Source organism: Phyllobates terribilis, unplaced genomic scaffold, assembly GCF_046119375.1.
Source record: "Phyllobates terribilis strain yellow unplaced genomic scaffold, ASM4611937v1 Scaffold_5__5_contigs__length_657084704, whole genome shotgun sequence".
Classification (NCBI taxonomy): domain Eukaryota; kingdom Metazoa; phylum Chordata; class Amphibia; order Anura; family Dendrobatidae; genus Phyllobates; species Phyllobates terribilis.
Window position 1 is genome coordinate 287,842,842 of NW_027362765.1, and position 144,179 is coordinate 287,987,020.

Consider the following 144,179-nt stretch of genomic DNA (forward strand, 5'->3'; position numbering starts at 1 on the left):
CAACGAGGACGGACAACCCATCTGCCGCCGCTGCAATCAACCCGGACATATGGCAAGGTACTGTCCTTTAAACTGGCACAACCTGGGGTAGAGGGCCAACCCCTAGGAATAAGATCACCAGGCCCATCGAACTGGCGTGACAAATATGTGGGAGGACGTCCAGTCTTGCCTGTGGTACTGGATGGCATTCCTATGAGTGCCCTACTGGACACCGGGTCACAGGTCACCACCATCCCGTACGTGCTCTTCAAGCAGTACTGGAATGACTCGGATATAACTCGCTACCCTGACGACGACTTGAGTATCATCGCCAGCAATGGTCAGCCCGTGCCACAGATCGGATTTAAAGAGGTGACCATTAAAATCGGTAAAGTCGAACTGGCAGCACAGGGACTGATCATTGTGGACATTGACAAGCGCGAGAGTCATCCAAAGATAACTCTAGGAACTAATGTGATTGAAAACCAGGGGAGGAGTCCTGAGGAGATAATTTGCATATTCCCACTGCATTTTGGGGTAAGTGAAGAGTCTTCGCGAGCTCAAAGAACACTGGATTTTGGCTGTTGGAGCTGAAAAGAGGACATCGGTAAACCAGGGGAGGAGTCCTGAGGAAATAATTTGCATATTCCCACTGCATTTTGGGGTAAGTGAAGAGTCTCCGCGAGCTCAAAGAACACTGGATTTTGGCTGTTGGAGCTGAAAAGAGGACATCGGTAAACCAGGGGAGGAGTCCTGAGGAGATAATTTGCATATTCCCACTGCATTTTGGGGTAAATGAAGAGTCTCCGCGAGCTCAAAGAACACTGGATTTTGGCTGTTGGAGCTGAAAAGAGGACATCGGTAAACCGGCGCGCGCATTTTGAAGCTTTTTTTTTAAGCTTTTTTCACTGTTTTCAGAACATTAACAATAAGAACATGGAAGAGTCCAGGAGCCATTTGGTGAGCTGCATATCCTGCTACATGTTCACAGACTTGCCAGTGGAAAAGCCAAACTTCACATGCCAGAAATGCAAGCTTGTGTCCATGTTGGAGGAAAAGTTGCGAAATCTAGAAGAGAGGTTAACTACCTTGAAAATCATTAAGGAAGGTGAAGAGTTCTTAGACAGAGCAGAATTATCTCTTCATGATTCAGAAAGAGAAGAAATTCGAACTGCACCTGACGAAACAGAGGAATGGAAGCATGTGACCCACAGAAGCAGGAGGATCGAGAGGCAGTCAGCACCCATACTGCTCAGGAACCAGTACCAGGCTCTCACGCAGGAGAACCATGAAGAAATACAGCAAAATAAGACTTTGCCAGCAATGAATAACCTTGTAAGCCCTCAGAATCCTCCTGGATGGAGAAAGAAGAATGTTGTGAAGAAAAAACGGAGAGTGGTGGTCATGGGGGATTCCCTGTTAAGAGGAACAGAGGCCGCTATCTGCAGACCAGACATAACCTCAAGAGAAATCTGCTGTCTTCCAGGAGCAAAAATTAAAGATGTGTCTGACAGGATATCAAGACTCTTCAGACCTACAGATCACTACCCATTCCTGCTAATACATGTGGGGACAAATGACACCGCAAGAAAGGACCTGGAAACCATCTGCAGTGACTTTGAAGACTTAGGCAAGAAAGTGAAAGAATTGGGAGCGCAGGTGGTCTTCTCATCCATCCTCCCAGTGGATGGCCATGGAACAATGAGGTGGAATAAGATTCTACAGGTGAACAACTGGCTATGTCGATGGTGCCGTCAACAAGGATTTGGATTTCTGGATCACGGAATGAATTACCTATACGATGGACTACTTGCTAGAGATGGGGTGCACCTTACGAAGACTGGAAAACATGTATTTGGAAGTGGCCTTGCTACACTCATCAGAAGAGCTTTAAACTAGAACAATGTGGGAAGGGAAGCAAAAGGCCAGAAAAAGCCATACAGCTGACAAATACTATTGAGATCTCTGCTACTGGAAGTGGAAAGGAAGAACAAAGACAAAACAATTTAAATAATAAAAATATGGGAGGAAGAGAAACCAATCACAAACTAAAATGTTTTTATACAAATGCACAAAGCATGGGCAACAAACAAGGAGAATTGGAACTACTAATGCAGGAAAAGGAATATGATGTCATTGGAATCGCTGAAACTTGGTGGGACGATACACATGATTGGAATAAAAGGCTAAAAGGATACAACTTATTTGCAAGAAACAGACTTGATAAACGAGGAGGAGGTGTTGCATTGTATGTTAGAAAAGCGTATATCTGCACAGAGATTGAAGCTTCAGAGACTGGGAGTTCTGTGGAAACTGTTTGGGTAAGAATACAAGGAGAGAACAACGGAAAGGACACCATTGTAGGCATTTACTACAGGCCACCTTGGCAAGCTGAAGATATGGATGAACTCTTTATGTATCAAATGACCAAGTTCTCCAAAAAATATGACGTAGTGGTCATGGGAGATTTCAACTATCCAGACATTTGTTGGGAATCTCTCTCAAGTAAAACTAACAGGTCAAGCAAATTCTTATCCTCTCTTGCTGACAACTTTATCTTCCAAAAGGTAGGGGAGAAAACAAGGGGATCTGCTACTTTGGATCTAATCCTTATAAACAGGGAGGAAATGGTTGAGGAGGTAAAGGTGGCTGGGACCCTAGGAGGCAGCGATCATGCTATTATAGAATTTTGGATAACTAGAGGAGGAAGACATGTGAAGACTCAGACTTCAAGGTTAGATTTTAGAAAGGCAGATTTTAAGAGACTCAGAAAGAGAATAGGAGGGATCCAATGGCTGGATGTCCTTAAGGACAAAAATGTCCAGGAAGGATGGGAAATTTTTAAAAATGAGATTCTCAAAGCACAATCGTTAACAATCCCGAAAAGTAGGAAGAATGGGAAGCATTTAAGGAAACCAGGATGGATGAACACAGAACTTAAACACATGCTAAAAAGAAAGAAAGAAATGTTTATTAAATGGAAAGAGGGAGGCATATCTAAAGAAGATTATAATGCAGTCTGCAGATCCTGCAGGGCACGTATCAGGTTAGCTAAAGCTGACAATGAATTAAGGCTTGCAAGAGATGTCAAAAGCAATAAAAAAGGATTTTGGGGGTATGTCAAAAGTAAAAGAAAAGTCAAAGATGCTATAGGATTTTTACAGGATGAAAATGGAGAAATGGTAAGAGAGGATGTTGAGAAGGCCGAACTTTTTAATTCCTATTTTGCATCTGTTTTCTCTCAGAAAGAAAATGTATCATCAACTGATCTTCACTGTCCTTTTAAAGGAATAGAGGAATCCAAGTTATCTGTAAACAGAAAGATTGTGAGGGAATATTTAGCTAACATAAATGAGTTCAAGTCTCCAGGTCCAGATGAATTACACCCCAGAGTACTGAAGGAGATCGTAGAAGAAATTTTAGAACCACTCTCCATAATCTTTGAAAATTCTTGGAGAACAGGAGAAGTCCCAGAAGACTGGAGAAGAGCAAATGTTGTTCCTATCTTCAAAAAGGGGAAGAAGGTGGACCCAGGGAACTATAGGCCGGTGAGTCTGACTTCTATACCAGGAAAGATCTTTGAACAAATTATTAAACAACATGTATGTAAGTACATGGATAAGAATGAAGTGATTAACCAGAGTCAGCATGGGTTTGTAACTAACAAGTCATGTCAGACTAACTTAATTTCCTTCTATGACAGAATCACTGACTGGGTGGATCAGGGAAATGCTGTAGATATAGTATATCTTGACTTCAGCAAAGCATTTGACAAAGTATCTCACACCATCCTTACTGAAAAAATGACCAAGTATGCAATGGACCAGGCAACTGTTAGGTGGATTCATAACTGGCTTAGTGATCGGACTCAAAGAGTGGTTGTAAATGGCTTCACATCCAGCTGGATGAATGTCTCAAGTGGGGTACCACAGGGCTCCGTCCTGGGACCTGTATTGTTCAACATCTTTATCAATGATTTAGATGAAGGAATTGAGGGTAAACTGATTAAATTTGCTGATGACACAAAGCTAGGAGGGATAGCTAATACTAGAGAAGAGAGAGAGAGGATTCAAAAAGACCTAAATAAACTGGAGCAGTGGGCAGCAACCAACAGAATGGTTTTTAACAGGGAAAAATGCAAAGTACTACATCTGGGCAATAAAAATGAAAAAAGCATATACAGAATGGGAGGAATAGAGCTAAGCAACAGTACATGTGAAAAAGACTTAGGTATACTAATAGATCATAGACTGAACATGAGTCAACAGTGTGATGCAGCAGCAAAAAAGGCAAATACAATTCTGGGATGTATTAACAGAAGCATACAGTCTAGATCACGTGAAGTCATTATCGGTCTTTACTCCTCTTTGGTCAGACCTCATCTGGAATACTGTGTACAGTTTTGGGCACCACATTTTAAAAAAGACATAGACAAACTGGAGCAAGTTCAGAGAAGAGCGACCAGAATGGTGACTGGTCTGCAAACCATGTCCTATGAGGAACGGTTGCAGGATTTGGGACTGTTTAGCTTGCAAAAAAGAAGACTGAGAGGAGACTTAATAGCTGTCTACAAATATGTCAAGGGCTGTCACATTGTAGAAGGATCATCTTTATTCTCATTTGCACAAGGAAAGACTAGAAGCAATGGGATGAAACTAAATGGGAGGAGACACAGATTAGATATTAGAAAAAACTTTTTGACAGTTAGGGTGATTAATGAGTGGAACAGGCTGCCACGAGAGGTGGTGAGTTCCCCTTCAATGGACGTCTTCAAACAGAGGCTGGACAGACATCTGTCTGAGATGATCTAGTGAATCCTGCTTTGAGCAGGGGGTTGGACCAGATGACCCAGGAGGTCCCTTCCAACTCTACCATTCTATGATTCTATGATTCTATGATTCTATGAAAATTGTCTTGCAGAGGTGATTCTCATTTTACAGCAGGTTGCCAAGAACGCCAGTTCTGGCCAGCAGCGAGTGCTCCAAAAAGAGATCCGGGCACTGATGCGACGGCAACAGGTGGAACTCTCCGGTGGTGAGATTGGTAGCGTGAGAATGTGTGACCCTTTCCCTATTGCCATGCCCCCGAAAAGTGAAATGATGATTTGGTGCCGGGCAGCTATTGGTCTGAGAGGTAGAGATTACCAGGCAATGGTAGAACCAGTCTACTCAGACAGTAGGCCCACCATTTTGACGGCACGGGAGGTGGTTGATGTACGCCATGGGAGGGTGCCCGTTCGCATAATAAATATCGGGAAGAGGGAAGTGTACCTGCCCCGGTATGCTACGCTAGCCAAATTGTATACCATCAACCAGAATTCTGTACAGGCCGTGGAACCCTTGCCTCCATCTCAACCAGAGGAAGGTAACGGCTCTAAGCAACAAATGGAGGACTGGTGTCAGCAACTACATTTGGGTACTGACTCCACTCCCTCACACCAGAAACAGGGAGTCTATCGGGTGGTTCAAGAGTACGAGAGAGTGTTTAGTAAACACCCGTTAGACTTCGGGCGAGTAAAGGGGGTAGAACACCACATCCCCACGGGAAACCATCCTCCCATAAAGGAGAGATACCGACCCGTACCCCCTGCACACTACCAACACGCCAAGGGAATGCTTAGAGACATGAAGGAGGCTGGGGTAATCAGGGATAGCTGTAGCCCCTGGGCAGCTCCACTAGTCTTGGTTAAAAAGAAAGACAACACCATGAGAATGTGTGTAGACTACCGGAAAATCAACCGTATCACACACAAAGATGCGTACCCCTTACCAAGGATAGAGGAGTCTTTGGCTGCTTTAAAATCTGCTAACTTCTTCTCCACTTTGGATCTCACTAGCGGGTACTGGCAGGTTCCTGTAGCAGAGGCGGACCAGGAGAAGACCGCATTTACCACCCCGATGGGACTTAGCGAGTTTACCTGCATGCCGTTCGGACTCTGCAACGCACCAGGAACCTTCCAACGATTGATGGAATGCTGTCTGGGACACCGGAACTTTGAGACGGTGCTGCTGTACCTGGACGATGTTATAGTTTATTCCAAAACCTACGAGGACCACCTGAAACACCTGGCGGAAGTGTTTGAAGCCCTGGCAAACTACGGTCTGAAGGTGAAACCGTCGAAGTGTCACCTGCTAAAACCAAAAGTGCAGTACCTGGGACACGTGGTGAGTGCTGACGGAGTGGCTCCCGACCCTGATAAGATCACCGCGATTAAGGAATGGCCAAGACCCTCCAGCGTAAGGGAAGTACGGCAGTTCCTCGGGTTGGTAGGCTACTACCGAAGATTCATTCCCGGTTTCACCAAAAAGGCAGCTCCTATGCAGGACCTCCTGATAGGCCAGTCCAGGAAGGCCAAGAACCAGAAGCCGCCCTTCAGATGGGAGAAGCTGGAAGAAGAGTCCTTCCGCCAGCTGAAGATGGCCCTCACGGGGGATGAAATCCTGGCATACCCTGATTACAGCCAGCCCTTTATCCTCTACACCGACGCAAGTAACATCGGGCTAGGAGCCGTACTGTCCCAGATCCAGCAGGGGAGAGAACGGGTAATTGCTTACGCCAGCCGAAAACTGCGACCCACCGAAAGAAACCCTGAGAATTACAGCTCATTCAAGCGAGTTCCTGGCAGTGGTGTGGGCAGTCACCGAACGCTTTAAGCACTACCTCGCCTCTTCCCGGTTCACCGTGTACACGGATAACAACCCGTTGACACATCTGGACACTGCAAGACTCGGTGCCCTGGAGCAGAGATGGATGGCCCGCCTGTCCAACTATGAGTTCACAATCAAATACCGGGCAGGACGCTCCAATACCAACGCGGATGCCTTGTCCAGAATGCCGAACCTACCGGACGTAGGGGAAGATCCAGAAGAACTGGAAGAAGTTGAACTCCCCGCGTTCCACTGTCATGGGACTATCCAGTATTCCCACCGTGTAAGGGGTAAGCAATCCGCTACGTTCAACCCCTTACCTCATTACAACTGGGCGGAAACGCAAGACAGTGACCCCGCCGTCCGACTGGTGAAGGAGATGCTGACTCAGTCAGATGCTCGCCTTGACCCAGACGCTCCGGAGGAAACCAAGCAACTGTGGGCTGAGAAAAGTCGACTGTTCCTTTACAAGGGGAAGTTGTGCCGAAGAATGGTTAACTCCCGGACGCATGAACTGATCTGGCAAGTAGTGGTGCCAAGAAGAGACGCGGCTGTGGTACTGGAGGCATACCACGACGGGGCTGGGCACTTCGGATGGAAGAAGCTGGAGTTCCTGCTGCGCGGGCGGTTCCACTGGGTAGGCATGAGAGGAACCATCGAGAGGTGGTGCAGAGACTGTGGCCCATGCAACCTAAGAAGGAAGGACCGTGCCAGTCAGAAGACTCCCCTGCAGTCCATCGTCACCAGGCAGCCGTTGGAACTGGTAGCCTTGGATCATGTAAAACTGACCCCCAGCAGAAGTGGCTACGTCTATGCGTTAACCATCGTGGATCACTACTCCCGGTTCCTGGTTGTAGTCCCCGTCAAGGACTTAACGGCTCAAACAGCAGCTAGAGCCTTCCAGCAGCACTTCTGCCGTCCACACGGATACCCAGAGCAGGTGCTGACGGACCAGGGACCTGCCTTTGAAGCGGAAGTCTTCCAGGAGTTCTGCACTCTGTATGGCTGCCGGAAGATAAGAACAACACCCTATCATCCGCAAACCAATGGACTCTGCGAGAAGATGAACCAGGTGGTGATAGACCTTCTGAAAACGTTGCCCCTGGAAGAACGCAGTCTGTGGCCTGAGAAACTGCCTGATCTGGTGGACCTATACAACCACATCCCTGTAGGTTCTACCAACTGTACCCCGGCTTACCTAATGAGAGCAAGACCTGGTAAGCTGCCTGTTGATCTGGATATGGGAGTCCTGACACCCGAGGACACTTCACCAGAAGCAGACTGGGACACAGAGAGGCAGCAGCAGTACCGGAAAGTACAGGAGAGCGTTGAGCGAAGTCTCTGTCAAGCAAGAGAAAGACAGGAGAAGACTTACAACCAGTATGCTCCCGCTGTTCCCCTGGTACCTGGAGAGCAGGTCTTGAAAAGGAAGAGACGGCTCCACAAGTTGGACGACCAGTGGGAGAAGGACCCGTACACCGTACTGCCATCAAGCCATGAAAACCCAAAAATCTGCACAATCAGTAAGGATGGAGGAGAAACCACAGCCATTGTCTCCCGAGATCACCTGAAGAAGTGTCCCGAGCAGCTACGAAACCCTAAAAAAGATCAAGAAAACCCTCGACCCGCAGAGGAAAGGGAAGAAATGGTCAGTACTGTACTCGGAGACTTCCCTCGGTCTTGGACACAAGTAAATGGCGCTGTTGTGGTACCCGTCCTCACCTTCCTCCAGCCAGCATCCCAAGTGCCTACGGAAAAACAGGTAGAGCTGGAAGAGCAGCCGGTCCAGGAGGCAGAAGACCCCACACAAGCAGACCAGGAGAATCGACCCTCTGCTTATAGTGAGCCTGCCGTGCCCCTAGTGAGCCAAAGAGCCCGTAGACAGCTGCCCAGCTTACCTTTGACAGCTCCTACACCCTGTAGCTTAGGACCGGTCAGTAAGCTCCGTAGGTCTACTAGGGCCACTAGAGGCCAGTTGCCAGTACGTTGGAGGATCTAAAGTGTTCAGACTGTTTTATTGGTATTTACCTGTTTACTGTTGCTTGTAAATAATTATGTTTTTCCAGTTATTTTATAGGTGTCTTTTGTGGATTAACCGGAATTCTTTGTATATATGTTTGGAGCGTAACCCAGGAATGGACTAAGACTGCTAAAGACTCGGGGTAGGACAGACCCCCACCTGGTTACGGCTCCCTGTTCTTTGGTGAAATGGACACCCTTATTGCTTCAAAAACTGCACCCGGTTGCGGACACGCCGTGACCACCCTAACGTGTTTTTCCTTATTGTATTGTTCCTGTTTATACCCTGTTATGTTTTCAAAAATATGTTTAGTCCCGGAGTACTAAATTTTACTAGGGGGGAATGTGGAACCCCAGGGGTCTGGTTACCACAGTAATAGCAATATTACGTCTGAGAGCAGGTGGGAGGTCTCCTGGTCAGGTGCCCTAAGCATGCCACACCTCCTGCCCAGTCCTGGGAGGGGAAGAACTTCCCCTATAAAAACTGGGGGCTGAGGCAGGGTTAGAAGGGGAAGAAGAGGAGTCCCAGACAGAGACACAGTCTGGTCTGGAGTGGAGCAGATACAGGGAGAGCAAGATCAGGAGCTCTGTGGGAGCAGTGATAAAAGGGGTCAGAGACTGGAAGCTGTAGAGCTCGTCCTGACTGAAGAGATCTCACCGGACACGGAGTCCGAGGCTGTGGGGACTGATCCATACCCAGCAGCAAAAACCGACCGGCAGGGGATTTCAGGTCCTCTGGCCAAGAAACCCGAAGGCACGGTCACACGCAAGGGGACCAGCACCGCCGGCGTGGAGCGGAGGCTACCAGAAGGCCCCGAGTCACCGGCCATACGGGTGAGCACCACACGGTACACTCAGGGACGTGGGCTACTTCTACCCGCTTCTAGCAAGGTAGCCAGGAAGAGTACAATAGTTGGGGAGGCCTACAACTCCGCCTGGCCAGGGGAGATCCTATCTGCTCACAGACTGACCAGGCCCCGATCGCTAGCCAGTACTCCCGGGAGGGTCTACCTTTGCCACCAGTAAAGACCCTGAACTACACCGCACCGTCTCTGAGTGGTTCCTGGTGCCCACGTGCAATTCTGCTATCCCCATCATCCACGTCCGCTGCCCTGAGGCCATACCCCTCCCGTTGGGGGTTATACTATCCACGCTGCACAACCGTACCACCGGCCTCAGCGGTCTGCCCTGCAGCGGCGGTTTCATAACCGCATTCAACGGGTGGCGTAGTCGAACTCTATAACATCTTATTCTAAGTTCTGCCACTTGGTTTGACACCCTGGGCACGGACCGGGTCACCGCCACGAGGACTACTACCCCTATCAGATCCGGCTCCGGGTATTCCCCGCATGCGCAACGCTGCCCAACATGGCCCAGGGGGCGCGTCAGGTACAGGTCATGCATTTTTTACTGTTACAAGGAAATATGTCCATCCCCAATGGTGCCGTCAGGACACTTTTGACGAGGAGAGTCCTTATGTTTTGTGGCTGTTTGTAGGAGCGAAGTGGTAGATCTAGAAACATTTCTTTGAGTCTGTGGTCCCTGTGGATCATGGGTTGGGACAGGGGCGGGCAGGGCCAGGTGGTAGAGGGGCAATTTCCCCCCAGGCCGGTCCTCCAGCAGCGGTTTTGGGCCGTCAGCCATCACCTTGGCCGGGCGGCCCAAACTGGCCACTCTCCCATCAGGGCCCTCCCAGAAGGAGAGTGGCTGCGGCGCTAGGGAAAGGGGGATGGCCCGTGGGCCCACAGGTAAGTAGGAATCAGCATTGGAATGGCAGAGGCGAGAATTTATTTATTTTTTTAATATGGGGCCATTATACTGTGAGGAGCACTATGCAGGGCCATATATACAGTACGGAGCACTATGCGGGGCCATATATACAGTACAGAGCACTATGCGGGGCCATATATACAGTACGGAGCACCATACGGGGCCATATATACAGTACTAAGTACCATGCAGGGCCATATATACAGTACGGAGCACCATGAGGTCTATGTGGGGGACTGTATGTATAGAGGACTATGTTGGGCCCTGTATATTGTATGGAGGGCTATGTGGGGCCCTGTATACTGTATGGAGGACTATGTGGGGTCATTATACTGTATGGAGGACTATATAGGGTCATTATTCTGCATGGAGGACCATGTGGGGCCATTATACTGTATGGAAGACTATGTGGGGCCCTGTATACTGTATGGAGGACTATGTGGGACTCTTTGTGGCCATTATACTGTATGGAGAACTATGTGGGGCCATTATTCTGTATGGACGACTTTTTGTAGCCAGTATACTGTATGGAGGACTGTGTGAGGATTACAATTGGAGAATCATACTGTGATAGGGTCACCATTCTTTGTTGGGGGATTGAGGGAGAGGGGTACAGTAGGGTCATCATACTGTGAGTGTGGAGGAATTTACTGTGGGGGTATTATACTGTGTTTAGGGGCACTTTTGTTTGCATCATACATTATTATCTGTTTAATTCAAGGATTTTTATTCTCTGTTAAATTACATATTTAAATTAGGCCATTGGGTCGTATATTTTTTACTGCTTTTACATAACACATTATAATATTCCAATATAATTTTTAAATTAATCGTTATATTTGATAAAGAAAAACTTCCTCAATTGTAGACACTTTTTTAATAAATATCAAGGTTGGTCCGCGACTTTGTCCAAGCTTTGAACTTTGGCCCTCTGTGTATTTGAATTTGACATACCTGGCTTTAACCCCTTAATAACATCTGACGTACTAATACGCGTCTGTGCCCTGGGACTTAAGAGCCAGACCCGTATTAGTACGTCATGGCGATCGCGCGCGCACACAGGCTGTGCGGGCGCGATCGCCGCCGGGTGTCAGCTGATTGTCACAGCTGACACCCGGTACTATGTGCAGGGAGCGGTCCTGCACCGCTCCCAGCACATTAACCCCCGCGATGCTGCGATCGAAGTCGATCGCGGCATTGCGGGGGCAAGGGGAGGTGATCGGCGATACTCACCTCCTCTTCCGGCTTCCAGCGCAGTCTGCAAAGGCTTCCCGGGTGTTGCCATGACGACCCGATGTCGTCATGACAACATCCGGGTCACCAGAGAGCAGGAAGATTGCTTGGGCATGCGCAGTGCATCTCCAAGCAATCTTCACACTGTGCACTTCTGACAGCCTTCATGGCATAGGGATGGTGCTTCATTCCTGTGCCATGCAGGCGATCAGAAAAAAAAAAGTGAAAGTCCCAGAGTGGGACAAAGTAATAAAGTGTATAAACTGTGTGAAAGTGGAAAAAAAAAAAAAGTGCAAAAATATTATAAAAAAATAAAAAAATAATACACCAAAAATAAAAATATAATGTACCCATCAATAAATATTATTATAAAAAAAAAAAACAATAAAAGTACACATATTTGGTATCGCCGCGTCCGGAACAACCTGACCTATAAAACTGTCCCACTAGTTAACCCCTTCAGTGAACACGGTAAAAAAAAAAAAAAAAAAACGAAGCAAAAAACAATGCTTTATCATCATACCGCCAAACAAAAGGTGGAATGACATGCGATCAAAAAGACGCATATAAATAAAAATGCTACCGCTGAAAACGTCATCTCGTCCCGCAAAAAACAAGCTGCCATATAGCTTCATCAGCCGAAAAATAAAAAAGTTATAGCTCTCAGAATAAAGCTATGCTAAAAAATATTTTTTTCTATAAAATAGCTTTTATTGTGTATAAGCGCCAAAACATAGAAAAATGATACAAATGTGGTACCGCTGTAAACGTACTGACCCGAAGAATAAAGCTACCTCATCAATTTTACCACACGCGGAACAGAATAAAAAAAAAAAAAAAAAACAATTCCTGAATTGTTGGTTTTTGTTTATTCTGCCTCCCAAAAATCGGAATAGAAAGCGATCAAAAAATGTCACGTGCCTGAAAATGGCACCAATAACAACGTCAAGTCATCCCGCAAAAAACGAGCCGTCACATGACTGTCTGCCAAAATCTGGAAAAATTATAGCTCTCAAAATATGGCGATGCAAAAACTAGATTTTACAAAAAATGCGTCTTTTAGTGTGTGACAGCTGTCAGTCATAAAAACCCACAGGGACTCTCCAAATGCAACATGATATCCACTAACAAATTGTCGGCTCAATTTGTTAGCGGATATCATGTTGCATTTGGAGAGTCCCTGTGTGCCCAAACATTGGAGCTCCCCCACAAGTGACCCCATTTTGGAAACTAGACCCCCCAAGGCACCTATCTAGATGCATAGTGAGCACTTGGAACCCCCAGGTGTTTCACAAATTGATTCATAAAAATGAAAAAGTGTTTTTTTTTTCACTTTTTCATTTTTACGAATCAATTTGTGAAGCACCTGGGGGTTCCAAGTGCTCACTATGCATCTAGAAAGGTGCCTTGGGGGGTCTAGTTTCCAAAATGGGGTCACTTGTGGGAGAGCTCCAAAGTTTGGGCACAGAGGGGCTCTCCAAACGCAATGTGGTGTCCGCTAACAATTTGAGCCGATTTTCCATTCAATTTGTTAGCGGATACCATGTTGTATTTAGAGAGTCCCTGTGTGTCCAAACATTGGAGCTCCCCCACAAGTGACCCCATTTTGGAAACTAGACCCCCCAAGGCACCTATCTAGATGCATAGTGAGCACTTGGAACCCCTAGGTGCTTCACAAATTGATTCGTAAAAATGAAAAAGTGTTTTTTTTTTCACTTTTTCATTTTTACGAATCAATTTGTGAAGCACCTGGGGGTTCCAAGTGCTCACTATGCATCTATAAAGGTGCCTTGGGGGGTCTAGTTTCCAAAATGGGGTCACTTGTGGGGGAGCTCCAAAGTTTGGGCACACAGGGGCTCTCCAAACACAACATGGCGTCCGCTAATTATTCAAGCAAATTTTACAATCAAAAAGTCAAATGGCGCTCCTTCCCTTCCGAGCCCTGCTGTGCGCCCAAACAGTGTTTTTTCCCCAAATATTGGGTATCTGCGTGCCCAGGGGAAATTGCATAACAAATTTTGGGGTCCATTTTTTCTTGTTACCCCTGTGAAAATAAAAAAAATTGGGTCTAAAGTAACATTTTTGTGAAAAAAGTTAAATGTTCATTTTTTTCTTCCACATTTAAAAAATTCCTGTGAAGCACCTGAAGGGTTAATAAAGTTCTTGAATGTGGTTTTGAGCACCTTGAGGGGTGCAGTTTTTAGAATGGTGTCACTTTTGGGTATTTTCTGTCAAAAAGACCTCTCCAAGTGACTTCAAATGTGATGTGGTCCCTAAAAAAATGGTTTTGTAAATTTTGTTGGAAAAATGAGAAATCGCTGGTCAACTTTTAACCCTTATAGCTCCCTAACAAAAAAAAATTTTGGTTCCAAAATTGTGCTGATGTAAAGTAGACATGTGGGAAATGTTATTTATTAACTCTTTTGTGAGACATATCGCTCTGATTTCAGGGCTTAAAAATTCAAATTTTGAAAATTGCTAAATTTTCAAAATTTTCGCCAAATTTCTGTTTTTTTCACAAATAAACGCAAGTGATATCGAAGAAATTTTTCCACAATCATGAAGTACAATATGTCACGAAAAAACAATCTCAGAATCAGGGGGATCCGTTGAAGCGTTCCAGAGTAATTACCTCATAAAGTGACAGTGGTCAGAATTGTAAAAATTGGCCCGGTCATTAACGTGCAAACCACCCGCGGGGCTTAAGGGGTTAAAGGGAACCTGTCAACCTCCTAGTTGCTATCTACACTGCACCCATTGCAATGTGCATCACTGACAAGCTTTTTTTCATTAAAATTGGTGGTAGTATAATGATGTTATAACATTATATATACCGTAATTTTCGGACTATAAGACGCACCGGACCATAAGACGCACCTAGGTTTTAGAGGAGGAAAATAAAAAAATAAAATTTAAGCAAAAATGTGGTTATGATGCACTTTTAAGGGGGAGGGGTCTTCTGCTGACACTGGTATAGGGGTAATGTCCCCCAATTCCGACAATATCCCCCATACTGGTATATATGCCGCCCCCCTTCCTTTTATATGTGGTCCCCATCCCCATCCTGGTATGCCTGGCATCCCTCCGTCCTGGTATGCATGGCACCCCTCATCCTTATCCTGGTATGTATGGCAATCCTCATACCTATCCTGATATGCATGGCACCCATCATCCCTGTCCTGGTATGCATGGCACCCCTCATCCCTGTCCTGGCATGCATGGCACCCCTCATCCCTGTCCTGGCATTCATGGCACCCCTAATCCCTGTCCTGGTATGCATGGCACCCCTCATCCCTGTCCTGGTATGCATGGCACCCCTCATCCCTGTCCTGGTGTGCAGACAACCCTAATCCCTATCCTGGTATGCATGGCACCCATCATCCCTATCCTGGTATGCATGGCACCCCTCATCCCTGTCCTGGTATGCATGGTACCCCTCATCCATATCCTGGTATGCATGGCACACCTCATCCCTGTCCTGGTATGCATGGCACCCCTCATCCCTGTCCTGGTATGCATGGTCCCCCTAATCCCCATCAGGCTGCACATTAAAAAAAAAATAAACACCCCTACTCACCTCTCTTCCCCATGGGCGTGGGGAGCAGTGAATATTAATTTTCTTTAGCAGCGGGGACGGTGTAGGCTGCAGCGGGCGGCTGCTGCCTCCTGTGCCCCGCTCCTCCACCGATACCGCCCCCCCACACACCACACATAAATATACACCCCCCCAACATTCAGACTATAAAACGCACCCCCCATTTTCCTCCAAAATTTTGGAGGAAAAAAGTGCGTCTTATGGTCTGAAAAATACGGTACTTTATCCTAACTGCTCGTTTTCAGTCATAGGGGTGTGATTCTCAGACTCACTCACTGTTGGCGCTGCCCACGTATTTGAATATTGCTCTCGGCAAGCGCTATTATTGTGGGGCGCATGCACATTTCTACATGTCCGGCGCTGGTCCCGAGCATGCTCAGTGAGGCTGTGCCGCTGCTCATGGGCCACTGCTGCATGCTTGCCCCCTAGGCCAAAATTTGCCAGCCAGCCCCTGGTTGAAGATGAGCACCAGTTTCCCATAGGATACTACAGTAGAGGTTGCATAAGACCACAAGAGGTGCCATGTTATCTTCCCTCTGTTTGTAATGCAGGAAGCGACTGCTCCTTGGGATCCTTTTGGCTCTGTGGATCGGTACCACAATATAATCTTTTATTTTAAGCATTTTTTGCAGATAGCAACAAAAGTTTGATAGGGAATCTAGATTGTGAGCCTCAATGGGGACAGTGATGATAATGTCTGTAAACCACTACATAATATGATGCTGCTATATAAGCCAAGCATAATAATAATTATATGAATCAATATCCAATTCTGCCAGGAGATCTGACTTCCTTTCTGGCCACCGAGCCTGTGAATTCTGTAGGTAATTTCAGCTGTGTAGGGTAGATTATCACAAATATATAGAGTAGCTTTCCAGAATAGGTTAGCAGATGATTTGTAACAACAGTGCGGTATGTAGGTGTCTGTTGGTGGGGGATGAATGCTGTCTTCACAAGTCTGAAAGCTCTGATCTTGTGTAAAAGAGCTCAAAGAGTTTACATCTAAATTGGGTGAATGGGTGCCCTTCTCATGGATGGGTTCTATAGTAGCTTGGAATTAAGCCAATCAGTAAAAGCCAAGAGAAAAAGACTCAAAACAGCAGAATTGCGTTTTTTGTTCACCTTCCTACCGCTAAAAAATGTAATAAGCAATTAAAGCATCTTATGTACCCAAAACTGGTATAAATAGAAACGTCAACTCGTCACGCAAAAAAAACAAGCCCTCACTCAGCCTCATCAGCAGAAAAATAAAAATATCTCAGAAAATGGCAAAGCCAAGTAAAGATTCTGAAGATATTCTTGTCATATTTTTGTAAGTTTGGTATCGCTGTAATCAGAATACCCTGGACACTTATGGTTCCAGGTTATTTTTAATCCCCACTTGGCTGTATCAAAGTTTTGTCAAATCCAAAAATAAAATAAAAAAACAAAAAAAAACAAAGCAGCCTTATTTAAAGCATGATACACCAAAAAGTCACAAAAAACGCAGTGTCGAAAACAAAATAAAAACATATGTAAAAAAAACCCCGCAAGTAGCCTAATTTACCTAATAGGTGCAGAAATGTTGCACAAAATCTGCATCAAAAACTCACCAAATAGTCATCGTGGGAACATAGCGGTCAAGTTGTGTCATATGATATCACACAACACTTGTTTGGCTGCGTAGTTCTGAGTAGTGATCTGAAAATACTCTTCATTTGCTGAAGAACATCCATTATTCTCTGTAAATCTTAAACTTGGTAACATTTTTTATTCATCTCATAAATGTAGATAAAAGAGAAGTGCATCATTTCAGAGAAATTTTACTTTTAAAAGCCAGCCATCTACCATGAAACTCGGATGGTCCTAGATCCAAGAGGCCTTCTCCCCACCCCCCGAGGTAAAACAAAAAATATAATCAAAAATATCAGAATTGCCATTTTCCCCTCACCCATGACAGCACACCTTGAGAGAGGGATCCGCCCCATCAAGGACAGGAAACCGTCTTAAATAAAAGGGCGATACCTCTCCCTCGCTTCAGTTCGTTTCCTGTCCTTGATGGGAACCTGTCTGGAAAAGAAGACTTACCTGGGTCTGTTCCGGTGTGGAAGAGCGGGCACTGGCCTGTGCACCGGGTTCCAGCCTCCAGAAGCGCCGTCCGCAGCTCCCTTGGATCCTGCGTCTGAGTGGGCGCACGCGGTGAGGCAGGCTCCGGCTTCCAGTAGACCGCTGCGCTGCCCTCTCACTGCCGCTTCTGTCGGCCGCGTTCCGGTGCGGCAACTTCCGGGTTTGACGCGCCTGACGTCACGGTGCGGGGCACGCTGGGAGAGGCGTGCCAGGTGACGTCAGGGGGCGGCGCCCTGTAAAGCGCTCCCGAGACGGTTTTTTTGTTTGGAGCCTCGGCCTGGGAAGGAGGGGGAGGGCCCTTTAACCGGAGGAGGTTCTGGATGGCCCTACATTATGGGGAGGGGGGAGTTATCCTGGAAGCGCGGCACGCTTCTGCAAGATGGCTGACCAGGATAGTCAAGAGCAGCAGCTAACCCCCCCCACCTCAGCAAAGGAAGAGGCAGACAGACGCCTCTCACATGGACAGCCGCTCTAGCAATTGCAGTGGCAGCCGCAGGAGCAAGGCATCAAACACCTCCAGAAAGGAATCATCATGTGTTCCGCTACAGCCTCCGAATCCGGTACCCGTTTGTGACTTCAGCGGTGAGTGATCTTCGTGAATGTCAGCTTTTAGTAATGGGAAGTCTCTTATGTGCTTCCTTCTGTAGGAGCCTAAGAAGAGTAGCGCCAAGCAAAAGCACAGGATTTGTGCCCTATGCCAAACTTCCCTTCCCATAGATTGGCAAAAGCCGCTTTGCCCGAACTGCATTAATAAAACTATAGCAGAAAATTCTCTGGCTTTCACATCCAATATGAAATCCATAGTCCACGCAGAGGTTCAGGGGTCCTTGAAGGGGTTGTTTAGAGGGAAGAAAAGATCCCATAGAGATGTCTCCTCCAACTCTGATTCCTCCCAGTCCAAGGATCTATGGCTGAGTGATTCATCATCCTCTTCATCATCGGATAACGGTAGACCCTGCTTCCCCATTGAGGGTAAGGACAAACTGGTCAGAGCAGTCAGATCAACCATGGGTCTGGGGGAGGAGAAAGCATCCAAATCCCGGGAAGACTTTATATTTGCGGGCCTTGGAGAAAAAAAGAGACGCTCCTTCCCAGTAAACACTAAAATTCAGGGCCTCATTGACCGAGAGTGGAAGAAACCAGAGAGATCAGGGGCCTTACCCTCCTTCTCTAAAAGAAGGTACCCCTTTGAGGAGGACTCTGAGCCTTGGGATAAAATCCCCAAAGTTGACGGGACTGTAGCCAGGTCATCCAAAAAATCTTCCCTACCCTTGGAGGATTCAGGCGTCCTAAAGGATGACCTTGATAAAAAGGCTGACTCCTTTCTACGTCACACTTGGGAAGCTGCAGCAGGAGGCCTGAAGCCGGCAGTAGCTGGCACCTGTGTGGCAAGGTCTCTCATAGTGTGGCTCCAACAATTGGAAGACCAACTTAGGGATAAAAAGATCCCTAGAGATAGAATCCTTTCAAATCTGCCCCTACTGCAGGCAGCGTCGGCCTTCCTGGCAGACTCTTCAGTGGACTCTGTTAGACTCATCGCCTAGATCAGCAAGTCTATCTAATGCTGCCAGACGGGCCTTGTGGCTCAAGGGTTGTCCAGGCGACCTACAATCCAAACATAAATTATGTTCCCTCCCGTGTGACGGCAGACTCCTGTTTGGCCAGAAGCTGGATGACCTCTTAGAGTAGGCTGGCGATAGGAACAAAGGGTTCCCAGGATTTTAAGGGAACTCAAAAAGGTTTAGTTTTCGGAGAAGAAAATTTAATTGGGGTCGCCCTCCGGGTGACAGGAGAAGATGGGAGTCCAAATCCAAGAAGGAGTCAGGTTATCTGTTTGGAGGACCGTCCTCCAATACAAAAAAGTCTTCCCAATGACGCCAGGCCGGAGGTAGGGGGGAGGCTTTCCCACTTTATTCCAGCTTGGGAAACCATTACATCAAACCCCTGGATTCTGAATATTGTGAGTGGTGGCCTGAAGATACGGTTCAGCCAGATTCCTCGCCGAACTTTTATGATTACACCCAAGAGGAAGGTCCAGGAAGAACAGATAGCCCTGGAGTCAGAAATATTAGGGCTAGTAGAGAAACGGGTCCTTCTCGAAGTTCTGATACCACAAAGGAGGAAGGGATTCTATTCCCCGCTGTTCATGATAAAAAACCCAATGGGTCCTTAAGGACCCTCATCAACCTCAGGAGTTTAAACCAGTTGACAGAGAACCAGACTTTCAAGATGGAGTCAGTGAGCTCGGCAGTGAAGCTCTTGCACCACAATTGCTTTATGGCAGTAGTAGACTTGAAGGACGCATATTATCACGTCCCAATTCATCCAGACTACCAGAAATATCTGCGAGTAGCCCTGTTCATTCAGAAAAAGCTGAGACATTTTCAGTTTACTGCCCTACCCTTCGGCCTCTCCATAGCCCCGAGAATATTCACGAAATTAATAGCGGAAGTAACAGCCTTTCTACGAATCAAAAACGTAGTGATCGTTCCCTATTTAGATGACTTTTTGGTAATCGGGAAATCAGAAGTCCACTGCTCCAGTCAACTTCTACAAGTCATGGCGGTGTTGCAACAGCTAGGGTGGTTGGTAAATACCCAAAAGTCAAAATTAACCCCCTCAAGGACTCTGGTCTTCCTAGGTCTAGTCCTGGATTCTCGTCTCCAAGCCTGCTTCCTCCCAGAAGACAAGGTCCGCAAAATAATCAATTTAGTCTTGAAAGCCATACAGTCTCCAGTGATGTCCCTAAGAGAAGTAATGTCCCTCCTGGGTTCTAAGACGGCCTGTCTCCCAGCAGTCAGATGGGCTCAAGGGCATATGAGACTTCTTCAGTGGGAGGTCCTGTCAGCGCAGAAGTCCTTCAACGGGCGTTTAGAAAGCAAGTTCTCTCTTTCCCTAGAAGCTGTAGATTCCCTTTCATGGCGGACAGACAGGAAAAATTTGACCTCAGGCGTGCAGTGGTCCAGACCAGTAGATCGGGTGTTACAACCGATGCGAGCGGCTCCGGATGGGGGGGTCATCTAGCATAGCTCTCAGTACAGGGTCACTGGGCATACCACGAGATGGGGGCATCCTCAAACTTAAAAGAACTTTGGGCAGTGGAGAAATCCCTGATAGGCTTCCTTCCTCACATTCAGGGTCATCACGTCCAGGTCAGGTCCGAGAACCGGGCAGCGGTAGCCAATGTAATACACTAGGGGGGAACAAGGTCACGCTCCCTGATGGCTGTGGAAGACAGAATCCTACATCTGGCAGAGCAACACCTCCCATCCCTCAGTGCTCTTCACATAAGGGGGGTGGAAAACGTAAGGGCAGATTTTCTCAGCCGCCACACTCTAAGACAGGGGGAGTGGAGCTTAAACCCGGGGGTCTTCCAACAGATTGTCCAGTTATGGGGACAGCCAGACATAGATCTGTTCGCCACAAGAGCAAACAGGAAGGTAGACATATTCTGTTCCTTAAACCCAGCAGAAATCCCCATGCTGTAGATGCCCTCCAGATTCTTTGGAAGTTCAGGAAAGCCTATGCCTTTCCCCCGTTAGTAATGGTTCCAGCAGTGGTGACGAAGATTCGGGAAGATGGTACAAGGATAATTCTTATAGCCCCTTTTTGGCCCAAGAGGCCTTGGTTCTCCCTGCTTCAACTAATGTCGGTTTCAGATCCCTGGGTTCTACCAGAGAGGCCGGACCTTCTCATTCAGGGACCAGTATTCTACGCCCAAGCCAGGGAATTTCATCTTTCGGTGTGGAATTTGAGAGGTCACTACTAAGTAACAAGGGGTTTTCACCAGGGTTAGTCTCGACCCTGCTGGGTAGTAGGAAACCAATAACAACTAAAATTTATAACCGAGTCTGGGGGAAATTCCTAGATTTTATAGATACCCCGTTATCAGACAAGCCTCCAATCAAGGGAATCCTGGAGTTTCTGCAAAAAGGGCATGACCTGGATCTAGCCACGGGGACTCTTAGGTTAAGTGCCCACGTAGCGTTTTTACAGCTTCGAAAACGCCGCGAAAACACTTGTAAAACAGTCTGCCATGCAAAGCAATGTGAATTCGGATGTGCTGTGCACATGATGCGCTAATTTGCGCGCCGAATTCGCATTGCGTTGCAAAATGCAGCATGACCATTTCTACTGCGATTACGCTGCAAATTCGCGGCCATTGAGGAACATTGAAACGCAGCAAACCCGCAGGTATATGTGGATTTGCTGCGTTTCAATTAAATTCAATGGCCGTGAATTTGCAGCATAATCGCGGCCTCTTCATCCCGGCTACCACACGGTGAAAAAAAGAAATAAAAAAGTTAAAAATAAACAAAACCTGTATATTCACCTCTCCGGCAGCCCCCGATCTGCTCCCGGCCACGTCCTCTCTGCTTGGCGTCCCGCGGTGTACTGTTAGGATCTGCGGTGACGTCATTTAGTCACCTGATGGGCACGCAACCGCTGACGTCGGAGGTCAGGTGATGGTCGTGTGACCATCAGCTGACTAAATGAAGTCACCGCAGGTCCTGACAGTACACTGCAGGACGACGAAGAGAGAGGATCGCCGCCGGGAGCAGACTGGAGGAGACCGGAGAGGTGAGTATACCGTTTTTTTTGTTTTTTTTAACGTTTTAATTCTTTTTTTTTACTATAGCTGCTGCATTTAAAGCATCAGTTGTTCACACATTATAAATCCATGCCGGTTGCATGGATTTATATTGTGTGACCAACTTGTCAAGCACTTTTCCAAGTGATGCTCAAAATCGCTTGGAAAACTGCTTGAAAAAACGCATGCGAAAACGCATGTAAAAACGCTGAAAAAACACTTCTCTCTGGCAGAAAAAATGCATGTAAATCTGCATGCGTTTTTTTCTGCCAGAGAGAGGCAAAAACGCTCTGCATCAAATCAGCTACATGGGCACATAGCCTTAAAGTTCAGGTGTCGGCCTTGGGGGCGCTCTAGAATTGTAACTTGGCTGGGAACAGGTGGGTCTCTAGATTTATCAAGTCCTGTGCCAGAGCCAGACCGGTTCGGTCCCTTAAGAGTTCCTTCCTGGGACCTGAATTTGGTCTTGAACGCACTTACCAGTGACCCGTTCGAGCCCCTACAGGACGTCTCTCCAAAGATCCTCAGCCTTAAGACCATCCTCTTAGTGGCCTTAACGTCAGCTCGTAGGGTGGGTGACCTGCAGGCCCTTTCGGTTGATCCTCCGTACACGCAAATTTATGATGATAGGGTCACCTTGCGACCAGATGCAGCATATCTTCCAAGGTCGTATCTAGATTCCACTGTAACCAGGAGATTGTACTACCCTCGTTTTGCAGCAATCCAAAAAACCCAGTGGAAGTTAGATTCCATAACCTAGATGTTAGAAGATCCCTACTACAGTACATTAACATGACTAGTGTATGGAGGAAGGACCATTCCTTGTTCCTGGCCTTTCAGGGGAGTAGGAAAGTTCACGAGGTGTCCAAGGGTACCATTTCTAGGTGGCTTAGGGAGGCCATTTGTTTAGCATATATGTCCACAGGAGTTCCGGCCCCGGACAATGTCAAGGCTCATTCCACCAGAGCCGTCGCAACCTCCTGGGCGGAGAGGGCAGACGTCTCAATCGATCAGATATGTAGAGCTGCTGCTTGGTCTACACCATCCACCTTCTATAAACACTATCGGTTGGATCTGTCCTCCTCTGACCTTACCTTTGGGAGAAGGGTACTTCAGGCGGTGGTCCCTCCCTAGGGTGCTCATAATTCTCCAAAATTCTCTCAAGGTGTGCTGTCATGGGTGAGGGGAAAACACCAAGGTTACTTACCTGTAGCCAGTTTTTCCTGAACTCATGACAGCACCTATAGTCCCACCCCCCTATTTTTCTGTTTCTCACACACTGGTGTGCACTGGTTGGGGTGTTATATATATTGTAGGTGTTGGTTATATGTCTAACCTTTTTGGCATGTCCTCTCAATGCTCTGTAAACAATTGAAGCGAGGGAGAGGTACCGCCCTTTTATTTCAGACGGTTTCCTGTCCTTGATGGGGCGGATCCCTCTCTCAAGGTGTGCTGTCATGGGTTCAGGAAAAAACGGCTACCGGTAAGTAACCTTGGTGTTTTTCAGTCCCTATTACCCTCAAAAATGCAGTAAAAAGAGATCAAAAAATCAAATTCTCCCCAAAATGGTATCAATGTCAGCATGCCACGCAAAAGACAAGCCCTTATACAGCTCCATGTATAAAATTCAAATGTTATTTTTTTTTCTTTAATTTGTTTTTTTTTTTAACCACTAAATTATAACAAAAACAAACTTTATAAGATTTGTATAGTCACTAATGTACTGACCTGAAGAGTCATGTTGCTAGGCAATTGTTTAACTGCACACTGAAAATTGTAAATAAAATCCAAAAAAGAAAGACAGAATTGTGTATTTTGAAGAATTTCACTGCACTTGGAAAGTTTTCCCATTAGTCAGCATACTATATGGTAAAATTACGCATTCTTTATGTTTTTCTTTTCTTCCTTCGGATATGTGAATGGACTGTGATAGAATGAGACAGAGCAGCACATCCCAGCATCTGCAAATACTCAGACTGATTTAATAAAGGAATGCGGAAACATTTTGACTTAATTTTCACCAAAAACTGTCTTACATATCTTGCACCAAATTTATTATGTGTTTTAGACTTGTTTTTCAAACACTTTTGACAAGGGGGCCTGGCCCATCTAAAAGGAGTGTGGCTTGACAGGAAAAGGAAACTTGACAGGAAAGCCAACTCATAGATTGTGGATTAAGACAGGTGAAAACAAAGCCACCTGCAATGGGTGCCAGAGTGTGCTTTATGCCCAAAGGATCAAACCATAAGTATATAAAACTTAATTGTTTATATGGATAAAACTGCAACGCGTTCCGGTTCCAAACATAGGAATGTCCTACTAATTCAGTACTACCTAGAGGGCTCCAGGACGGGTAATTGGTGGTCCTAACAAGACAATCATTTTTGAACCCTTGCCAGTGACTGAATTTGTTGTCTTATATGTTTCAATGTGTTTTTTAGATGTTTGATTGACGATTGAAAGATGGTTGAATGATAATTGAATGAAGTGTCGAGTAACCAACCTTGCCCAGCGTGTCGGGATTAGGCACCTCCGCAGTTCTTCTGTATATTTCAGGAGTCGGAGGATTGTTTTATGTTGTTTGTTTTGTCTACGTCATAAATGTCTGTGTTAGGACTGCGAATATTTTTAATTCCATTTTGGCCATTTTGCCCTCTTTCAAGATGGTGTCTTTTGTCTCATGTGCCCCATTGTCTTCCTGCTTTATAACTCCACCCCAGCCTCTAATCAGTGCTAGAGTATTCTGCCTGTGACCTGTTCCTGGTGGTTTCCTAGTTTCCTGCTCTGCCCTGCAGACTTGTGTGGATCTTCTGTTACCTGCTCTCAGAGATTCTGCTGCATTCAGTTGTTACCTGTATTCCTCCTTCTCCTGGCTGCTCCTGCTGCTACCTCTGAGCCTCAGTCTTCACCTGCATTCTTCTAACAAGTAAGCTGGTTTCTGCTCTGACTCACCTGCATTAGATAGCTGCAGAGCACGGGACTGTGCTGCACTATCAGGGACTTCCTACCCAGGCCTCCCTGGATTATCTAATATATATATTGTATGGACTTCCTTGCATGGACTTGATAAAGACTTCCTTGTTTTCTAGCATCCTCTAGTGTGAACTGTGCTTTACAGATTGCTTTGCTGATTGCATTTAGAGCACGGGACTGTGCTGCATTATCTGGGACTTCCTACCCAGGCCTCCCTGGATTATCTAATATATATTGTTTGGACTTCCTTGCATCTATATATATATTTGTGTATGGACTTGATAAAGACTTCCTTGTTTTCTAACATCCTCTAGTGTGAACTGCGCTTTACAGACTGCTCTGCTGATTGCATTTTCCCCTGAGTGTTTATGGACTTTGACTTTTCGTCTGCACTTGTTTGAAACACCGTGTGTTTATAATATACACTTTGACACCTATAAGCTGTGTTCTGTTGTATCTTTGTTCCACGCAAAAAGACTCCTGTGGTACCCATTATAATTATTACAGTCTGGTATGATCTTGTAAACTATGAGGATCCTTGAATATGGGACTGAATGATTTTTGATTGACCAATAAGGAACTACGGTCTCTGCTTGATAAGGGATCCCTTTAGGTGTGTTCCTTCACATGTGGTGGAGAGGAAAATCGGTCCGTAAGAGGATCAGTGAAGTGTGATTGCCTATAACAGAGGAATCCTTCACGGTAAGGTAGTACTCTGAGGGTATTGAATTCACCTGTAAATTGATAAGGGCACCCTCAAGAAAGGGGTAACTGAATGCAGTTTTTAGCCCGAATACAGCAGGGGGATTAATATCAGCGATTGTGCAGTGTGCATTGAATGATTGACGTATTGTTAAGTCGTTTTTGATGAATCAGAATCGTTGTCCTCAGTGTCTGTGTTCTGTTTTGTGTAAGCTCAAGAGAGGGAAAATCATAGTAGCTGAAGTTCTTGCTTAGCCTGTATACCCAGACTGGGAAACATATAGTATAAAAAGTAACACTTATTGCAGATATAGTTGTCACGTAGTGCCTTTACAAGGTGTAGAAGGAAAACCTCTGAACTGGGAAATGTTATATGATCATGCAGAAATAATTGGAATAGTAGTTGGAGCAGTAGGCTTGGTATTGTTATTTGTTTGGTTGTGTGTAAGAATCTCCCTAGCTCACAGGGCTGGAAAATCGGTGTTAGTACTTCCTTAAAGATCTGTCTTCCGAGGCTCAGGGGAGACTAGGACAGGATCAGATCCATCTTTCGAGGATCAGAGGAGACTGGGACGGGATCAAATTTAGAGTCTGAGAGGCTCTAGGTGTGCTGAAGAGAGTTCTGCGGTAATTCTGGCACAGTGGTTGCAGTCATGGGGACTGGCAGCAGTAAGGAATTGACTAACCTAAAGGGCGAGGCCCCAGTTCCAACATGTGAGATAGTGGAGAGACTGAAAGGGAAAGAAGCAGTAGAGGGATGTGAAATAATATTGAGGAAATTTGGTATGGGAAAGTGGGGAAATTTGGAGGAGAAGGAATGAGAGAAATATATCTGCAATTGGGAAGGATGGTTGAAAGATAAAAACAAACTAGAGCAGGCTAGGATGTGGTTAGAAGTAGCAAAACGTCTCTCAATGAGTGAACATAAATCAGAGGAAACCAGGCATGGAACTATGTAATCTATGATAGTTTGAAAAACTCTCAAACCCCTGTAGTCTCTTGTACCTGATGTAAATTCTGCACCCCCTTCAGCACCCCCGCCTTATGCTGGGTCAGTGGCATGGACTAGCAGACATTGTGGTCATCAGAATCCCCCTGGGGTTAATTGTTGCAGGTCCTGTGGGTCTTCACACCCAGGGTGCCTCTATTCCCTATGAGGACCACTAGTGATGTATAGTTTCAACCTCCTAGGATGGTTGATAATCTTCAGGTACACGATCCCCCCCAAGTATGGCCAATAGAAACATATCGGCCTTGGTCTCCCACTGAACTTATTGCCCTCGATACACAGCTCCCAGATCCCCGAAAAAAACCCTTAACATTTAGAATGCGCCTCCAGGGTGTTCAGGAGGCATATCGGGCCACATGGGATGATCTAGTTTCTGTCATTCTGCAGAAAGGCAGTGACCCCTTACTTATGGAAATTACTCAGATGCTGCCAGGCCAGGAACCAGCCATTAAAAATACATCAGTCGGGTCGGGTGTTTATACAAAGGATGCAAAACTGGGCACGGCCAGAGCAGGATAAAAAAAAAGACCTGCTACAAACTGTAGTACAGGATAAGGCTCAGTCAGTCTCAGAATATGCCTATGTATTAGAACAAACATGGTTGCATTTTGGATATGAGCAGAATGATGATAAGGATCGCAGATTATTGTTGCAGTGTTTTATGAATGGTCTTAAACCTACGGTTCAGACTGTAGTACGCACTAGTCACCGGAGTGGCGCAATATGCAATGGGTTGATTTAAAGGAAATGGCCCGAGGTGCTGAACTAGAAAGCATGTCAAAGAAAAGGGTTAACCTGGCTCCTGTACAGACCAGGAAGGGAAGATGGGGAGGGAGAGGAGGAAGTAACCACCAAGGAGGAAATAGAGATTACAGCAATGTAGAATGCTGGTCTTGCCGGCAAAAAGGACATCTATCCATCAAATGTCCCGCAAAATCAACAGCCACTGCCCAGCCCCCTCCATAGGAAATTGGCAATTCAGATGTCTCCCTCTGCCCCGTTGTCACCCCCCAGGGACCCACACTCATTGTCCCCGTGTCCCTGGGGGAGGGACAAACTATTTCATTCATGGTAGACACTGGAGCAGCCCATACAGTATTAATGCAAGAACATGTTCCAGAGGACATTTTGCCCCCCGACTATGTGGCTTGTGAAGGGGTAGAGGGACGACTTACTAAATTACAAATGACTCATCCTCTCCGGTTAAATTTGCATGACTCAATTTTAATTGTAACCCAGGTTTTAGTTTCCCCTGATGTGCCTTTTAATTTGTTGGGAACAGATTTGTTGCAGAAAATTGGGGCCTGCATAGAATTCACTCCAAATGGCCCAAGATGACCACCCCCCTGGATGATGACACATTGTGTAGTCTTCTATCCCTAACAATTCCCACAGTTCTAGACAATACAGACTCTAAAGGCCCCGTCACACTAAGCGAGATCGCTAGCGAGATCGCTGCGGAGTCACAAGTTTTGTGACGCAACAGCGACTTCAGTAGCGATCTCGCTACGTTTGACACTTAGCAGAGACCAGGCCCCTGCTGTGAGATCGCTGGTCATGTCGGAATGGTCTGGACCTTTTTTTGATCGTTGAGGTCCCGCTGGGTAGCATGCATCGGTGTGTTTGACACCTTACCAACGACCTTGTTGACGACTCAGACACAGAAACACATAGGCGTGCATCGTTATACAGATCGTTACGGGTCGCTGCATCGTTGGGAAGATCTGACTGTTTGACATCTCACCAGCGACCACACAGCGACACAGCAACGATCCCTGACAGGTCGTATCGTTGTCGGGATCGCTGTAGCATCGCTTAGTGTGACGAGGCCTTAAACCTCATTCCCATCCTGTTTGGCTTGAGGATATACCCAGTCAATTGTTGGCATGTAGCAAACTTGATGTGGGAAAACTACCTATCCCTCCGGCGACTGTAAAACTTAAACCAGATGCCCAACCCCCCTGTATAAAGCAGTATCCTTTAAGTGCTGCTCAGGATGCAGCAATACATGAGAATGTCTAGGAGCTTTTGTTAAGAGGTCTAGTTATAACCTCCCCATTTAACACTCCCCTGTACCCAGTCAAAAGGAAAACCCCACCTGGACAGCCAGTAGCCTATCGTATGGTACATGATCTTAGGGCAGTTAATGCAGTAACTATAGTGGATACTCCACTTGTACCCAACCCCCATACTCTCCTGAATCAGGTCCCCTCCACAGCCACCTGTTTCACAGTGATTGATCTGGCCAATGCTTTTTTCTCTGTCTTCTTGTCCACGGAGTGTACCTCTTATTTTGCCTTCACCCACAGCGGTGCCCAGTATGCATGGGCAGTCCTTCCTCAGGGAGCTGCTAACTCCCCTTCCTTATTTTCCACATCCCTAAAGACTGTACTCGATAACTGGTGCCCCTTTGATTCATCCACCATACTCTTACAATATGTGGATGACCTTCTCCTTTGCTGCACCACTGACCAGATATGCCACAATGAATCTCAATCTCTGCTGATATTCTTAGCAGAAAATGGGTGCAAAGCTTCAAAAGATAAACTCCAGTTGTGCAAGTCCACAGTCACTTTCCTTGGGCATTGCCTGTCTCCAGGCATTAAGCATCTCAGCCCAGGGAGGATTGAGGCTATACTAAAAATACCACTTCCAAGATCTACCAAGTCCCTTCGGGCATTCTTGGGCCTAGTCCAGTACTGCCGTCTCTGGATACGAAATGCCTCTTGTATTATGGCCCCATTGTTTCAATGCCTCAAAACTGAGCCTTTCACCATTAATTCTGAGGCTATTGATGCATTTCACACCCTCAAGCTCACTCTTTCTACCTCACCAGCTCTAGGTATACCGAATTATGACAAGTTTTTTACTTTGTACTGTCACGAACAGGCTGGACATGCGTCTGGTGTCCTTACCCAAGAACTTGGTGGTAGGCAGCGCCCTCTAGGGTATTACTCTGTAACCCTTGATCCAGTCATTATGGGTTCTCCTACTTGTGTTAGAGCTGTGGCAGCTGCTTTAGAACTTGTTAAAAAGACAGAGGGCATAGTGTTAGGAAGCCCCCTCACACTTCAAGTTCCTCATGCTGTATCTGAAATACTTCAACAGGCTCAGACCCGTCACCTCTCAGCATCAAGGTTGACAAAATATGAAGTCTCACTCCTTACACCTCCCCATATAACTATCAAGCGCAGTAATGTTCTAAATCCAGCTACACTACTACCAGTGGATTTAGAAAAGGGAGGAAAGTATAAGGATGGGGAAGAGGGAGAGACCATGAGGCAAGATTTGCCCCTGTTTTTCAAATTAGCAGATGAGGAAGCTCAGTTTGATATTGCACATGAACATGATTGTCAGGCATTGATGGAAGCTGAAATAAAGGGTTTGGCAAATATTACTGATGTGCCACTCACTAACCCCTCTGCTGAGTATTTTGTAGATGGTTCCAGAGCTTGGGACAGTGAACAAGGACGATTCATCACCGGGTATGCAGTAGTCCACAATGGTAAGGCAGTATTACAAGAACCACTCCCCTCCAGCTGCTCTGCGCAAGAGGCAGAGCTTAAAGCACTCGCTGCAGCATGTAATCTGGGAAAAGGTAAAGAAATTAATGTATTTTCTGACTAGCAATATGCTTATGGTGTTGCACATGACTTTGGCGCCATTTGGCGAAGCCGTAATTTCTTGACCTCTGCTGGCAAACCTATAAGGAATGCGCAAGCGGTAGAGCAGCTACTCACAGCACTCATCATTCCTCGTAGGGCAGCCATAGTCAAAGTGTCAGCACACACTCGGGAACAAACTCCCCTTGCAGTAGGGAATGCTTTGGCCGACCAGGTGGCTAAGGAAGCAGCACGATTACCTCTGACAGAGATACTGGTTATCGCAAGTGCGGGAACCCCAGGAGACTCAGAGTCAGGGAGTGCAGGAAGCCCCCTTTCAAATAAGGAGACATCCCCTGCACCGGTCCCAGTGGCCGTGGACCTCGAACTGTGGCAGGTCTTCCAGACCCAGGCTCCCCCCCCACGAGCAGAATGCATGGGTCAAAGCGGGCGCCGTACAGTCAGTGTCAGGGGTATGGCAGGTAAATAAACGTATTTGCCTTCCACGCCGCCTGTTCCCTATGATGGCTGCCCTTGCACATTCTCCAGTGCATAACTCAAAGGGTGTTATGTGTGCAGTGGTGCTACAAAACTGGTCTGCCTCAGGGTTCCCGAATACGGCTGCAAAGTATGTTCAAGAATGTCTAGTTTGTGCAAAACATAACACTGGTAGGCCTATTCGAGTCCCACGAAAATGCACACCAAAACCGGATAACCCATTTCAGAGACTGCAGGTGGACTACATACAGCTACCTAAGGTGGGTAATTATGAATACGCTCTGGTATGCATTGACCTTTTCTCTGGGTGGCCAGAAGCTTGGGCGGTGACTAACGCAAACACAAAAACTACTGCTAAAAAATTGATTAGTGAAGTGGTTTGTAGATATGGGATGCCCGAAACTATAGAAAGTGACAGAGGAACCCACTTTACTGGCGAACTAATGAAACAAATCATGGTCACTCTTGGGATAGAACAGGCTTTCCATGTTCCCTACAAAGTAGTGGGAAGGTGGAACGTCTCAATGGTACCTTGAAACTAAAAATTCAAAAGTGCATGGAAGAAACACACTTGTCCTGGGTAGATTGTTTGCCCATAGCATTGTATTCAGTGAGGACCGCCCCAAGGGGGAGGGAGAAGGTGTCGCCATATGAAATACTGTTTGGTAGTGTCCCTAAGACAGGGTTGTATTTCCCACAGCAGCTGCAGGCCTCCTATGGTTCTCTCATTGAATATGTTCTGGAGTTGCATAAACATTTGACTGTTACTCATAATCGTGTTCTTTCCTCTATCCCAGACCCCAATTGCCTCAGCGGCACTCACACTTTGGTACCAGGAGACTGGGTCATGGTAAAAAGACATATGAGGAGACCACTGGAGCCCAGATACAGTGAACCATTCCAAGTGCTGTTAACCACTGCCACTTTGGTCAAGCTTCAAGGCAAGGACACTTGGATCCACGCCAGCCATTGTAAAAAGGTTTTGAACCCCAGCAGCAACAAAGATGATGACCCTGTTTGTTTGGACTATGGTGATAGCAACCGTACCTTTTGCCCTAACTCTCCATGAAGTGCTTAAAGAGAACTGGGATAACAAACTGATAAAGCATCACCAAGTCTTACTCCAAGACATGAACTCTAATGACCGTCCTAAGAACTGTTGGATATGCACCCATAGTCCAATATCCTCCAATACTATGCCTTATTTAGCTATTCCAGTGACTTTGAATGAAATGTTTTACTTAACTAACTACACTTTTCCTATTAGATTAAGAAGAACAAAGAAAAAGAAGGCTGTAGGTCTAACTGTAGCTGCTTGGGTGACTGAGCCATGGTTGTTGTTTAACAGGAGTGGTCCACCTCTAAGTCAGACTGAAATGCCTTGGGCGACCAGTCGTGTCGACCTCTCCGGTTATCCGAACTTTACCTCTTGCAGCTGTATTCAGATAAAATCCAGAGGGTTTCCTTTCTCTATAGCTGACTATTCAGAGTGTAATGGATCTGCTACCACTACTACGCAGTGTATAGCGGTTGATGCCACTCTCAATCCTAAGCTTCATTGTGTAAAAGTCACCTTGCAAAATCTAAATATCAGGTTTTACCTCAAATGACACTCATTATCAGGGAAAAATTCTGGAAAAATTAAGCACCACCTTGTTATCTAAATGGATTGCTAGTCTGTTCAACAACACTGTTGTTGGAGCACCAGAGAGTTTATATATTGTATGTGGACATCAGGCTTACAAGTGATTACCCAACAATTTCACAGGAGTTTGCACATTGGCCTTTCTGACACCTTCTACTTTTATAGTACCACACACAAGAGTAGATATTAAAGCAATCCCTCTACACACACTGTACAGACGAGCTGCAGACAACAAGACCAGACCAAATGGTAAACCACATCTTGTAGAAATGGGGGTGCTAACAAATTTTTTAGTGTCTTATTCATTTACCCATTCATAATGTGCCCCTAGTAACCCGATGTTTATCATGGTTACCAGCCTGCTCCTGCTTCAGCAGGCTGGTAACCAGGAGCAGGACATCGTGGAAAGATTCTTTCCACGATGTCGCTGCTCCCCTGATCGTTGGTGAGCCTGCCTGCGTGACAGCTCACCAGCGACCACATAGCGACGCAGCAAAGATCCCTGACAGGTCGTATCATTGTCGGGATCGTTGCAGCGTCGCTAAGTGTGACAGGGCCTTAAGTTGGTAGAAGCGACTGATTATCTAGATGACCAGATCTTCCAGATTCTTGACATTCTCGATACATCTAATATTGTACAGAAACAACTAATTGCAGTTACTAACCAACACACCATAGTGCTAGATTACTTGACTGCTAGAGAGGGCGGGATGTGTCAGATAATAGGTCCTACCTGTTGCCACTACATAGACCCTGCCGGAAATTTCCAGGTAAAGACCAAGATAGAGATAGTTAGAGAAATGAGGGATGCGTGGCTCCAAGAACATCATGTTAACAAAGATTCCTGGTGGAGTGACACTTTCTCATTTCTTAATCCTGTCAATTGGTTCAAGGGTATAGGTGGATGGCTAATGGGTATCCTACAAGGTATTCTACAAATAGGAATTTTAATATTACTAGTGTATATAGTTGCCAGGATTAGTATATTTGCTATTAAGAGACTATGCAAGAAAACACACAAGATTAAGCATCACAGGCCTGCAAAATATAATGCCACTTCTCCTATAAACATATATGATGAGATTTACAAGCAAGATATTTGTCGGTGAATGGGATTCGTCCCCTCCAGGCTTTCATAGCATGGGGAAGTAGCTGATGAATAAATTGCTTTGTAAAATAATAAAAAGGGAGGAGTTATTATAGTTAATTTTTTAATATGTAGATATCATTATTAATTTAGAAAAAAAACTATTTATATTTTTGCTATGTCTGAAGTCTGCTTGAGTGTTTTCTGATTTTACATTGTGGAATGTCTGACTAAGATACTTGTTTCCTGTGAAGTCCTTGGCAAGAAGGTTTACGCTGGGCCAAGGGAAATGTGTTTGCTACTTATAAGTCTATTTCGGTTTTCTGTTCAGTTGTATGTAACAATGAAGTTCTGTTCTGTCTAGCTAATAAATATGGTGAGTCTTTGTTGCCACACTAGAAGACTCTACCTGCTGACAATGCATGTCACATGTATTCTGTCTCTCTTCCTTCATCGATGAAGTATCTTAATTTGAATCTCACTGGCAATGTGAAGACCCTTTGCTGTCTATTCCAAAATTATCCTTAAAACAAAGAGGGTCGCCATAACAGGAATCTTCCTCAGACATAAAAATACATATATACGAGTCCAAATATAAAACTATGTCAAGCGCAAACTAGTCAGAAACAAAGGCGAGCAGACACAATAGGCCTCACAGAGATGTATTCTAATGCCTGAGGAAGATTCTTGAATTTGGATAAAACTCCAACGCGTTTTGATTCCAAATGCAACATCAAGTCCTAAGGAAAATAAACGCAATATGGTCTTATCCAGATAAAATTAAAAGAATGTGGGCAATGGAGCTTAACTGGTCATGTTATGAGATGATAACCGCTAAAAAGGCTTAGGCTAAAATGGGTTATATTTGCGCTGCTGATGGAAGAGTGATGAGGAGTCAGAAATCCAGGACCACGCATTTCGAAGTGTCACACTTCTTCATCAGGACAAACCACTGCAGTCAGCTTTGGTAGGACCTGTGAATCAGTTTATCCCCAACTTCCCCTTGTGGAGACTGGGATTCTTTCCTTTAGCGTGACAAGTGGACGAGGAAATCAATCTTTGTGACATATCTACAATGGTGTCATAGTCATAGTGCAAGTCCACCATGTGTGAGGACATTGTCTGCATTTATTATCTACAATAATACACTGGGGAGCGCAGTCCACCCCACTCTCTCTATTCTTCCTAAAATTAAGACTAGACAGTCTAAAAATGCATCAAATTTATCAAACAGCAAGACTAGCTTTAAATATATTTTAAGATTGTCTAATCTGTTGTATATTTGTTACAATGTTTCACCTTGTTACCGTGTGAACTCTTTGATGATGTTTGACAAGACTTGATTTGTGTCCAAAAAATTTCCCACAGTCTAAACAAGAATATGGTTTCTCTCCCGTATGAGTTCTTCGATGACCCAAAAGCTTGGATTTTTGAGCAAAACATTTACCACAATCAGAACATTGAAAAGGCCTCTCTCCTGTGTGGATTTTAATATGATTCATAAGAATTGATTTCTGTGTAAAACATTTCCCACACTCAAAGCACGGAAATGGCTTCTCCCCAGTGTGTATCCGTTGATGGTTGACAAGATCCAAATTAGTTGCAAAACGCCTCCCACACTGTGAACATGGAAATGGCTTCTCCCCTGTATGAACTTTCTGATGTTTTAGGAGATCAGATTTCTGCATAAAACATTTTCCGCACTCAGAACACAAGAACGGCTTCTCTCCGGTGTGTATAACCTGATGCTTAATGAGATGAGATTTTTGGGTAAAAGATCGCCCACACTCAGAACACATAAATGGCTTCTCCCCTGTGTGAATTCTCTGATGAGCATCAAGCATAGATTTGTGTGTAAAACATTTGCCACATTGAGAACATGAAAATGGCTTTAAACCCGTGTGTATCCTCAGATGGCGGGACAGATTTGCACTGTTGTGAAAACACTTGCCACACTCGGCACATGGATGTATTTTCTTTCCACTCCTGGTCTGATTTGGAAGGTCATTTGATTTATCATGAGAACATTGCTGATGATTGGAGGCCCCAGATGAGAGATCTGATGGTAGTCTTTGAATTACAGGCTCTACTCTTGAGGAATCTTGATTATTATTTTCAATTCTCTTAAATTCTTTTGGTGTATTCCAACTTGTTTGTGTATCTGTTGAAAATAAAAGTACATTTTACATTTCCAGGTTTTCTGTGGAGACGTCTTATGGAGCTGTGTGCACAAGAGAACCCTCAAACATTTATAATTTTTGGACGTCAGTTATGTCAGCAGGCCCTCATATACAGGAGATGCTAAACTAATCCGGTCATGTACAGCCAGCTTAAAGCAGTGGTCCATCTTTGGGGATAATTTTTTTTCACTTAAATGCATGTAATTTTAGACTAAAACTTAATTTTGCAAATGGATTTCACTAAAAATACTGCACTATTTGCCTTCTACAGCCTCTGTATAGCATTGTATATTTCTGGCTGCAGAACGAGTTAACAGAGGATCAGTCAGTAAGCCCACTATGATGATCTGAAGGGAAGCTTGTAACTCTAATCTATCCTTGTTTTAGTTCATCTCAGTTGATTTAGGACCAAAGACCACATCAAAGTTGATTGTACAGGAAACAAAGAGCCTGACAAATGGTGCAAAAATTTTAAAGAAACCCACTAGCAAACATGTTTTTTAGCAGCAGGTCCAATCAGCACCAGGAGACCATGATGAGGGTAGTAGTAGTCTGCCGCCACAGTGCCCCTGTGTAAAAATAAGAATAAAATAAAAAAAAATCCATATTCTCACCTGTCCTAAGTGTCCCCTGCTGTAATCCATGTGACCGCTGACACAAGGGAGCCGGGAAGAATGAGCCACTCCAGTGAGCGGCCCAGGAGCTGAGCTCAGGAGCAGTGTCCTGTCACTCATTGAGCGCAGCTCCGGAGCGGCTCATTCTACCCGGCTTCAGTTGTCAGAGGATTACAGCGGGGTACATATCCAGACAGGTGAGTATATGGATTTTATTATTTTATTCTTATTTTTACACAGGGACACAGTGGTAGCAGACTACTACTACCCTCATCATTGTCCCTGCTGGTGCTGATGGCAGCGCCGGCAGGGAACCATGATGAGGGCAGTGTTCAGCACCCGGCGCTTGGGAACAGCGCTAACTGTAGCGCTGATTCCCAGGCGCCGGTACGTGACACACGGATATCATTTGTGTGGTACGTTTTGACAGCATGTGGAGCACATGGACACACGGTCCGTGAAAACACACTGACATGTGCACAGACCCATTGATTTTAATGGGTCTGCATGTATTAGTGACTCCGGTACGTGTGGAAAGTGTCACCACATGTACCGGAGATACTGAAGTGTGAAAGAGCCCTACAGGAAAGGAGATTCACCCCACCAATTAATGTATATCAGATGTCCTGACCCTCCCTCAATAGAAGATGTAGGCAGAAAAGATCGCCATGTTAGACTTTTTTTTTTTTTTTTTTTTAGACACCTTTTTATTTTCAGATTATAACTCACCAGGGTTAATGTTCTCGGGAATATCCTCCTCCTTACAGTTAAAATCGTCAATGAAATATGTCTCTTCTTCTTCTTCCTCCTCTACAACCTCAACTTTAATATGAATTAAATCTTCAGCCTAAATCACCAAAAATATAAGAAGTCACATTATTGACAATAATAGTAATCTGTCCATGACTGGGGCAATTTTTGCTTATGTGCCTTCGTTCATTCCTCCCCTTTACCTTATTTTTCCCATCTACATTTCCATATGAAGGCTTGTCTTTGTAGGAACTGTTGTAGTTTTCATTGACACAATTCACTTTAGCACATAATGTACAGAAAAACGTGGCTAAAATTTTATGTGGGCTGAAAAATCGAATTCCACTAGTCTTTTTTGGGTTTTATTTTACTGTGTTCATTGTGCAGTAAAACTGACTTGACAACTTACCATAATTCTCCAGGTCAATGTGAATAGAGTGTTAGCCAAAATATTCAATACAAATATATATAGTTTGTGTCATTATTTTCAAGGACTCAGCTTTTTTATTTCTTCTTTGATGGAGATGTGTGAGGAATTTTTGTCAGCATGTTGTAGTTTTTATTGTGTAACTAGCCTCTTCAGAGAGGAAGCGGACTGGAATTCTAGTGCCACCTATTAGGGTAGCAATGCTAAAATTCAATATCGACTCTTTAATGAGCCTTGTCACATGACTTAGGGTAAAAGCCAAACCAGACATTCAATTTGCAGACAAGTGTTTCCGGTTGTTTAACTCTCATCAGTGCAAAGAAGACTGGATATGGCTACATAGGATGAAAAAAGAGCTAAGTCCTTCAAGTTCGTTCAACCTTTCTCTACTAAATATAAATTCTTCGTCACTAAATTATCTATAAACCACAATGCCATTTGTGCTGAGGAAAACATCCACCATAGATGGGTCATGGAGATCATAGAGTGTAAGCTTGCGAGCAGGGCCCTCACTCCTCTTGAGATCTGTTGAATTCTGCTATTCTGTAATGTCTTTATTGTCTGTACAAGTCCCTTCTGAATTGTAAAGTGCTGCGAAATATGTTGGCGCTATAGAAAAAAAATTATTATTGTTATCCACCCTTTTTTATTGGCTGAGACTAAGTGGGAACATTTTTTCTTGTGGAGAGTACCAAACCGACATCGGGAAACTTAATCGGCCATGCAATGCAACTCTAGGAATTTCACCCCTTCACCCCCAAGCCTGTTTTCACCTTCCTAATGAGGCCAATTTTTTCATTTCTGACCACTGTCACTTTATGAGCCAATAACTCTGGAACAGTACAATGGATCCCACTGATACTGAGATTGTTTTTTATGACATATTGTACTTTATGATAGTGGTACATTTTGGTTCATATGACTTGCGTTTATTTAAGAAAATATCAAAAATTTGAAAACATTTTTGAAAATTTTGCAATTTTCAAACTTATAATTTTTATGCCCTTAAATCAGGTACTTATAATCACACAAAATAGCTAAGAAATAACATTTACCACATTTCTACTTTACAAAACCATTTTTTTAGGGACCATATCACATTTGAAGTGATTATCCGGGGCCTATGTGACAGAAAATACCCCAAAGTGATACCATTCTATAAATTGCACCCCTCAAAGTGCTGGAATTAAAGCAATGTGGAATGAAAATTTAACTTTTTCCCACAACAATATTTCTTTAGCCCCAAATTTTGCGTTTTCAAAAGAGTAATAGGAGAAATTTCTTCTAAGTACAAAGACACCCCATATGTGGTGTAAAACCAGTTTGGCCACATATCAGGGCTCGGAAGGGAAAGAGGGCCAATTGATTTCTGTAGCGCAAAATTGTCTAGAATAGATAGCAGACTCCATGTCGCAATTGCAAAGCCCCTGATGTGTCTAAACAGTGGAAATCCGCCACAAGTGACCCCTTTTTTTGGAAACGAAACCCCTCAAGAAAATTTAGAGGTGCGGTGAGCACCTTGAACTGACAGGTGCTTCACAGAGTTTTTAACGTTGAGCTGTGAAAATGAAAAAATAGATTTTTCCAGCAAAAATGTTGCTTCAGCCCCAAATTTTTCATTTTTACAAGGATAACAGAAGAAAATGGACCCTAAAATTTGTTTTGCAATTTATCCCGAGTACCCCGATGCCCCATACGTGGTGGAAACTACTGTTTGGGCGCACGGCAGGGCTCGGAAGGGAAGAAGCACCAATTGAATTCTGAAGCACAATTTTGACTGGAATAGATTGAGGATGCCATCACATTTGAAGAGCCCCTGACATGCCAAAACTGCAGAAACCCCCACAAGTGACTCCATTTTGGAAACTACTCTTCTTGAAGAATTCATCTAAGGGTGTAATGAGCATTTTTAACTTTCAGGCAATTCACAGAATTGTATAAGATTGGGCTAAGTCAATGGGAAATTACTAACTTTTCCACTAAAATGTTGCTTTGGCCCGATGTTTTCAACTTTCAAAAGGGATAATAGGAGAAAATGGACCATACAAGTTGTTACGCAATTTCGCCTGAGTAAGATAATACCCCATATGTGGTCAAAAACTACTTTTGAGGAACAGTGTAAAGCTCAGAAGGGAAGAAGCAACATATTGGAGTTCAGATTTTGCTGGGCTGGTTTGAAGGTGCCATGTCACATTGACAGAGCCCTTGAGGTGCCAGAACAGCAGAATCCCTCCATAAGTGACCCCTTAAAGTCATGCTGGGGTCACTGTAAAGTCATGCTGTAAAAAAAAAAAAAAAAAAGCTTGATAATGGCTTCCAAACTCCTGCTTCTCCCCAGTCTATATGCCTGCCTTTAGCTGCATTGATCTCAGAACGTACTCAGATGTTGGCAGTGAAGTGTCAGCACCTGTCTTCTCTCATTCAGAAGTCTTTTTTTTTTTTTTTTTATGTAGGCGAATAACGGAATGAGTTTCATCAATGATTTTCATCAGAGATTGGTCAGAGTTTCATCAGTTCTTCTCGGATAGGGAATTTTTTATTCTCCAGCTTCCATACAAAACAGACAGCACACAGATGGCATCCGAGTGCTGTCCAATATTTTCACAGACCGATAGATTTGCATTGCCGATTATGATCTATGGCTCTGCGATGTGATTTTGCATGAAACACTCGATTTGAGAAAAAATATAGGATTTGTGAACAACCCAAATAGACCGTAATAGGTACGATTGCTATCCATAAAAAACACGGATAGCACTCGCACAAGAAAACCTGATGTCTGAATGAGGCCTTAGAAAGACAGTGCTGCTGAGCTGACCCTTTCACTGCCATCAGCTGTACTCCAAATGAGTACACTCTGAAATCAATGCAGCTAAAGGCAACAAAATAGACTGGGGAAAAGCCGGGGTTTGGAAGCTATTTACATTCACATTTTTTACAGGAATAAAGACTAATTCTCTAATAAAGTGATTGGCAAAAGTTCCATAACTTTCCATGCTGGACAAAATTATTACAAAAATTTAAGGCTAGGTGCACAGTGCCTGTGCCAAGCCTACAGTATACATCAGGAGCTTTTCCTGATATATAATATAACGTCATCATAGACAACCATTCACCTTACAGAGGCTGAGAGTTCATTTGGCCAATATCAGGCCAATATTCAACTGCATACCATCTGTGAGTCAACAGTGTGATGCAGCAGCAAAAAAGGCAAATACAATTCTGGGATGTATTAACAGAAGCATACAGTCTAGATCACGTGAAGTCATTATCGGTCTTTACTCCTCTTTGGTCAGACCTCATCTGGAATACTGTGTACAGTTTTGGGCACCACATTTTAAAAAAGACATAGACAAACTGGAGCAAGTTCAGAGAAGAGCGACCAGAATGGTGACTGGTCTGCAAACCATGTCCTATGAGGAACGGTTGCAGGATTTGGGAATGTTTAGCTTGCAAAAAAGAAGACTGAGAGGAGACTTAATAGCTGTCTACAAATATGTCAAGGGCTGTCACATTGTAGAAGGATCATCTTTATTCTCATTTGCACAAGGAAAGACTAGAAGCAATGGGATGAAACTAAATGGGAGGAGACACAGATTAGATATTAGAAAAAACTTTTTGACAGTTAGGGTGATTAATGAGTGGAACAGGCTGCCACGAGAGGTGGTGAGTTCCCCTTCAATGGACGTCTTCAAACAGAGGCTGGACAGACATCTGTCTGAGATGATTTAGTGAATCCTGCTTTGAGCAGGGGGTTGGACCAGATGACCCAGGAGGTCCCTCCAACTCTACCATTCTATGATTCTATGTTAACTGTATAGGAAACGCAGCAGACTGTGCTTACCTATAAAGAGCAACAAAACATATAACCATATTGTATACATTTATTTTCACAGTGGATCCCACTGGTGGATGGATGCCCTGGCATCATTACTGACTGTACTGTGGCACGCATACCTCTTAAGAGGATTTCATTTTTTTGTGCACCTATAAACTTGTATAGGTGACTCTAATCCAAGATACAGAAGAGAATAGTGCATGCGGTGATTCTTTTCAGACAGACTCGGTGCTTGTGAAAAACCGGTCATCTGAACAGCCCTACTGAATTACATCTAAGCTCCATCTACCTGATTATCCTGCTGGGCACGGTGACTTTCTTCTTGACAATCCGGGGAATACAGAGGAGTGGGACATCTCTCTGGTGTAGTTCTGTTACTAGATCCATCTGGAAAACACAAACACAATGACTGAACATAATGGCAGATTTACTAACCCTGCCCATTTCTTAGACGGTCTTAAAATGCACCATATTTCTCACAGTGGCTCATGCTGGATGATAAATCTGAAGCATGTTTATAACCTCTTGTCTAACTTTACACCATTACTACGGTGGGTCAGTGGTTAACACTGCAGCCTTACAGCGCTGGGGTCCTGGCTTCAAATCCCACCCAGGACAACATCTGCAAGGAGTTTGTATGTTCTCCCCATGTTTGTGTGGGTTTCCTCTGAGTTCTCCGGTTTCCTCCCACACTCCAAAGACATACTGATAAGGAGTCTAGATAGTGACACCCAATGGGGACATTGATGATAATGTCTGTAAAGCGCTGTGGAATATGATGGCGCTATATAAGCAAAGCATAATAATAATAATAATAATAATAATAATAATACTAAGTTAGCTAAACTTTAGCCCTTATTTTATTGCAGCAAAAGCTGGCACATGGCTTTGATAAATTTGGATTATTTTATAAAAAAAAAATGTAACAAATCATCTATAAAACAATAACTTGTACACACATACACACACACATTATATATATATATATATATATTGTAATGCAGCGGCTTGCGGCATTACTTTAATGGTCCAGGGTGTGTTTTGGCTGACCATGCACCTCCCCCTCAGGTGACTGATCACATGATTGTGACATCAGCACAGGTCCTGTGCACACAGAAGGTCTGATCACATGACTGACATCAGCACAGGTCCTGTGTGCATTGGAAGATATATAAACCCTGGTAGTTTTGAGACAGGGGGTGGAAAGGCGTGAGGCCTGTTCCCTGTGTGGGACACCATTAGAGTGTGAGGCCTAGTGAAGCCTGGTGAAGCCTGAAAGGCAGAGCTGGATCCTTATGTGTAAGCGATGCCAGTAGCCTTCGAGGGCAAGAGGCTTGGAAGGCAAGAGTCCTGGAAGGTAGAGGCTGGATGCTGAAACATACCAGTAGCCTTTGAAGGTACGTGGGCTGGAGACCCCCATCTGGGAAGCCGTAAAGCCACAGCTGTGGCAGAACAAGTCTGAAGCAGCTAAAACCCGGCAAAGGTAAAACACTGCATTATATGGACGTTGATACAAGTGACTTTGCTGAAGGCTGTAACTGGAGCCAAGTGGGCCTGTCTGCCACTTGAAAGGCTCCTGGACATTATATGTGTAATATGTCGGCGAGCCATTGAGTTGAACTCGGTTATAAGCAGTTATGAAGAGTAATAAACTGCTGGATTGTGAAATACTGGAAAACGCGGCTGGTGTGCTTTAATTGACCCGGTGCAGCAAGTGTCCTCCAGCATGATGTTGAGCGCTGCCTTACAATATTATATATATATATATATGTGTATGCATGTATATGTGTGTGCATATATATATATATATATATATATATATATATATATATATATATATATATATATATATATATATATATATATATATATATATATATATATATATATATATATATATATATATACACAGTACAGACCAAAAGTTTGGACACACCTTCTCATTTTAAGATTTTTCTGTATTTTCATGACTGTGAAAATTGTACATTCACACTGAAGGCATCAAAACTATGAAGTAACACATGTGGAATTATATACTTAACAAAAACGTGTGAAACAACTGAAAATATGTCTTATATTCTAGGTTCTTCAAAGTAGCCACCTTTTGCTTTGATGACTGCTTTGCACACTCTTGGCATTCTCTTGATGAGTTTCAAGAGGTAGTCACCGGAAATGGTTTTCACTTCACAGGTGTGCCCTGTCATGTTTAATAAGTGGGATTTCTTGCCTTATAAATGGGGTTGGGACCATCAGTTGTGTTGTGCAGAAGTCTGGTGAATACACAGCTGATAGTCGTACTGAATAGACTGTTAGAATTTGTATTATGGCAAGAAAAAAGCAGCTAAGTAAAGAAAAATGAGTGGCCATCATTACTTTAAGAAATGAAGGTCAGTCAGTGCGAAAAATTGGGAAAACTTTGAAAGTGTCCCCAAGTGCAGTTGCAAAAACCATCAAGCGCTACAGAGAAATTGGCTCAGATGAGGACCGCCCTAGGAATGGAAGACCAAGAGTCACCTCTGCTTCTGAGGATAATTTTATCCGAGTCACCAGCCTCAGAAATCACAGGTTAACAGCAGCTCAGATTAGAGACCAGGTCTATGCCACATAGAGTTCTAGCAGCAGACACATCTCTACAACAACTGTTAAGAGGAGACTTTGTGCAGCAGGCCTTCATGGTAAAATAGCTGCTTGGAAACCACTGTTAAGGACAGGCAACAAGCAGAAGAGACTTGTTTGGGCTAAAGAACACAAGGAATGGACATTAGACCAGTAGAAATCTGTGCTTTGGTCTCATGAGGCCAAATTTGAGATCTTTGGTTCCAACCACCGTGTCTTTGTGCGACGCAGAAAAGGTGAACGGATGGACTCTACATGCCTGGTTCCCACCGTGAAGCATGGAGGAGGAGGTGTGATGGTGTGGGGGTGCTTTGCTGGTGATACTGTTGGGGATTTATTCAAAATTGAAGGCATACAGAACCAACATGGCTACCACAGCATCTTGCAGCGGCATGCTATTCCATCCGGTTTGCATTTAGTTGGACCATCATTTATTTTTCAACAGTACAATTACCCCAAACACACCTCCAGGCTGTGTAAGGGCTATTTGACCAAGAAGGAGAGTGATGGGGTGCTACTCCAGATGATCTGGCCTCCACAGTTACCAGACCTGAACCCAATCGAGATGGTTTGGGGTGAGCTGGACCGCAGAGTGAAGGCAAAAGGGCTAAGCATCTCTGGGAACTCCTTAAAGATTGTTTCTAAGACCATTTCCGGTGACTACCTCTTGTAGCTCATCAAGAGAATGCCAAGAGTGTGCAAAGCAGTCACCAAAGCAAAAGGTGGCTACTTTGAAGAACCTAGAATATAAGACATATTTTTAGTTGTTTCATACTTTTTTGTTAAGTATATAATTCCACATGTGTTAATTCATAGCTTTGATGCCTTCAGTGTGAATGCACAATTTTCACAGTCATGAAAATACAGAAAAATCTTAAAATGAGAAGGTGTGTCCAAACTTTTGGTCTGTACTGTATATATATATATATATATATATATATATATATATATATACCGTATATTCCGGCGTATAAGACGACCTGGTGTATAAGACGACCCCCCTACTTTCCTGTTAAAATATAGAGTTTAGGATATATTCACCGTATAAGACTACCCCTTTTCCAACGCATACCAAACACCGGTAAAAATTAAAAAAAAACAGATTTGAATTTAACATGGTCCTTTTTTAATTTAAATTCTTATGACATGCAGGTATATAGCAGGAAAACTGTCACTCATAAACATATTAAAATAGGGGGGACCCCACGTCATTTTTTGGGGGGGTCCCCCATTCTAATAGCTAGTAAAGGCTAGGTATTCAGCTGGGGGCTGATATTAGTAGCCTGGGAAGCTCCGTGGGTATTACCCCCTTCCCAGACTTCAAACATCTGCCCCAGCCGTCTGCTTAACCTCCGCTAGAGACTATAATGATGGTGGATCCCACGCCAATTTTCTTTTTAAAAAATCCTTTATTTTAACACTAAATGACAATTGAGGGGTTAATAAAGATGCAGTCCCTAAATTATTATTAATTTTGTAATTAATTTTTCCCAAAAATGTTGACGTGGGCTTCGCCATATTTTTGTGTCCAGCCAGGTACAGCAGGCAGGAACGGGCTGCCCCCAACCACCAGCTGCCTATTTGTACCTGGCCGGACACAACAATATAGGGAAGCCCTTTTTTTTTTAATTATTTCATGAAATAATTTAAAAAAAAAGACGTGGGGCTTCGCCCTATTTTTGTGTCCAGCCAGGTACAACTAGGCAGCTGGGGGCTGGAATCTGCAGCGCAGGGAGGCCCAAGCTTTCTGAGCCCCCCCCGCTGCAAATTGCAGTCCGCAGCCACCCCGGAAAATGGCGCGTTCATAGAAGCGCCATCTTCTGGCGCTGTACCCAACTCATCCAGGGCCCTGGTGCGGTGGCTCACTGGGTAATAAAGGGGTTAGGGCCAGCTTGGCATTATCAGCTGGCCCTAAGCCCGAAATTCATGGGGTCACGCCAATATTAGACATGACCACCATGAATTTCTAGTAAAGTATTTAAAAAAAACACAACACCCAGAATAAAGTCCTTTAATTGAAATAAAGACACAATTTTTTAATGTTCTAAATTAAACCATACTTACCATCACGCCCATTCCAGCTGAAGCCAACGATCTCCTGCAATAAAAGTAAAATAATAAAGCAACCTCATCCTTACCTTTCCATGGTTCCCAGGACCGGTCCAGCTCTGCTACATTCACATGACAGGCTGCACCGCAGCAGAACGCTGCCGTTCAGCTTGCCATGCGGCAGACACTGAGAAGCGCAGGCATGCATGTGCTCCTCAGTGTCTGACTGTGACGGCATCCAGATGAGCCGAGATCATGTCCAATGAACTCGGCTCACCTCATGCACGTCACTGACAGCGTGGGAAAATTCTCCTGCTCCCCGCATGCGCAGTAGAAGTTTCCCACGCTGTCAGTGACGGACGTCCAGGAGGTGAGCTGAGTTCATTGTCGGCTCATCTGGATGCCGTCACAGCGAGACACTGAGGAGCGCAAGCATGCCTGCGCTTCTCAGGGTCTGCGGGATGACAGGCTGGATGGCAGCGTTCTGCTGCGGTCCAGCCTGTCATCTCGATGTAGCAGAGCTGAAGCTGTCCTGGGAACCATGGAGAGGTAAGGATGAGGTTGGTTTATTATTTTTCTTTTATTGCAGGAGATCGTTGGCTTCAGCTGGAATGGGCGTGATGGTAAGTATGGTTTAATTTAGAACAATAAAGAATTGTGTCTTTATTTCAATTAAAGGACTTTATTCTGGGTGTTTGTGTTTTTGTTAACTTTGACTATGGGGTTAGTAATGGGGGTGTCTTATAGACGCCTCTCCATTACTAACCTGGGCTTGATGTCAGCTGGCATTATAAGCTGACATCAACCCCAGCCCTATTACCCCCTGCCACCGCACCAGGGCAGCGTGGAAGAGCGAGGCTAAGTGCCAGAATTGGCGCATCCTATGGATGCGCCATTTCTGGGGCGGCTGACGGCTGGTGTTTCTAGCCTGGGAGGGGGCCAATATTCATGGCTCCCTTCCTGGGCTATTAATATCAGCCCCCAGCTGTCTGCCTAGCCTTTGCTAGCTATTAAATTAGGGGGGACCCCACGTCATTTTTTGGGGGGGGGTCCCCCATTTTAATAGCTAGTAAAGACTAGGTATTCAGCTGGGGGCTGATATTAGTAGCCTGGGAAGCTCCGTGGGTATTACCCCCTTCCCAGGCTTCAAACATCTGCCCCAGCCGTCTGCTTAACCTCCGCTAAAGCCTAAAATTAAGGGGAACCCCACGCCAATTTTTTTAATAATAAATCCTTTATTTTAATACTAAATGACAAGTACAGTAACCAACACTGTCACTGTACTTCATATATATGTGACTGACATGTTTCTATCTATCTAATCTATGTGTGATTCTCTATTCTTTCTATTCTAAATTGTCGGGTGCCGGCTTATGCCGCTGCTGAATTGCCGGCTTTTCATATATTGTCACAGAAGCGATGCGAACTTCCCTGCTCCGGACACAGCGCAGCGCTTCTGTGACAAGTGAAAGCTGTCGGCACAGAAGCCCTGCGCTGTGTCCGGAGCTGGGAATACGCAGCGATGTGTCAGTTTCAGCACAGAAGCGCTGACTGTCTGGACCTACCGCCGCCGTATTTTAACTCCCTCCACCTTATATTAACTCCGACATGGCAGGGATACGGCCACGGCAGCTTATTAACACCCCCAGAGTATCCCCGCATGTCAATTTCTGAAAGTTTAAAAGCATTACCGGCGTATAAGACGACCCCAGACTAGACAGAAGATTTTTCAGTCTTCAAAAGTCGTCTTATACGCCGGAATATACGGTATATATATATATATATATATATATATATATATATATATATATATATATATATATATATATATATATACACACACATACATACACACTGCTCAAAAAATAAAGGGAACACTCAAATAACGCATCCTAGATCTGAATGAATGAAATATTCTCATTGAATACTTTGTTCTGTACAAAGTTGAATGTGCTGACAACAAAATCACACAAAAATCATCAATGGAAATCAAATTTATTAACCAATGGAGGCCTGGATTTGGAGTCACCCGCAAAATTAAAGTGGAAAAACACACTACAGGCTGATCCAACTTTGATGCAATGTCCTTAAAACAAGTCAAAATGAGGCTCAGTATTGTGTGTGGCCTCCACGTGCCTGTATGACCTCCCTACAATGCCTAGCATGCTCCTGATGAGGTTGCAGATGGTCTCCTGTGGGATCTCCTCCCAGACCTTGGCTAAAGCATCCGCCAACTCCTGGACAGTCTGTGGTGCAATGTGATGTTGGTGGATGGAGAGAGACATGATGTCCCAGATGTGCTCAATGGGATTCAGGTCTGGGGAACGGGCGGGCCAGTCCGTAGCTTCAATTCCTTCATCTTGCAGGAACTGCTGACACACTCCAGCTACATGAGGTCTGGCATTGTCCTGCATTAGGAGGAACCCAGGGCCAACCGCACCAGCATATGGTCTCACAAGGGGTCTGAGGATCTCATCTCAGTACCTAATGGCAGTCAGGCTACCTCTGGCGAGCATGTGAAGGGCTGTGCGGCCCTCCAAAGAAATGCCACCCCACACCATTACTGACCCACTGCCAAACCGGTCATGCTGAAGGATGTTGCAGGCAGCAGATCGCTCTCCACGGCGTCTCCAGACTCTGTCACATGTGCTCAGTGTGAACCTGCTTTCATCTGTGAAGAGCACAGGGCGCCAGTGGCGACTTTGCCAATCCTGGAGTTCTGTGGCAAATGCCAAGCGTCCTGCACAGTGTTGGGCTGTGAGCACAACTCCCATCTGTGGACGTCGGGCCCTCATACCACCCTCATGGAGTCGGTTTCTAACCATTTGTGCAGACACATGCACATTTGTGGCCTGCTGGAGGTCATTTTTCAGGGCTCTGGCAATGCTCCTCTTGTTCCTCCTTGCACAAAGGCGGAGGTAGCGGTCCTGCTGCTGGGTTGTTGCCCTCCTACGGCCCCCTCCTTGTCTCCTGGTAGCGCCTCCAGGCTCTGGACACTACGCTGACAGACATAGCAAACCTTCTTGCCGCAGCTCACATTGATGTGCCATCCTGGATGAGCAACACTACCTGAGCAACTTCTGTGGGTTGTAGAGTCCGTCTTATGCTACCACGAGTGTGAAAGCACAACCAACATTCAAAAGTGACCAAAACATCAGCCAGAAAGCATTGGTACTGAGATGTGGTCTGTGGTCCCCACCTGCAGAACCACTCCTTTATTGAGGGTGTCTTGATAATTGCCAATAATTTCCATCTATTGTCTATTCCATTTGCACAACAGCATGTGAAATTGATTGTCAATCAGTGTTGCTTCTTAAGTGGACAGTTTGATTTCACAGAAGTTTGATTTACTTGGAGTTATATTCTGTTGTTTAAGTGTTCCCTTCATTTTTTTGAGTAGTATATATATATATATATATATATATATATATCTCAAAAGAATACAGCAGAACTCCATATGGCCAAGATACGTCTTAACAATGAAAATATTAGATCTAAACTGTTTTGCTCAGCAACAAGTACTTACAAAAAACGAAGGTTTTTAGCGCATAAATTGGCCAATTCATGTGTGCCCATCAACCACGGCAAGGTAACCTCCCCCTTATGGGTAACTACTCTGCCTTACATGCCACTTTTGGCCTACAAGCCTACAACTAAACGGACAAACATGTCTTCTTCTGGGCTAAAAACACCTACATTTAAAAGGGCAAGCAGAGCTTTTACGAAAAGCAGCGATACCAAATATGTATTTTAAAAAAAATTTTAATAGGGGAAAACGGGGGGGGGGGGATTTGACCTTTCATATTTTTAAAAACATGTTTTTTTTACTTTTCATTGTATTTGTTAGTTTCCTTAAGGGGCTTGATTTTTTTTTAATCAGATCATTCTTATTATTATTACAGGATATATAAATTTTTTTTTAACATTTCATGACTATGAAAATTGTACATTCACACTGAAGGCATCAAAACTATGAATTAACACATGTGGAATTATATACTTAACAAAAAAGTGTGAAATAACTGAAAATATGTCTTATATTCTAGGTTCTTCAAAGTAGCCACCTTTTGCTTTGATGACTGCTCTGCTTTGCACACTCTTGGCATTCTCTTGATGAGCTTCAAGAGGTAGTCACCGGAAATGGTCTTCCAACAATCTTGAAGGAGTTCCCAGAGATGCTTAGCACTTGTTGACCATTTTGCCTTCACTCTGCCGTCCAGCTCACCCCAAACCATCTCAATTGGGTTCAGGTCTGGTGACTGTGGAGGCCAGGTCATCTGGCGTAGCACCCCATCGCTCTCCTTCTTCGTCAAATAGCCCTTACACAGCCTGGAGGTGTGTTTGGGGTCATTGTCCTGTTGAAAAATAAATGATGGTCCAACTAAACGCAAACCGGATGGAATAGCATGCCGCTGCAAGATGCTGTGGTTGCCATGCTGGTTCAGTATGCCTTCAATTTTGAATAAATCCCCAACAGTGTCACCAGCAAAGCACCCCCACACCATCACACCTCCTCCTCCATGCTTCACGGTGGCAACCAGGCATGTAGAGTCCATCCATTCACCTTTTCTGCGTCGCACAAAGACATGGTGGTTGGAACCAAAGATCTCAAATTTGGACTCAAAGCACAGATTTCCACTGGTCTAATGTCCATTCCTTGTGTTCTTTAGCCCAAACAAGTCTCTTCTGCTTGTTGCCTGTCCTTAGCAGTGGTTTCCTAGCAGCTATTTTACCATGAAGGCCTGCTGCACAAAGTCTCCTCTTAACAGTTGTTGTAGAGATGTGTCTGCTGCTAGAACTCTGTGTGGTATTGACCTGGTCTCTAATCTGAGCTGCTGTTAACCTGCGATTTCTGAGGCTGGTGACTCAGATAAACTTATCCTCAGAAGCAGAGGTGACTCTTGGTCTTCCTTTCCTGGGGCGGTCCTCATGTGAGCAAGTTTCTTTGTAGCGCTTGATGGTTTTTGCAACTGCTGCAACTGCACTTGAGGACACTTTCAAAGTTTTCCCAATTTTTCGGACTGACTGACCTTCATTTCTTTCTGGCCACTCGTTTTTCTTTACTTAGCTGCTTTTTTCTTGCCATAATACAAATTCTAACAGTCTATTCAGTAGGACTATCAGCTGTGTATGCACCAGACTTCTGCACAACACAACTGATTGTCCCAACCCCATTTATAAGGCAAGAAATCCCACTTATTAAACCTGACAGGGCACACCTGTGAAGTGAAAACCATTTCCGGTGACCACCTCTTGAAGCTCATCAAGAGAATGCCAAGAGTGTGAAACGCAGTAATCAAAGCAAAAGGTGGCTACTTTGAAGAACCTAGAATATAAGACATATTTTCAGTTGTTTCACACTTTTTTTGCTAAGTATATAATTCCACATGTGTTAATTCAATGCTTTGATGCCTTCAGTGTGAATGTACAATTTTCATAGTCATGAAAATACAGAAAAATCTTTAAATGAGAAGGTGTGTCCAAACTTTTGGTCTGTACTACACACACACACATTATATCACAAACCTTCACATTATCGTTTAACGTTTGATTACACTATCATCCTTTTATTTGTACATCTTTGCTTTTTCTATTTTAGAAAAAACAAAACAAAAGAGGGCCCCAAATATAACCTTCCCTCCCCCCATTAATACACCAGTTCAAACCATGCAAATAATTCAATGCACCAAATAAAGCCCAGATCTATTGACACACAGGAGTCATCTCTGATCTTTATGATCCCAGGGGACTTAATCTGTACTATATACTATTTGCTGTATATAGCAAAAATCATGGTCTCCTATGAATGCCAGCTACGGGTTGGCTTTCACAGAAGTATCACCATGACAGGCACAGGAGTCTTCAGTAGACCCCTCGCCATCATGGAAACCCTTTGGCGCCCCACAATGCCGTCACAGGTTCTCCAATGGGCGCATATAACAGTACGTTCCCATGCCAGAGATTAACAGCGGCATTTGACAGGGTAACAGCACAACAGCTCCCCTCCACCCATGGCTGTTATAAGGCAGATGATGACTGATTATTACAACCATCATCTGCTAGCAAAGATGTGGGCTTGGCTTGGCAGGGAGACGGCATATGATGTACCCTGTACGTCATATGTCATTAAGGGGTCAATCAATTTAAAATTCCAATTAAAATAAAAATAGTGTATACTCACCTCCCCAGCTGCATTGTTCCAGCAACATTGGCATGGTTATTAACAGAGGGTGACAACACATTGTTGTGTCAAATGTCTGCTACAGCCAACCAAAGACTGTTGTTTGGCTGCAGCTTTTACTATTCTGTCAGAGTAGATATCCACCGTGATGGGTCATTGATTAGCTGCAGCTGATGAGCGTCCACTGATTGGCTGCAGCAGACACGATACAACGTCACTTCACCCTCTGGGAATAGCTGCGTCGACATCGCTGAAATGACACATATGGGATGTGAATAGACATAGTTTTTATTTCAACTGGGGCCTTATACTAATTAAGCTGGGTTTGTCCAGTAATGAATAACCCCTTTAATAAATGTGACACATAGTATGTACAGTCAAAATTTGAGACAACATTCTGGTGTATTTTATTTAGGAAATTTATCCCAATGTGTATATATGATGATTTTGGGGTATGTAGTTGGCCCGTGCTCTCCTTTACTAGAAGTAGAATGACAGTCTTTTCTTACCCACTGAAGGGAGGAGTTGGTGGTTCTCCATCAGGAGATCTTTATATTGATCACACTTGTTTATCTCTCCAGTTAGCAGCAAAATGATCTTGTTGGTGAGGTCCAGGATCTTCTGATCATTGAATCTCTCCGATATCAGTGAGTGAGGTGGAGGCTCCATGATGGGGCTCTGGATCCTGCTCCATCCTTCTGATGTCACAGCCTCTGCAGATGTCTTCTTGACTACTGTGTAATCCTGTATATATGGAGAGACACAGCTAAATATCACAATATACAGTGGGGATAATAAGTATTTCATACACTGACGATTTTGCAAGGTTTCCACCTACAAAGAATGGAGAGGTCTGTAATTTTTATCGTAGGTATACTTCAACTGTGAGAGACAGAATCTAAAAAAAAAAACAAACAGAACATCACATTATGAATTTTACGTAATTCATTTGCATTTTATTGCATGAAATAAGTATTGGATACAATAGAAAAACAGAACGTAATATTTGGTACAGAAACCTTTGTTTGCAATTACAGAGGTCAGATGTTCCCTGTAGTTCTTGAGCAAGTTTGCACACACTGCAGCAGGGATTTTGGCCCCCTCCTCCATACAGATCTTCTCCAGACCTTCCAGGTTTCGGCGCGGTCACCGGGCAACATTGAGTTTCAGCTCCCTCCAAAGATTTTCTATTGGGTTCAGGTCTGGAGACTGGCTAGGCCACTCCAGGACCTTGAAATGCTTCTTAGGGTGTCACCACTTAGTTGCCCTGGCTGTGTGTTTCGGGTCATTGTCATGCTCGAAGACCCAGCCACGACCCATCTTCAATGCTCTTACTGAGAGATGGAGGTTGTTGGCCAAAATCTCACGATACATGACCCCATCCATCCTCCCTTCAATACGGTGCAGTCGTCCTGTCCCCTTTCCAGAAAAGTACCCCCAAAGTATGATGTTTCCCCCAACATGCTTCACGGTTGTGACAGTGTTCTTGGGGTTGTACTCATCCTTCTTCTTCCTCCAAACACCGTGAGTGGAGGGGATACCAAAAAGTTCTATTTTGTTCTCATCTGACCACGTGATGTTCTCCCATGCCTCCTCTGGTTCATCCAGATGGTGATTGGCGAACTTCAAAAGGGCCTAGACATGTTGTGGCTTGAGCAGGGGGACATTGGGTGCCCTGCAAGATTTTAATCCATGACGGCACATTGTGTTACTAACGGTAATGTTTGAGACTGTGGTCCCAGCTCTCTGTAGGTTATTGACCAGGTCCTCCCGTGTAGTTCTGGGCTGATTCCTGAACTTTCTCAGAATCATCCTTATCCCACAAGGCAAGATCTCGCATGGAGCCCCAGACCGAGCAAGATTGACAGTCATTTTGTGTTTCTTCCATTTTCCAATAAATGTGCCAACAGTTGTTGCCTTCTCAGCAAGCTGTTGCCTATTGTCCTTTAGCCCATCCCAGCCTTGTGCAGGTCTACAATTTTGTCCCTGGTGTCCTTACACAGTTCTTTGGTTTTGGCCATGGTGGAGAAGTTGGAGTGTGATGGATTGAGTGTGTGGACAGGTGTCTTTTATACAGGTAAAGAGTTCAAACAGGGGCAATTTGATCACCTACCAATCAGAATTCTTGCCGATTGGTAGGTGATCAAATACTGATTTCATGCGGTAAAATGCAAATGAACTATGTAAAAATCATTCAATTTGATTTTCTGGATATTTTTTTAGATTCTAACAGATGAAGTGTACCTATGATAAAAATTACATACCTCTCCATTCTTTGTAGGTGGGAAAACTTGCAAAATCAGCAGTGTATCTAATACTTATTTTCCCCACTGTATATCTCTTCACCTCTCCTGGGTGTTTTTAGTACAGAGGAAAGAGGTGTAAGGTGATATAGTTCCCAGAATCCCTCACCTCTCCAGTCAGCAGGTATATAATCTCCAGAGTGAGGTTCAATATGACCCCAGTCTTATCCCTGACGCCTTCTTCCATCCTCATAGATTCAGCAATAATTCATCCTCACCTCACAGCCTGTAAGAAATAGACATCTGAACTTGTGATTACATTAAAGAGAATCTGCAACCATAATAATAACACACAGGACACCACAGTCTGCTCCTCCTGTATAATAATAACAGACAGGACACCACAGTCTCCTCCTCCTGTATAATAATAACAGACAGGACACCACAGTCTGCTCCTCCTGTATAATAATAACAGACAGGACACCACAGTCTGCTCCTCCTGTATAATAATAACAGACAGGACACCACAGTCTGCTCCTCCTGTATAATAATAATAACAGACAGGACACCACAGTCTGCTCCTCCTGTATAATAATAATAACAGACAGGACACCACAGTCTGCTCCTCCTGTATAATAATAATAACAGACAGGACACCACAGTCTGCTCCTCCTGTATAATAATAACAGACAGGACAAAACAGTCTGCTCCTCCTGCATAATAATAACAGACAGGACACCACAGTCTGCTCCTCCTGTATAATAATAACAGACAGGACACCACAGTCTGCTCCTCCTGTATAATAATAATAACAGACAGGACACCACAGTCTGCTCCTCCTGTATAATAATAATAACAGACAGGACACCACAGTCTGCTCCTCCTGTATAATAATAATAACAGACAGGACACCACAGTCTGCTCCTCCTGTATAATAATAATAACAGACAGGACACCACAGTCTGCTCCTCCTGTATAATAATAACAGACAGGACAAAACAGTCTGCTCCTCCTGCATAATAATAACAGACAGGACACCACAGTCTGCTCCTCCTGTATAATAATAACAGACAGGACACCACAGTCTGCTCCTCCTGTATAATAACAGACAGGGCACCACAGTCTGCTCCTCCTGTATAATAAGAGACCGGACACCACAGTCTGCTCCTCCTGTATAATAATAATAACAACAACAACAACAGACAGGACACCACAGTCTGCTCCTCCTGTATAATAATAACACACAGGACACCACAGTCTGCTCCTCCTGTATAATAACAGACAGGGCACCACAGTCTGCTCCTCCTGTATGATAACAGACAGGACACCACAGTCTGCTCCTCCTGTATAATAATAACAGACAGGACACCACAGTCTGCTCCTCCTGTATAATAACAGACAGGACACAACAGTCTGCTCCTCCTGTATAATAATAACAGACAGGACACCACAGTCTGCTCCTCCTGTATAATAACAGACAGGACACCACAGTCTGCTCCTCCTGTATAATAATAACAGACAGGACACAACAGTCTGCTCCTCCTGTATAATAATAACAGACAGGACACAACAGTCTGCTCCTCCTGTATAATAATAACAGACAGGACACCACAGTCTGCTCCTCCTGTATAATAATAACAGACAGGACACCACAGTCTGCTCCTCCTGTATAATAATAACAGACAGGACACCACAGTCTGCTCCTCCTGTATAATAATAACAGACAGGACACCACAGTCTGCTCCTCCTGTATAATAATAATAACAGACAGGACACCACAGTCTGCTCCTCCTGTATAATAATAATAACAGACAGGACACCACAGTCTGCTCCTCCTGTATAATAATAATAACAGACAGGACACCACAGTCTGCTCCTCCTGTATAATAATAATAACAGACAGGACACCACAGTCTGCTCCTCCTGTATAATAATAACAGACAGGACAAAACAGTCTGCTCCTCCTGCATAATAATAAACAGACAGGACACCACAGTCTGCTCCTCCTGTATAATAACAACAGACAGGGCACCACAGTCTGCTCCTCCTGTATAATAATAATAACAGACAGGACACCACAGTCCGCTCCTCCAGTATAATAATAACGACAGGACACCACAGTCCGCTCCCCCAGTATAATAATAACAGACAGGACACCACAGTCTGCTCCTCCTCTATAATAATAATACACAGGACACCACAGTCTGCTCCTCCTGTATAATAATAATAACAGACAGGACACCACAGTCTGCTCCTCCTGTATAATAATAACAGACAGGACACCACAGTCTGCTCCTCCTGTATAATAATAACAGACAGAACACCACAGTCTGCTCCTCCTGTATAATAATAATAATAACAGACAGGACACCACAGTCTGCTCCTCCTGTATAATAATAATAATAACAGACAGGACACCACAGTCTGCTCCTCCTGTATAATAATAATAATAACAGACAGGACACCACAGTCTGCTCCTCCTGTATAATAATAATAACAGACAGGACACCACAGTCTGCTCCTCCTGTATAATAATAATAACAGACAGGACACCACAGTCTGCTCCTCCTGTATAATAATAATAACAGACAGGACACCACAGTCTGCTTCTCCTGTATAATAATAATAACAGACAGGACACCACAGTCTGCTCCTCCTGTATAATAATAATAACAGACAGGACACCACAGTCTGCTCCTCCTGTATAATAATAATAATAATAACAGACAGGACACCACAGTCTGCTCCTCCTGTATAATAATAATAATAATAACAGACAGGACACCACAGTCTGCTCCTCCTGTATAATAATAATAACAGACAGGACACCACAGTCTGCTCCTCCTGTATAATAATAATAACAGACAGGACACCACAGTCTGCTCCTCCTGTATAATAATAACAACAACAACAACAACAGACAGGACACCACAGTCTGCTCCTCCTGTATAATAATAACACACAGGACACCACAGTCTGCTCCTCCTGTATAATAATAACACACAGGACACCACAGTCTGCTCCTCCTGTATAATAACAGACAGGGCACCACAGTCTGCTCCTCCTGTATGATAACAGACAAGACACCACAGTCTGCTCCTCCTGTATAATAACAGACAGGACACCACAGTCTGCTCCTCCTGTATAATAATAACAGACAGGACACCACAGTCTGCTCCTCCTGTATAATAACAACAGACAGGACACCACAGTCTGCTCCTCCTGTATAATAACAGACAGGGCACCACAGTCTGCTCCTCCTGTATGATAACAGACAAGACACCACAGTCTGCTCCTCCTGTATAATAATAACAGACAGGACACCACAGTCTGCTCCTCCTGTATAATAATAACAGACAGGACACAACAGTCTGCTCCTCCTGTATGATAACAGACAAGACACCACAGTCTGCTCCTCCTGTATAATAATAACAGACAGGACACCACAGTCTGCTCCTCCTGTATAATAATAATAACAGACAGGACACCACAGTCTGCTCCTCCTGTATAATAATAACAGACAGGACACCACAGTCTGCTCCTCCTGTATAATAATAATAACAGACAGGACACCACAGTCTGCTCCTCCTGTATAATAATAATAACAGACAGGACACCACAGTCTGCTCCTCCTGTATAATAATAATAACAGACAGGACACCACAGTCTGCTCCTCCTGTATAATAATAACAGACAGGACACCACAGTCTTCTCCTCCTGTATAATAATAACAGACAGGACACCACAGTCTGCTCCTCCTGTATAATAATAATAACAGACAGGACACCACAGTCTGCTCCTCCTGTATAATAATAATAACAGACAGGACACCACAGTCTGCTCCTCCTGTATAATAATAATAACAGACAGGACACCACAGTCTGCTCCTCCTGTATAATAATAACAGACAGGACACCACAGTCTGCTCCTCCTGTATAATAACAGACAGGGCACCACAGTCTGCTCCTCCTGTATAATAAGAGACCGGACACCACAGTCTGCTCCTCCTGTATAATAATAATAACAACAACAACAACAGACAGGACACCACAGTCTGCTCCTCCTGTATAATAATAACACACAGGACACCACAGTCTGCTCCTCCTGTATAATAACAGACAGGGCACCACAGTCTGCTCCTCCTGTATGATAACAGACAAGACACCACAGTCTGCTCCTCCTGTATAATAACAGACAGGACACCACAGTCTGCTCCTCCTGTATAATAATAACAGACAGGACACCACAGTCTGCTCCTCCTGTATAATAACAACAGACAGGACACCACAGTCTGCTCCTCCTGTATAATAACAGACAGGGCACCACAGTCTGCTCCTCCTGTATGATAACAGACAAGACACCACAGTCTGCTCCTCCTGTATAATAATAACAGACAGGACACCACAGTCTGCTCCTCCTGTATAATAATAACAGACAGGACACAACAGTCTGCTCCTCCTGTATGATAACAGACAAGACACCACAGTCTGCTCCTCCTGTATAATAATAACAGACAGGACACCACAGTCTGCTCCTCCTGTATAATAATAATAACAGACAGGACACCACAGTCTGCTCCTCCTGTATAATAATAACAGACAGGACACCACAGTCTGCTCCTCCTGTATAATAATAATAACAGACAGGACACCACAGTCTGCTCCTCCTGTATAATAATAATAACAGACAGGACACCACAGTCTGCTCCTCCTGTATAATAATAATAACAGACAGGACACCACAGTCTGCTCCTCCTGTATAATAATAACAGACAGGACACCACAGTCTTCTCCTCCTGTATAATAATAACAGACAGGACACCACAGTCTGCTCCTCCTGTATAATAATAATAACAGACAGGACACCACAGTCTGCTCCTCCTGTATAATAATAATAACAGACAGGACACCACAGTCTGCTCCTCCTGTATAATAATAACAGACAGGACACCACAGTCTGCTCCTCCTGTATAATAATAACAGACAGGACACCACAGTCTGCTCCTCCTGTATAATAACAGACAGGGCACCACAGTCTGCTCCTCCTGTATAATAAGAGACCGGACACCACAGTCTGCTCCTCCTGTATAATAATAATAACAACAACAACAACAGACAGGACACCACAGTCTGCTCCTCCTGTATAATAATAACACACAGGACACCACAGTCTGCTCCTCCTGTATAATAACAGACAGGGCACCACAGTCTGCTCCTCCTGTATGATAACAGACAAGACACCACAGTCTGCTCCTCCTGTATAATAATAACAGACAGGACACCACAGTCTGCTCCTCCTGTATAATAACAGACAGGACACAACAGTCTGCTCCTCCTGTATAATAATAACAGCCAGGACACAACAGTCTGCTCCTCCTGTATAATAATAACAGCCAGGACCCCGCAGTCTGCTCCTCCTGTATAATAATAACAGACAGGACACAACAGTCTGCTCCTCCTGTATAATAATAACAGACAGGACACCACAGTCTGCTCCTCCTGTTTAATAATAATAACAGACAGGACACCACAGTCTGCTCCTCCTGTATAATAATAATAACAGACAGGACACCACAGTCTGCTCCTCCTGTATAATAATAATAACAGACAGGACACCACAGTCTGCTCCTCCTGTATAATAATAATAACAGACAGGACACCACAGTCTGCTCCTCCTGTATAATAATAATAACAGACAGGACACCACAGTCTGCTCCTCCTGTATAATAATAACAGACAGGACACCACAGTCTGCTCCTCCTGTATAATAATAACAGACAGGACACCACAGTCTGCTCCTCCTGTATAATAATAACAGACAGGACACCACAGTCTGCTCCTCCTGTATAATGGACAGGACACCACAGTCTGCTCCTCCTGTATAATAAGAGACCGGACACCACAGTCTGCTCCTCCTGTATAATAATAACAGACAGGACATCACAGTCTGCTCCTCCTGTATAATAATAACAGACAATACACCACAGTCTGCTCCTCCTGTATAATAATAACAGACAGGACACCACAGTCTGCTCCTCCTGTATAATAATAACAGACAGGACACCACAGTCTGCTCCTCCTGAATAATAATAACAGACAGGACACCACAGTCTGCTCCTCCTGTATAATAATAACACACAGGACACCACAGTCTGCTCCTCCTGTATAATAACAGACAGGGCACCACAGTCTGCTCCTCCTGTATGATAACAGACAAGACACCACAGTCTGCTCCTCCTGTATAATAATAACAGACAGGACACCACAGTCTGCTCCTCCTGTATAATAATAATAACAGACAGGACACCACAGTCTGCTCCTCCTGTATAATAATAACAGACAGGACACCACAGTCTTCTCCTCCTGTATAATAATAATAACAACAGACAGGACACCACAGTCTGCTCCTCCTCTATAATAATAACAGACAGGACACCACAGTCTGCTCCTCCTGTATAATAATAACAGACAGGACACCACAGTCTGCTCCTCTATAATAATAATAACAGACAGGACACCACAGTCTGCTCCTCCTGTATAATAATGACAGACAGGACACCACAGTCTGCTCCTCCTGCATAATAATAACAACAGACAGGACACCACAGTCTGCTCCTCCTGTATAATAATAACAGACAAGACACCACAGTCTACTCCTTCTGTATAATAATAACAGACAGGACACCACAGTCTGCTCCTCCTGTATAATAATAACAGACAGGACACCACAGTCTGCTCCTCCTGTATAATAATAACAGCCAGGACACCACAGTCTGCTCCTCCTGTATGATAATAATAACAGCCAGGACACCACAGTCTGCTCCTCCTGCATGATAATAATAACAGCCAGGACACCACAGTCTGCTCCTCCTGTATGATAATAATAACAGACAGGACACCACAGTCTGCTCCTCCTGTATAATAATAACAGACAGGACACCACAGTCTGCTCCTCCTGTATAATAATAACACACTGGACACCACAGTCTGCTCCTCCTGTATAATAAAAACAGACAGGACACCACAGTCTGCTCCTCCTGTATAGTAATAACAGACAGGACACCACAGTCTGCTCCTCCTGTATAATAATAACAGACAGGACACCACAGTCTGCTCCTCCTGTATAATAATAACAGACAGGACACCACAGTCTGCTCCTCCTGTATAACAATAACAGACAGGACACCACAGTCTGCTCCTCCTGTATAATAATAATAATAATAATAGCAGACAGGACACCACAGTCTGCTCCTCCTGTATAATAACACAGGACACCACAGTCTGCTCCTCCTGTATAATAAAAACAGACAGGACACCACAGTCTGCTCCTCCTGTATAGTAATAACAGACAGGACACCACAGTCTGCTCCTCCTGTATAATAATAACAGACAGAACACCACAGTCTGCTCCTCCTGTATAATAATAATAACAGACAGGACACCACAGTCTGCTCCTCCTGTATAATAATAACACACAGGACACCACAGTCTGCTCCTCCTGTATAATAATAACAGACAGGACACCACAGTCTGCTCCTCCTGTATAATAATAACATACAAGACACCACAGTCTACTCCTCCTGTATAATAATAACAGACAGGACACCACAGTCTGCTCCTCCTGTATAATAATAACAGACAGGACACCACAGTCTGCTCCTCCTGTATAATAATAACAGACAGGACACCACAGTCTGCTCCTCCTGTATGATAATAATAACAGCCAGGACACCACAGTCTGCTCCTCCTGCATGATAATAATAACAGCCAGGACACCACAGTCTGCTCCTCCTGTATGATAATAATAACAGACAGGACACCACAGTCTGCTCCTCCTGTATAATAATAACAGACAGGACACCACAGTCTGCTCCTCCTGTATAATAATAACAGACAGGACACCACAGTCTGCTCCTCCTGTATAATAATAACAGACAGGACACCACAGTCTGCTCCTCCTGTATAATAATAACAGACAGGACACCACAGTCTGCTCCTCCTGTATGATAATAATAACAGCCAGGACACCACAGTCTGCTCCTCCTGCATGATAATAATAACAGCCAGGACACCACAGTCTGCTCCTCCTGTATGATAATAATAACAGACAGGACACCACAGTCTGCTCCTCCTGTATAATAATAACAGACAGGACACCACAGTCTGCTCCTCCTGTATAATAATAACAGACAGGACACCACAGTCTGCTCCTCCTGTATAATAATAACAGACAGGACACCACAGTCTGCTCCTCCTGTATAATAATAACAGACAGGACACCACAGTCTGCTCCTCCTGTATAATAATAACAGACAGGACACCACAGTCTGCTCCTCCTGTATAATAATAACACACTGGACACCACAGTCTGCTCCTCCTGTATAGTAATAACAGACAGAACACCACAGTCTGCTCCTCCTGTATAATAATAACAGACAGGACACCACAGTCTGCTCCTCCTGTATAACAATAACAGACAGGACACCACAGTCTGCTCCTCCTGTATAATAATAATAGCAGACAGGACACCACAGTCTGCTCCTCCTGTATAATAACACAGGACACCACAGTCTGCTCCTCCTGTATAATAAAAACAGACAGGACACCACAGTCTGCTCCTCCTGTATAGCAATAACAGACAGGACACCACAGTCTGCTCCTCCTGTATAATAATAACAGACAGGACACCACAGTCTGCTCCTCCTGTATAATATTGGACAGGACACCACAGTCTGCTCCTCCTGTATAATAAGAGACCGGACACCACAGTCTGCTCCTCCTGTATAATAATAATAACAACAACAACAACAGACAGGACACCACAGTCTGCTCCTCCTGTATAATAATAACAGACAGGACACCACAGTCTGCTCCTCCTGTATAATAATAATAACAGACAGGACACCACAGTCTGCTTCTCCTGTATAATAATAATAATAGCAGACAGGACACCACAGTCTGCTCCTCCTGTATAATAATAACAGACAGGACACCACAGTCTGCTCCTCCTGTATGATAATAATAACAGCCAGGACACCACAGTCTGCTCCTCCTGTATGATAATAATAACAGCCAGGACACCACAGTCTGCTCCTCCTGTATAATAATAACAGACAGGACACCACAGTCTGCTCCTCCTGTATAATAATAACAGACAGGACACCACAGTCTGCTCCTCCTGTATAATAATAACAGACAGGACACCACAGTCTGCTCCTCCTGTATAATAATAACAGACAGGACACCACAGTCTGCTCCTCCTGTATAATAATAACAGACAGGACACCACAGTCTGCTCCTCCTGTATAATAATAACACACTGGACACCACAGTCTGCTCCTCCTGTATAATAATAACACACTGGACACCACAGTCTGCTCCTCCTGTATAGTAATAACAGACAGAACACCACAGTCTGCTCCTCCTGTATAATAATAACAGACAGGACACCACAGTCTGCTCCTCCTGTATAACAATAACAGACAGGACACCACAGTCTGCTCCTCCTGTATAATAATAATAATAATAATAGCAGACAGGACACCACAGTCTGCTCCTCCTGTATAATAACACAGGACACCACAGTCTGCTCCTCCTGTATAATAAAAACAGACAGGACACCACAGTCTGCTCCTCCTGTATAGTAATAACAGACAGGACACCACAGTCTGCTCCTCCTGTATAATAATAACAGACAGGACACCACAGTCTGCTCCTCCTGTATAATAATAACAGACAGGACACCACAGTCTGCTCCTCCTGTATAATAATAACAGACAGGACACCACAGTCTGCTCCTCCTGTATAATAATGGACAGGACACCACAGTCTGCTCCTCCTGTATAATAAGAGACCGGACACCACAGTCTGCTCCTCCTGTATAATAATAATAATAACAACAACAACAACAACAGACAGGACACCACAGTCTGCTCCTCCTGTATAATAATAACAGACAGGACACCACAGTCTGCTCCTCCTGTATAATAATAATAACAGACAGGACACCAAAGTCTGCTTCTCCTGTATAATAATAATAATAGCAGACAGGACACCACAGTCTGCTCCTCCTGTATAATAATAACAGACAGGACACCACAGTCTGCTCCTCCTGTATGATAATAATAACAGCCAGGACACCACAGTCTGCTCCTCCTGTATGATAATAGTAACAGCCAGGACACCACAGTCTGCTCCTCCTGTATGATAATAATAACAGACAGGACACCACAGTCTGCTCCTCCTGTATAATAATAACAGACAGGACACCACAGTCTGCTCCTCCTGTATAATAATAACAGACAGGACACCACAGTCTGCTCCTCCTGTATAATAATAACAGACAGGACACCACAGTCTGCTCCTCCTGTATAATAATAACACACTGGACACCACAGTCTGCTCCTCCTGTATAGTAATAACAGACAGAACACCACAGTCTGCTCCTCCTGTATAATAATAACAGACAGGACACCACAGTCTGCTCCTCCTGTATAACAATAACAGACAGGACACCACAGTCTGCTCCTCCTGTATAATAATAATAATAATAATAGCAGACAGGACACCACAGTCTGCTCCTCCTGTATAATAACACAGGACACCACAGTCTGCTCCTCCTGTATAATAAAAACAGACAGGACACCACAGTCTGCTCCTCCTGTATAGTAATAACAGACAGGACACCACAGTCTGCTCCTCCTGTATAATAATAACAGACAGGACACCACAGTCTGCTCCTCCTGTATAATAATAACAGACAGGACACCACAGTCTGCTCCTCCTGTATAATAATAACAGACAGGACACCACAGTCTGCTCCTCCTGTATAATAATAATAACAACAACAACAACAACAGACAGGACACCACAGTCTGCTCCTCCTGTATAATAATAACAGACAGGACACCACAGTCTGCTCCTCCTGTATAATAATAATAACAGACAGGACACCACAGTCTGCTTCTCCTGTATAATAATAATAATAATAGACAGGACACCACAGTCTGCTCCTCCTGTATAATAATAACAGACAGGACACCACAGTCTGCTCCTCCTGTATAATAATAACAGACAGGACACCACAGTCTGCTCCTCCTGTATAATAATAATAATAACAGACAGGACAACACAGTCTGCTCCTCCTGTATAATAATAATAACAGACAGGACACCACAGTCTGCTCCTCCTGTATAATAATAACAGACAGGGCACCACAGTCTGCTCCTCCTGTATAATAATAACAGACAGGACACCACAGTCTGCTCCTCCTGTATAATAATAACAGACAGGACACAACAGTCTGCTCCTCCTGTATAATAATAACAGACAGGACCCCACAGTCTGCTCCTCCTGTATAATAATAATAACAGACAGGACCCCACAGTCTGCTCCTCCTGTATAATAATAATAACAGACAGGACACCACAGTCTGCTCCTCCTGTATAATAATAACAACAGACAGGACACCACAGTCTGCTCCTCCTGTATAATAATAACAACAGACAGGACACCACAGTCTGCTCCTCCTGTATAATAATAACAGACAGGACACCACAGTCTGCTCCTCCTGTATAATAATAATAACAGACAGGACACCACAGTCTGCTTCTCCTGTATAATAATAATAACAGACAGGACACCACAGTCTGCTCCTCCTGTATAATAACAACAGACAGGACACCACAGTCTGCTCCTCCTGTATAATAATAATAACAGACAGGACACCACAGTCTGCTCCTCCTGTATAATAATAACAGACAGGACACCACAGTCTGCTCCTCCTGTATAATAATAACAGACAGGACACCACAGTCTGCTCCTCCTGTATAATGGACAGGACACCACAGTCTGCTCCTCCTGTATAATAAGAGACCGGACACCACAGTCTGCTCCTCCTGTATAATAATAATAACAACAACAACAACAGACAGGACACCACAGTCTGCTCCTCCTGTATAATAATAACACACAGGACACCACAGTCTGCTCCTCCTGTATAATAACAGACAGGGCACCACAGTCTGCTCCTCCTGTATGATAACAGACAGGACACCACAGTTTGCTCCTCCTGTATAATAACAATAACAACAACAACAGACAGGACACCACAGTCTGCTCCTCCTGTATAATAATAACACACAGGACACCACAGTCTGCTCCTCCTGTATAATAACAGACAGGACACCACAGTCTGCTCCTCTATAATAATAATAACAGACAGGACACCAGAGTCTGCTCCTCCTGCATAATAATAACAACAGACAGGACACCACAGTCTGCTCCTCCTGTATAATAATAACAGATAAGACACCACAGTCTGCTCCTCCTGTATAATAATAACAGACAGGACACCACAGTCTGCTCCTCCTGTATAATAATAACAGAGAGGACACCACAGTCTGCTCCTCCTGTATAATAATAATAACAGCCAGGACACCACAGTCTGCTCCTCCTGTATAATAATAATAACAGCCAGGACACCACAGTCTGCTCCTCCTGTATGATAATAATAACAGACAGGACACCACAGTCTGCTCCTCCTGTATAATAATAATAACAGACAGGACACCACAGTCTGCTCCTCCTGTATAATAATAACAGACAGGACACCACAGTCTGCTCCTCCTGTATAATAATAACAGCCAGGACACCACAGTCTGCTCCTCCTGTATGATAATAATAACAGACAGGACACCACAGTCTGCTCCTCCTGTATAATAATAACAGACAGGACACCACAGTCTGCTCCTCCTGTATAATAATAACAGACAGGACACCACAGTCTGCTCCTCCTGTATAATAATAACAGACAGGACACCACAGTCTGCTCCTCCTGTATAATAATAACAACAGACAGGACACCACAGTCTGCTCCTCCTGTATAATAATAACAACAGACAGGACACCACAGTCTGCTCCTCCTGTATAATAATAACAACAGACAGGACACCACAGTCTGCTCCTCCTGCATAATAACAGCCAGGACACCACAGTCTGCTCCTCCTGCATAATAACAGCCAGGACACCACAGTCTGCTGCTCCTGTATAATAATAACAACAGACAGGACACCACAGTCTGCTCCTCCTGTATAATAATAACAGACAGGACACCACAGTCTGCTCCTCCTGTATAATAATAACAGACAGAACACCACAGTCTGCTCCTCCTGTATAATAATAACAGACAGGACACCACAGTCTGCTCCTCCTGTATAATAATAACAGACAGGACACCACAGTCTGCTCCTCCTGTATAATAATAATAATAATAATAACAGACAGGACACCACAGTCTGCTCCTCCTGTATAATAATAATAACAGACAGGACACCACAGTCTGCTCCTCCTGTATAATAATAACAGACAGGACACCACAGTCTGCTCCTCCTGTATAATAATAACACACAGGACACCACAGTCTGCTCCTCCTGTATAATAATAACAGACAGGACACCACAGTCTGCTCCTCCTGTATAATAATGGACAGGACACCACAGTCTGCTCCTCCTGTATAATAAGAGACCGGACACCACAGTCTGCTCCTCCGGTATAATAATAATAACAACAACAACAACAGACAGGACACCACAGTCTGCTCCTCCTGTATAATAATAACAGACAGGACACCACAGTCTGCTCCTCCTGTATAATAATAATAACAGACAGGACACCACAGTCTGCTTCTCCTGTATAATAATAATAATAATAACAGACAGGACACCACACTCTGCTCCTCCTGTATAATAATAACAGACAGGACCCCACAGTCTGCTCCTCCTGTATAATAATAATAACAGACAGGACACCACAGTCTGCTCCTCCTGTATAATAATAACAACAGACAGGACACCACGGTCTGCTCCTCCTGTATAATAATAACAACAGACAGGACACCACAGTCTGCTCCTCCTGTATAATAATAACAGACAGGACACCACAGTCTGCTCCTCCTGTATAATAATAATAACAGACAGGACACCACAGTCTGCTCCTCCTGTATAATAATAATAACAGACAGGACACCACAGTCTGCTCCTCCTGTATAATAATAATAACAGACAGGACACCACAGTCTGCTCCTCCTGTATAATAATAATAACAGACAGGACACCACAGTCTGCTCCTCCTGTATAATAATAACAGACAGGACACCACAGTCTGCTCCTCCTGTATAATAATAACAGACAGGACACCACAGTCTGCTCCTCCTGTATAATGGACAGGACACCACAGTCTGCTCCTCCTGTATAATAAGAGACCGGACACCACAGTCTGCTCCTCCTGTATAATAATAACAACAACAACAACAGACAGGACACCACAGTCTGCTCCTCCTGTATAATAATAACACACAGGACACCACAGTCTGCTCCTCCTGTATAATAACAGACAGGGCACCACAGTCTGCTCCTCCTGTATGATAACAGACAAGACACCACAGTCTGCTCCTCCTGTATAATAATGACAGACAGGACACCACAGTCTGCTCCTCCTGCATAATAATAACAACAGACAGGACACCACAGTCTGCTCCTCCTGTATAATAATAACAGACAAGACACCACAGTCTGCTCCTCCTGTATAATAATAACAGACAGGACACCACAGTCTGCTCCTCCTGTATGATAATAATAACAGACAGGACACCACAGTCTGCTCCTCCTGTATGATAATAATAACAGCCAGGACACCACAGTCTGCCCCTCCTGTATGATAATAATAACAGCCAGGACACCACAGTCTGCTCCTCCTGTATGATAATAATAACAGCCAGGACACCACAGTCTGCTCCTCCTGTATGATAATAATAACAGACAGGACACCACAGTCTGCTCCTCCTGTATAATAATAACAGACAGGACACCACAGTCTGCTCCTCCTGTATAATAATAACAGACAGGACACCACAGTCTGCTCCTCCTGTATAATAATAACAGACAGGACACCACAGTCTGCTCCTCCTGTATAATAATAACAGACAGGACACCACAGTCTGCTCCTCCTGTATAATAATAACAGACAGGACACCACAGTCTGCTCCTCCTGTATAATAATAACAACAGACAGGACACCACAGTCTGCTCCTCCTGCATAATAACAGCCAGGACACCACAGTCTGCTCCTCCTGTATAATAATAACACACTGGACACCACAGTCTGCTCCTCCTGTATAGTAATAACAGACAGAACACCACAGTCTGCTCCTCCTGTATAATAATAACAGACAGGACACCACAGTCTGCTCCTCCTGTATAACAATAACAGACAGGACACCACAGTCTGCTCCTCCTGTATAATAATAATAATAATAATAATAATAATAGCAGACAGGACACCACAGTCTGCTCCTCCTGTATAATAACACAGGACACCACAGTCTGCTCCTCCTGTATAATAAAAACAGACAGGACACCACAGTCTGATCCTCCTGTATAGTAATAACAGACAGGACACCACAGTCTGCTCCTCCTGTATAATAATAACAGACAGGACACCACAGTCTGCTCCTCCTGTATAATAATAACAGACAGGACACCACAGTCTGCTCCTCCTGTATAATAACAACAGACAGGACACAACAGTCTGCTCCTCCTGTATAATAATAACAGACAGGACACCACAGTCTGCTCCTCCTGTATAATAATAACAACAGACAGGACACCACAGTCTGCTCCTCCTGTATAATAATAACAACAGACAGGACACCACAGTCTGCTCCTCCTGTATAATAATAACAGACAGGACACCACAGTCTGCTCCTCCTGTATAATAATAATAACAGACAGGACACCACAGTCTGCTCCTCCTGTATAATAATAATAACAGACAGGACACCACAGTCTGCTCCTCCTGTATAATAATAATAACAGACAGGACACCACAGTCTGCTCCTCCTGTATAATAATAATAACAGACAGGACACCACAGTCTGCTCCTCCTGTATAATAATAACAGACAGGACACCACAGTCTGCTCCTCCTGTATAATAATAACAGACAGGACACCACAGTCTGCTCCTCCTGTATAATGGACAGGACACCACAGTCTGCTCCTCCTGTATAATAAGAGACCGGACACCACAGTCTGCTCCTCCTGTATAATAATAACAACAACAACAACAGACAGGACACCACAGTCTGCTCCTCCTGTATAATAATAACACACAGGACACCACAGTCTGCTCCTCCTGTATAATAACAGACAGGGCACCACAGTCTGCTCCTCCTGTATGATAACAGACAAGACACCACAGTCTGCTCCTCCTGTATAATAATGACAGACAGGACACCACAGTCTGCTCCTCCTGCATAATAATAACAACAGACAGGACACCACAGTCTGCTCCTCCTGTATAATAATAACAGACAAGACACCACAGTCTGCTCCTCCTGTATAATAATAACAGACAGGACACCACAGTCTGCTCCTCCTGTATGATAATAATAACAGACAGGACACCACAGTCTGCTCCTCCTGTATGATAATAATAACAGCCAGGACACCACAGTCTGCCCCTCCTGTATGATAATAATAACAGCCAGGACACCACAGTCTGCTCCTCCTGTATGATAATAATAACAGCCAGGACACCACAGTCTGCTCCTCCTGTATGATAATAATAACAGACAGGACACCACAGTCTGCTCCTCCTGTATAATAATAACAGACAGGACACCACAGTCTGCTCCTCCTGTATAATAATAACAGACAGGACACCACAGTCTGCTCCTCCTGTATAATAATAACAGACAGGACACCACAGTCTGCTCCTCCTGTATAATAATAACAGACAGGACACCACAGTCTGCTCCTCCTGTATAATAATAACAACAGACAGGACACCACAGTCTGCTCCTCCTGCATAATAACAGCCAGGACACCACAGTCTGCTCCTCCTGTATAATAATAACACACTGGACACCACAGTCTGCTCCTCCTGTATAGTAATAACAGACAGAACACCACAGTCTGCTCCTCCTGTATAATAATAACAGACAGGACACCACAGTCTGCTCCTCCTGTATAACAATAACAGACAGGACACCACAGTCTGCTCCTCCTGTATAATAATAATAATAATAATAATAATAGCAGACAGGACACCACAGTCTGCTCCTCCTGTATAATAACACAGGACACCACAGTCTGCTCCTCCTGTATAATAAAAACAGACAGGACACCACAGTCTGATCCTCCTGTATAGTAATAACAGACAGGACACCACAGTCTGCTCCTCCTGTATAATAATAACAGACAGGACACCACAGTCTGCTCCTCCTGTATAATAATAACAGACAGGACACCACAGTCTGCTCCTCCTGTATAATAACAACAGACAGGACACAACAGTCTGCTCCTCCTGTATAATAATAACAGACAGGACACCACAGTCTGCTCCTCCTGTATAATAATAACAGACAGGACACCACAGTCTGCTCCTCCTGTATAATAATAACAGACAGGACACCACAGTCTGCTCCTCCTGTATAATAATAACAGACAGGACACCACAGTCTGCTCCTCCTGTATAATAATGGACAGGACACCACAGTCTGCTCCTCCTGTATAATAAGAGACCGGACACCACAGTCTGCTCCTCCTGTATAATAATAATAACAACAACAACAACAGACAGGACACCACAGTCTGCTCCTCCTGTATAATAATAACAGACAGGACACCACAGTCTGCTCCTCCTGTATAATAATAATAACAGACAGGACACCACAGTCTGCTTCTCCTGTATAATAATAATAATAACAGACAGGACACCACAGTCTGCTCCTCCTGTATAATAATAACAGACAGGACACCACAGTCTGCTCCTCCTGTATAATAATAACAGACAGGACACCACAGTCTGCTCCTCCTGTATAATAATAATAATAATAACAGACAGGACACCACAGTCTGCTCCTCCTGTATAATAATAATAACAGACAGGACACCACAGTCTGCTCCTCCTGTATAATAATAACAGACAGGACACCACAGTCTGCTCCTCCTGTATAATAATAACACACAGGGCACCACAGTCTGCTCCTCCTGTATGATAACAGACAAGACACCACAGTCTGCTCCTCCTGTATAATAATAACAGACAGGACACCACAGTCTGCTCCTCCTGTATAATAATAATAACAGACAGGACACCACAGTCTGCTCCTCCTGTATAATAATAATAACAGACAGGACACCACAGTCTGCTCCTCCTGTATAATAATAATAACAGACAGGACACCACAGTCTGCTCCTCCTGTATAATAATAACAGACAGGACACCACAGTCTGCTCTTCCTGTATAATAATAACAGACAGGACACCACAGTCTGCTCCTCCTGTATAATAATAATAATAACAGACAGGACACCACAGTCTGCTCCTCCTGTATAATAATAACAGACAGGACACCACAGTCTGCTCCTCCTGTATAATAATAACAGACAGGACACCACAGTCTGCTCCTCCTGTATGATAACAGACAAGACACCACAGTCTGCTCCTCCTGTATAATAATAACAGACAGGACACCACAGTCTGCTCCTCCTGTATAATAATAATAACAGACAGGACACCACAGTCTGCTCCTCCTGTATAATAATAATAACAGACAGGACACCACAGTCTGCTCCTCCTGTATAATAATAATAACAACAGACAGGACACCACAGTCTGCTCCTCCTGTATAATAATAATAACAGACAGGACACCACAGTCTGCTCCTCCTCTATAATAATAATAATAATAACAGACAGGACACCACAGTCTGCTCCTCTATAATAATAATAACAGACAGGACACCACAGTCTGCTCCTCTATAATAATAATAACAGACAGGACACCACAGTCTGCTCCTCCTGTATAATAATGACAGACAGGACACCACAGTCTGCTCCTCCTGTATAATAATGACAGACAGGACACCACAGTCTGCTCCTCCTGCATAATAATAACAACAGACAGGACACCACAGTCTGCTCCTCCTGTATAATAATAACAGACAGGACACCACAGTCTGCTCCTCCTGTATAATAATAACAGACAGGACACCACAGTCTGCTCCTCCTGTATGATAATAATAAGTTCCAGGACACCACAGTCTGCTCCTCCTGTATGATAATAACAGACAGGACACCACAGTCTGCTCCTCCTGTATAATAATAACAACAGACAGGACACCACAGTCTGCTCCTCCTGCATAGTAACAGCCAGGACACCACAGTCCGCTCCTCCTGCATAATAACAGCCAGGACACCACAGTCTGCTCCTCCTGTATAATAATAACACACTGGACACCACAGTCTGCTCCTCCTGTATAGTAATAACAGACAGAACACCACAGTCTGCTCCTCCTGTATAATAATAACAGACAGGACACCACAGTCTGCTCCTCCAGTATAACAATAACAGACAGGACACCACAGTCTGCTCCTCCTGTATAATAATAATAATAGCAGACAGGACACCACAGTCTGCTCCTCCTGTATAATAACACAGGACACCACAGTCTGTTCCTCCTGTATAATAAAAACAGACAGGACACCACAGTCTGCTCCTCCTGTATAATAATAACAGACAGGACACCACAGTCTGCTCCTCCTGTATAATAATAATAACAACAACAACAACAGACAGGACACCACAGTCTGCTCCTCCTGTATAATAATAACACACAGGACACCACAGTCTGCTCCTCCTGTATAATAACAGACAGGGCACCACAGTCTTCTCCTCCTGTATAATAATAACAGACAGGACACCACAGTCTGCTCCTCCTGTATAATAATAACAGACAGGACACCACAGTGTGCTCCTCCTGTATAATAATAATAACAACAGACAGGACACCACAGTCTGCTCCTCCTGTATAATAATAACAGACAGGACACCACAGTCTGCTCCTCTATAATAATAATAACAGCCAGGACACCACAGTCTGCTCCTCCTGTATAATAATAACACACTGGACACCACAGTCTGCTCCTCCTGTATAGTAATAACAGACAGAACACCACAGTCTGCTCCTCCTGTATAATAATAACAGACAGGACACCACAGTCTGCTCCTCTATAATAATAATAACAGACAGGACACCACAGTCTGCTCCTCCTGTATAATAATGACAGACAGGACACCACAGTCTGCTCCTCCTGTATAATAATGACAGACAGGACACCACAGTCTGCTCCTCCTGTATGATAACAGACAAGACACCACAGTCTCCTCCTCCTGTATAATAATAACAGACAGGACACCACAGTCTGCTCCTCCTGTATAATAATAACAGACAGGACACCACAGTGTGCTCCTCCTGTATAATAATAATAACAACAGACAGGACACCACAGTCTGCTCCTCCTCTATAATAATAATAATAATAACAGACAGGACACCACAGTCTGCTCCTCTATAATAATAATAACAGCCAGGACACCACAGTCTGCTCCTCCTGTATAATAATAACACACTGGACACCACAGTCTGCTCCTCCTGTATAGTAATAACAGACAGAACACCACAGTCTGCTCCTCCTGTATAATAATAACAGACAGGACACCACAGTCTGCTCCTCTATAATAATAATAACAGACAGGACACCACAGTCTGTTCCTCCTGTATAATAAAAACAGACAGGACACCACAGTCTGCTCCTCCTGTATAGTAATAACAGACAGGACACCACAGTCTGCTCCTCCTGTATAATAATAACAGACAGGACACCACAGTCTGCTCCTCCTGTATAATAATAACAGACAGGACACCACAGTCTGCTCCTCCTGTATAATAATAACAGACAGGACACCACAGTCTGCTCCTACTGTATAATAATAACAGACAGGACACCCCAGTCTGCTCCTCCTGTATAATAATAACAGACAGGACACCACAGTCTGCTCCTCCTGTATAATAATAACAGACAGGACACCACAGTCTGCTCCTCCTGTATAATAATAACAGCCAGGACACCACAGTCTGCTCCTCCTGTATGATAATAATAACAGCCAGGACACCACAGTCTGCTCCTCCTGTATGATAATAACAGACAGGACACCACAGTCTGCTCCTCCTGTATAATAATAACAACAGACAGGACACCACAGTCTGCTCCTCCTGCATAGTAACAGCCAGGACACCACAGTCCGCTCCTCCTGCATAATAACAGCCAGGACACCACAGTCTGCTCCTCCTGTATAATAATAACACACTGGACACCACAGTCTGCTCCTCCTGTATAGTAATAACAGACAGAACACCACAGTCTGCTCCTCCTGTATAATAATAACAGACAGGACACCACAGTCTGCTCCTCCAGTATAACAATAACAGACAGGACACCACAGTCTGCTCCTCCTGTATAATAATAATAATAGCAGACAGGACACCACAGTCTGCTCCTCCTGTATAATAACACAGGACACCACAGTCTGTTCCTCCTGTATAATAAAAACAGACAGGACACCACAGTCTGCTCCTCCTGTATAGTAATAACAGACAGGACACCACAGTCTGCTCCTCCTGTATAATAATAACAGACAGGACACCACAGTCTGCTCCTCCTGTATAATAATAACAGACAGGACACCACAGTCTGCTCCTCCTGTATAATAATAACAGACAGGACACCACAGTCTGCTCCTCCTGTATAATAATGGACAGGACACCACAGTCTGCTCCTCCTGTATAATAAGAGACCGGACACCACAGTCTGCTCCTCCTGTATAATAATAATAACAACAACAACAACAACAACAACAGACAGGACACCACAGTCTGCTCCTCCTGTATAATAATAACAGACAGGACACCACAGTCTGCTCCTCCTGTATAATAATAATAACAGACAGGACACCACAGTCTGCTCCTCCTGTATAATAATAACAGACAGGACACCACAGTCTTCTCCTCCTGTATAATAATAACAGACAGGACACCACAGTCTGCTCCTCCTGTATAATAATAATAATAATAACAGACAGGACACCACAGTCTGCTCCTCCTGTATAATAATAATAACAGACAGGACACCACAGTCTGCTCCTCCTGTATAATAATAACAGACAGGACACCACAGTCTGCTCCTCCTGTATAATAATAACAGACAGGACACCACAGTCTGCTCCTCCTGTATAATAATAACAGACAGGACACCACAGTCTGCTCCTCCTGTATAATAAGAGACCGGACACCACAGTCTGCTCCTCCTGTATAATAATAATAACAACAACAACAGACAGGACACCACAGTCTGCTCCTCCTGTATAATAATAACACACAGGACACCACAGTCTGCTCCTCCTGTATAATAATAATAACAGACAGGACACCACAGTCTGCTCCTCCTGTATAATAACAGACAGGGCACCACAGTCTGCTCCTCCTGTATAATAATAACAGACAGGACACAACAGTCTGCTCCTCCTGTATAATAATAACAGACAGGACCCCACAGTCTGCTCCTCCTGTATAATAATAATAACAGACAGGACACCACAGTCTGCTCCTCCTGTATAATAATAATAACAGACAGGACACCACAGTCTGCTCCTCCTGTATAATAATAACAGACAGGACACCACAGTCTGCTCCTCCTGTATAATAATAACAGACAGGACACCACAGTCTGCTCCTCCTGTATAATAATAATAACAGACAGGACACCACAGTCTGCTCCTCCTGTATAATAATAATAACAGACAGGACACCGCAGTCTGCTCCTCCTGTATAATAATAACAGACAGGACACCACAGTCTGCTCCTCCTGTATAATAATAACAGACAGGACACCACAGTCTGCTCCTCCTGTATAATAATAACAGACAGGACACCACAGTCTGCTCCTCCTGTATATTAATAACAGACAGGACACCACAGTCTGCTCCTCCTGTATAATAATAATAACAACAACAACAACAACAGACAGGACACCACAGTCTGCTCCTCCTGTATAATAATAACACACAGGACACCACAGTCTGCTCCTCCTGTATAATAACAGACAGGGCACCACAGTCTGCTCCTCCTGTATGATAACAGACAAGACACCACAGTCTCCTCCTCCTGTATAATAATAACAGACAGGACACCACAGTCTGCTCCTCCTGTATAATAATAACAGACAGGACACCACAGTGTGCTCCTCCTGTATAATAATAATAACAACAGACAGGACACCACAGTCTGCTCCTCCTCTATAATAATAATAATAACAGACAGGACACCACAGTCTGCTCCTCTATAATAATAATAATAACAGACAGGACACCACAGTCTGCTCCTTCTGCATAATAATAACAACAGACAGGACACCACAGTCTGCTCCTCCTGTATAATAATAACAGACAAGACACCACAGTCTGCTCCTCCTGTATAATAATAACAGACAGGACACCACAGTCTGCTCCTCCTGTATAATAATAACAGACAGAACACCACAGTCTGCTCCTCCTGTATGATAATAACAGCCAGGACACCACAGTCTGCTCCTCCTGTATAATAATAACAGCCAGGACACCACAGTCTGCTCCTCCTGTATAATAATAACAGCCAGGACACCACAGTCTGCTCCTCCTGTATAATAATAACAGCCAGGACACCACAGTCTGCTCCTCCTGTATGATAATAACAGCCAGGACACCACAGTCTGCTCCTCCTGTATAATAATAACAGACAGGACACCACAGTCTGCTCCTCCTGTATAATAATAACAGACAGGACACCACAGTCTGCTCCTCCTGTATAATAATAACAACAGACAGGACACCACAGTCTGCTCCTCCTGTATGATAATAACAGACAGGACACCACAGTCTGCTCCTCCTGTATAATAATAACAGCCAGGACACCACAGTCTGCTCCTCCTGTATAATAATAACAGCCAGGACACCACAGTCTGCTCCTCCTGTATAATAATAACAGCCAGGACACCACAGTCTGCTCCTCCTGTATAATAATAACAGACGGGACACCACAGTCTGCTCCTCCTGTATAATAATAACAGACGGGACACCACAGTCTGCTCCTCCTGTATAATAATAACAGACAGGACACCACAGTCTGCTCCTCCTGTATAATAATAATAACAGACAGGACACCACAGTCTGCTCCTCCTGTATGATAATAACAGACAGGACACCACAGTCTGCTCCTCCTGTATAATAATAACAGCCAGGACACCACAGTCTGCTCCTCCTGTATGATAATAACAGCCAGGACACCACAGTCTGCTCCTCCTGTATAATAATAACAGCCAGGACACCACAGTCTGCTCCTCCTGTATAATAATAACAGACGGGACACCACAGTCTGCTCCTCCTGTATAATAATAACAGACAGGACACCACAGTCTGCTCCTCCTGTATAATAATAATAACAGACAGGACACCACAGTCTGCTCCTCCTGTATAATAATAATAACATATAGGACACCACAGTCTGCTCCTCCTGTATAATAATAATAACAACATATAGGACACCACAGTCTGCTCCTCCTGTATAATAATAATAACATATAGGACACCACAGTCTGCTCCTCCTGTATAGTAATAACAGCCAGGACACCATAGTCTGCTCCTCCTGTATAATAACAGCCAGGACACCACAGTCTGCTCCTCCTGCATAATAACAGCCAGGACACCACAGTCTGCTCCTCCTGCATAATAATAACAGACAGGACACCACAGTCTGCTCCTCCTGTATAGTAATAACAGACAGGACACTACAGTCTGCTCCTCCTGTATAGTAATAACAGACAGGACACTACAGTCTGCTCCTCCTGTATAATAATAACACACTGGACACCACAGTCTGCTCCTCCTGTATAGTAATAACAGACAGGACACCACAGTCTGCTCCTCCTGTATAGTAATAACAGACAGGACACCACAGTCTGTTCCTCCTGTATGATAATAACAGACAGGACACCACAGTCTGTTCCTCCTGTATAATAACAGGCAGGACACCACAGTCTGCTCCTCCTGTATAATAATAACAGACGGGACACCACAGTCTGCTCCTCCTGTATAATAATAACAGACAGGACACCACAGTCTGCTCCTCCTGTATAATAATAATAACAGACAGGACACCACAGTCTGCTCCTCCTGTATAATAATAATAACAGACAGGACACCACAGTCTGCTCCTCCTGTATAATAATAACAGACAGGACACTACAGTCTGCTCCTCCTGTATAATAATAATAACATATAGGACACCACAGTCTGCTCCTCCTGTATAATAATAATAACATATAGGACACCACAGTCTGCTCCTCCTGTATAGTAATAACAGCCAGGACACCATAGTCTGCTCCTCCTGTATAATAACAGCCAGGACACCACAGTCTGCTCCTCCTGCATAATAACAGCCAGGACACCACAGTCTGCTCCTCCTGCATAATAATAACAGACAGGACACCACAGTCTGCTCCTCCTGTATAGTAATAACAGACAGGACACTACAGTCTGCTCCTCCTGTATAGTAATAACAGACAGGACACTACAGTCTGCTCCTCCTGTATAATAATAACACACTGGACACCACAGTCTGCTCCTCCTGTATAGTAATAACAGACAGGACACCACAGTCTGCTCCTCCTGTATAGTAATAACAGACAGGACACCACAGTCTGCTCCTCCTGTATAATAATAACAGACAGGACACCACAGTCTGCTCCTCCTGTATAATAATAACAGACAGGACACCACAGTCTGTTCCTCCTGTATAATAATAACAGGCAGGACACCACAGTCTGCTCCTCCTGTATAATAATAACAGCCAGGACACCACAGTCTGCTCCTCCTGTATAATAATAACAGCCAGGACACCACAGTCTGCTCCTCCTGTATAATAATAATGGACAGGACACCACAGTCTGCTCCTCCTTTATAATAATAATGGACAGGACACCACAGTCTGCTCCTCCTGTATAATAATAACAACAGACAGGACACCACAGTCTGCTCCTCCTGTATAATAATAACAACAGACAGGACACCACAGTCTGCTCCTCCTGTATAACAACAGACAGGTCACCACAGTCTGCTCCTCCTGTATAATAATAACAGCCAGGACACCACAGTCTGCTCCTCCTGTATAGTAATAACAGCCAGGACACCACAGTCTGCTCCTCCTGTATAATAATAACAGATAGAACACCACAGTCTGCTCCTCCTGTATGATAATAACAGACAGGACACCACAGTCTGCTCCTCCTGTATAATAATAACAGCCAGGACACCACAGCCTGCTCCTCCTGTATAATAATAACAGACAGAACACCACAGTCTGCTCCTCCTGTATGATAATAACAGCCAGGACACCACAGTCTGCTCCTCCTGTATAATAATAATAACAGACAGGACACCACAGTCTGCTCCTCCTGTATAATAATAACAGACAGGACACCACAGTCTGCTCCTCCTGTATAATAATAACAGACAGGACACCACAGTCTGCTCCTCCTGTATAATAACAGACAGGACACCACAGTCTGCTCCTCCTGTATAATAATAACAGACAGGACACCACAGTCTGCTCCTCCTGTATAATAATAATAACAGACAGGACACCACAGTCTGCTCCTCCTGTATAATAATAACAGCCAGGACACCACAGTCTGCTCCTCCTGTATAATAATAATAACAGCCAGGACACCACAGTCTGCTCCCCCTGTATAATAATAACAGCCAGGACACCACAGTCTGCTCCTCCTTTATAATAATAACAGCCAGGACACCACAGTCTGCTCCTCCTGTATAATAATAACAGACAGGACACCACAGTCTGCTCCTCCTGTATAATAATAACAGCCAGGACACCACAGCCTGCTCCTCCTGTATAATAATAACAGACAGAACACCACAGTCTGCTCCTCCTGTATAATAATAACAGACAGGACACCACAGACTCCTCCTCCTGTATAATAATAACAGACAGGACACCACAGTCTGCTCCTCCTGTATAATAATAACAGCCAGGACACCACAGCCTGCTCCTCCTGTATAATAATAACAGACAGAACACCACAGTCTGCTCCTCCTGTATAATAATAACAGACAGGACACCACAGTCTGCTCCTCCTTTATAATAATAACAGCCAGGACACCACAGTCTGCTCCTCCTGTATAATAATAACAGACAGGACACCACAGTCTGCTCCTCCTGTATAATAATAACAGCCAGGACACCACAGCCTGCTCCTCCTGTATAATAATAACAGACAGAACACCACAGTCTGCTCCTCCTGTATAATAATAACAGACAGGACACCACAGTCTGCTCCTCCTGTATAATAATAACAGACAGGACACCACAGTCTGCTCCTCCTGTATAATAATAACAGCCAGGACACCACAGCCTGCTCCTCCTGTATAATAATAACAGACAGAACACCACAGTCTGCTCCTCCTGTATGATAATAACAGCCAGGACACCACAGTCTGCTCCTCCTGTATGATAACAGCCAGGACACCACAGTCTGCTCCTCCTGTATAATAATAATAACAGACAGGACACCACAGTCTGCTCCTCCTGTATAATAATAACAGACAGGACACCACAGTCTGCTCCTCCTGTATAATAATAACAGACAGGACACCACAGTCTGCTCCTCCTGTATAATAACAGACAGGACACCACAGTCTGCTCCTCCTGTATAATAATAATAATAACAGACAGGACACCACAGTCTGCTCCTCCTGTATAATAATAACAGCCAGGACACCACAGTCTGCTCCTCCTGTATAATAACAGACAGGACACCACAGTCTGCTCCTCCTATATAATAATAATAACAGACAGGACACCACAGTCTGCTCCTCCTGTATAATAATAACAGCCAGGACACCACAGTCTGCTCCTCCTGTATAATAATAATAACAGCCAGGACACCACAGTCTGCTCCTCCTGTATAATAGTAATAACAGCCAGGACACCACAGTCTGCTCCCCCTGTATAATAATAACAGCCAGGACACCACAGTCTGCTCCTCCTTTATAATAATAACAGCCAGGACACCACAGTCTGCTCCTCCTGTATAATAATAACAGCCAGGACACCACAGTCTGCTCCTCCTGTATAATAATAACAGACAGGACACCACAGTCTGCTCCTCCTGTATAAGAATAACAACAGACAGGACACCACAGTCTGCTCCTCCTGTATAATAAGAACAGCCAGGACACCACAGTCTGCTCCTCCTGTATAATAATAACAGCCAGGACACCACAGTCTGCTCCTCCTGTATGATAATAACAGCCAGGACACCACAGTCTGCTCCTCCTGTATAATAATAACAGACAGGACACCACAGTCTGCTCCTCCTGTATAATAATAACAACAGACAGGACACCACAGTCTGCTCCTCCTGTATAATAATAACAACAGACAGGACACCACAGTCTGCTCCTCCTGTATAACAACAGACAGGACACCACAGTCTGCTCCACCTGTATAATAATAACAGCCAGGACACCACAGTCTGCTCCTCCTGTATAATAATAACAGACAGAACACCACAGTCTGCTCCTCCTGTATAGTAATAACAGACAGGACACCACAGTCTGCTCCTCCTGTATAATAATAACAGCCAGGACACCACAGTCTGCTCCTCCTGTATAATAATAACAGACAGGACACCACAGTCTGCTCCTCCTGTATAATAATAACAGCCAGGACACCACAGTCTGCTCCTCCTGTATAATAATAACAGACAGGACACCACAGTCTGCTCCTCCTGTATAATAATAACAGACAGGACACCACAGTCTGCTCCTCCTGTATAATAATAACAGCCAGGACACCACAGTCTGCTCCTCCTGTATAATAATAACAGACAGGACACCACAGTCTGCTCCTCCTGTATAATAATAACAGCCAGGACACCACAGTCTGCTCCTCCTGTATAATAATAACAGCCAGGACACCACAGTCTGCTCCTCCTGTATAATAATAATAACATATAGGACACCACAGTCTGCTCCTCCTGTATAGTAATAACAGACAGGACACCACAGTCTGCTCCTCCTGTATAATAACAACAGACAGGACACCACAGTCTGCTCCTCCTGTATAATAATAACAGACAGGATACCACAGTCTGCTCCTCCTGCATAATAATAACAGACAGGACACCACAGTCTGCTCCTCCTGTATAATAATAACAGACAGGACACCACAGTCTGCTCCTCCTGTATAATAATAACAGACAGGACACCACAGTCTGCTCCTCCTGTATAATAATAATAACAGACAGGACACCACAGTCTGCTCCTCCTGTATAATAATAACAGACAGGACACCACAGTCTGCTCCTCCTGTATAATAATAACAGACAGGACACCACAGTCTGCTCCTCCTGTATAATAATAACAGACAGGACACCACAGTCTGCTCCTACTGTATAATAACAGTCAGGACACCACAGTCTGCTCCTCCTGTATAATAATAATAACAGACAGGACACCACAGTCTGCTCCTCCTGTATAATAATAATAACAGACAGGACACCACAGTCTGCTCCTCCTGTATAATAATAACAGACGGGACACCACAGTCTGCTCCTCCTGTATAATAATAACAGACAGGACACCACAGTCTGCTCCTCCTGTATAGTAATAACAGACAGGACACCATAGTCTGCTCCTCCTGTATAATAACAGCCAGGACACCACAGTCTGCTCCTCCTGCATAATAACAGCCAGGACACCACAGTCTGCTCCTCCTGTATAGTAATAACAGACAGGACACTACAGTCTGCTCCTCCTGTATAGTAATAACAGACAGGACACTACAGTCTGCTCCTCCTGTATAATAATAACACACTGGACACCACAGTCTGCTCCTCCTGTATAGTAATAACAGACAGGACACCACAGTCTGCTCCTCCTGTATAGTAATAACAGACAGGACACCACAGTCTGCTCCTCCTGTATAATAATAACAGACAGGACACCACAGTCTGCTCCTCCTGTATAATAATAATAACAGACAGGACACCACAGTCTGTTCCTCCTGTATAATAATAACAGACAGGAGACCACAGTCTGCTCCTCCTGTATAATAATAACAGACAGGACACCACAGTCTGCTCCTCCTGTATAATAATAACAGACAGGACACCACAGTCTGCTCCTCCTGTATAATAATAACACACTGGACACCACAGTCTGCTCCTCCTGTATAGTAATAACAGACAGGACACCACAGTCTGCTCCTCCTGTATAGTAATAACAGACAGGACACCACAGTCTGCTCCTCCTGTATAATAATAACAGACAGAACACCACAGTCTGCTCCTCCTGTATGATAACAGCCAGGACACCACAGTCTGCTCCTCCTGTATAATAATAACAGCCAGGACACCACAGTCTGCTCCTCCTGTATAATAATAACAGACAGGACACCACAGTCTGCTCCTCCTGTATAATAATAACAACAGACAGGACACCACAGTCTGCTCCTCCTGTATAACAACAGACAGGTCACCACAGTCTGCTCCTCCTGTATAATAATAACAGCCAGGACACCACAGTCTGCTCCTCCTGTATAATAATAACAGACAGAACACCACAGTCTGCTCCTCCTGTATGATAATAACAGACAGGACACCACAGTCTGCTCCTCCTGTATAATAATAACAGCCAGGATACCACAGTCTGCTCCTCCTGTATAATAATAACAGCCAGGACACCACAGTCTGCTCCTCCTGTATAATAATAACAGCCAGGACACCACAGTCTGCTCCTCCTGTATAATAATAACAGCCAGGACACCACAGTCTGCTCCTCCTGTATAATAATAACAGACGGGACACCACAGTCTGCTCCTCCTGTATAATAATAACAGACAGGACACCACAGTCTGCTCCTCCTGTATAATAATAATAACAGACAGGACACCACAGTCTGCTCCTCCTGTATGATAATAACAGACAGGACACCACAGTCTGCTCCTCCTGTATAATAATAACAGCCAGGACACCACAGTCTGCTCCTCCTGTATGATAATAACAGACAGGACACCACAGTCTGCTCCTCCTGTATAATAATAACAGCCAGGACACCACAGTCTGCTCCTCCTGTATAATAATAACAGACGGGACACCACAGTCTGCTCCTCCTGTATAATAATAACAGACAGGACACCACAGTCTGCTCCTCCTGTATAATAATAATAACAGACAGGACACCACAGTCTGCTCCTCCTGTATAATAATAACAGACAGGACACTACAGTCTGCTCCTCCTATATAATAATAATAACATATAGGACACCACAGTCTGCTCCTCCTGTATAATAATAATAACAACATATAGGACACCACAGTCTGCTCCTCCTGTATAATAATAATAACATATAGGACACCACAGTCTGCTCCTCCTGTATAGTAATAACAGCCAGGACACCATAGTCTGCTCCTCCTGTATAATAACAGCCAGGACACCACAGTCTGCTCCTCCTGCATAATAACAGCCAGGACACCACAGTCTGCTCCTCCTGCATAATAATAACAGACAGGACACCACAGTCTGCTCCTCCTGTATAGTAATAACAGACAGGACACTACAGTCTGCTCCTCCTGTATAGTAATAACAGACAGGACACTACAGTCTGCTCCTCCTGTATAATAATAACACACTGGACACCACAGTCTGCTCCTCCTGTATAGTAATAACAGACAGGACACCACAGTCTGCTCCTCCTGTATAGTAATAACAGACAGGACACCACAGTCTGCTCCTCCTGTATAGTAATAACAGACAGGACACCACAGTCTGCTCCTCCTGTATAATAATAACAGACAGGACACCACAGTCTGCTCCTCCTGTATAATAACAACAGACAGGACACCACAGTCTGTTCCTCCTGTATGATAATAACAGACAGGACACCACAGCCTCCTCCTCCTGTATAATAATAATAACATATAGGACACCACAGTCTGCTCCTCCTGTATAATAATAATAACAACATATAGGACACCACAGTCTGCTCCTCCTGTATAATAATAATAACATATAGGACACCACAGTCTGCTCCTCCTGTATAGTAATAACAGCCAGGACACCATAGTCTGCTCCTCCTGTATAATAACAGCCAGGACACCACAGTCTGCTCCTCCTGCATAATAACAGCCAGGACACCACAGTCTGCTCCTCCTGCATAATAATAACAGACAGGACACCACAGTCTGCTCCTCCTGTATAGTAATAACAGACAGGACACTACAGTCTGCTCCTCCTGTATAGTAATAACAGACAGGACACTACAGTCTGCTCCTCCTGTATAATAATAACACACTGGACACCACAGTCTGCTCCTCCTGTATAGTAATAACAGACAGGACACCACAGTCTGCTCCTCCTGTATAGTAATAACAGACAGGACACCACAGTCTGCTCCTCCTGTATAGTAATAACAGACAGGACACCACAGTCTGCTCCTCCTGTATAGTAATAACAGACAGGACACCACAGTCTGTTCCTCCTGTATAATAACAGGCAGGACACCACAGTCTGCTCCTCCTGTATAATAATAACAGACGGGACACCACAGTCTGCTCCTCCTGTATAATAATAACAGACAGGACACCACAGTCTGCTCCTCCTGTATAATAATAATAACATATAGGACACCACAGTCTGCTCCTCCTGTATAATAATAATAATAACAGACAGGACACCACAGTCTGCTCCTCCTGCATAATAATAACAGACAGGACACTACAGTCTGCTCCTCCTGTATAATAATAATAACATATAGGACACCACAGTCTGCTCCTCCTGTATAATAATAATAACATATAGGACACCACAGTCTGCTCCTCCTGTATAGTAATAACAGCCAGGACACCATAGTCTGCTCCTCCTGTATAATAACAGCCAGGACACCACAGTCTGCTCCTCCTGCATAATAACAGCCAGGACACCACAGTCTGCTCCTCCTGCATAATAATAACAGACAGGACACCAAAGTCTGCTCCTCCTGTATAGTAATAACAGACAGGACACTACAGTCTGCTCCTCCTGTATAGTAATAACAGACAGGACACTACAGTCTGCTCCTCCTGTATAATAATAACAAACTGGACACCACAGTCTGCTCCTCCTGTATAGTAATAACAGACAGGACACCACAGTCTGCTCCTCCTGTATAGTAATAACAGACAGGACACCACAGTCTGCTCCTCCTGTATAATAATAACAGACAGGACACCACAGTCTGCTCCTCCTGTATAATAATAACAGACAGGACACCACAGTCTGTTCCTCCTGTATAATAATAACAGGCAGGACACCACAGTCTGCTCCTCCTGTATAATAATAACAGCCAGGACACCACAGTCTGCTCCTCCTGTATAATAATAACAGCCAGGACACCACAGTCTGCTCCTCCTGTATAATAATAATAACAGACAGGACACCACAGTCTGCTCCTCCTGTATAATAATAATAACAGACAGGACACCACAGTCTGCTCCTCCTGTATAATAATAACAGCCAGGACACCACAGTCTGCTCCTCCTGTATAATAATAACAGCCAGGACACCACAGTCTGCTCCTCCTGTATAATAATAACAGCCAGGACACCACAGTCTGCTCCTCCTGTATAATAATAACAGCCAGGACACCACAGTCTGCTCCTCCTGTATAATAATAATGGACAGGACACCACAGTCTGCTCCTCCTTTATAATAATAATGGACAGGACACCACAGTCTGCTCCTCCTGTATAATAATAACGGACAGGACACCACAGTCTGCTCCTCCTGTATAATAATAACGGACAGGACACCACAGTCTGCTCCTCCTGTATAATAATAACAGACAGGACACCACAGTCTGCTCCTCCTGTATAATAATAACAGACAGGACACCACAGTCTGCTCCTCCTGTATAATAATAATAACAGACAGGACACCACAGTCTGCTCCTCCTGTATAATAATAACAGACAGGACACCACAGTCTGCTCCTCCTGTATAATAATAACAGACAGGACACCACAGTCTGCTCCTCCTGTATAATAATAACAGACAGGACACCACAGTCTGCTCCTCCTGTATAATAATAACACACTGGACACCACAGTCTGCTCCTCCTGTATAGTAATAACAGACAGGACACCACAGTCTGCTCCTCCTGTATAATAATAACAGACAGGACACCACAGTCTGCTCCTCCTGTATAATAATAACAGACAGGACACCACAGTCTGCTCCTCCTGTATAATAATAACAGACAGGACACCACAGTCTGCTCCTCCTGTATAATAATAACAGACAGGAGACCACAGTCTGCTCCTCCTGTATAATAATAACAGACAGGACACTACAGTCTGCTCCTCCTGTATAATAATAACACACTGGACACCACAGTCTGCTCCTCCTGTATAATAATGAGCAGGACACCACAGTCTGCTCCTCCTGTATAGTAATAACAGACAGGACACCACAGTCTGCTCCTCCTGTATAGTAATAACAGACAGGACACCACAGTCTGCTCCTCCTGTATAATAATAACAGACAGGAGACCACAGTCTGCTCCTCCTGTATAATAACAGACAGGACACCACAGTCTGCTCCTCCTGTATAATAATAACAGACAGGACACCACAGTCTGCTCCTCCTGTATAATAACAGACAGGACACCACAGTCTGCTCCTCCTGTATAATAATAACAGACAGGACACCACAGTCTGCTCCTCCTGTATAATAACAGACAGGACACCACAGTCTGCTCCTCCTGTATAATAATAACAGACAGGACACCACAGTCTGCTCCTCCTGTATAATAACAGACAGGACACCACAGTCTGCTCCTCCTGTATAATAATAATAGCAGACAGGACACCACAGTCTGCTCCTCCTGTATAATAATAACAGACAGGACACCACAGTCTGCTCCTCCTGTATAATAATAACAGACAGGACACCACAGTCTGCTCCTCCTGTATAATAATAACAGACAGGACACCACAGTCTGCTCCTCCTGTATGATAATAACAGCCAGGACACCACAGTCTGCTCCTCCTGTATAATAATAACAGACAGGACACCACAGTCTGCTCCTCCTGTATAATAATAACAACAGACAGGACACCACAGTCTGCTCCTCCTGTATAATAATAACAACAGACAGGACACCACAGTCTGCTCCTCCTGTATAACAACAGACAGGTCACCACAGTCTGCTCCACCTGTATAATAATAACAGCCAGGACACCACAGTCTGCTCCTCCTGTATAATAATAACAGACAGAACACCACAGTCTGCTCCTCCTGTATAGTAATAACAGACAGGACACCACAGTCTGCTCCTCCTGTATAATAATAACAGCCAGGACACCACAGTCTGCTCCTCCTGTATAATAATAACAGACAGGACACCACAGTCTGCTCCTCCTGTATAATAATAACAGCCAGGACACCACAGTCTGCTCCTCCTGTATAATAATAACAGACAGGACACCACAGTCTGCTCCTCCTGTATAATAATAACAGCCAGGACACCACAGTCTGCTCCTCCTGTATAATAATAACAGCCAGGACACCACAGTCTGCTCCTCCTGTATAATAATAATAACAGCCAGGACACCACAGTCTGCTCCTCCTGTATAATAATAACAGCCAGGACACCACAGTCTGCTCCTCCTGTATAATAATAACAGCCAGGACACCACAGTCTGCTCCTCCTGTATAATAATAACAGACGGGACACCACAGTCTGCTCCTCCTGTATAATAATAACAGACAGGACACCACAGTCTGCTCCTCCTGTATAATAATAATAACAGACAGGACACCACAGTCTGCTCCTCCTGTATAATAATAATAATAACAGACAGGACACTACAGTCTGCTCCTCCTGTATAATAATAATAACAGACAGGACACCACAGTCTGCTCCTCCTGTATAATAATAATAACATATAGGACACCACAGTCTGCTCCTCCTGTATAGTAATAACAGACAGGACACCACAGTCTGCTCCTCCTGTATAATAACAACAGACAGGACACCACAGTCTGCTCCTCCTGTATAATAATAACAGACAGGATACCACAGTCTGCTCCTCCTGCATAATAATAACAGCCAGGACACCACAGTCTGCTCCTCCTGTATAATAATAACAGCCAGGACACCACAGTCTGCTCCTCCTGTATAATAATAACAGACAGGACACCACAGTCTGCTCCTCCTGTATAATAATAATAACAGACAGGACACCACAGTCTGCTCCTCCTGTATAATAATAACAGACAGGACACCACAGTCTGCTCCTCCTGTATAATAATAACAGACAGGACACCACAGTCTGCTCCTCCTGTATAATAATAACAGACAGGACACCACAGTCTGCTCCTACTGTATAATAACAGTCAGGACACCACAGTCTGCTCCTCCTGTATAATAATAATAACAGACAGGACACCACAGTCTGCTCCTCCTGTATAATAATAATAACAGACAGGACACCACAGTCTGCTCCTCCTGTATAATAATAACAGACGGGACACCACAGTCTGCTCCTCCTGTATAATAATAACAGACAGGACACCACAGTCTGCTCCTCCTGTATAGTAATAACAGACAGGACACCATAGTCTGCTCCTCCTGTATAATAACAGCCAGGACACCACAGTCTGCTCCTCCTGCATAATAACAGCCAGGACACCACAGTCTGCTCCTCCTGTATAGTAATAACAGACAGGACACTACAGTCTGCTCCTCCTGTATAGTAATAATAGACAGGACACTACAGTCTGCTCCTCCTGTATAATAATAACACACTGGACACCACAGTCTGCTCCTCCTGTATAGTAATAACAGACAGGACACCACAGTCTGCTCCTCCTGTATAGTAATAACAGACAGGACACCACAGTCTGCTCCTCCTGTATAATAATAACAGACAGGACACCACAGTCTGCTCCTCCTGTATAATAATAATAACAGACAGGACACCACAGTCTGTTCCTCCTGTATAATAATAACAGACAGGAGACCACAGTCTGCTCCTCCTGTATAATAATAACAGACAGGACACTACAGTCTGCTCCTCCTGTATAATAATAACACACTGGACACCACAGTCTGCTCCTCCTGTATAATAATAACAGACAGGACACCACAGTCTGCTCCTCCTGTATAATAATAACAGACAGGACACCACAGTCTGCTCCTCCTGTATAATAATAACAGACAGGAGACCACAGTCTGCTCCTCCTGTATAATAACAGACAGGACACCACAGTCTGCTCCTCCTGTATAATAATAACAGACAGGACACCACAGTCTCCTCCTCCTGTATAATAATAATAACAGACAGGACACCACAGTCTGCTCCTCCTGTATAATAATAATAACAGACAGGACACCACAGTCTGCTCCTCCTGTATAATAATAACAGACAGGACACCACAGTCTGCTCCTCCTGTATAATAATAACAGACAGGACACCACAGTCTGCTCCTCCTGTATAATAACAGACAGGACACCACAGTCTGCTCCTCCTGTATAATAATAACAGACAGGACACCACAGTCTGCTCCTCCTGTATAATAATAACAGACAAGACACCACAGTCTGCTCCTCCTGTATAATAATAACAGACAGGACACCACAGTCTGCTCCTCCTGTATAATAATAACAGACAGGACACCACAGTCTGCTCCTCCTGTATAATAATAATAATAATAACAGACAGGACACCACAGTCTGCTCCTCCTGTATAATAATAACAGACAGGACACCACAGTCTGCTCCTCCTGTATAATAATAACAGACAGGACACCACAGTCTGCTCCTCCTGTATAATAATAACAGACAGGACACCACAGTCTGCTCCTCCTGTATAATAATAACAGACAGGACACCACAGTCTGCTCCTCCTGTATAATAATAACAGACAGGACACCACAGTCTGCTCCTCCTGTATAATAACAGACAGGACACCACAGTCTGCTCCTCCTGTATAATAATAACAGACAGAACACCACAGTCTGCTCCCCCTGTATAATAATAACAGACAGGACACCACAGTCTGCTCCTCCTGTATAATAACAACAGACAGGACACCACAGTCTGCTCCTCCTGTATAATAATAACAGACAGGACACCACAGTCTGCTCCTCCTGTATAGTAATAACAGACAGGACACCACAGTCTGCTCCTCCTGTATAATAATAACAGCCAGGACACCACAGTCTGCTCCTCCTGTATAATAATAACAGACAGGACACCACAGTCTGCTCCTCCTGTATAATAATAACAGCCAGGACACCACAGTCTGCTCCTCCTGTATAATAATAACAGACAGGACACCACAGTCTGCTCCTCCTGTATAATAATAACAGCCAGGACACCACAGTCTGCTCCTCCTGTATAATAATAACAGCCAGGACACCACAGTCTGCTCCTCCTGTATAATAATAATAACAGCCAGGACACCACAGTCTGCTCCTCCTGTATAATAATAACAGCCAGGACACCACAGTCTGCTCCTCCTGTATAATAATAACAGCCAGGACACCACAGTCTGCTCCTCCTGTATAATAATAACAGACGGGACACCACAGTCTGCTCCTCCTGTATAATAATAACAGACAGGACACCACAGTCTGCTCCTCCTGTATAATAATAATAACAGACAGGACACCACAGTCTGCTCCTCCTGTATAATAATAATAATAACAGACAGGACACTACAGTCTGCTCCTCCTGTATAATAATAATAACAGACAGGACACCACAGTCTGCTCCTCCTGTATAATAATAATAACATATAGGACACCACAGTCTGCTCCTCCTGTATAGTAATAACAGACAGGACACCACAGTCTGCTCCTCCTGTATAATAACAACAGACAGGACACCACAGTCTGCTCCTCCTGTATAATAATAACAGACAGGATACCATAGTCTGCTCCTCCTGCATAATAATAACAGCCAGGACACCACAGTCTGCTCCTCCTGTATAATAATAACAGCCAGGACACCACAGTCTGCTCCTCCTGTATAATAATAACAGACAGGACACCACAGTCTGCTCCTCCTGTATAATAATAATAACAGACAGGACACCACAGTCTGCTCCTCCTGTATAATAATAACAGACAGGACACCACAGTCTGCTCCTCCTGTATAATAATAACAGACAGGACACCACAGTCTGCTCCTCCTGTATAATAATAACAGACAGGACACCACAGTCTGCTCCTACTGTATAATAACAGTCAGGACACCACAGTCTGCTCCTCCTGTATAATAATAATAACAGACAGGACACCACAGTCTGCTCCTCCTGTATAATAATAATAACAGACAGGACACCACAGTCTGCTCCTCCTGTATAATAATAACAGACGGGACACCACAGTCTGCTCCTCCTGTATAATAATAACAGACAGGACACCACAGTCTGCTCCTCCTGTATAGTAATAACAGACAGGACACCATAGTCTGCTCCTCCTGTATAATAACAGCCAGGACACCACAGTCTGCTCCTCCTGCATAATAACAGCCAGGACACCACAGTCTGCTCCTCCTGTATAGTAATAACAGACAGGACACTACAGTCTGCTCCTCCTGTATAGTAATAATAGACAGGACACTACAGTCTGCTCCTCCTGTATAATAATAACACACTGGACACCACAGTCTGCTCCTCCTGTATAGTAATAACAGACAGGACACCACAGTCTGCTCCTCCTGTATAGTAATAACAGACAGGACACCACAGTCTGCTCCTCCTGTATAATAATAACAGACAGGACACCACAGTCTGCTCCTCCTGTATAATAATAATAACAGACAGGACACCACAGTCTGTTCCTCCTGTATAATAATAACAGACAGGAGACCACAGTCTGCTCCTCCTGTATAATAATAACAGACAGGACACTACAGTCTGCTCCTCCTGTATAATAATAACACACTGGACACCACAGTCTGCTCCTCCTGTATAATAATAACAGACAGGACACCACAGTCTGCTCCTCCTGTATAATAATAACAGACAGGAGACCACAGTCTGCTCCTCCTGTATAATAATAACAGACAGGAGACCACAGTCTGCTCCTCCTGTATAATAACAGACAGGACACCACAGTCTGCTCCTCCTGTATAATAATAACAGACAGGACACCACAGTCTCCTCCTCCTGTATAATAATAATAACAGACAGGACACCACAGTCTGCTCCTCCTGTATAATAATAATAACAGACAGGACACCACAGTCTGCTCCTCCTGTATAATAATAACAGACAGGACACCACAGTCTGCTCCTCCTGTATAATAATAACAGACAGGACACCACAGTCTGCTCCTCCTGTATAATAACAGACAGGACACCACAGTCTGCTCCTCCTGTATAATAATAACAGACAGGACACCACAGTCTGCTCCTCCTGTATAATAATAACAGACAAGACACCACAGTCTGCTCCTCCTGTATAATAATAACAGACAGGACACCACAGTCTGCTCCTCCTGTATAATAATAACAGACAGGACACCACAGTCTGCTCCTCCTGTATAATAATAATAATAATAACAGACAGGACACCACAGTCTGCTCCTCCTGTATAATAATAACAGACAGGACACCACAGTCTGCTCCTCCTGTATAATAATAACAGACAGGACACCACAGTCTGCTCCTCCTGTATAATAATAACAGACAGAACACCACAGTCTGCTCCCCCTGTATAATAATAACAGACAGGACACCACAGTCTGCTCCTCCTGTATAATAACAACAGACAGGACACCACAGTCTGCTCCTCCTGTATAATAATAACAGACAGGACACCACAGTCTGCTCCTCCTGTATAGTAATAACAGCCAGGACACCACAGTCTGCTCCTCCTGTATAATAATAACAGCCAGGACACCACAGTCTGCTCCTCCTGTATAATAATAACAGACAGGACACCACAGTCTGCTCCTCCTGTATAATAATAACAGCCAGGACACCACAGTCTGCTCCTCCTGTATAATAATAACAGCCAGGACACCACAGTCTGCTCCTCCTGTATAATAATAACAGCCAGGACACCACAGTCTGCTCCTCCTGTATAATAACAGCCAGGACACCACAGTCTGCTCCTCCTGTATAATAATAATAACAGCCAGGACACCACAGTCTGCTCCTCCTGTATAATAATAACAGCCAGGACACCACAGTCTGCTCCTCCTGTATAATAATAACAGCCAGGACACCACAGTCTGCTCCTCCTGTATAATAATAACAGACGGGACACCACAGTCTGCTCCTCCTGTATAATAATAACAGACAGGACACCACAGTCTGCTCCTCCTGTATAATAATAATAACAGACAGGACACCACAGTCTGCTCCTCCTGTATAATAATAATAATAACAGACAGGACACTACAGTCTGCTCCTCCTGTATAATAATAATAACAGACAGGACACCACAGTCTGCTCCTCCTGTATAATAATAATAACATATAGGACACCACAGTCTGCTCCTCCTGTATAGTAATAACAGACAGGACACCACAGTCTGCTCCTCCTGTATAATAACAACAGACAGGACACCACAGTCTGCTCCTCCTGTATAATAATAACAGACAGGATACCACAGTCTGCTCCTCCTGCATAATAATAACAGCCAGGACACCACAGTCTGCTCCTCCTGTATAATAATAACAGCCAGGACACCACAGTCTGCTCCTCCTGTATAATAATAACAGACAGGACACCACAGTCTGCTCCTCCTGTATAATAATAATAACAGACAGGACACCACAGTCTGCTCCTCCTGTATAATAATAACAGACAGGACACCACAGTCTGCTCCTCCTGTATAATAATAACAGATAGGACACCACAGTCTGCTCCTCCTGTATAATAATAACAGACAGGACACCACAGTCTGCTCCTACTGTATAATAACAGTCAGGACACCACAGTCTGCTCCTCCTGTATAATAATAATAACAGACAGGACACCACAGTCTGCTCCTCCTGTATAATAATAATAACAGACAGGACACCACAGTCTGCTCCTCCTGTATAATAATAACAGACGGGACACCACAGTCTGCTCCTCCTGTATAATAATAACAGACAGGACACCACAGTCTGCTCCTCCTGTATAGTAATAACAGACAGGACACCATAGTCTGCTCCTCCTGTATAATAACAGCCAGGACACCACAGTCTGCTCCTCCTGCATAATAACAGCCAGGACACCACAGTCTGCTCCTCCTGTATAGTAATAACAGACAGGACACTACAGTCTGCTCCTCCTGTATAGTAATAATAGACAGGACACTACAGTCTGCTCCTCCTGTATAATAATAACACACTGGACACCACAGTCTGCTCCTCCTGTATAGTAATAACAGACAGGACACCACAGTCTGCTCCTCCTGTATAGTAATAACAGACAGGACACCACAGTCTGCTCCTCCTGTATAATAATAACAGACAGGACACCACAGTCTGCTCCTCCTGTATAATAATAATAACAGACAGGACACCACAGTCTGCTCCTCCTGTATAATAATAACAGCCAGGACACCACAGTCTGCTCCTCCTGTATAATAATAATAACAGACAGGACACCACAGTCTGCTCCTCCTGTATAATAATAACAGACAGGAGACCACAGTCTGCTCCTCCTGTATAATAATAACAGACAGGACACTACAGTCTGTTCCTCCTGTATAATAATAACAGACAGGAGACCACAGTCTGCTCCTCCTGTATAATAATAACAGACAGGACACTACAGTCTGCTCCTCCTGTATAATAATAACACACTGGACACCACAGTCTGCTCCTCCTGTATAATAATAACAGACAGGACACCACAGTCTGCTCCTCCTGTATAATAATAACAGACAGGACACCACAGTCTGCTCCTCCTGTATAATAATAACAGACAGGAGACCACAGTCTGCTCCTCCTGTATAATAACAGACAGGACACCACAGTCTGCTCCTCCTGTATAATAATAACAGACAGGACACCACAGTCTCCTCCTCCTGTATAATAATAATAACAGACAGGACACCACAGTCTGCTCCTCCTGTATAATAATAATAACAGACAGGACACCACAGTCTGCTCCTCCTGTATAATAATAACAGACAGGACACCACAGTCTGCTCCTCCTGTATAATAATAACAGACAGGACACCACAGTCTGCTCCTCCTGTATAATAACAGACAGGACACCACAGTCTGCTCCTCCTGTATAATAATAACAGACAGGACACCACAGTCTGCTCCTCCTGTATAATAATAACAGACAAGACACCACAGTCTGCTCCTCCTGTATAATAATAACAGACAGGACACCACAGTCTGCTCCTCCTGTATAATAATAACAGACAGGACACCACAGTCTGCTCCTCCTGTATAATAATAATAATAATAACAGACAGGACACCACAGTCTGCTCCTCCTGTATAATAATAACAGACAGGACACCACAGTCTGCTCCTCCTGTATAATAATAACAGACAGGACACCACAGTCTGCTCCTCCTGTATAATAATAACAGACAGGACACCACAGTCTGCTCCTCCTGTATAATAATAACAGACAGGACACCACAGTCTGCTCCTCCTGTATAATAATAACAGACAGGACACCACAGTCTGCTCCTCCTGTATAATAACAGACAGGACACCACAGTCTGCTCCTCCTGTATAATAATAACAGACAGAACACCACAGTCTGCTCCCCCTGTATAATAATAACAGACAGGACACCACAGTCTGCTCCTCCTGTATAATAACAACAGACAGGACACCACAGTCTGCTCCTCCTGTATAATAATAACAGACAGGACACCACAGTCTGCTCCTCCTGTATAGTAATAACAGACAGGACACTACAGTCTGCTCCTCCTGTATAATACATCACATTAGCCGCTGACCATGTCACCGTGCTCCTCTTTCTGTCACCTCTCACCTGCAAAGTGTCACGTGCACCTCTGACATCTGCCTGTAACTTCTGGGACCGGGAGATGAATGCTAGTAGGACCTTTGATGAAGAGTGAGTGAGTTGCAGGACCTTTGATGATGTCATGACCATGTGATCAGTCGGATGTTGCAGACGTCCTGGTCAGTGAGTGATCCCGTGGTTGTGTCTAGATCGGAGGCGATCTTCTGTGGTTCCTCACTAGCCTGCGATCTAGACGCTTCACTGCTGAAGAGCCTAGATCGTAGTTGCTGGAGTGAGGGCCTCAGTAATCCCCTCCGATGTAGACAGTTCAGCACTGACACCACTAGATGGCGCTGGTTCCAGGAGCTGCTCATACTCAGTGAAGTCTAGTCGCCTCTGGCTTTTTTTATGGAATTGCTCATGTTTTAACCCCTTAAGCCCAGCGGGTGGTTTGCACGTTAATGACCGGGCCAATTTTTACAATTCTGACCACTGTCACTTTATGAGGTAATTACTCTGGAACGCTTCAACGGATCCCCCTGATTCTGAGATTGTTTTTTCGTGACATATTGTACTTCATGATAGTGGTAACATTTCTTCGATATCACTTGCGTTTATTTGTGAAAAAAACGGAAATTTGGCGAAAATTTTGAAAATTTTGCAATTTTCAAAATTTGAATTTTTAAGCCCTGAAATCAGAGCGATATGTCACACAAAAGAGTTAATAAATAACATTTCCCACATGTCTACTTTACATCAGCACAATTTTGGAACCAAAATTTTTTTTTGTTAGGGAGCTATAAGGGTTAAAAGTTGACCAGCAATTTCTCATTTTTCCAACAAAATTTACAAAACCATTTTTTTTAGGGACCACATTACATTTGAAGTCACTTTGAGGGGTCTTTATGACAGAAAATACCCAAAAGTGACACCATTCTAAAAACTGCACCCCTCAAGGTGCTCAAAACCACATTCAAGAAGTTTATTAACCCTTCAGGTGTTTCATGGGAATTTTTTGAATGTGGAAGAAAAAAATGAACATTTAACTTTTTTCACAAAAATGTTACTTTAGACCCAATTTTTTTTATTTTCACAGGGGTAACAAGAAAAAATGGACCCCAAAATTTGTTGTGCAATTTCCCCTGGACACGCAGATACCCAATATTTGGGGAAAAAACACTGTTTGGGCGCACGGCAGGGCTCGGAAGGGAAGGAGCGCCATTTGACTTTTTGATTGTAAAATTTGCTTGAATAATTAGCGGACGCCATGTTGTGTTTGGAGAGCCCCTGTGTGCCCAAACTTTGGAGCTCCCCCACAAGTGACCCCATTTTGGAAACTAGACCCCCCAAGGCACCTTTATAGATGCATAGTGAGCACTTGGAACCCCCATGTGCTTCACAAATTGATTCGTAAAAATGAAAAAGTGAAAAAAAAAAACACTTTTTCATTTTTACGAATCAATTTGTGAAGCACCTAGGGGTTCCAAGTGCTCACTATGCATCTAGATAGGTGCCTTGGGGGGTCTAGTTTCCAAAATGGGGTCACTTGTGGGGGAGCTCCAATGTTTGGACACACAGGGACTCTCTAAATACAACATGGTATCCGCTAACAAATTGAATGGAAAATCGGCTCAAATTGTTAGCGGACACCACATTGCGTTTGGAGAGCCCCTCTGTGCCCAAACTTTGGAGCTCCCGCACAAGTGACCCCATTTTGGAAACTAGACCCCCCAAGGCACCTTTCTAGATGCATAGTGAGCACTTGGAACCCCCAGGTGCTTCACAAATTGATTCGTAAAAATGAAAAAGTGAAAAAAAAAACACTTTTTCATTTTTACGAATCAATTTGTGAAGCACCTAGGGGTTCCAAGTGCTCACTATGCATCTAGATAGGTGCCTTGGGGGGTCTAGTTTCCAAAATGGGGTCACTTGTGGGGGAGCTCCAATGTTTGGGCACACAGGGACTCTCTAAATGCAACATGGTATCCGCTAACAAATTGAGCCGACAATTTGTTAGCGGATATCATGTTGCATTTGGAGAGTCCCTGTGTGCCCAAACATTGGAGCTCCCCCACAAGTGACCCCATTTTGGAAACTAGACCCCCCAAGGCACCTATATAGATTCATAGTGAGCAATTGGAACCCCAGGTGCTTCACAAATTGATTCATAAAAATGAAAAAGTGGTTTTTTTTTCACTTTTTCATTTTTACGAATCAATTTGTGAAGCACCTGGGGGTTCCAAGTGCTCACTATGCATCTAGATAGGTGCCTTGGGGGGTCTAGTTTCCAAAATGGGGTCACTTGTGGGGGAGCTCCAATGTTTGGGCACACAGGGTCTCTCCAAACGCAACATGGCGTCCGCTAACAATTTGAGCCGATTTTCCATTCAATTTGTTAGCAGACACCATGTCACGTTTGGAGAGCCTGTGATGTGCCTAAACAGTGGAGCTCCCCCACAAGTGTCCCCATTTTGGAAACTATACCCCTCAAGGATTTTATTAAGGTGTATAGTGAACATTTTGAACTCAGAGGTACGGCACAGAATTTGTTTACATTAGGTCATCATATTGAATAAGTTGTCATTATTCTTGAGCGCAAGTGCTCGCTACTTGAGTTTGCATCGGGTACTCAGGTATGCACCATGTACAGCGTGTGCTCGAGTGACATGCTCGAGTCCCTGCTCCGCATGTTTCACGGTTATTAGACACCCAAAAAAAAACATGCGGGGATCGCTCGTGCATGGCAGGCAATCCCCGTAAAGTTTTTTGGCCGCGAAGCATATGGGGCAGAGACTCGAGCATGTCACTCAAATACCCACGATACTCAATGCATACCAGAGCACCCGATGCAAACTCAAGTAGCGAGCACTTGCAGTCAACACTAGTCGCCATATCGTCATCTTTTTTTCTTACTTTTGAAAAAAATCCCAACCCCAGCCCTAACCCTAGCACAACCCTAGCCCTAGCACAACCCTAGCCCTAGCACAACCCTAGCCCCAGCACAACCCTAGCCCCAGCACAACCCTAGCCCCAGCACAACCCTAGCCCCAGCACAACCCTAGCCCCAGCACAACCCTAGCCCCAAACCCAGCCCTAACCCTAGCCCAATCCTAACCCAAGAGTTTATTTTTGACGCCGTTCCTTGTGCGGTATAAGTGATTAGACGACTTTATTCTTCGGGTCGGTGTGATTACAGCAATGCCAGAATCATATGGGGTTTTTATGACTGACAGCTGTCACACACTAAAAGACGCATTTTTTGTAAAATCTAGTTTTTGCATCGCCATATATTGAGAGCTATAATTTTTCCAGATTTTGGCAGACAGTCATGTGACGGCTCGTTGTTTGCGGGATGGCTTGACGTTGTTATTGGTGCCATTTTCAGGCACGTGACATTTCTTGATCGCTTTCTATTCCGATTTTTGGGAGGCAGAATAAACAAAAACCAACAATTCAGGAATTGTTTTTTTTTTTTTTTTTTTATTCTGTTCCGCGTGTGGTAAAATTGATGAGGTAGCTTTATCCTTCGGGTCAGTACGTTTACAGCGGTACCACATTTGTATCATTTTTCTATGTTTTGGCGCTTATACACAATAAAAGCTATTTTATAGAAAAAAATATTTTTTAGCATCGCTTTATTCTGAGAGCTATAACTTTTTTATTTTTTGGCTGATATAGCTGTATTGTGGCTTGTTTTTTGCGGGACGAGATGACGTTTTCAGCGGTATCATTTTTATTTATATGCGTCTTTTTGATCGCGTGTTATTCCACTTTTTGTTTGGCAGTATGGTGATAAAGCATTGTTTTTTGCTTCGTTTTTTTTTTTTTTTTACCGTGTTCACTGAAGGGGTTAACTAGTGGGACAGTTTTATAGGTCAGGTTGTTCCGGACGCGGCGATACCAAATATGTGTACTTTTATTTTTTTATTTTTTTTTTTTTATAATAATATTTATTGATGGGTACATTATATTTTTATTTTTGGTGTATTATTTTTTTTATTTTTTTATAATATTTTTGCACATTTTTTTTATTTTCCACTTTCACACAGTTTATACACTTTATTACTTTGTCCCACTCTGGGACTTTCACTTTTTTTTTTCTGATCGCCTGCATGGCACAGGAATGAAGCACCATCCCTGTGCCATGCAGGCTGTCAGAAGTGCACAGTGTGAAGATTGCTTGGAGATGCACTGCGCATGCCCAAGCAATCTTCCTGCTCTCTGGTGACCCGGATGTTGTCATGACGACATCGGGTCGTCATGGCAATGACGCGCCCCTGGGCCTGCTGTGTCGTGCGGCATCGCGCGCACGGGGGCTTACCCGGAGCCGGATCTGTTGGGGGTAGTAGTCCTCGTGGCGGTGACCCGGTCCGTGCCCAGGGAGTCAAACTGAGCGGCAGTCTTAGCAGTAGATGTTAGAATGTTCGACTACGCCACCCGTTGAATGCGGCTATGAAGCCGCCGCTGCAGGGCAGACCGCTGAGGCCGGTGGTACGGATGTGCAGCGTGGATGGTATAACCCCCAACGGGAGGGGTATGGCCTCAGGGCAGCAGATGTGGATGATAGTGGTAGTGATGGTGCAGCAAGGAAGCTCAGAGACGTGTGGTGCAGTTTCAAGGCTTTTACTCACAGGTGTTGCTCCGGTCACTTCGGCCAGCAGTGACCACCCGAGCCGTGCTGCGTCCACCAGGTGCGGGACTCGGCCAACTCCCAGGCAGTTCCAGAGCGTGGTCCCAAGCTCCCCTCTATTCCTTCCTACGGGCCGTCCTCACCAGGGACCCCCCTTTGTCCGGCTCCCTTGGGTCTTTTGGTGGCGAAACCTTTCCCGGCTTCCCTGACCCTATGCGTGGTTTGCCTTCCTGGTGGATATGGTGAGGGGTCGCGCCAAAACTTGTCCACGACCTCCGGTTCCTGGCTAAGGATGTTTAGCCTCTACCAGTTTGGGATCCGGTACCCTCTGCTGCCAACCCTTCACCCGTCTTAGTCCACTTGTGGGATCTCAGGGTTCCCTCTGCTTGTGTCTCTGGGCCTTTCACTGGGTTTTTCTCTCCTTCCTCTTTCTCTGCGCTTCAGGCCTGGCCCTGGAGCTGGGCCCAGCCGGAGCCACAGCTCCCTGTCAGCCCTCTCTGGCTGAGCTCCTCTCTGCACAGGCTCTCCTCTGAACAGGACCTTCTCTAAAGATGGTGCCCACCTCTTATACTCCCTCTGACACCCGAGCCCAGGTGACTAGCACCCAATGGGCTCCTTCCTATGCCCAGAGTCCCTCCCCTGACTGCTCCTACACTACTGGGATGTTCCCCCCCCCCTCCCACTCCAGCCAGGGACAGACGCTGTCGTACCTGCACATCTACCTAGTGGGAGTACCGTTGTTCTGTCCCCCGGAAATGGGATGAGTGTAGTGCATGCAACTAACTGAGCTTGGTCCCACACTCCATCCTTACCCGGGAGTGGAATACCACACCTCTGGTTTGAGGTGCAATACCCCTGTAGCAGCCGAGTCCTCGGGGTGCTACATTCCCCCCTGGTAAACCACAGCACGTCCTCGGGCTGTAAAAGAATAAAACAAAACATACAAAATTTTTAAAGTATACACCAACATATAAAACATTAACTACAAACTCTTCCCTTTATGGGAGGTACTTTTCTCTTTTAACCTTACGGGTATAAAACATTACGAAAACATTATCAGAAAAATATCATTAACTCTCTTAGCATCATAAACTTTTGATATAAAACTTTTCCATATAAAGCATTCTTGTTCCTCCGGCCACGGTGCAACTTGTGACCGGGTAAAGTGCAACAGTCACTAGAGAAAAACAGTTCTTTATAAAACCAGAAGGGGGCGCTTTAGGAAGCGCAACTATTTACAGGATATGGCCACTCTCAGTCCTCGGCCAGTGGGGAATAGGGAAATGGCTGCTCACAGTCCTCAGCCTGGTAAGGGATAGGGGCACACAGGAAACAGTTCTTTTAAACAGTTCCACACTAGTCCCAACGGGGACCACACGTCTCTTAGCAACAACTTAGGTACCCCTACGGGTAACTATATACAGTTCCTGGCTTATGCTACTTCCCTTCAGTAGCGGTATCCTCTCCTTGGCTCCTCCTGAGGGTAGTCTTCAGACCCGTCCGGGTCCTCTTGATCTTCCTCATACCGCAACTCCTCCTCCGTCAACCGGTGCACGTGAAGGGCGTATGGTCCTTTGGCACACTGGTGCCGGGTGAAGGTGACCTCATCACCCGGGTAGAGGTCACGTCCTCGGTGTCCCTCCGGCAGGTGGCTCTCAACATCCCTGCGGGTAACAAAGACATCGCCGGGGGTTCTGTGATCCCGGATAAAGCCCCAGCCGTGCTCCATTTGAAACTTTATTACAGTACCGGTGGCGCGGGGACCGTGGGCCGCACGGCGGCTTCGTCGGGTCCGGCTTTTCTGCTCCGCGCTTTGGACCTGCAGCCGCTCCTCGCGGACCCGCCTCTCTCGCCGTTCCCTCTGAAAGACTTCCAGTTGTTGTCGGCAACACTCCTCACGTTGGGCTGCGGCCGCCCGGGTCTCTTGAGTGAACCCCATGAGGTCTTCGCCGGTGGGGTCCCACGCAAATTGGGCCTCTTCCAATGGGAGCGAGACAATGTTGGCGGGCGCCGGAGCCGGGATCAGAGGCTCACACTGGGGCCACTCCTTCCGGAGTCGGGGGTTGACGTACTCCGGTGGCCAAACGAAGGACTGCCCATCCGGGCAAGTGTGCTGTGCGAATAGGTCTTCACCCAGGGGCAGCACTGTGGAGGTTGAGGGCGCGGTGGGGGCAGCAGCGCCCGGATTCACCAGGCCTTGCGACCAGGCCGGTGGCACTCTGAAGGTGAAGGGTACTGTGGAGACGGCGGCACCGTGGGGTACTCGGCCTTGCGACCAGGACGGTGACGCTGTGGAGGTAGAGGGCGCTGTGGAGACTGCGGCGCCCGGGGGTACTCGGCCCTGCGACCAGGCCGGGGGCACTTCCTCTTTTGCCGCGCTCAGGGTCAAGGGGCGTGGCGTAACAGAGGGCGCGACCGCGGCTCCTGCCGCTTGAGGCCTAGTTGGAAGCAGCGGCGGTGCGGCAACGGGCACGGTGAGTGGAACTTCGGGCTCTGCGACGGGGAGCTGGGGCAGGCTTACGGCTACGGGGCACGGGGTGATGACGTCCCCATTACCTGCTTCCATCTCTGCGGCTCCCTCCGCGGCGTCGTCTCCGGCCTCCGTTCCTCCTGCACCATCCTCAGGGGCAGACACGCTCCACGTTGCGGGTGGCATCCTCTGCTGGCGGGTTCCAGCCTGCTGGATCATCTCTCTCCTCCACTCGACCAGCGCTTCTTGCTGTACCCGGGCCATCTTCCGGGCCAAGGCCTCCAGCGCGGTCTGTGCACGCTCCCGATTTCTGGGGAGCTGTGCCAGGATCTCCACCAGGCCTTCTGGGGTGGCAGCCTGTAACATGTTCCGGACCACAGGGTCGGTGCTGATCGACTCTCCCTCCATCTCTGGGTGCGATCTGTCCAGACTCCTCCAGGCCGCACCCATCTTCTCTGTTTTGTTCTCTATCCGCCCCCATTGAGGGTGGTCCCGGGGCAACTTAGTGATTGTCAGTTCCAGGGGCAGCCCTCTCACGCTGATGGACATTTCTATCATTGCAGTCTCTGCTGGTGGGGGCGGTTTCCGCTTTTGGCGCCATTCCTGGACCTGGCCCACGATGGGAGGTGGCCTCTTGCCACCCTCTGGCACGCCCATAATGGAGTCCGCTCTGCCAGGGCGGGAAATCGTCTCAGATGGCGGGAATCGTCTCTTTATGGCGGGAAACTCCGTGGATGGCGGGCAAAGGCTGCAAACGGCGGGCAAACGGCGGGAAACGACTCCGGACGACGTCCGATGGCGGGAACCCTCTGGAATTGGCGGGAGACTCCTTTTTACGGTAAATATGAACTTTTCTTCAGGCACGCAGTACCCGTCGGTTGCGGGCACGTAATCCTGCCGACTACGCCAAAGTTGACGCGCCCCTGGGCCTGCTGTGTCGTGCGGCATCGCGCGCACGGGGGCTTACCCGGAGCCGGATCTGTTGGGGGTAGTAGTCCTCGTGGCGGTGACCCGGTCCGTGCCCAGGGAGTCAAACTGAGCGGCAGTCTTAGCAGTAGATGTTAGAATGTTCGACTACGCCACCCGTTGAATGCGGCTATGAAGCCGCCGCTGCAGGGCAGACCGCTGAGGCCGGTGGTACGGATGTGCAGCGTGGATGGTATAACCCCCAATGGGAGGGGTATGGCCTCAGGGCAGCAGATGTGGATGATAGTGGTAGTGATGGTGCAGCAAGGAAGCTCAGAGACGTGTGGTGCAGTTTCAAGGCTTTTACTCACAGGTGTTGCTCCGGTCACTTCGGCCAGCAGTGACCACCCGAGCCGTGCTGCGTCCACCAGGTGCAGGACTCGGCCAACTCCCAGGCAGTTCCAGAGCGTGGTCCCAAGCTCCCCTCTATTCCTTCCTACGGGCCGTCCTCACCAGGGACCCCCCTTTGTCCGGCTCCCTTGGGTCTTTTGGTGGCGAAACCTTTCCCGGCTTCCCTGACCCTATGCGTGGTTTGCCTTCCTGGTGGATATGGTGAGGGGTCGCGCCAAAACTTGTCCATGACCTCCGGTTCCTGGCTAAGGATGTTTAGCCTCTACCAGTTTGGGATCCGGTACCCTCTGCTGCCAACCCTTCACCCGTCTTAGTCCACTTGTGGGATCTCAGGGTTCCCTCTGCTTGTGTCTCTGGGCCTTTCACTGGGTTTTTCTCTCCTTCCTCTTTCTCTGCGCTTCAGGCCTGGCCCTGGAGCTGGGCCCAGCCGGAGCCACAGCTCCCTGTCAGCCCTCTCTGGCTGAGCTCCTCTCTGCACAGGCTCTCCTCTGAACAGGACCTTCTCTAAAGATGGTGCCCACCTCTTATACTCCCTCTGACACCCGAGCCCAGGTGACTAGCACCCAATGGGCTCCTTCCTATGCCCAGAGTCCCTCCCCTGACTGCTCCTACACTACTGGGATGTTCCTCCCCCCCTCCCACTCCAGCCAGGGACAGACGCTGTCGTACCTGCACATCTACCTAGTGGGAGTACCGTTGTTCTGTCCCCCGGAAATGGGATGAGTGTAGTGCATGCAACTAACTGAGCTTGGTCCCACACTCCATCCTTACCCGGGAGTGGAATACCACACCTCTGGTTTGAGGTGCAATACCCCTGTAGCAGCCGAGTCCTCGGGGTGCTACAGCAACACCCGGGAAGCCTTTGCAGACTGCGCTGGAAGCCGGAAGAGGAGGTGAGTATCGCCGATCACCTCCCCTTGCCCCCGCAATGCTGCGATCGACTTCGATCGCAGCATCGCGGGGGTTAATGTGCTGGAAGCGGTGCAGGACCGCTCCCTGCACATAGTACCGGGTGTCAGCTGTGATAATCAGCTGACACCCGGCGGCGATCGCGCCCGCACAGCCTGTTTGCGCGCGCAATCGCCATGACGTACTAATACGGGTCTGGCTCTTAAGTCCCAGGGCACAGACGCGTATTAGTACGTCAGATGTTATTAAGGGGTTAATGGAGCCGACATCACAAGTCAGAGAGGATTTTTTTACACTTCATTATATATTTTGTGTATTGTTACACTCTATATGTATTTGGGAATTTTTTTTCAGCTTAATAAAACTTGCATTGTCGCTTTTTGTAGTGTAAAACATTACACTCATCACTGATTATTCAGTTTTGGCAGAATGTGACTTTTCGCATTTGTCACCAGTCCTGTCCCCAGCACAGACATTCTGAAGAGTGGGCGGAGCTCCGTGGGGAGAGGCGTAAAAGAGCGCCCCCAACAGACACCATAATGTACAACACAGAAGTGACAGAAATTATTGCAGGAATGTCTGGGGTCACTGGAGAACTCGGCTGGTAATATGTATATACTGTACATATATATATATATTGTCAGGACCGCCAGCGTCGACACTGAGGAGATCACACAATATAACACACGGGAGTCAAATGCAGGCCGGGTGCTGGAAGATGGGGCAGGGCCTGCTGAGAGCTGGCTGGAACACTGGGGTGGTCATCGGCTTACCCCCTTTCCAGCTGGCGGCGGCCGACTTCTGCACCTCTGGTGTGCGGTTGGCCTCATAGGCATCTGCAATCTGGGCTGCTTTGGCGGCTTGCTTCAGCTCCCGGTCCAGCACAAACTGTCCCACTTCCACTAGGCAAAGACGAAGAAACTGGTCCTTCACCATCAGATCCTTCAGGTCCTCGAAGATGGTGATGGACAGTCCTTGGCCCACTGCTATAAGTTGGTTCTGAGCCCATCCACCACATCACTGTAGCTATCATGGGGTCCACGTTGGAGGGCTCTGAACTTTTTTCGGTAAACCTCCGGAGTCAGCTGGTACTTTTTTATCAGGGCCTGCTTGACGGCCTCATAGTCTCCATTTTGGTCTCGAGGGAGAGAAGCAAACACCTCCAGAGCTTTTCCTCTGAGCCCTGGAGTTAAGTACCTGGCCCACTGGCCTGCGGGCTGCTGGTACTGTCTGCAGGCTTTTTCAAATCCTCGCAGAAAGATGTCCAAGTCTCCATTTTTCTCCATTACAAGAAAATGCTCAGGACGGGGTTTAAAGCCATTGATGCTGCTGGACTCATTGCTCGATGGGGGTAGATCTCGGGCTAACTCCAGCTGGTACCGCTGCTCATCTTGCCACTTTCACTCAGCAGCCTCTCGGTCAGCTTGGGCCTGACGCTCCTCTCGGTCAGCTTGGGCTTGGCGCTCAGCAGTCTCTCAGTTAGCCTCTTGGAATTTTAGGATGAGCTGCAGTCGTCCATCATGATCGTCTGCGGCAAGCAGCATTAAGGCCATCTGCAGTTGGAAGTCCACACTACCTTGACTGCGGGTCTGGCTGGCAATCACAGGTGGGATCCCTGTAGCAGCGCCATCGGGGCCTTGGCTGGCCACCGCATCATCAGTGCTTTGCTGTCGGACAGGCTTGGCAGCACCTTGCAACAGTTCAGCAATCATTTTGACCTTGTTTTTGCCTGTGGGATCAATCTGTCTCAGCTCACAGAGAGCAGTGATAGTGTCCTCTGACTGCTGGTGATACCAGGGCTCTCCACGTGTAACCATCGTTGCCAAATAAAAGATAGGACAGAAAAACAAGAGAAGGGAAGGGTATGCAACTGCTACACGTACAGTAATGTCCCAGATAAAAAATATTAAAACACTGAGTCTGATTTCTTAAAACTCTGCACAGAATTCTCGCGAGAACCGTGCAAGTTTTCAGTGACAGGAATAATTGCTCAATCCAGCCACTGATGTTCTTTAATATCCCACCGCTTGCCACCAATTTGTCAGGATCGTCATCGACGACACTGGGGAGATCACACAATATACGACCTCTGCCGTCACTCTGTCAGATGAGCAGGGATTCGTGCACATACGACCCCGATTACTCACTACGTAGCTATCGGCAATCGAGCAGAGAGCGTATGGCGTCACACCTCCGGATTCCAACGCATGGAATATGTGAATACGCCCCCGTACGGTTACTGCCAGCTTCACGATAGCCCAATTAATATTATTCGCTGCTACCACTGGCCAAGTTTGAACAATAATACAGGCCTGGCCAAATGCCTGCTTTCTGGTATCGTATATGGCTTTGGGGGAGGGAACGATTGCAGGAGAAAAGAAACAAAACTATTACATTTTATATTTAATCCAAAAGGGAGGCAGTGTTATGAAAAATAAACAAGGATTTTACAAAGGGGATATTTACAGTACAGAATATACAGTTACACAAATAAAACAGGATTAAAGAAGAAACTTACTATAAATATCGCTGAGACGATTCAATATAGGTGGAGGGGAGGCACTCCAGATTTGACCATTATCGAACGTGATCTTTTGCTATAATAAATATATACTCCCAGCAATGAATACTGATCCATCCTCAGTGGGGTCTTTTATGCCAAAGGGGGAGACCAGCTCACACCCCCATGTCCTGACATCACGTGGGCTGGCCTCCAGCCTTCACATTAATATTAAAATATCTGGCTTTTGTGATAACTTATTGCCTGTTGGTCGCAGAAGCCCGAAAGTGGTACCATATTTTCTATTATTATTTTACCATTCTCCAGAGACCACACACGACATAGTTGCAGTCTGTTATTTTGGTACTGTTGTGACACAGCTCCCCGGAGGGGCTTACAGCTACGGGAAAATAAGCATATTGTTGGCTTATTTTACCCAGTCATTAAAAATATGGACCCCATTATTATCGGACGTATGGAACTTTAGTTATTCCATATTTTGTGTCGGCTCTGGCCCTGCTGCAGACCACTGTTAAATTCTCTTTGATGTCCTGGGAATACAACCTTCTCACCTAGATGTAGATTTATCGCACGCCTGTGTTAATTGGGTTTGGTAGCTCCCAATGTGCTAGCATTTGCTTACAAGGCACTTCTCATGTGTGTGTTAATTTACATAGACACCACTGGCCAAGTGTCAGCTCTTCTCTTTCGACAATTACTATAGAGGACGAGAGAAGAGAGGTTTGAGAGAAATAGTTAATATTTTCTTAATATTTTTCTGACATATATATACATATGCATACACAGGAATGTTCGGGGTCACTGGAGGACACTGCTGGTAATATACGTATATATATATACATATATATATATATATATATATATATATATATACATATATATATACAGGAATGTCCGGGGTCACTGGAGAACCCTGCTGGTAATATATATATACACAGGAATGTCCAGGGTCACTGAGGGACACTTCTGGTAATATATATATATATATACATACTGTATATACAGGAGTGTCCGGGGTCACTGGAGAACACTGCAGGTAATATATATATATGTATACAGTACAGACCAAAAGTTTGGACACACCTTCTCATTTAAAGATTTTTCTATATTTTCATGACTATGAAAATTGTACATTCACACTGAAGGCATCAAAACTATGAATTAACACATGTGGAATTATATACTTGACAAAAAAGGGTGAAAGACAGCACCATTTCATATTACTCACTAGTCGGTGCCAAGCCTCCAAACAGTCTGTCCACACTGCTGCATGTCAATAGAAAAATATAAAGAGGCAGCACTCCAAGAAATTTTTGAAAAAAAAATGGACTTTAATGAGCCCAAAGGCGACGTTTCGGTTCACAGAACGTTTCTCAAGGCTTGAGAAAGGTTCTGTGAACCGAAACGTCGCCTTTGGGCTCATTAAAGTCCATTTTTTTTTCAAAAATTTCTTGGAGTGCTGCCTCTTTATATTTTTCTATATATATATATATATATATATATATATATATATATATATATAATTTTTGGGGAGTCACCCCCAAAATTAAAGTGGAAAAACACACAACAGGCTGATCCAACTTTGATGTAATGTCCTTAAAACAAGTCAAAATGAGGCTCAGTATTGTGTGCGGCCTCCACGTGCCTGTATGACCTCCCTACAATGCCTGGGCATGCTCCTGATGAGGTTGCGGATGGTCTCCTGTGGGATCTCCTCCCAGACCTGGACTAAAACATCCGCCAACTCCTGGACAGTCTGTGGTGCAACGTGATGTTGGTGGATGGAGCGAGACATGATGTCCCAGATGTGCTCAATTGGATTCAGGTATGGGGAATGGGCGGGCCAGTCCATAGCTTCAATGCCTTCATCTTGCAGGAACTGCTGACACACTCCAGCCACATGAGGTCTGGCATTGTCCTGCATTAGAAGGAACCCAGGGCCAACCACACCAGCATATGGTCTCAAAAGGGGTCTGAGGATCTCATCCCAGTACCTAATGACTGTCAGGCTACCTCTGGCGAGCACATGGAGGGCTTTGCGGCCCTCCAAAGAAATGCCACCCCACACGATTACTGACCCACTGCCAAACCGGTCATGCTGAAGGATGTTGCAGGCAGCAGATCGCTCTCCACGGCGTCTCCAGACTCTGTCACGTCTGTCACATGTGCTCAGTGTGAACCTGCTTTCATCTGTGAGGAGCACAGGGCGCCAGTGGCGACTTTGCCAATCCTGGTGTTCTGTGGCAAATGCCAAGCGTCCTGCACGGTGTTTGGCTTTGAGCACAACCCCCACCTGTGGATGTCGGGCCCTCATACCACCCTCATGGAGTCGGTTTCTAACCATTTGTGCAGACACATGCACATTTGTGGCCTGCTGGAAGTCATTTTGCCGGGCTCTGGCAGTGCTCCTCCTGTTCCTCCTTGCACAAAGGCGGAGATAGCGGTCCTGCTGCTGGGTTGTTGCCCTCCTACGGCCCCCTCTACGTCACCTGGTGTTCTGGCCTGTCTCCTGGTAGCGCCTCCAGCCTCTGGACACTACGCTGACAGACACAGAAAACCTTTTTGCTACAGCTCGCATTGATGTGCCATCCTGGATGAGCTGCACTACCTGAGCAACTTCTGTGGGTTGTAGAGTCCGTCTCATTCTACCATGAGTGTGAAAGCGCAACCAACATTCAAAAGTGACCAAAACATCAGCCAAAAAACATTGGTACTGAGTTGTGGTCTGTGGTCCCCACCTGCAGAATCACTCCTTTATTGAGTGTGTCTTGATAATTGCCAATAATTTCCATCTATTGTCTATTCCATTTGCACAACAGCATGTGAAATTGATTGTCAATCAGTGTTGCTTCCTAAGTGGACAGTTTGATTTCACAGAAGTTTGATTTACTTGGAGTTATATTATGTAGTTTAAGGCTATGTGCCCACGATGCAGAAATGAAGCAGAAAATTTCTGCAGCGTTTCTGCATCTCCCTTGCCAGAAAAAACGCATGCAGATTGTGCATGTGTAGCGCCCCGAGGGTTCGGCCGCTACAGGGGTATTGCACCTCAGACCAGAGGTGTGATATTCCACTCCCAGGTAAGGATGGAGTATGGACCAGGGCTCAGTTAGCTGCATACAGCACACACACCCCATTTCCGAGGGACAGCTCAACGGTGCTCCCACTAGACATAAGTGCAGGCACGACCGACTATGTCCCTGCCTGGAGTGGGGAGGGGGGTGGAACACCCAGTGCTGTAGGGGCAGATAGGGGTTGGTTCCTGAGCGTAGGAAGGAGCTCATTGGTTGCTGGTCACCTGGGCTCATGGTCAGAGGGAGGTATAAAAGGTGGGCACCATCTTAGATCTAGGTTCGTTCTGTCCAGAGAGGAGAAGACAGGGAGTAGAGGCTCTGTAGGAGCTCTACTCCAGAAGGGCCTAGTGAGAGGCCGAGGAGGAGGTGAAGGGTAGCTGAGATTTTGGCTCATCTCAGCTCCAAGAGAAAGGAACAGAAAGGAACAGAAACAGAAAGGAACTGCAAAGAAAGAGAGAGAGAAACAGAAGGGCTCAGGAACAAGAAGGTGGAAGGGACCTTAAGAACCCACGAGAATCCAGGGTGAAGGGTCAGGCAGATTAAGGGTACCGGATCCCAAGTTGGTGGAGGAGAAACTACCCTCAGCCAAAGACCGGTCGTCGTGATCATCTATTGGTGCGACACCTCATCAAACCTGCTAGGAAGGCACCATATAGGACAGCGGAGGACGGGGCCCACGTTTAACCGCACGAGTCCGCGGCAGCTGGACAAAAGTGGGTCACTGGTGAGGCAGGCCAGAGAAAGGATTAAAGGGGGTCCTGTGCCATGCTCCTGAACTGCCTGGGAGTTGACCGAGCCCCTCACCTGGTGGACGCAGCACGGCTCGTGCGGTCACTGCCGACGGAAGTGACCCGGAACAAACGAACTGTGAGTAAAGACCCTGGACTGTAACTTGTTGTCCGTGTGCTCCTTCGCTCCTCCGGCACTACCGGTACTGGGACTCTCACCACCATCACTCCCACCATCCACTACACTGCCCTGGGGCCGCACTCTTCCTGTGGGGAGTCACACTACCCTAGCTGCACACCTCATCAGCCCCAGCGGTCTGCATGCAGCGGCGGTTCCTAATAAACGCAATCCACGGGTGGCGTAGTCGGACATTATCAATAGCACGTAGCAGACTACCATTGGCCTGACCACCCTGAGCCGCGGGACCGGGCCGCCACTACTACTACCCCCATCATTCCCCTATCGCCCGGATCCGCGTGCCCCACGGCCCAGGGGGCGAGTCACATGCGTTTTTCCTGCAGAATACACACGTATTCACATGCGTATTCACATGCGTTTATGCATGTGTTTACGCATGAGGACTACAAGCACTTTCCAGGCGATAGCATCACTTGGAAAGTGCTTGACAACTAGGTCACACTATATACAGTGCTGGCCAAAAGTATTGGCACCCCTGCAATTCTGTCAGATAATACTCAGTTTCTTCCTGAAAATGATTGCAATCACAAATTCTTTGGTCTTATTCTCTTCATTTAATTTGCTTGCAAGGAAAAAACACAAAAGAGAATGAAGCAAAAATCAAATCATTGATCATTTCACACAAAACTCCAAGAAAGGGCCGGACAAAAGTATTGGCACCCTCAGCCTAATACTTGGTTGCACAACCTTTAGCCAAAATAACTGCGAACAACTGCTACCGATAACCATCAATGAGTTTCTTACAATGCTCTGCTGGAATTGTAGACCATTCTTCTTTAGCAAACTACTCCGGGTCCCTGATATTTGAAGGGTGCCTTCTCCAAACTGCCATTTTGAGATCTCTCCACAGGTGTTCTATGGGATTCAGGTCTGGACTCATTGCTGGCTACCTTAGAAGTCTCCAGTGCTTTCTCTCAAACCATTTTATAGTGCTGTTGGAAGTGTGTTTTGGGTCATTGTCCTGCTGGAAGACCCATGACCTCTGAGGGAGACCCAGCTTTCTCACACTGGGCCCTACATTATGCTGAAAAATTTGTTGGTAGTCTTCAGACTTCATAATGCCATGCACACGGTCAAGCAGTCCAGTGCCAGAGGCAGCAAAGCAACCCCAAAACATCAGGGAACCTCCGCCATGTTTGACTGTAGGGACCGTGTTCTTTTCTTTGAATGCCTCTTTTTTTTTCCTGTACACTCTATGTTGATGCTTTTTCCCAAAAAGCTCTACTTTTGTCTCATCTGACCAGAGAACATTCTTCCAAAACGTTTTAGGCTTTCTCAGGTAAGTTTTGGCAAACTCCAGCCTGGCTTTTTTATGTCTCGGGGTAAGAAGTGGGGTCTTCCTGGGTATCCTACCATACAGTCCCTTTTCATTCAGACGTCGACGGATAGTACGGGTTGACACTGTTGTACCCTCGGACTGCAGGGCAGCTTGAACTTGTTTGGATGTTAGTCGAGGTTCTTTATCCACCATCCGCACAATCTTGCGTTGAAATCTCTCGTCAATTTTTCTTTTCCGTCCACATCTAGGGAGGTTAGCCACAGTGCCATGGGCTTTAAACTTCTTGATGACACTGCGCACGGAAGACACAGGAACATTCAGGTCTTTGGAGATGGACTTGTAGCCTTGAGATTGCTCATGCTTCCTCACAATTTGGTTTCTAAAGTCCTCAGACAGTTCTTTGGTCTTCTTTCTTTTCTCCATGCTCAATGTGGTACACACAAGGACACAGGACAGAGATTGAGTCAACTTTAATCCATGTTAACTGGCTGCAAGTGTGATTTAGTTATTATCAACACCTGTTAGGTGCCACAGGTAAGTTACAGGTGCTGTTAATTACACGAATTAGAGAAGCATCACATGATTTTTCAAAGGGTGCCAATACTTTTGTCCACCCCCTTTTTTAGGTTTGGTGTGGAATTATATCCAATTTGGCTTTAGGACAATTCTTTTTGTGCTTTTTTCATTGAAGACAAATTAAATGAAGAGAATAATACCAAAGAATTTGTGATTGCAATCATTTTCAGGAAGAAACTGAGTATTATCTGACAGAATTGCAGGGGTGCCAATACTTTTGGCCAGCACTGTAAATCCATGCAAACAGCATGGATTTATATAGTGTGACCGTAAAAAATAAAGCTATACTTACCGATCCCCCGCCGCGTGTGCTGCCGCGTGTGTTGTCGCGCTCCTTCCGGGTTGCCGGCATCTCGCGAGACAGCCTGCGGTCACATGATCGTGACGTCATCTCAGGTCCTGGAAGGAGAAGAGCTGCAGGGGCCGCCGGACAGGTGAGTATAAACTTTATTTATTATTTTATTCTTTTTTTCACAGGTACAATGGTACCCAGGTCTGGATGAGAGTCTTCTCTCCTCCAGAACTGGGTACCATCCGCACATTGAAACGTATATTATCCGCTTGTACAAATGTACAGACACGGATTCTATGCGTCTCAATGCAAGTCAATGGCAGCAGTTCCGCTGCGCTTCCGCAAAGTTAATGAACATGCTGCGGATTTATGAGCGCTGCAGAAACGCTGCGGAAAAATCTGCAGCATGTGCATTGACATTGCGGAATGCCATTGGGGACCATGGGGTGCGGATTACCATGCGTTTTTGATGTGTTTCCGCTGCGGAAATACCGCAGTATAAACGCATGAAAAACGCATCGTGGGCACGCAGCCTAAGTGTTCCCTTTATTTTTTTGAGCAGTGTATATACAGTACAGACCAAAAGTTTGGACACACCTTTTCATTTAAAGATTTTTTCTGTATTTTCATGACTATGAAAATTGTACATTCACACTGAAGACATCAAAACTATGAATTAACACATGTGGAATTGTATGCTTAACAAAAAAGTGTGAAACAAATGAAAATATGTCTTATATTCTAGGTTCTTCAAAGTAGCCACCTTTTGCTTTGATGACTGCTTTGCACACTCTTGGCATTCTCTTGATGAGCTTCAAGAGGTAGTCACCGGAAATGGTCTTCCAACAATCTTGAAGGAGTTCCCAGAGATGCTTAGCACTTGTTGGCCCTTTTGCCTTCATTCTGCGGTCCCTCTCACCCCAAACCATCTCGATTGGGTTCAGGTCTGGTGACTGTGGAGGCCAGGTCATCTGGCGTAGCACCCCATCACTCTCCTTCTTGGTCAAATAGCCCTTACACAGCCTGGAGGTGTGTTTGGGGTCATTGTCCTGTTGAAAAATAAATGATGGTCCAACTAAACACAAACCGGATGGAATAGCATGCCGCTGCAAGATGCTGTGGTAGCCATGCTGGTTCAGTATGCCTTCAATTTTGAATAAATCCCCAACAGTGTCACCAGAAAAGCACCCCCACACCATCACACCTCCTCCTCCATGCTTCACGGTGGGAACCAGGCATGTAGAGTCCATCCGTTCACCTTTTCTGCGTCGCACAAAGACATGGTGGTTGGAACCAAAGATCTCAAATTTCGACTCATCAGACCAAAGCACAGATTTCCACTGGTCTAATGTCCATTCCTTGTGTTCTTTAGCCCAAACAAGTCTCTTCTGCTTGCTGCCTGTCCTTAGCAGTGGTTTCCTAGCAGCTATTTTACCATGAAGGCCTGCTGCACAAAGTCTCCTCTTAACAGTTGTTGTAGAGATGTGTCTGCTGCTAGAACTCTGTGTGACATTGACCTGGTCTCTAATCTGAGCTGCTGTTAACCTGCGATTTCTGAGGCTGATGACTTGGATAAATTTATCCTCAGAAGCAGAGGTGACTCTTGGTCTTCCTTTCCTGGGGCAGTCCTCATGTGAGCCAGTTTCTTTGTAGCTCTTGATGGTTTTTGCAACTGCACTTGGGAACAATTTCAAAGTTTGCCCAATTTTTCGAACTGACTGCCCTTCATTTCTTAAAGTAATGATGGCCATTCATTTTTCTTTACTTAGCTGCTTTTTTCTTGCCATAATACAAATTCTAACAGTCTATTCAGTAGGATTATCCGCTGTGTATCTGTGACACCCCAGGGGTCTGGTTGCCACAGTGATAGAGATATTACGTCTGAGAGCAGGTGGGAGGTCTCTTGGTCAGGAATCCTATGCATGCCACACCTCCTGCACAGTCCTGGGAGGGGAAGAACTTCCCCTATATAAAACTGGGGCTGAGGCAGGGTTAGTGAGTAGAGAAGAAGTAGAGACAGAGAAAAGAAGCAAATATAGGAACAGAACATCAGGAGCTCTGTGGGAGCAGTGTTACAAGGAGTCAGGGGCTGGCAGCTGCAGAGCTCGCCCTGACTGAGAAGATTTCTTACCGGACCCGGAGTCCGAGGCTGTGGGGACTAACTCCTACCCAGCAGCAGAATCCGTCAGGCAGGGGATTCCAGGTCCTCTGGCCAAGAAACCCGAAGGCACGGTCACACGCATGGGACCAGCACCGCCGTCGTGGAGCGGAAGCTACTAGAAGGCCCCGAGTCACCGGCCATACGGGTGAGCACCACACGGTACACTGAGGGACGTGGGCTACTTATACCCGCCTCTAGCAAGGTAGCCAGAAGAGTACAGTTAGTTTGGGAGGCCTACAACTCTGCCTGGCCAGGGGAGATCCCATCTGCTCAAGGACTGACCAGGCCCCAATCGCTAGCCAGTACTCCGGGAGGGTCTATCTTTGTCACCAGTAAAGACCCTGAACTACACCGTACCGTCTCCGAGTGGTTCCTGCTACCCCCATCATCCACGTCGGCTGCCCTGAGGCCATACCCCTCCCGTTGGGGGTTATACTATCACGCTGCACAATCCTACCACCGGCCTCAGCGGTCTGCCCTGCAGCAGCAGCTCCTTAGCTGTACTCAACGGGTGGCGTAGTCGTCCAACATCTACCGCTGATACATCGCCGCTCAGTTTGACTCCCTGGGCACGGACCGGGTCACCGCCACGAGGCTACAACCCTCAACAGATCCGGCTCCGGGTAAGCTCCCGCGTGCGCAACGCAGCGCGACACAGGCCCAGGGGCGCGTCATATCCACCTGACTTCTGCGCAACACAACTGATGGTCCCAACCCCATTTATAAGGCAAGAAATCCCACTTATTAAACCTGACAGGACACACCTGTGAAGTGAAAACCATTTCCGGTGACTACCTCTTGAAGCTCATCAAGAGAATGCCAAGAGTGTGCAAAGCAGTCATCAAAGCAAAAGGTGGGTACTTTGAAGAACCTAGAATACAAGACATATTTTCAGTTGTTTCACACTTTATTGTTAAGTATATAATTCCACATGTGTTAATTCATAGTTTTGATGCCTTCAGCGTGAATGTACAATTTTCAAAGTCCTGAAAATACAGAAAAATCTTTAAATGAGAAGGTGTGTCCAAACTTTTGGTCTGTACTGTGTATATATATATATATATATATATATATATATATATATATATATACAGAAATGTCCGGGGTCACTGGTGAACACTGCTGCTATAATTTACGCCACTTTTATGATGTCAATTATGATGATTCTGTCTGCTGCTCTGTCACTGCCACGACCCTCTGCAAATCTCCACCCAATCTTAGTTTGGAGGTGATTTTTTGAGGACCTCACTCCAGCAACTCCACTCTAGTCACCTCAGTACTAAGCCATCTAGAGTGGAGCCTCAAAAATCACCTCCGATCTAGAGGGCTCATTACAGAAGCTGCTAGAGTGCCGTTACTGCAGTGCGGGGATAGCGAGGCCCTGGAATAATTGAGATTACAGGTGGTTTGTTTTCTTGAATAGTTATTATTATATATACATATATATTATAAATTCTGACAGAAATGTCTGGGTCACTGGAGAACATTTCTGTTGTAATTTATGCAACTTTTGTGATGTAAATTATGATGGCTGAGACTTGTGGACAAACAGGAAAATTTTAATTCTATCAAAACTGAATAATCAGAGCTATGTGTAATTTGTTATATATTACGAAAAGCCATAGTAAAAAAACTTATTTTATTAGTTTTAAAAAAAATGCACAAAGTGGCTGAGCTTTTCTCCCTCTCACCCTTCATTAAAGGAAATATCTGGGACTTTATGAAAAACAAAAAAATGTGCCTAAGCACTAACAGGCAGGTACTTACCTGCCTGTTGTGCCCGGCGCCGTTCTTCACCACCATAGAGCTGGCACAGACTGGTCACAGACCGCTCCTGCCGGGGATTCAGCTGGCACTGTTGACATCATGTCGACAGAACGGAGGCTTCTTTTCGGCTCTGTTGACAGGGTGGGACTGTCAACATCATTCTGATTGACAGCCGTATTCCTAACTCGGGGAGCCAGCGGTCAATCAGAATGACTTTAGAAGTCACTCCGCCTTTGCGTTAGCAGAGGCAGACAATTTTCCAGCAGCGGTCTGTGACTGCTCTGTGGCCCGGAAGAATGGCGCCGGGCACCACAGGCCGGTAAGTAGCAACTACCTGCCTGTTAGTGCTTATGCAAATTTTTTGTTTTTCCAGAAACTTCCGGATATATCACCTTTCAGACTGGCATGCAAAATTCTGTTCTTCGTGAATTGGGGCTGTAATCTTGAGTAACTGTTTGCCAAGAAATAGTTCCCTGCAGCAACTTCATTCTAGCTGTCTCACTACAGAGATGACTAGATCAGAGTTGCTGTAGAGAGAGGTTCATGATTTCTGAGCACACTGTACTGTCTATAAGGACGTCGTCTGTACAGTAACTCCACTCTAGCTGTCTCACTACAGAGATGACTAGATCAGAGTTCCTGTACAGAGGTTCAGGATTTTTGGGCAAACTGTACTGTCTATAAGAACGTCATCTGTACAGCAACTCCATTCTAGCTGTCTCACTATAGAGATGATGAGATCGGAGTTACTGCACTGAGGCTCATCATTTCTGTGAACATAGTAATGTCTATTCTACAGGTTAGGCCAAGGCCCCGTTATCAGTATTTGGTCAGTGTTTGGTCACTATTTTTTCTCAGTAGTGGGAGCCAAAACCAGGAGTGGGTGATAAATGGAGAATTGGTGACTTGTTTCTATTATACGTTTTCGACGATTGTTCCTCACCTGGTTTTGGTTCCCACTCCTAAGAAAAACTACTGACCGAATACTGATAGTGTGGCCGTGGCCTTAGACCTTAGGCCACGGCATCACTATCAGTATTGGGTCAGTATTCGGTCAGTATTTTTTCTCAGGAGTGGGAGCCAAAACCAGGAGTGGGTGATAAATCCAGAATTGGTGACTTGTTTCTATTATACCTTTTCTCTGATTGTTCCTCACCTGGTTTTGGCTCCCATGTTAGAACCCTCCTGTTTGTTTTTTCCATCTTGTGTTTTGCGGTCACGTGACCATCTATCTGTCTTTATATTCCAGCTCCGCCCTTCTGGCTGTGCTGGACTTCAGTGTTGTTGACTGTTTTTCTAGCCAGGTGCTTCGGTGCCTATCTCTGTCAGTTTGCTTGGTCCTTTTGGGACCTCTAGTACCTTTTTGTTTGTCTTTTTGTGTTCTGCAACAACTTCTCTGTTTAAGAGGTCTCCCATTTTTGTTCCAGTCCTTAGTTGTTTTAGGGACCCCTCTCCTTATGCTATAGGTCTTCGTTCAGACTAGCCGAGGACTAAGGCGGGTCTGTTTGTTAGGAACAGGCAGCCCTCTACATCGTAGGGATTCAGCTTAGTCTTACTGTAGGGACAGCTTTCCCCTATCTTTTCTTAATACATGTTGCAGATCATAACATCCCACTCTTGAGAAAAAATACTGACCGAATACTGACCAAATACTGATAGTGGGGCGGTGGCCTTACACTAAGGCTGCCATGCACAGAAGGCTAAAGTCGACAGGTTCAGCCAACAATCTGATGTGTATGGGGCCCCTCGACTTTCCTTCCATACTTTATGAGGGAAGGAAAGGATCCGGCGTGTTGGAATTCCAATGGTTGATCCTCTTGTTCTCTCTAAAGATAAGCCACCGCTCGATGAGCCAGACATCTGCTCATAGAGAGCACAAGAATGTTTGGTGAACTGCTACTGTGTATATGATAGTTAGGAGAGACAGCTGTCTGCCCTAAAGCCGTTTGGCCGACAGCCATCTAATATATTTGAGGGCCTTAAAGGGACTCTGGCAGCAGAGAATGACTGTTAAAACCAAGCACAGGCGCTCAATTCACCCTTGGTGCTGCCAAACATTTAAGTGCATCTTCCCACATACTTGTTTTCCATCTATCTCCACCCTTCTCAGGTTCTATAAAGCCAGAGCTGCCAATGAAAATAGAGGGAGGGCAGAGATAGAGAAAAAAACAAGTAGATAATAAGGAACACTTAAATGTGTGGCCACACCAAGGGTGCACAGAGCACCTGTGCTTGCTTTGAATAGATATTCCGTGCCGAATATCTCCATGGGTTTCAGGCGACCAGAGAGTCCCACCTGGAAACCCCAAACAACATATCCATGGGGCCAGGTGACTTCATCGTCCCAACCTGGTCTCCCCAAATGTATCAATGGGTTCTCTGATGGTCAATGGAGCAGATTTCAGTCAGGGCCATATACCCGTAGGCTGGAATCACGCAGAATCCAAATCTGTGTCTCTTTGGGTAAAGCCGTGCTACCAAGCTGGTTGTCTGATTCTGATCTTTGATTCTCCTTGTCAAGTCTCTTTCAATTCTCTGTTTCAAAATCTCATTGCTACAGAACCATATGTCCTTTTTAAGTACACATCCACAGGTCAAGGGTTAGGGATGATATCATTCCACATGGCTCAGGTCTCATTGTTTGAGCATTTAGTCAATTTACATAGTTGATATAGCAGGGGGCTCTTTAAATAAACATCTAGCTGGCTTTCATAAAACATGCAATTAGCATAGTAACAAACATCATTGTTTCACAGACCAATAGAAGACAACAATCAGGGTTATACAAATGCTAGTCTGTCCTTCTTGACCAGCCACAGAAATACACATCTATTTACAAATCAACAGAAACACAATAGTGTATTTCTCTTGGCTTAACAAATCTAATTGTCTGGCTGATTAGGATTATAAACTGTATTATAAGGGTTCACAGGGGTTGTGCAGTGAAAACAAGTTATCACCTAACTATGGGATAGGTGATAACTTGTTGATCAGTGAGTGTGCGACCGCTGGGACCTGCACCGATATAAAGTCCCTGTTTTGCCAATCCCTGTTACAAAATGGAGCGGCTGGTTTGATGCCCGACCACTATTCTGTTCATTCTCAGTGGGGCTGCTGGAAAAAGTAGAGCGCTCTGCAGCTCCATAGGACAATAGTGGAGCTCAGACTGAGCATGTGCACTGCTGCTCAATTCTAAGGGCTCACTCACATGAGCGTATAAATCGGTCCCATTCTCATTCAGGAAAGTGGGACAATTTTTTCTCACTTGTCATCTGTATACAATCTGTTTTTTTTACCGCAGCAGCTATTAATCTTTTAGGCTATGTGCGCACGTTCAATATTTGAAGCAGACATTTCTACATCTCCTTGGCAGGAAAAATGCTGCAGAAAAAAACACGCATTTTTTGATGCATTTTTGTACATCAATGAATGCTTTTTGGAGCTACAGTGGGTATGGAAAGTATTCCTTTAAATTTTTTCGCTCTTTGTTTCATTGCAGCCATTTGGTAAATTCTAAAAAGTTCATTTTTTTCTCATTAAAGTGCACTCTGCACCCCATCTTGGCTGAAAAAAAACCCAGAAATGTAGAAATTTTTGAAAATTTATTAAAAAAGAAAAACTGAAATATCACATAGACATACAGTAAGTATTCAGACCCTTTGCTCAGACACCCATATTTAAGTCACATGCTGTCCATTTCCTTGTGATCTTCCTTGAGATGGTTCTACTCCTTCATTGGAGTCCAGCTGTGTTTAATTAAACTGATAGGACTTGATTTGGAAAGGCACACACCTGTCTATATAAGACCTCACAGCTCACAGTGCATGTCAGACCAAATGAGAATCATGAGATCAAAGGAACTGCCCAAGGAGCACAGAGACAGAATTGTGGCAAGGCTCAGATCTGGCCAAGGTTACAAAAGAATTTCTGCATTACTCAAGGTTCCTATGAGCACAGTGGCCTCCATAATCCTTAAATGGAAGAAGTTTGGGACCACCAGAAGTATTCCTAGACCTGACCGTCCAGCCAAACAGAGCAATCGTGGGAGAAGAGCATTGGTGAAAGAGGTAAATAAGAACCCCAAGATCACTGTTGCTGAGCTCTAGAGATGCAGTAGGGAGATGGGAGAAAGTTCCACAAGTCAACTATCACTGCAGCCCTCCACCAGTCGGGCCTTTATGGCAGAGTGGCCCGACGGAAGCCTCTACTCAGTGCAAGACATATGAAAGCCTTCATAGAGTTTGCTCAAAAACACATGAAGGACTCCCAGACTATCAGAAATAAGATTCTCTGGTCTGATGAGACGAAGATAGAACTATTTGGTGATAATTCTAAGTGGTATGTGTGGAGAAAACTAGGCACTGCTCATCACCTGCCCAATACAATCCCAACAGTGAAACGTGGTGGCAGCATCATGCTATGGGGGTGTTTTTCAGCTGCAGGGACAGGACGACTGGTTGCAATTGAAGGAAACATGAATGTGGCCAAGTACAGAGATATCCTGGATGTAAACCTCTTCCAGAGTGCTCTGGACCTCAGACTTTGCCGAAGGTTCACCTTCCAACAAGACAATGACCCTAAGCACACAGCTAAAATAACAAAGGAGTGGCTTCAGAACAACTCTGTGATCAATTCTTGACTGGCTTTGCCGAGCCCTGACCTAAACCCAATTGAGCATCTCTGGAGAGACCTGAAAATGGCGGCCCACCAACGTTCACCATCCAATCTGACGGAAGTGGAGATGATCTGCAAGGAAGAATGGCAGAGGATCCCCAAATCCAGGTGTGAAAAACTTGTTGCATCATTTCCAAGAAGACTCATGGCTGTACTAACTCAAAAGGGTGCTTCTACTCAATACTGACCAAAGGGTCTGAATACTTATGACCATGTGATATTTCAGTTTTTCTTTTTTAATAAATTTGCAAAAATTTCTACATTTCTGTTTTTTTTCAGTCAAGATGGGGTGCAGAGTGTACTTTAATGAGAAAAAAAATGTACTTTTTAGAATTTACCAAATGGCTGCAATGAAACAGAGTGAAAAATTTAAAGGGGTCTGAATACTTTCCGTACCCACTGTAAGTAAAGTTATTTGGTGGGACATTCCTTTAACCCTTGGATTACTGTCAGAACTGGGGTGACTATATTGGTTAATTTAAGAATGTGTCTGCTCTGTGTCTGTGTGTTTATTTAACTCATTACTTTACTTTAATTAGGTTTGTTGATGAAAGGGATTGATACCTTGTCATCACCAATCAAAAGAGCTAGGTGTCAGCTAATCCCATTCACCCAATCTTCATTAGCATTCCCATTCATGTAATTTCTGGGGCAGCTGTGAGCAGCTATTTTTAGTCTAGGAAGGTGCCATTAGGAAAACATGGTCCCTGGCTATTATTATCAGCTCACAGCTGTTTTATTATCTGCTACATCCTCACGAACAGCAACAAGCAGTGCTTTGGATACAGCGTATTTTTGCTGCATCCAAAACGCGGTGTTCTAATGCCGAACTTTTGTTGTCGGTACATGTGAATCCACCGCATATAATGACACTTCAATCGGTCAAAATCTGCAGCGGAGACTAGCGTGTACGCTACAGAAATTGACACGCTGCGGGTGATATTGGGTACATGGCCACGATCAGGAGCCGCTGCATGTTTGATGCTGCGTGTTTATACAGCATCAAACCCGCAGCATCCAGATGTTACAGCATAGTGGATGGGATCTCTAGAAATCCCATGTCCACTATGCGTGCATCAGAGGCTGCAGATCACCCGTGGACATTGACATGTGGCGCATCTTTTACGACCGCAGCATGTCAAATTCTCTTGCTGAGTCGCTAGTCTCGGTAACAGAAAATTGACCACTAGAATGTATTGAATGCGGTAAATGTGCATGGTTCAGTGAACACATGTGGATTTACCTGCGTTCAATAGAATGCAACGTTTTGGACGCAGCAAAAATATGCTTCCAAAGCGCTGCAACGTCTGGATCGTGGGCACAGAGCCTAACATTTAAAAAAAAAATGACGTGGGCTCCCACGTCATTTTCTTAACCAGCAGAGGGAAAGCCGACGGCTGGGGGCTGATATTAGTAGCCGGGAAAGGGGCCATTAGCCAAAAATGTTCCCTGGCTATTAATATCAGCCCACAGCTGTTTGCTTAGCCTTTACTGGATAAATACAGGGGGACCCCAGAAATTTTTTTTACGTAGGGTCCCCCTATTAAATCTAACCAGAAAAAGCTAAACAGACAGCTGCGGGCTGATATTAATAGCCAGGGAAGGGGCCATGGATCCTGGCCCCCTCTGTGGCTAATAATATCACCCCTCAGCAGTCCCAGAAATGGCGCATCCATAAGATAAAATCTGGCGCTTAGCCTCCGTTCTTCCCACTGCCATGTAGAGGTGGTGAGTGGGTTAATGGGGTTGGGGTTCATGTCAGCCTTGTATTGGCGGCTGATGTGAAACCCAGGTTAGTAATGGAGGGCATCTATAAGACACCCCCATTACTAACCGCGTAGTAAAGTTGTCACCACTTTTTCAATAAATACACGGCCAGAATAAAAGTATTTTAATAAAATAAAATGACACACGGTTTTACATTTTTTTATTGTGCTCTCAATCCCCGAATCCCTCATCTCCTGAAAAAAAGTAAAATAAAAAAACAACCATATCCTTCATCTGTCCACCATCACGACGTAATCCATTGGATTGTCCCTCAGCGATCCGAGTCACTTCTACAGCAGTGACATCACCAGTCACTGATGTCACTGCTGTAGAAGACAGCAATGTACACTGACAGGAATGTAAAATCACTCCTGTCAGTGTACATGCTGCTTCGGAAGTGAGGTCACTGGGGATCATAAGCTGAAGATCAGCTGATCAGCCCCGGTGACCTCAGCATCAGTACTGGTGGAAACATTCTTGAGAATGTTCCCACGGGCAGCATCGGTTCTGTAAAGTGAGGTCATGTGAGCTTTCAGCTGAGAGCTCACGTGACCGCAGGTCCTGGCAGCACAGCGATGTACACTGCTGGGAGCAAGCGCGCCCCCGGCAGTATACCGCCGGCGGCCGGGAGGATGACATCGCTGGGGGACATCGGGAGGACACCGGGGGGCGTCGGACTGGTGAGAATAATGTTTTTTTTTACTTTTTCTTTTTTCTATACCGCGCGCATGCCGGCTCGGCTGAGGACACTACTAATCCCCTCAGCCGCGCCGCTCTCACTGTTATCAGCGGGAGCGGCAGTCGGATGATGGGAGTAGTACCTCTGCCGCCCTGGGTACCACTCTCTATGTGCCTTTCGGCAGCATTTCACCGCCCATTGACTTTAATTGAAAGGCAACAAATCCGCAGGTATAAATATTATACCTGCGGATTTGCTGCGGTTCAATTAAAGTCAATGGGCGGGAAATGCTGCATAGAAAGTACATGCTGCGTTTTTTTCCGCAATGGTAATCCTGAGCAGAAATTTCCACATCATGTGCACAGCACATCAGGATTGCCATTGCAATAGCTGGCAGACCGATTACCAAGCGTTTTTGATGCATTTACGCGGCGATTAAAAACGGATGCCTACTGATGGTCCGTATGGCATCTAATTTTTTTTCTCACACCCATAAGATTTCAGAGTGAAATGCTGCAATTTTGTTCTCACGCCAAATACAGCTGAGAAAATACACAGATTTGCACGGCCTTATTATAACATTGGTCTGAGTGCAATCGGAGCAATCAGATTTTTTTATCGAATTGCACTCATCCGAGTTATATGCCAGTGTGAGTGAGGCCTTAAAGAGATAAAAGTGCCCCATTCTGCTGATCAGTGCAGGTCCCAGCTGTTGGACACCACCGAACACTTATCCTGTGGATGGTGATAAAAGGGTTGTCTGATTAAAACAAGTTCTCTCTATTCATTGTAGCATCGGCGTCTCTGCCCCCTGCTAGGCAGAGACGCTGTTCCCCTCACCTCTCTGCTCCGTGCTCGGCGTCCTCCTCCCGCGCTGCTGGCAGCGCGCGCTGCTTCCCAGGCACTGTCCTTAGGGCGCGCGCGCGTGCGCTCCCTCTCTCTTAAAGGGGCCACGCGCGCCGTCCTAAGGAGTCCCCCGCCAATTGCCGGAGGATCTCCCATATATAAGGCACCTCCTCCAAAATGGAGGTGCCCAAGCAAAGTTGTTTGCACTGTGTCTTCCTGTGCTTCAGCCCTCAGGTTCCGCTGCTAGCCTGAATTCTCGTCCTGCCTGCCAGCCTGTTATCCGCCAGTTACCTGCCTGTTACCTGCCCTGTCTGTCAGACTGCTCACCTGGGAGCGTCCACCAGTTACCTACCTGTCACCTGCCTCGTCTATCAGACCGCTCACCTGGGAGCATCCACCAGTTACCTGCCTGTTGCCTGCTGTCTCCGTCAGCCCGCTCACCTGGGAGCGCCCACCAGTTACCTGTCAGGTATCCGCCTCGTCTGTCTGCCCGCTCTCCTGGGAACACCTGCTTGCTTTCTGCCAGCCTGCCTGGAGATCTTGCCGTCACTTGCCGTGACCACCTGCCTGTCTACCCAGAGACTGTCCCCGTCACTTGCCGTGACCACTTGCCTGTCTACCCAGAGACTGTCCCCGTCACTCGCCGTGACCACCTGCCTGATAACCCAGAGACTGTCCCCGTCACTTGCTGTGGCTACCTGCTTGCCTTCCCTGGGAGTCACCCGCTTCCTTACAAGGACTTCCCCTTTGTATTGCAGCTCAGAGGTTCCACCTCCCGGCCCCGTTACATTCATGCTTGGAAGCGTCGTTATAAGATACAGATTTTCCTAATAGTGATATTTTAGTATTATGTATACCTGGGGTGTCCAAGTTTCCCAAGGGGCCACATGAGAGATTGTGACTGTTGTTGAGAGCCGAACCAATAGGCTGAAATTAATTCTGCTCAATATTAATATATTACTACTAGCTATTGAGCCCATTCTACGCCCGGGTGGCGAGCATTTTTATTGGCATATGGTCTCCCACGGGTGGTATGTGCTGCCCCCATCCTGATATTTGTGCTGCCTCCATCCTGGTCTTTGTGCTCCCCAATCCTGTTCCCCCATCCTGTTATGTGCTGCTCTCATCCCTATCCTGATATACATGGCTCGCCTCATCCCTATCCTGGTATGCATGGCACCCCTCACCCCCAATCCTGGTATGCATGGCACCCCTCACCACTAATCCTGGTATGCATGGCACCCCTCATCCCCAATCCTGGTATGCATGGCACCCCTCACGACCAATCCCGGTATGCATGGCACCCCTCACCCCCAATCCTGTATGCATGGCACCCCTCATCCCCAATCCTGGTATGCATGGCACCCCTCATCCCAATCCTGGCATGCATGGTGTCCCTCATCCCCAATCCTGGTATGCATGGTACCCCATTCCTCATCCCTATAGTGGTATGTATGGTACCCCTCATCCCTACCACTTTCACGTGTTCCTATTTAGACCGTCTTCACACTGGGTCTTTCTCCCTCCTGCCCGGCGCTGCCCACTCTCAATCCCACTCGGGTGCTCTGAAGTCCCTCCTGTGCGTCGGATCCCGGACCTGCTTGACCCTCCTGGGGATTAGAATGCGGTTTACGATCCCCCTGTCTTCTGACAGGTGCGGGGCGTACGGGTGCCATCCTGCACTCGCCGTACCCCCTAGGATCCCTTCTTAGAACTGTCCCGAGCTGTTCTTCTGAACTGCTCTCCTCTACTTGACTTCTACTCATCTGCTGATCTGCCACCGTAAGATGGCTTCCCTATTTTATACTCCTACCAAAGTGCTCCCCTTAACTACTTCCTCCACCCACACCCACTACTGGTTCCCCCTACCTTTGGTTCCCCCCACTCCAGCCAGGGTCAGGGCTCAGCAGGAACATACATTGCGTCTTGCCCTTCCAGCTGGCCTGGAGCAGTGTAGTGTTGGATGCAGGTGTTGGGGTTCCATGCAGCACTCCCTCCTTACCTGAGAGAAGGATGCACCACACCTCTGGGTGAGGTGCAGTACCTCTGTGGCGACTGAACCCCCAGGGGCGCCACACATGGCACCCCTCATCCCCAATCCTGGTATGCATGGCACTCCTCATCCCCAATCCTAGTTTGTATAGCACCCCTCATCCCCAATCTGTTAGAACCCTCCTGTTAGTTTTTGCTATCTTGTGTTTTGCGGTCACGTGACCAGCTGCCTATATATTCCAGCTCCGCCCTTCTGGCTTTTCTGGACTTCAGTGTTGTTTTGACTGTCTCTCTAGCCAGGTGCTTCGGTGCCTATCTCTGTCAGTTCTTGGTCCTCTGTGACCTTTAGTACTTTTTGTCAGTTTGTCCTTTTTGCTCTGCAACAACTTCTGTTTAGGAGGTGTCCCTTTTTTGTCCCAGTCCTTAGTTCTTTAGGGACCCCTCCCTTAATTCTTTAGGTCTCCGTTCAGACTAGCCGAGGACGAAGGCGGGTCTGTTCACAAGGAACAGGCAGCCCGCTACATCGTAGGGATTCAGCTTAGTCTTATTGTAGGGACAGCTTTTCCTTATCTTTCCTTAGTTTATGTTGCAGATCATAACAGTAAGTCCAGCCCTAAAAAAAAAACTAACAGGAAAGAAATTCAGGGATCAGTATGGTTTCCGTCCAGGATTTGGCTCAACGCCTGCAGGGATTGTCTCTGGAGGTGGCCGAGCTTCAGCAACACGTGAGTAGCTGTCCTGGAGCGCATTTTGTTGAACCCAAGGTAAGACTGCCTGATGTTTTTTATGGTAAACAGCAAGATTTTTTTCCTTTAAAAATGCTTGTTTGTTATATTTTCATTTGAGACCAAGATCCTCTGGGAATGAATCACAGCGCATTGGTTTTATTATGTCACTTTTACGCAAAGAACCACAGGGTTGGGCCTTTTCTCTCCAGCCTAATGATCCGTGTTTAAGTTCTGTTGAAGAATTTTTTTCTGCTATGGGGCTATTATATGATGATCCTGATCGAATCTCATCTGCTGAATCAGAACTTAGACGTTTGAATCAGGGGTCAGATGATGTTGAAAATTATTGCACACACTTCAGGAGATGGGCGTCAGAAGTTAAGTGGAATGATTCTGCGCTGAAATGTTTATTTCTTGCTGGTCTGAGTGAAAGGGTTAAGGATTTGCTAATTGCATTCCCTGCACGTGAGACTCTGCAGGAAGCTATGCAGTTAGCTGTTCGTGTGGACAGGAGACTGAGGTCCAAGGTTAATGATGTAAAGACTCCTGTAACTTCAGGTCCTAGTTCCCAGAAAATCTGCTCTGACAGCGGAGAACCAATGGAGGTTGGGGCGATGTCACTCCACTCTCAGGAGAGAGATCGGAGATTCGCCGAGGGTTTATGTCTTTATTGAGGTAAAGATGATCATTTGATTAAGTATTGTGAGCGTCGTTTAAGTAAAGAAAAGAAAAAGGTCAGTTACGCCCGTATAGCTTGTTTACGCTCTGCAGGAGTTATTTCTTTCTGGGAGTACTACTTTGCAGGGAGATTTGATTGAATTTCAGGTATTTGTGGATTGTGGTTCAACACTTAATGTGATTGATAAAGGGTTTTTGGAAAACCTTAAATTGAAATCCAAACCTTTGTCATCACCTATTTCTGTGGTTGCAATTGATAACACTCCTTTGAAATGTATTACTCACAAGACTGCTGCATTTCCTCTCCTATCAATGGAGATCACCAAAAAATTTTGGACTTGGTTGTTTTGGATAATTTGCTCTCTCCAGTTGTTCTTGGATTGCCTTGGTTAAGACTGCACAATCCTTTATTTGACTGGTCTACTAATGTGATTAAGTCTTGGAGTCCGAAGTGCTATGATAAATGTTGTAATAGTCACATTGCGGCTGTGGAAAAAGGGGAATTACCTGTACCTATTCAAGATTTTTGAATGTTTTTTTCGGAGGAGGAGTCACAAGTTTTACCTCCTCATAGGGATTATGATTGCGCCATTGAGTTTGTTCCGGTTGCTACTCTTCCCAAAAGTCGCTTTTTTAATCTGACTATCCCTGAGAGAAAGGCCAGAGGAGGAGAATTTTTCCGGTGATTTGGAGAGAGTTTGGACTAATGTACATTGTAACCTGCAAGAGGCTAACAAGAAGTCCAAGAAATATTTTGACAGGAAACTTAAAGAGGTTTTGTTTACTGTGGGTGACATAGTTTGGTTGTCCTCGAAGAACCTTTTGTTGAGGATTCCCTCTAAAAAACTGGGTCCTAAGTTTGTGGGTCCATTTAAAGTGCTTCAGGTTGTTAACCCGTCTGCTGTTAGGTTGGATGACCCTACTTCCTGAAAGATTAATCCTGTGTTTCATGTTTCCTTGTTGAAAAAGGCTGACGTATCTAATAGGGACGCCACTGTCACAGTTCCTCCTGTGGTGGAAGACAGCGAATATGAAATTTCTCGTATTTTGAATTCTAGATGGCATAGAGGGAAATTACAGTATCTTGTCTCCTGGGAGGGTTTCGGTCCCGAAGACAACTCCTGGGTAAGGACGGATGATGTCTCTGCTCCTAGGCTTGTTAAATCTTTCCACAGGAGGTTTCCTGATAGGGCTCGGCCTGGAGGATCCGGAGGATCCTCATAGAAGAGGGGGTACTGTTAGAACCCTCCTGTTAGTTTTTGCTATCTTGTGTTTTGCGGTCACGTGACCAGCTGCCTATATATTCCAGCTCCGCCCTTCTGGCTTTGCTGGACTTCAGTGTTGTTTTGACTGTCTCTCTAGCCAGGTGCTTCGGTGCCTATCTCTGTCAGTTCTTGGTCCTCTGGGACCTTTAGTACTTTTTGTCAGTTTGTCCTTTTTGCTCTGCAACAACTTCTGTTTAGGAGGTGTCCCTTTTTTGTCCCAGTCCTTAGTTCTTTAGGGACCCCTCCCTTAATTCTATTGGTCTCCGTTCAGACTAGCTGATGACGAAGGCGGGTCTGTTCACAAGGAACAGGCAGCCTGCTACATCGTAGGGATTCAGCTTAGTCTTATTGTAGGGACAGCTTTTCCTTATCTTTTCTTAGTTTATGTTGCAGATCATAACACAATCCTGGTATGCATGGCGCCCCTCATTCCAAATCTGGTATACATGGCACCCCTCATCCCAATCCTTGTATGCATGGCCCCCTGTTCCCAAATTTGATATACATGGCACCCCTCATCCCCCAATCCTGGTATATATGGTACCCAATCCCTCATCCTGGTATGCATGGTTTCCTCATCCCCAATCCTGGTATGCATGGTACCCCTCATCCCCAATCCTGGTATGCATGGCACCCCTCATCCCTATCCTGTTATGTATGGTACCCTTCATCCTGGTATGCATGGCACCCCATCCCTCATCCTGGTATGCATGGTACCCCGCATCCCTATTCTGGTATGTATGGTACCCCTCAGCCTGGTATACATGGCACCCCTCTTCCCAATTCTGGTATGTATGGCCTCCTCATCCCTCAATCCTGGTATGAATGGCGATCCATCCCTCATCCTGGTATGCATGGTACCCCGCATCCCTATCCTGGTATGTATGGTACTCCTCATCCTGGTATGCATGCCACCCCATCCCTCATCCTGGTATGCATGGTACCCCACATCCCTATCCTGGTATGTATGGCCTCCTCATCCCTCAATCCTGGTATGCATTGCACTCCATCCTTCAGCCTGGTATGCATGGTACCCCACATCCCTATTCTGGTATGTATGGTACCCCTCAGCCTGGTAGACATGGCACCCCTCATCCCAATTCTGGTATGTATGGCCTCCTCATCCCTCAATCCTGGTATGAATGGCGCTCCATCCCTCATCCTGGTATGCATGGTACCCCGCATCCCTATCCTGGTATGTATGGTACTCCTCATCCTGATATGCATGACACCCCATCCCTCAGCCTGGTATACATGGCACCCCTCATCCCAATTCTGGTATGTATGGCCTCCTCATCCCTCAATCCTGGTATGAATGGCGCTCCATCCCTCATACTGGTATGTATGGTACCCCTCATCCCTATTCTGGTATGTATGGTACCTCTCATCCTGGTATACATGGCACCCCTCATCCCAATTCTGGTATGTATGGCACTCCTCATCCCCCAATCCTGGTATGTATGGCCTCCTCATACCCCAATCCTGGTATGTATGGCCTCCTCATCCCCCAATCCTGGTATGTATGCCCCCCTCACCCCTATCCTGGTATGCATGGCACTCCTCATCCCCCAATCCTGGTATGCATGGCACCACATATTCCTATTCTGGTATGCATGGTACCCCATCCATCATTCTGGTATGCATGGTACCCCATATTCTTATCCTGGTATGCATGGTACTCCTCATCCCCAATGCTGGTATGCATGGCACCCCTCACCCCCCAATCCTGGTATGCACGTCTCCCCTCATCCCCAATCCTGTATGCATGGCCCCCTCACACCCCAATCCTGGTATGCATGGTCCCCTCATCCCCAAATCCTGGTATGCATGGTCCCCTCACCCCCAATCCTGGTATGCATGGTACCCCTCATCCCCCAATCATGGTATGTGTGGCCCCCTCATCCCCCAATCCTGGTATGTGTTGTCCCCTCATCCCCCAATCCTGGTATGTGTGGCCCTTCATCCCCCAATCCTGGTATGTGTGGCCCCCTCATCCCCCAATCCTGGTATGTGTGGCACTCTCATCCCTTTGACGCTGCACACATTAACAAAAAAAACACTTATACTCACCCTTTCTTCCCTGTGCTCCAGCTATGCTGTGTCCTGTTCTGCCAGAGGCTGGGGGAGGAGTGTGGTGCCGGAGTACGTGCGTGCACATACCGCGCTGTCCAACGCCATTTTGCTGAAGACACACTGCAAATGTGTCTTCAGTGAAATAGCACCCGATAGCACTATGCGCATGCGCCGATTCCGACGCCTTCACTCCTGCCCCGGTCTCCGGCGAGAAGAGAGGCGCCACGGCAACGCTCCTCCCGGGCAGGTAAGTATGTAAGTATGGCGCCGGAGATCGCAGTATGCATTCAGTGCCTACGTATACCGCAATCTCCGGCGCCATACACACTCCTCTTACCTGTAACGGCTCCATGCGTTCTTCTGTCTGCAGGGACGCTTGTACGATAATATTATAGATTTTATATTATTTGTATCACTTAATACTGAGCAGAATTAATTCCACTGACTCGCTGCTACATGTTAAGGATTATTGTAACTTGTATCCTTACTTGTAGCAGCGAATCAGTACCAGATAATTCACTGCTTTTTATAAAATTCATAAATCATTTGTTCCCGTTATTCAGCCACTGTACCCTGATAAACAGTTACACACAGTATGAAGTCACCACAGCCCTCCCACGCAGTACAATGCCCCACATCCCTCCTACACACAGTATGATGTTCCCACATCCCTCCCACACACAGTATGATGTTCCAACGTCCCTCCCACACACAGTATGATGTCCCCACATCCCTCCCACACAGTACAATGCCACCATATCCCTCCCATACACAGTATGATGCCCCCACAGGTCCCCAAAATAATTTGATGGCCCTACACAGACAGTATGATGGCCACACAGTATGGTGGATCTCCGAGCCCCCCTCCACACATGGTTTGATGGTCACCACACCCCCCACACGCAGCCTCCCACACAGTGATGGCACCCATATCCCCCCACAGACAGTAATGATGGTCATCACAGCCCTCCTCACACACAGGACGGTCCTCACAGTGCCCCATGCATGGTATAATGATTCTCACAGGCCCCTATACACATTATCATCCCCCACAACATCTCCTAGACAGTATTATGGTCACCACAGCCCACCTATATAGTATGAGCCCCCACACAGGCTCCCTCCCATAATCTGATGAGACCCCACACATTCACACACACAAAAAATACTCACCTTGCTCCCATTCCCTCGGTGCTCTGCTCCTGTCTTTCCTGTGTGCACGGAGGTTCTGCACAGCATATGCAATGTAGTGACATCATCACGTCTTCTGTCACAGTTCCTTACGCTGAATGGTGGGAGGAGTCAGTTGCTCTCAGAGGTGCCTCCTCCACTATATATTGGGTCGCCGGCAGGGCTGCCTCCTCCACTATATATTGGGACGCCGGCAGGGATGTCTCCTCCACTATATATTGGGACGCCGGCAGGGTCACCTCCTCCTTTATATATTGGGATGCCTGCAGGGCTGCCTCCTCCACTATATATTGGGATGCCGGTAAGGTTGCCAACTTGACTTTTTATTTTTTTCTGGACAGCTTATCAAAAAAAATCAGACAGGCAACATTATTTTATGAACACATTGAAAAATCATAATAAATCTTTATGACTGTAAATTATACATATCTCCAGCCCATAATTCTGATATGAAGACAATAGCTGGATTCACTGTAAAATGATGAGAATTACAGTGAAAATTATCTGCATAAGTTTCTTCTAAAAAAAAAAAACAATCACGGACACCTAAAGTATTTTTTTAAGGACCAGGCCAAAAATTGCCACATTTTTATGGACTGTCCTTGAATTTTTGGACACTGGGAGGGTGGCTGCAAGGTGCAGCCTGTGGGCCACTGTTTTCAGCCCTTTGGCTGCCTCGGTCCACGAGCCAGACAGGAACAGCCAGAAGGCCGGACGTGGCCTGCATGCTGCACTTTGCCCAGGTCTGATATACCCATGTTCTATAGATTTGAGTTAAAATTTAATGTCCTCCTTCTTGGCTAAAAATACTCCTCAAAATTGATAATAGGAGCGTTTTTACTCCTCTGTAAAATATGTAGTGTGATCTCTGCCAGAGCCAGTCCTATCGAGCAGTGGGGGACCAGCAGTCAGACCTCAGCAACTGATGGCCCTTTAATAAAAATCTGTAAAAAAAAGTTTTGTCACATATGACTTGTACAATAGTTCAACTGTATGGACCACAGAGGATAGTAAGGGACCACAGGGAATGGTAAGGGACCACAGAGGATGGTAAAGGGCCACAGAGGATGGTAAGGAGCCACAGAGAATGATAAGGGACCACAGAGGATGATAAGGGACCACAAAGGATGGGAAGGGACCACAGAGGATGGTAAGGGGGCCACAGAGGATGGTAAGGGGGCCACAGAGGATGGTAAGGGGGCCACAGAGGATGGTAAGGGACCACAGAGGATGGTAAGGGACCACAGAGGATGGTAAGGGGGCCACAGAGGATGGTAAGGGGGCCACAGAGGATGGTAAGGGGGCCACAGAGGGCCAAGATAGACTGCTGGGACCAAATAAATTGGTTACATAAGCGATTAGCATCTTTTTATTTACATGCTGCTCAGGATAGGAAAGAATTACTGTCAGCGAGATCTGAACGATTTAGCGCGGGTCTACTGGTGATGAGTTTGCTACAGGTTGTTTCCGCAACAAACTCCAATGTGTGAACACACCCCGAGCTTTAGAGATATAGAAATGAAAATTCAACCCATAGTTCTCAAACACTTTTATTAAAACACATACTGTATAAATAAGTCTTGACATATTTATGTTATTTGTTTGAACATTGTGATAATTTACATATATAAATAATTCTAACAAGGTGAAAGATATAAATATATTTAGACTTACCAGTCTATAACCATGAATAATATAACAAAATCAATACGTAGAACTAAGCCATGTTAGACATAAGTACAGATGAAAACAAAATGCACATGACTGACATCACCCTCTTCCCTGTGCAGACCAACCCCGCCACATGCAGTCCCATGCATGTGAAATCAACTCCTTCCCTACATAGCCCACCTCACCAAACGCAGCCACAGGCAAATAACATCACCCACTACTCCGAGCAACGGCCCTGCATAAAGTCCCACACGAGTGACATTCCCGCCATTCACCAAGCAGATCCTCAGCATGCAGCCCCATGAAAGTAACATCCCCACCATCCCCGCACAGCTCCTATGAGTGACATTACTCCCTTCCCTGCACAGCCCCCCAGAATGCATCCTCACGCGAGTAACATCGCCCCTTCTCCACATAGGCACTCAGCATGCAGCCCTACCCGAGTGACATTACCCCTTTCACTATGCAGCCCCATGTGAGTTGCATCAGTCCCTTCACCGCGCATCCCCCAGCCCCAAGCAGCCACCTTGCATGCAGCCTCACGAGAGTGACATTACACTCTTCCTGTCAGCCACAAGTAAGTTACATCACCACTTCCCTTACAGCCATCCAGCATGCATCATCCCCCTTCCTCACACAGCCCCTCCACATCATCCCCCCTTCTCCGCGCAGCCCCTCCACATCATTCCCCCTTTCTCTGCACAACACCTCCACATCATCCCCCCCTTCTCCGCACAGCCCCTCCACATCATCCCCCCTTCTCCGCACAGCCCCTCCACATCATCCCCCCTTCTCCGCACAGCCCCTCCACATCATTCCCCCTTCTCCGCACAGCCACTCCACATCATTCCCCCTTCTCCGCACAGCCCCTCCACATCGTCCCCCCTTCTCCGCATAGCCCCTCCACATTGTCCCCCCTTCTCCACACAGCCCCTCCACATCGTTCCCCCCTTCTCCGCACAGCCCCTCCACATCATCTCCCTTCTCTGCACAGCCCCTCCACATCGTCCCCCCCTTCTCCGCACAGCCCTCCACATCGTCCCCCCTTCTCCGCACAGCCCCTCCACATCATTCCCCCCTTCTCCGTACAGCCCCTCCTCATCGTCCCACCTTCTCCGCACAGCCCCTCCTCATCATCCTCGCTTCTCCGCACAGCCCCTCCTCATTGTCACCCCTTCTCCGCACAGCAACTCCTCATCATCCCAGCTTCTCCGCACAGCCCCTCCTCATCATCCCAGCTTCTCTGCACAGCCCCTCATCGTCCCCGCTTCTCTGCACAGCCCCTCCTTATCGTCCCCGCTTCTCCGCACAGCCCCTCCTCCTTGTTCCCGCTTCTCCGCACAGCCCATCATCACCTTCTCCATGCAGTCCCACTCAAGTAACAAACCCTTTTACTGTGAACGCGATCTCAATACGCAGCCCCATATAAGTTGCAGCGGCGATTTCCCTGCAAACCCCGGCAACATGCCCCCTTCCATGTGAAAGCCTCGCAACATGTCCCCTTACTCTGTGCAAGCCCCCCCGACATGCCCCCCCACCCTGTGCAAGCCCCCACCATGCCCCCCTTCCCTGTGCAAGCCCCTCACCATGCCCCCTTCCCTGTGAAAGCCACCCACCATGCCCCCCTTTCCTGTGCAAGCCACCCCAACATGTCCCCCTTCCCTGTGAAAGCCTCCCAACATACCCCCTTCCCTGTACAAGCCCTCCAACATGCCCCTCTTCCCTGTGCAAGCCCCTCCACCATGCCCCCCTTCCCTGTACAAGCCCCTCCACCATGCCCCCCTTCCCTGTGCAAGCCCCCCCACCATGCCCCCTTCCCTATGAAAGCCCCTCAACATGCCCCCCTTCCCTATGAAAGCCCCCCACCATGCCCCAATTCCCTGTGTGTCTAAAGAGCGCCAAACATGCAGGGACTGCCTGCCACGCACTGTAATGCTGTAGCCATGTTGGTTGTGGCATTACAGAGATTGGCTGGCCGCACAGAGTCATCAAGTCTATATAAGACCTGGTGCCTCTTTGCTCGTCACAGTCTACCCCGGAAACAGGCAGAGTAGGGAGAGCTGCTGCTGAGTCAGGGAGAGATTTGCTTGTTTATAGTTAGTATAGGTATTCCACAACATATATATACAGTACAGACCAAAAGTTTGGACACACCTTCTCATTTAAAGATTTTTCTGTATTTTTGTAACGGGTCTGGGAGGCGGAACCTCTGAGCTACTATACAAGGGGGCAGTCCTTGTAAGGGAGCGGGTGGTGACCAGGGAAGACGGGCAGGAGGTCACAGCAGGTGACCGGGACAGTCTCTGAGTGAACGGGCTGGAGGTCACGGCAAGTGACCGGGGCAGTCTCTGGATGAACGGGCTGATGGTCACGGCAAGTGACCGGGGCAGTCTCTGAATGAACGGGCAGATGGTCACGGCAAGTGACCGGGGCAGTCTCTGGATGAACGGGCAGATGGTCACGGCAAGTGACCGGGGCAGTCTCTGGATGAACGGGCAGATGGTCACGGCAAGTGACCGGGGCAGTCTCTAGGTAAAGGGTTGGTACGACCTGTGGCGGCTGATGATAGACGTGAGCTCCCAGGTGAGCAGGCGAGAGTCTCTGGATGAACGGGTGGTCACAGCATGTGACGGCGGAGCCTCCAGGAAGACCAACAGACAGGCGGCAGATGAGCGCTCCCAGGTGAGCGGGCAGAAGTCTCTGGACAGGCGGGTGGTCACAGCACGTGACGGCAGAGCCTCCAGGTAGGCTAGCAGACAGGCAGCAGATGAGCGCTCCCAGGTGAGCGAGCAGGAGTCACTGGACAGGCAGGTGGTCACAGCACGTGACGGCGGAGCCTCCAGGTAGACTAGCAGGCAGGTAGCTGGTGTGTGCTCCCAGGTGAGCGGGCAAGCTGGTCCATAGACAGACTGACAGGAGTTGGAAGGCAGACCGTCGGACCTCAGGCAAGCAGGCAGGTAGCAGATAATCAGGCAGGAATCTGGCAGGTAACTGGCAGGTAACTGGCAGGTAACTGGCAACGGGACCTGAGGGCTGAAGCAGAGTAGTGAACAGTGCAACAACATTGCTCGGGCACCTCCATTTTGGAGGAGGTGTCTTATATATGGTGAAGTCTTCCGGCCATTGGCCGGGGACTCCTTAGGACGGCGCGCGCGACCCCTTTAAGAGGGAGGGAGAGCGCGCGCGCGCGCCCTAAGCACAGTGGCCGGGAAGGAGCGCGCGCTGCCAGCAGAGCGGGAGGAGGACGCCGGGCACGGAGCAGGGAGGTGAGGGGAACAGCGTCCCTGCCTGGCAGAGGGCAGGGACGCCGGCGCTACAGTACCCCCCCCTTTAGGCCCCCCCTTTTTTAGGCCAGACAGAAATTTAGCTAGGATAAGAGGGGCATGGATGTTCTCCCGGGGCTCCCACGTTCTCTCCTCAGGACCAAACCCCCTCCAATCTACTAGAAAAAAGGTCTTTCCTCTTACCCTTTTGGTGGCAAGAATGTTCTCTACCTCAAACTCGTCCTCAGCAGAAACCGGAGCAGGAGGCGTACCTGTAGACTTGGAAAAAGAGTTAAGTACCACAGGTTTGAGGAGAGATACATGGAAGGAGTTAGGGATCCGTAAGTTGGCCGGGAGTTTTAATTTATAGGCCACCGGGTTGATCTGACTGATGACCTCCAGAGGACCGATGAACCGAGGCCCTAACTTGTAAGAAGGTATCTTGAGTCGGACATATTTAGATGAGAGCCAGACTTTATCTCCAGGACGAAATTGTGGAGGATCCAGACGTTTTTTGTCAGCGTGTCTTTTCATCCGTTCGGACGACTGAAGGAGTGCGGATCGGGTACTCTCCCAAATGGAGGAAAATTTGCTAACGAGAGATTCCGCAGCCGGGTTGTCCACAGAGGTGGAGACAGGAAAAGGAATCCGAGGATGCTGACCGAAGACTACAAAAAACGGGGATTTGGAGGAGGATTCGCTCTCGTGATTGTTATAGGAGAACTCGGCCCATGGTAGGAGATCCACCCAGTCAGAATGATGGGCATTAACGAAGTGCCGGAGGTAACTGGTCAGGTTCTGATTGATCCGCTCCACTTGACCATTGGACTGTGGGTGGTAAGCGGAAGAGAAGTCCAGGGTGACGTCTAGCAGTTTACAAGTGGCTCTCCAGAAACGTGAGGTGAACTGTACCCCACGATCCGACACGATGTGGAGGGGCAGGCCATGAAGACGGAAGATGTGGCGGATAAAGTCTTTAGCCAGCTCGGGTGCAGACGGGAGACCAGGCAGGGGAATAAAGTGAGCCATCTTGGAAAAGCGGTCAGCGACCACCCAAATGACCGTACAACCGGCAGAGACGGGGAGATCAGTTATGAAGTCCATAGCAATATGCTGCTAGGGGGCAGCAGGCACAGGAAGCGGAAGAAGGCGACCGGCTGGCAGGTGTCTCGGGATTTTGTTGCGGGCGCAGGACACACAGGCAGAAACAAAGTCTATTACGTCCTTGTGCAGGGTAGGCCACCAGTAGTGCCGGGCAATAAGCTGGAGGGTCTTTTTCTGACCGGCGTGGCCAGCTAGTTTAGACGAGTGACCCCAGTGTAGGATCTTCTCCCGATCAGGTACTGATACGAACGTCTTACCGGGAGGGAGACGATTTAGGCTCACGGGAGCCACCTGCATTACTCTGGCGGGATCGATGATATGTTTAGGTTCCTCCTCGAGATCGGACACCAGAAAGGATCGGGACAAGGCATCTGCTTTGATGTTTTTGTCAGCTGGGCGAAAATGAAGAACAAAATCAAAGCGAGCAAAAAACAAGGACCACCGGGCTTGGCGCGGGTTAAGTCTCTGGGCATGCTGGAGGTAAGCCAAGTTCTTGTGGTCAGTGTAAATTATTACCGGGTGAAGAGCCCCCTCGAGTAGGTAACGCCACTCCTCCAATGCCAGTTTGATGGCCAATAACTCTCGGTCTCCTATGGAATAGTTGCGCTCAGAAGAGGAGAAGAGTTTGGAGAAGAAGCCACAAGTTACCATTCTCCCGGAAGATGATTTTTGAGTAAGTACCGCTCCGGCTCCAGAGGAGGAGGCGTCAACTTCCAGGAAGAACTGCTTGTTGCCGTCCGGGCGATGCAGCACCGGGGCGGAAGAGAAGGCCTGTTTTAGGGAAAGAAAGGCCTCCTCTGCTTCGGGCGGCCACTCTTTGGGATTAGTACCCTTACGGGTGAGTGCGGAAATTGGGGCAGTCCGGGAAGAGAAGTGTGGTATGAAGAGGCGGTAGTAGTTGGCGAAGCCCAGGAATCGCTGAATGGCCTTCAACCCCTCCGGTCGAGGCCATTTCTCGATGGCAGACAGTTTCTCTGGATCCATTCGTAGGCCGGTCTGAGAAATAATGTAGCCCAAAAACGGAAGCGAGGTCTGCTCAAAGAGGCACTTCTCGTATTTAGCGAAGAGGTGATTCTGCCTGAGCCTGAGCAGGACCTGACGAACATCCCTCCGGTGAGTCTGGAGATCCGGAGAGAAGACCAAGATGTCGTCCAGGTACACCACTATGCAGGAGTAGAGAAGGTCCCGGAAGATGTCATTGACCAACTCTTGAAAGACGGCAGGAGCGTTACAGAGACCAAAGGGCATTACCAGATATTCATAGTGGCCGTCTCGGGTGTTGAATGCCGTCTTCCATTCATCCCCCTGACGGATACGAACCAGGTTGTACGCCCCACGGAGGTCCAGTTTGGTGAAGATTCTAGCCCCCCTCAGACGATCAAATAACTCCGGAATGAGCGGAAGGGGGTACTTATTCTTCACCGTGATCTGGTTAAGGCCTCTATAGTCTATACAGGGACGGAGAGAGCCGTCCTTCTTTTTGACGAAAAAGAAGCCTGCTCCCGCCGGGGAGGTAGATTTCCGGATGAATACCCTGGCCAGATTCTCCTCAATATATTCGGACATCGACCGGGTCTCAGCAGCGGATAAAGGATAAATACGCCCACGGGGAGGAGTAGTACCAGGTAACAGGTCGATAGGGCAGTCGTATGGTCTATGAGGAGGTAGTATCTCTGCTTCCCTTTTATTAAAGACATCAGCATAAGACCAATAAGGAATCGGAAGTCCAGGTAGATTAGCTGGGGTAGGAGAAGGACGGACGGGATGGACGGGAACCAGACAGGTCTTATGGCAGTCCTGTCCCCAGCGAAGGACTTCTCCGGTCTGCCAGTCAAGCACGGGTGCATGTCTCTGGAGCCAAGGTAGGCCTAGCAAGAGGGCGTGAGAGAGTCCAGGCAGAACATGAAAGGAGATACTCTCAGAATGCAGCATTCCCACCTGCAGAGTAATGGATTCGGTGATGAGTTGGATGGGGCGTGGTAAGAGGCCCCCATCCACGGCAGCAACAGACAAGGGTACAGCCAGAGGTTTGGTGGGGA

The 144,179-nt window shown here is 45.8% G+C and overlaps 1 protein-coding gene across 4 annotated transcripts; it reads right to left on the reverse strand.

Moving 5' to 3' along the window:
* Positions 1-23,823: 23,823 nt before the first annotated feature.
* Positions 23,824-98,616, reverse strand: LOC141272979 (uncharacterized). 4 transcript variants are annotated; one of them, XM_073684226.1, is made up of 6 exons: positions 98,314-98,436; positions 54,524-54,640; positions 52,621-52,855; positions 41,555-41,652; positions 36,980-37,097; positions 23,825-35,617 (listed from the first exon to the last, which is right to left on the reverse strand). In XM_073684226.1, exons 2-6 carry the CDS (start codon positions 54,605-54,607, stop codon positions 34,752-34,754), a joined length of 1,401 nt encoding a protein of 466 aa, XP_073540327.1. In that variant the 5' UTR covers positions 54,608-54,640; positions 98,314-98,436; the 3' UTR covers positions 23,825-34,751. The 4 variants fall into 4 exon arrangements, with proteins under 4 accessions (XP_073540326.1, XP_073540327.1, XP_073540329.1 ...); XM_073684228.1 differs by having other exon boundaries at positions 54,524-54,657; positions 98,314-98,428; XM_073684227.1 differs by having other exon boundaries at positions 98,279-98,325.
* Between the last annotated feature and the right edge of the window lie 45,563 nt (positions 98,617-144,179).

Bases quoted from the DNA above. Each gene is read 5' to 3' on its own strand.
- LOC141272979 (XM_073684225.1), bottom strand. From the start codon at position 98,436: ATGGTCATGACATCATCAAAGGTCCTGCAACTCACTCACTCTTCATCA. The intron at 37,098-41,554 runs GTAGATGGAGCT...TTGGTGATTTAG, and splicing joins GTGCCCAGCAGGATAATCAG to GCTGAAGATTTAATTCATAT. The intron at 35,618-36,979 runs GTGAGTTATAAT...TATTTTCAACAG, and splicing joins TCCCGAGAACATTAACCCTG to ATACACAAACAAGTTGGAAT.